The sequence below is a fragment of the Pogona vitticeps genome, chromosome 3 (genome assembly GCF_051106095.1).
Source record: "Pogona vitticeps strain Pit_001003342236 chromosome 3, PviZW2.1, whole genome shotgun sequence".
NCBI lineage: Eukaryota > Metazoa > Chordata > Lepidosauria > Squamata > Agamidae > Pogona > Pogona vitticeps.
This window is the reverse complement of record NC_135785.1, coordinates 157,848,171-157,992,349: the sequence shown is the minus strand read 5'-3', so window position 1 is coordinate 157,992,349 and position 144,179 is coordinate 157,848,171. Positions and strand designations below refer to the sequence as shown.

The 144,179-nt window shown below is 40.0% G+C and overlaps 1 protein-coding gene across 2 annotated transcripts; it reads right to left on the bottom strand.

Moving 5' to 3' along the window:
- Positions 1–33,703: 33,703 nt before the first annotated feature.
- On the bottom strand, positions 33,704–94,613 carry RBM26 (RNA binding motif protein 26). Of its 2 annotated transcripts, XM_078391397.1 has the most exons (22): positions 94,401–94,613; positions 84,053–84,171; positions 82,650–82,786; positions 80,571–80,659; positions 79,897–80,114; positions 77,199–77,459; positions 76,563–76,802; positions 74,193–74,330; positions 73,054–73,194; positions 66,869–66,977; positions 64,380–64,539; positions 63,257–63,421; positions 62,321–62,452; positions 59,700–59,771; positions 52,592–52,720; positions 48,061–48,135; positions 45,809–45,979; positions 44,988–45,092; positions 43,082–43,291; positions 41,908–41,994; positions 38,600–38,713; positions 33,704–34,517 (listed from the first exon to the last, which is right to left on the bottom strand). In XM_078391397.1, the coding sequence occupies exons 1-22, from the start codon at positions 94,469–94,471 to the stop codon at positions 34,428–34,430; spliced, it is 3,033 nt and encodes a 1,010-aa protein (XP_078247523.1). In that variant the 5' UTR covers positions 94,472–94,613; the 3' UTR covers positions 33,704–34,427. The 2 variants fall into 2 exon arrangements, with proteins under 2 accessions (XP_078247523.1, XP_078247524.1); XM_078391398.1 differs by lacking the exon at positions 52,592–52,720.
- Positions 94,614–144,179: the final 49,566 nt, after the last annotated feature.

The following is a 144,179-nucleotide window of genomic DNA, read 5'->3' as shown; positions in this document are numbered from 1 at the left end:
TTTAGATTGCGCTCTATACCAGAGCGCATCATGTCTATAGATTCCAAGTGAAGGGGGAGGGAAGATGTGAAGGGAAGCGGGGGGGGGGAAGAGAGGATAGAATTGAATGGTAAGAAGAGTATATACTGTATATACTGTATATATATATGAATGAATGAATCTGTATATAGTATATATATATACTGTGTACTGTATATATATATGAATGAATCTGATGCTGCCGGAGGGTGCTTTCTTTGGCTAAACAGAACATGCCCCCCACCCCCAAAAAAAGCATCCCCTACCACTGGGCCAGAAAGGTATGTGACAGCTTCTGAAGGGGAAAGATTGCTCAGTCTAAATGTAAATACAAGTGTGTGGTGGGGGGGAGTTAGCCAAACTGTGCCCATGATCCATAGACCATATCTATGTAGCCAGGCTCTTAGACTGCTGCTTGAAGGTGATGCTGCTTGGAGATGGTTCTCCAACAGAGAGGAACAATGGAGCATTTGAAAAGAATGATCAGGATGCTGCTTCTTGTTTCCTCCCTCCACATCTCCTGCCTAAAGCAGTCCCATCATTCTGCCTAATAGTAAAGCCAGCCCTGAGCCTAAGAGGTCTCTTAGCGGTCTCAGTGCTCTACTGTACCATTTGAGCTCTCTGTTTCACTCCAACAAGTGAAGGTGGTAATGCGATGATGCAGTCACCCTAATCATGTCCCTCCCTTTGAGAAGCATGTTTCAGTGCTTTAACATGAACAAGAGTGAATGAGAAGATTAAAGATGGAGAGGTTATTTTTTTAAAAGACTTAATCTCTCTTCAAACTTCAGAGCTTCCTTAAATCTCCTCATGCCTCTCTCTTGTGTCACAAGTAATTTAATTCTGATTAGAGATTCCAAACAGTAGGGAGATTTGCGAAGGAAAAACTATTGGTTGTTATTCTTGTTCTTATTCATATCTTACTCATTACAGTAGGATCCCTATATACGTGGGATCAGCATCTGCATTTTCACTTATTCATGGTCTGAACAATTTAATAATAAGAATAAGAATAAGAATAAGAATAAGAATGTTTTCATATGTATGTCCATGAGAGGGATCCTGAGACTGTGCTATGAATACTTGCTAGTGAAGAATACATAGTATGTACAGTTTTGATAATGCATGTAAATGAATTTTCTGGATTTCCCCTTTACCATGCTCTCTCTTTGTGTGATGATAGATAGATAGATAGATAGATAGATAGATAGATAGATAGATAGATAGATAGAGAGAGAGAGAGAGAGAGAGAGAGAGAGAGACAGACAGACAGACAGACAGACAGACAGACAGACAGACAGACAGACAGACAGACAGACATGTCAACTCTTTTCCATGTGCAAATTTGTCATTTTTGCCCCTTCCTCAATACATTAGAGCATCTATCACCTATTTGTAGTATTACATATTTTCCTTCTCTCTCTTTCAAACATAGGGTTGATGTCAAAAGTCATGGCATCTCTGTACAACTAAATTTGAACCCAACATATCTAACATTCAAGTCCAGCAGTCAGTGGAACCATTCATAGCTTTAGGCAAAGGAAGAGTTCTTGTGTGAAATGTTATTGTTTCTACAGTAGAATGTCTACATTAACGAGATGCAGGGTATAAATCAAAATAAAGACACAGGCTGTGCCCACCAACCCTCCCAGACTGACTGCATACTATCAAAGACCAGATGCATTAAGGAATAGGAATGAAGGGGAAAGACAAACAATAAAAAATAGGGCATAACAGTTGGAACATGAAGAGGTGCGTTGCACTGAAACCTGATTGGGTGAGATGGATCTTTCCTTGCTTGGCTTCTTGCTGGGATGTTGGTGGTAAACCACCCAGTTGCCCTTGGTCCTGATGCCAGTAACAGAGGCCAAATTCTTCTTTACCTTGTAAAGTAAAAGTTCTTCTCCTATGAGCCTTTTCCTTTCCCAGCACATTACACATTTTGTGGAGAAATACAATTACATTGTAATGGATGGACATCCAGTAGCCTCCTTAAAAAAATAGCTGTAAGAGGGGGTGAGATTTAATGGAACTGAGTTAGGCCTTGATCCATTTCAGCAATCCAAACCTTCATATATATACTCTGTAACTTCAAAAAGAAAATGAAACTAATATGAGTGTACTTTGTGACAGCAAGTGGGCTGGTGGTATTTCAGAAAATGCCTTAGACTCCTTTTTTTGGTACACATAAGTCTAAAATGTTATATCACAGAGTCTTCCAAACTGCTCATATTGAAAAACGCACTCATACAAAGGTATACACATACTTGCCTTTTATCCTTTTCAGATACACATTTTGAATCAGCGGTTCAGCTAATTTAACCTCTCTTATTTTACTGTCACTGCTTTACAAGGTTTGCAAAAATATTCCAAAGGGTTCCAGCCCCTTTCTTAAAAAATGCTGAGCCCGTGATAGTTGCTCGCTCTTTTTAGCAGACAGTTACCCTTCCCAAAGGTTTGATTACCAAAAATGCTGTAAAACAATAATTAGATAAGGTAATTTATATCAATTTATACTATAAAGTTGCAAAGAACAATATCTCAAGTAATTGGTCTTGACCAATGTAAATAATGTCTGTCCTTTTTATTTACATTTGGTTTCCCCATAAAGTGCCCACTGGTTTGCAAGGAAGTAAGAGCTTAGCAAAAAACTGAATCCCCATCTATCAGTATTAATCTCACACTTTACTGAGGCGCCATCCATTTATCTTTCCGACACAAATTAGAAATTCAAGAGTTTTAACAAATGAGCCTGCAAATGTAAACTTATTAGGCCATATATTTTTACTACACACTGTGCAGTGCCCTCCACAAAGCTGTCCCTTCAGAGAGTGTTTTTCTATTTTGTGTTATTGATGGCAGCTAACTAATCACATTTTTAATGTTGTCTTTGGGGAGGGCGGTTTGAGTGCATGGGCAAACTAAACTATCCAGAATAAATCTACCTTATTAAATGGTTGAAATTATGTGTCTTTTACGATAAAGAAACTCTCGAGCATTGTTACATTTGCTAACCTGCTTCTTCTCCCCCCAGAAATCAAAGAGACTTGGATTAATTAAAATAATACATCAAAACTGGGGATTGTACCGCCGAACATGTCTGGGTACAGGGGAAGAGACAAGAAAAATTGGTTAATTGGTCTCTTTATCCCTATTCACATGCCACCTCCACTGAAATAGGCTAGCTTTTAAAGGAACTGTTAAAGCAAAGCAAATGAAATCTAGCAAGGAACCGGGACATTGACAATTCCACCGCAGCAATGGGTATACCTATCAGGCTTACTGGGCTTCATCTGTCTCACTAAACCAGTAGAAACAAGACTTGGACGGAAAAGCTTCCACTTGCACCTTCCCCCAGCAGGAGTATTCTATGTATAATTTCCCATTCTTGGGAACACCTGGATGCTTGCAGTACAGGGGAAAGACTTTGGGTTCTGAACTTGTGATCCTTCAGCTGGGACTGTGTCTTCCCACATTCTGGGCTAGCAAAGCTAATGGTGCATGATGATAGGAGCTGGCGTCCAAGAACATCTGGAAGTCCACAGGTTTCCCAGTCTTAGCTTTCAAACTAAGTTTACATAATTGGGGGGCGGGAGGATGGTGTCCTTAAACATTTGCTAGAGCTTGCCTTGTGAGAAAACCAGTAACGGTGAACAAACGTTCCAGAGAGCCAGCTTGTTGGCCCTCATCAATTTTTTACGTCCCCGCAGATAACACAAAACAAAATAGTAGATTCTTTTTAGGATGTGTGATCTGTGCATGTAGGACAAATGTAAGGGAGCCACTGCTGTGTCACCAAAAAGGTCATGAAGGAAAAGGAATGCCAAAAAGGAAGACACCTTTCACACAAAAAGGAGGCAATTTTCGCATTTTGCTTCCAAGGCAACCACCTTGGGAGACAGGATTGAGAGAAAGATAGGATATAAGTCAAATAAATAAATAAGGCATAATAACTCTCCAAAATGTCCCATGCCTTGTATTTTCTTCAGTGTACTAAAAATGAATAAGAAAACAAATAAAGGTCTGTGCAGTTTTGCTGAACTATCTGGTTGGGCAATCAGCAGTTATTTCTGATGAACAGTTTGAACTATCCTTTCAGAATGGTGACCTCCAGAATGGTGACCTTCACATCTGAAGTTCCCACAGAATGGGCAGGCCATGCCATGTCCTTTCTGCCCTTCATCAGTAGTTGTACCAGTGTGTGTGGTTTGTGTATTTTCTTACAAAATGACCACCCCCAGACCATTTTATTTATAACATGGGAGAAGGCCAATTGGATATGTTTACCAATCAAAATGTCCACTGTCTTTGCTTGTCAAGGAAGACTCACTGGGGGGTGGGAGCTAGAGTGGCTGCTTACACCTCACTAAAAAGCAGGACATGTACCAACAAGAGGGCAGCTCTTCAAATGCAGGACTGTTCTATCTAAGGAAGGACATATGGCCACCCTAGCCAAAGATGAAATCCAGGAGGTCGTCAGCCCATAAACTTGAGAACTGAAACATCACAGCCCCCAACATTTCATAAGTGAAAACAGCAACTTTCTTCCCTCTCTTGTTATGCGTTTAGCCACTGGGCTTGCATTCACTTTCCTCTGCATATGTTCATTTCCATTGTGAGCTTGTTAAGACCCTGACCACAGTCTTCTATGCAGCAGCTTTGAAGATGTGTCTCTTGAGGGATTAACATGTTATCACCTCCAGTTGTGAAATCGCTGATTCGACTGTTTTGGCCCTACAGTAACCGCACAATGGATCTGTACTTGGAAAAGCTGCTGCTGAGGAGCATATTCAGCGACATTTTTCTCTCAATAGACAGTTCAGGGGTAAGAGATTTGTGCACTTCATTAGACATTCTCCTCCCTGCCCCTAGTATCTCCCAAAGGCAAAAAAGAAAAAAGAAAGAAAAGAAAGAAAGAAAGAAATAATACAGAACCTAACAAGAAGAAAAGTAAATTAGGGTCTGCTCCCAGTAAACAGAGACCTTTGGATCTTCCAAACTGGTGCTCTCTACCATGCCCACCATTTATATTGACCATATTATCCAGGGATGATGTCCATTGTACACTGATACATCTAGATGGAGTCTGATATGGGGAAATGAATAGAGAGGTTACTTACCTGTAGCCATGGTTCTTCAAGTGGTCCTCTGTGAATCCACACATCTCACCCAGCCTCCCTGCTGTCCGTAACTTGTTATCTTGAGCTTTATGGGGATCAGAGCTTTTGACAGCGGCAGACATTCGGAACTGAGGTAACGGGCAGGCAGAGTCACAAATGGGTGATTAGCAAGCTCACTTACCAGAAGGAAGGTCATCACGCCAACAACGAAGTCAACACAACTCTTCCAAAACTTGTTTCCCTCTTGGCCCTGACATCAAGACGATAGTGTGTCACAAAAGTCGAGGTGTAGACCAAGTGGCCACTCAACAGATATCAGGGACTTCAACGTCATGCAACAAAGCTGTAGACGTTGCCATCGTTCTAGTAGAGTGCAACTTTAGCACATGTGGTGGAGCCTTGCCTGCCAATTCAAACAGCAGTGTAATGGCTGAGACAATCTACTTTGATAGTTTCTGTAAGGAGGCAGGAGAACCCTTTCGTGGTCCATGAAAACAGACAAAAAGTCTGAGGGAAACATGGAAATATTTGGTTCTTGAAACACAAAATGCCAGGGCACAACAAACATCGAGGGAGTGGAGCATGCTCTCAACATCAGAAGATGGATTAGGGAATAACCTTGGGAGAATGAGTGGCTGATTAATGTGGAAATCAGAGATCACTTTGGAAAGGAAAGACACATCTAGATATAACACAATCTTGTCAGGGAAAAATTGGATATATGGGTCATCAGTTCGAAGAGCAGCCAGTTCACTTGCCCGATGTGCAGAGGTTATCACCATAAGAAAAACAATGTTTTGAGGGACATATGTTTGAAGTTTGCAGAAGCCATGGGCTCAAATGGAGGGTGACCAAGAGTACGAAGAATGACCTGGAGAAACTACTGGGGAAGTGGAGGCTGGACAGGTGGACGCATATTTCGCAGTCCTCTGACAAATCTCTTTAACGTGGGATGAGAGAACAAATGGGAGGCTTCAGACCCTTCAGGTTGATAAGAAACTATTGCAGAAATATAAACTTGAGCCAAACCTTGATCAAACAGGTAACGAAGAAACCTAAGGAGGGTATCCAAAGAAACTGGAATTGTGGACAATTTCTGTAATTGAGCAAATTTGATAAAAGATTTCCATTTGTAGGAATACAATAATTGAGTTGATGGTTTCCTTGCTCCATTCAGGACTTCAGCCACTTTGGGAGAATTCTCCATGCAGTCAGGTGCAGAGAGCTGAGGTTGGGGTGGCAGATCCAACCCTCGTCCTAAGTGAGTAGGGAAGGTTGAAGTGGTAACCTCGGAAATTTGGAGGTCATGGTCCTGAGAGTGGTGAACCACAGTTCACAAGGCCACCACGATGCTATTAATATGGCATCTCAATCCACTTGACAGATCCTGATTATCATCCTCTGGATGAGTGGAATGGGTGGAAACAGGTAAAGTAAGGTGTCATCCCAATTCACCACGAAGGCATCGCCTAGAGAGTCTTGCCCTCATCCCACTCTGGAGCAGTATCTGAGACAGTTTGTGTTATTCTGGGTGACAAAGGCGTCCAGGCCTGGCGTTCCCCACCGACTGCAGAGATGAGAGAAGACGTTGTCATTGAGGGCCCACTCGTGAGTCTGGGTGGTTAGATGGCTCAGACGGTCTGCAACCTTGTTGTCTTCTGTAGCGACATGCAGAACCACTAGGAAGATGTGGTGATCATAGCACCACTCCCACAGCTGGACTGCTAGGTAAAGAAGATGTAAGGAGTGGGTACCACCCTGTTTGTTGATGTAATACAGGGTGGTCATATTGTCTATGATGACTTGGATCCCACAACCTGTTATCATGAATTGGAAAGCTCTAAAAGATCTGATGACTGCGAGCAGCTCTAGTTGATTTATGTGCAGCAGTCTCTCTGAGCTTGACCATAATGCGTGGCTCTGACAATGCCCACAGTGTGCACCCCATCCTGTCGGGCTGGCATCCATTGTGAATTGGATGGTGAGTTGGAGAGGCCTGAATGGGTGGCCTACCATGAGGTGAGGGGCAAATGTCCACCAAGTTAGTTGCCACTCCAACTCTGGAGTCACTGGAAGACACTTGGCTGGATGGTCTATCAAAGGGTCAAACTGGGACAGGTACGATGCCTGTAAAGACCTCATCTTCAGCCTCGCATGCTGAATAACCAATGTAGCTGATGCCATCAGGCCTAGTAGGTGTTGCGTATGGCGTGCAGTGACTGTGGTGCAATGCAAGAAGGGACGAATGGCTTGTTTCTATTCGATGATTCATTCTGGCGGGTGAACACCCTGGCTACAGTGGAATCGAGGTGTGCTCCGATGTAATCTACTGTCTGAGATGGTTGCAAATGAGACTTTTTGTGATTGACCTGTAGACCAAGCTCCGCTAAAGTTTGTAGGACAAAGGTTGTGTCTCTTATGGCTGTGCTGCGTGATTTTGCTACTATCAACCAATCGTCTATATATGGGAACACTATGATGTTGTGTAGACGAAGGTATGCAGCGACTGGAGCCATACACTTTGTGAATGTCCTTGGAGCAGTAGATAGGCCGAATGGAAAGGCATGGAATTGGTATGCAGTGTCCATGAAGAAGACTCTAAGGTACTTGAAATGATCTTTGTGGATTGAGATATGAAAATATGTGTCTTGAAGGTCTATGACCACAAACCAATTGCCTGGTTGTAGAAGAGGGATGGCTGATTTGAGGATGACCGTGCGAAAATGCCTTGGATGGATGTAGGTGTTCAGCAGACGCAGGTCTAAGATAGGACAGAGTCCTCCATCTTTTTTGGGCACTGTGAAATAGCGTGAATAGAAGCCGTTTAGAATGTCCTGGGGGGCACCTTCTGAATAGCAAACTTTTGAAGAAGGAGTGAAACCTTGTCCTCTAGAGCAGGTGAGTATGTTGTAGGTCTGACATGACCAAGAGGAGGAAGTTCTGTGAAATCCAGCAGGTAGCCGAAATGTATGATGGCTAGCACCACTTGCTGAGAAAGGGTGCCAGTCGGCAATATTGAGGATGATTTAATAGAAGAGAGTCAAATATATTGTTTTGATGTTCTTGCAAGTCGACGGAAACCTTGTCTTTGTTGTTGAGGGATCCGGGATTGGAAAGGAGGAGCAGTGAAAGATGGTTGAGAAAAACCTGATCTTTCAGGAGCCTGAGATTGAAGTTTGTATTGGCAGTAAGAATGTTGGTAGGACTGATGAAATGTGAAGGGTTTGCACCACTGATTGCTCTGATACAGTGGTGCCTTGCTTTACGATTGCCCCACGTTACGACGAATCTGTATTACGACGATCTTTTTGCAATCGCAAAACAATGGTCTAAATGGCGGAATTTCGCTTTGAGATGATCGGTTCACTGCTTCAGGAACCGATTCTTCGCAAAATGACATTTTTTAAACAGCTGATCGGTGGTTTCAAAATGGCCACAGGCTAAATAAAATGGCTCCCCGCTGTGTTTAGGGATGGATTCCTCACTATACAGTCAGCGAAAATGGCTGCAGTATGGAGGATCTTCGCTGGACAGTGAGTTTTAAGCTCATTGGAACGCACTGAAAGGTTTTCAATGCTTTTCAATGGGATTTTTATTTTCGCTTTATGATGTTTTTGCTTAACGGCAATTTTCCTGGAACAGATTATCGCCGTTAAGTGAGGCGTCACTGTACCTAGATTGTTGATGGATAGTATAAGATCGAGCCGTCTTCTGAATCCTGTGCAAGTTTTCCATACTTCATCAGTTTTTGTGTTGAAAAGACCCACACCGGCAAATATTAAATCTTCAATGCAGGTCCTAGCATCATCTGTGATACCAGATGATCACAGCCATGCATGTCACCTCAGGGCAATAGAGGAGGCCACAGACGTTGAGGCAGCGTCAGCTGAGTGTCGATATCGATGTTGAGCACTGTGGCGCTCGATGTCATACAGAGGCTCCTCATACTCTGGAAGGGCATGGCATTGAAATGAACGTGGGTGCAGGACCACTTCCCTGTATTGTGGGGGTGGAGAAGTATGCCACCTCTTCACTGTTCTCTTCCAAGGAGGAGACTGAGATACAGAGACCTCCGAGATCGATAAATGTATGACCGTTGCCTGCCTGGTGGAAACAGGGCTAGAATGGGCCAAGGCCAGGTTGGAGGTGACATCAGCCCCAGGATGGCCATGACTTGATGAAATGCTCAGTAGCAATCCCAAAGGTCGGGCTCGAGCTGGAGGGTTAGCTTCTCTAGCCTCCGAAAGGGAGCCTTGTTCGAAAAAGTACATGCTTTTAGCACAAGGGAGTTGAACTTATGATATTGCTGGGCTCCAACTCCTACCACTTTGTCCACTGCCCATCCTCCAAAATAGGTGACTGGAGGGAGACATGCAGTAGCGGAATCTCATGTGTTTGCTGTGATTTGGGAGGTCTTTTGGTCTTCTTTTGCTTAGTCTTATCCTTATTAGTTTTGTCCTTGTCTTTTTTCCTAGAACCCGACTGGAATTTTGATGAAACTGAGGACGTCTTCGACATTGATGTCAATGTCGACGTCTTTGACATTGATGTCAATGTCGACATCAGAGGTGATTTTGGCTTGGTGGAAGATCCCGGAGAAGGTGACAGAAGGACCATGGAGGGTTTGGAGCAAGCCTGAGAAATGGCGCAAGTTCTATAGGTGCAGCGGTAGGCAGATTTGAGGGTGCCAGTGACTGTTCCCACAAATGGGATCTCAGTCTTTGTAACCATTGTTTTAGGGCTGGCTTTGTCAATTTCTTACACTCTGGACAGTTTTGCGTTTGATGGCTCTCACCCAATCAATACAAACATCAATCGTGGCCGTCAGTGAATGGCATTTTACTGCTGCATGATGTGCAACGTTTGAAAGGCCCTGAGGAGGTCATTAAAAAGGGTGGGAATAGAAGGGGATGGAAGGGAAAGACAAATAAGAATAACTCATGGGGAAACGTCTACAAAGAAAAAAACTTGATTTAGTCCATAATCCGAAGAATAATCATCAAGACAGTCCAAGAATCAATAAACGAATAATAGAATTTGAAAAAGATCACTAGCTCTGAGTCAAGAAGTCTGATTAAAGCGGCAGCTAAAAGGAACTGAGGTAATGGCGGGCGGAGCATGTGTACCAGGGGGCAACGTCCTACTAATAATGTCTTTTAAACTCTAGAATAGTCCGAGAAGTCCTGCACAGGTGCAGTAAACCGATCTGTGTGGATTCACTGAGGCCACGGAGAAGTATGTGCTTTTAGCACAAGGGAGTTGAACTTATGATATTGCTGGGCTCCAACTCCTACCACCTTGTCCACTGCCCATCCCGACTGGGGCTGATGGGATTTGGACACCTCCATTTTCTGACACCTCCATTTCTCACATTCAGCAGTATGTGGACCGAGAACTCCCAGAAGTACAAGCTGGATTCCGAAGAGGCAGAGGAACTCGAGACCAAATTGCTAACTTGCGCTGGATTATGGAGAAAGCCAGAGAGTTCCAGAAAAATATCTACTTCTGCTTCATTGACTATGCGAAAGCCTTTGACTGTGTGGACCACAGCAAACTATGGCAAGTTCTTAAAGAAATGGGAGTGCCTGACCACCTTATCTGTCTCCTGAGAAACCTATATGTGGGACAGGAAGCAACAGTTAGAACTGGTCATGGAACAACTGAGTGGTTCAAAATTGGGAAAGGAGTACGGCAAGGCTGTATATTGTCCCCCAGCTTATTTAACTTATATGCAGAATACATCATGCGGAAGGCTGGACTGGAAGAAACCCAAGCCGGAATTAAGATTGCCGGAAGAAATATCAACAACCTCCGATATGCAGATGATACCACTCTGATGGCAGAAAGTGAGGAGGAATTAAAGAACCTTGTAATGAGAGTGAAAGAGGAGAGTGCAAAAAACGGTCTGAAACTCAACATCAAAAAAACTAAGATCATGGCCACTGGTCCCATCACCTCCTGGGAAATAGAAGGGGAAGATATGGAGGCAGTGTCAAATTTTATCTTCCTGGGCTCCATGATCACTGCAGAGGGAGACAGCAGCCCTGAAACTAAAAGGCGCCTTCTTCTTGGGAGGAAAGTGATGACAAATCTTGACAGCATCTTGAAAAGCGGAGACATCACTTTGCCAACAAAAGTCCGAATAGTCAAAGCTATGGTTTTTCCTGTCGTGATGTATGGAAGTGAGAGCTGGACCATAAAGAAAGCTGACCGCCGAAGAATTGATGCCTTTGAATTGTGGTGCTGGAGGAGGCTCTTGAGAATCCCCTGGACTGCAAGGAGAACAAACCTGTCAGTTCTAAAGGAAATCAACCCTGAATGCTCACTTGAAGGACAGATCCTGAAGCTGAGGCTCCAGTACTTTGGCCATCTCATGAGAAGAAAAGAGTCCTTGGAAAAAACCTTGATGTTAGGAAGGTGTGATGGCAAGAGGAGAAGGGGACGACCGAGGATAAGATGGCTGGACAGTGTCTGCGAAGCAACCAACATGAACCTGACACAACTCCGGGAGGCAGTAGAAGACAGGAGGGCCTGGCGTGCTCTGGTCCATGGGGTCACGAAGAGTCGGACACGACTAAACGACTAAACACACACACATTTTCTGAAGGGCCATCCCTCACTCATGAAATGTTATGAAGATACAATAGGGAGTGGAAAACCCTGTACGTCTTGTCTTTATTAGGGGAAAGTGCGGTATAAATGACAAATAAAAATAATGTTTCTGCCTGGCTATTCCTTCACTCATTTCTTAAGCACATTATCTTAAATTAATTTCCCATAATATCTACACCTCCATGACCCCTCCCCTTCTCTTCTTTCACCATTTTTCTTTCTGCTGTTCCCCCAGTTTTTCTCTTCCTCTTCTGGTATACCAGGAGGACGAAAGCCTGGTTCTCCATTTTCTATTTTCCTCAACATCTCTGTAGGCACAACATCAAGTGGCAAGAACAACAATAAGGCCCTTCAGTTTATTATGAAATCTTTCCAATTTGGCCGACTCTGGGGCCAGGGGAATTCCTTTGCTACATATACACTATATATGCAACGATACACAGAACAGGTGAGCAACAACATGTACGTTTCCCTCTGTTATTTTGAGGAACAACTTAGGTGCCAAAACAGCCTGACCAATGACATCTGTTCCACAGAACCCCATTATTCTTAATGGTGGGCAAAATGATGTAATTACTCTAGGAGCCTTTATTACTTTGTGAAAGGGCTTGTTAAATCATTTTAACCAATGATCTGTAGAAATGCTGATTGCCTGTTTAGTGTTCCCTTCCCAGCTGCAAACAGAAACATGGGCCAGATCTAGATTCTCATCTTTAAATATCCATAGTATGAAAGGCTTTTTGAAAGCTTAGGCTGATCAAAAATATATCAGAATTCAGTAGGATTTAATTGTAGCTCAGGAAGACATTTTCTTGGACTACAGCTCCCAGAATCCTTGGTTACTTCTGGGACTTGGGTGGACAGGAGAGAAGGCCTGAAGGGTCTATGAAGTGGAGGTTCTGCCTGTGTGCTGCCATTCAGCTCTGGACCAAAAGGAGGAGGTGACTAGAAGATTGAAGAAGTCGGCTGACATTTCCTGCCTGCAGCAAATGCTTCCAGGCTCATTTTCCTCACTGGCCTGAGCATTTAGGAACTCTGCTCCTTATATGCTATTATCCCTCTTCAGCCTTGACTGTACTTTGTCCATGGCTGCACAGGAGTCAACTCTGAGAATAATATTTTTAAAAACAGCAGATTCACAAAAGTAACACAGACTTGATCTTCTACTACTCTGTGTCATTTGGTTAAAAAAAAATTCTTCAGAGGATGCAGATGTTTTTCTTAGCTTGAATCACACAGAGCTTCGGAAGTTTTAAAAGCTGTACATTTACCACATTGTCTCAAAACCCTTTCCCACTCCCCTGCCTGATTCAGCTTAGTATGTGGACCAAAGGTTCTTTCCTCCCTATAGCCCCCAGTCCCTCAGGCACCCTCACCTAGCTTTCCTTTTTGTAGCATCAAGTAATGACAGTGGTGGCAAAGGAAGGGACTAGAGATGGGCATGAACTGCCAGTTTGGTAGTTCATGCCAGTTTGGTGGATGGCTGACACGTGTTCCATGGTTTGGTGCCCAGGTCCCTCTGGCAGGCAGCCATTCATAAGTAGCCTCCCAGCTTCCCTGCCCTGCCACCTCCAGCTGCTGTCTGTGTGGGCTCCCACAAGATGGGGAAGGGCACTGGATCATTGAATACCTGCCAGACATCTGCCAACATCCACCAACCCCAGCATGAACAACTGGTTCATTCCCATCTCTAGAAGGGACCAATGGGTAAGGGTAGATATTTTTCCCTTCCTTCTCTATCACACTGATGCGCTCCAGAGCTTGTAAAAATGAAAAGAACATGACAGAATATCAGTAATTTGAAGACATGCTCAGGGGAATACCCTAATTCTTTTATTCTGAAAATGTTTACATTTCTAATGCAAGATTCTAAAAATATTCATGGGACGCCAGACTATTACTCATCTTTGCCACTCTTCTTCCAGCAGGTATAATTCCTATGGACTATTTGACTCAGCTCAACAGGTAGGGAAATCTTAGCAAGGGGTGCGATTCAAGATCTGACTTCAGAAAGAGCAGGAGAGATGGAGATATAGGAGATGCTGTTCCTCTGGATGATGATAAGGCCCCAGCCCACTTAGTTTAGGATCAGAATTTCAGTATGTTTGTGGGTTAGGGGCACTAGAAGAGTAAATACAGAGGATGATCTTATATATTTGCATCTGAATTTGTACTCTATTTAATTTGTACTATATTTTGCACAGCCACACAGAACCAGAGAGTGCTATACAGGCAAAGATTTTTCCACCAGGTAGGCTTTCCCTTAGTGACTAGGTATCTAGGTGGGTTTTTAAAAATTGGACTGTTGTGTTTTTGTTGCCTTTAATGAGTTTTTTAGAACTTGTTATACTTGTTTAATTCTTCTTAAAATATTGTAAAAAATTCTCTCTTTTTCTGGCTTTTAATATTGTAAGCCACGTGGGGTCCTTTTTTGGAGAATGGTGAGATACAAATACTTTAAATATATATTTGAATTGAATGCTTATCTTCCTAGAGAACAGGGAGCACAATTTCTCAGAGGTCTAGCTTGGTTTCTAGCTACAGTTGACCCTCAACTTATGGATGGCTTGACGTATGTACTTTTCAAGATATAGACTTTGCTGGCTGCAAAATTTCCCATCAACCTGAGTCCGGAGAATTGACCTACGGACCTGAAGGGGGAGGCGGGGAAAGCACCAAATTCAAATTTGGTGCTATCCCCGCCTCCCCCTTCCAGTCCGCAGGCTGCCGATCATGCCTCCGGATGCCTTCCAGGGCTTCTCCTCCGCCATGGGAGGCATCTCGGAGGTCCCCTGGCACCGCCGATTGTGTTTTGGAGGCACGATCGGTGATGTGAGGGACCTCCAAGATGCCTCCCATGGCAGCAGAGAAGCCCTGGAAGGCATCCGGAGGTCCCCCTCGCCGCCAATTGTGCCTCTGGATGCCTTCCAGGGCTTCTCTGCCACCATGGGAGGCATCTCGGAGGTGCCCCCTGCTGACAATCATGCTTTGGCGCCAGAGAAGCCCTGGAAGGCATCCAGAGACATGATCGGCGGTGGGGAGAACCTCCGGATGCCTTCCAGGGCTTCTCCGCCACCATGGGAGGCATATCGGAGGTTCCCCGCCCCCGCCAACGTAGGCTGTCCCAGGGTAGACTGGAGGGCTTCCCCCGGTAGGCCCGGTCTACTCCCCGGGAAAGCCCAGGGAGTAGACTGGGCCTACCAGGGGAAGCCCTCCCCTGGTAGGCCCGGTCCACCCTGGGAAAGCCTGCATCAGCAGGGGACCTCCAAGAGGTCTCCCATGGCAGCGGGGTAGCCCTCTGAGGCCTCGGGCAGCGGCGATGGCGGTGGAGGGGGACCCCTTCAGACTGGTAAGGTGTTTATTTTAAATTTTTGTGGGGGGGTATTTTTTTTTCTTAGGCCATACAGATTAATGGGTTTTCAATGCATTCCTATGGGAAGTGGACCCTCAACCTACGGACTTTTCGACCTGTGGCCACCGTTCCAATACGGATTAATTCTGTAAGTCGAGGGTCCACTATAACAGTTTTACTGCAAGCCATAAACTTTCTTAGGCTAACAAAGATTCAAAATAAACAAACCTGTATTCTGTCCCATCAAACAAAGAAAAAAGGGGAAAAAAAGAGAATGCACAGGTTAGCAGATGTTAGTAGATGAAACCCAATTTCTTAGATTTTTCAGTGAGATTTTGTGGAAAATCAAACCACAATGTGAACGTTTGCCGTGTTTCATATTGGAAGACAGAGGAAGAGCAAGCACTGGGGAAAGTGGTGTTTGCCCAGCTAGGAAGGGGGAAATGAGAAAAAATCCCTGTGCAATACACAGAGGTACTAATGAAAACAGGAGAAAGGACTGTGGTTAATCAAATGTCAATAGATGTCTAATAGGAAGATAAGACAAAGCTGTTTCAGGCCTAGGGGAACAGCACAAAACAATTTCCCACTAATATTTATTTGAAAATTAAATGAATCATTAAACTTTGTACATATCTTATGTCAGCTCTCTACAAACATTCTATGACACAATTTCAAAATCTCCAGCAGAAAACAGTACAGTCTCCAGTAAACCTAAGAATGGATACTCTTAAACTCAGTAAGACTTTCAATGATGCCATCCAAGTTAAGTAACAAATGCATAAGCAAATTAAACTATATTATCTTTCAGTCCTTGGAACAACATATTTAGAGTTAAAAGTTCAGGTGTTATAGCTTAGCTCATTTCTTTTAATTAAGTTCTATAAATTAAAAAATTAAATACAAGTTTTGGAATTAATCTAGCATTGCTAATTCTTTCCAGACTTTGGCACAGTTGACCAGATCAGATGGGCGGGATATAAATCAAATAAATAAATAAATAAATAAATAAATAAATAAATAAATAAAAGCATCCATGTCCAAATGATGTATGTACCGTAGTGAATAAAAGCCACCTTGAGCCCATCAGAGGAAAAGCAGAATTATAAATGTAATGTATATAATGTAGGGCCTAGCTGCAACTTCAGGGGGTGGGGAATCAAAGCCAGTTAAAATAAAACTGTTATAATCAATGCATTGTTCACTTTTGTGTTTTTAAACATGCAAAATCCAAGCAATGCAAGTCAACACTTAAAAGTTTCTTAATGAGAGATGATGCCCCCACACTGTTGCTCAGTGTAGAAAGTTGTGCTAGAGAAGTCCTATTGAATCAGTGGGGATTTGGTCAGTCAACTCCTCTGTAAGTTCCATGGACCTACTTTTAACTGTAACTTGCTTTAGCAGAGTAAACCACAACTAGAGTAGGTTCATTTGAATCAATGGAACATATGGAGTAGCTGACTCACCAAATCCCCTCTGATTCAATGGACCTGCTTTAATGCAACTTACTGTGCTGAGCAACATGATTTCAGTTACAATTGCTGCGTAACTTACTTGTGCCTTAATTAGTACCAAACGGAAACTATTTACAGCTTGTTACCTACATCAGGAATGAGCAATTTCCTATTTTCAAGACGTAACATTTTTCAAATACTATTCTGGAACAATCTTACTCACTATGGACAATCAGACTCTGGCATAATTTAGCATCAGGAGCATGGATTGGATGTGGCCATTGAGGACATTCCCAAAATATCCCCTCAAGAGTGAGAATGGCACTCATCTAGTTAGATAGAGATGACAGTGGTATTAAAACCACCAATAAGACAAGAAACATAAGCTTAGCAGAATTTAAGGGAATTGCTTGAAATGCTTAACGTAAAAAAAAAAAGACAAGTTACTTCAAAACTGGAAAACACAAAATTGTAAAAAAAAAATGTGTCACACTTGCACAGAGATAAAATGTCTGAAATTATTCTTCTATAATACCAAGCCATCATGTTCTAGTCTGAACAGAAATAATTTTAACAATGAAGCAGAGGGGGAAAGAACGATACCTTCTTCCATCATAATCAGGAGCACATAAAATGAGAGGCGGGGGGGAAATGGCAAACATAGCCTGGCCCATAAGTAAAAGGGGGGGGGGAATCAATTTAGGAGGACGCAACTGCAGTTGTCTTACCAGGTTTTTAATTATGTGTTTGTTTGCCATGGCGGCCTAATTTAGTCAAGTAGATGAGGCAACATTAAAAGCTTGTAGGAGAGGTAAGTAATCCCTAGGGTGAGCAGCTTGTGCAGACAGTTTAAAAGGTACCCAGTACTGCAACATCAAGCCTCCATGAATTTGAGAAGGGGGCCTGCATGATCAACAGCGAAAAGGCAGCAAATCAAATTTTTCACAATTAGTTGAACAACAACTGTGACAGGTTCGGCGCTTAGCGTTTTCATTTGTGTGCTCAAATTTGGTTATCTGTCCTCTTTTATGCAAATGTGATGTGACAGGAGAAGCTGAGAGCACTCAAGCAGGCCGATCACTCACAACAGGAGCTGGAACTGCACAGCTGAGAGGTCTGGAGTAAATGGACTGAAAGCTGACGGAGAAGTGACAAGGAAGAGTGCCGCAAAGCTTATGAGCTGATTTAGAACTTCTCTGGGAGGATGAACAGAACCCACAAGTATAACCTTTAATGCTGAATCCCAATATGTCAAAATAGGGAGACAGAGAAGCAAAGGAAATACCAGTTCTTTGCATACTTCATTAAACCTGGTGCACTTCCCCTCAGTTAGAGGGAAAAGATATAATGAGTATTGTAATAATTGGATCGTGTGGGTCTTTATGAGCATGCCACACCTTAAGTCAGGGAGGAAGGGTGGAAAAGAAGGGGAACAAAGAAAAACATGCCAGCTCAGAAATTGCTGGATTCTGCCATACCTAATGTTCCCTCTGTACTCACAAACAGCTCATGCAACAGAAAGAACAGGCCAGTAAATCTTATAACACCCCAAAGCACACAATAATTATGGTGTCCAATTAAGCTAGAAAGGACACTTGCAGCCTGACCCGAAGCCTCTGCATCCTGAAGTGATTCCCTACCCAATCTGAAATAAAACAAAACCAAATAAAATTAAAAATGTGTGAAGACCCACTGATGAAAAGTGGATATAATGTTGGTGGCAGAGTTATAAACTCTCATATTTTATCCATTTGTTGCCAAAATATTTTGTCTTTAAATTTAAACCAAACAGAACTGCCTGAGAACTTCCACCTTGGTCAGGTGAATAAGAAAGCTAAGCCCTTAATCCTGCCACCTACAAAATTGTGCAGTCTTCCACAAAAAAAGAGATATATTTATAGAATTACATATTTAAATTTGTCCTGGCATCTCTTTCCAATATGAAGACCAACTTATGTATGTTTTAAAACTGAGAGCCATTCATATCCATTAGTGCAAGAGAAATGAGTTGTAGATGGCATGATATAGCTGATCAAATGCAGCTATTGTGTTTCTCCATCTGGGTAATGTCTAAGGAGCCATATTGCTTTCAAAGCCCATGGAGAGACAGACTATAAAAAGATGCTAAGAACTGCTCTTTAAAAAACCTAAAGTACCAATCAACCAAATACCCTCAAACATGCATGAGGAAGTAGAGGCTATTTTGGATGTCATTACTTTGCCTTGCTACCTTTTCCTAATATGACCTTGCATAAAATTATTAATCCACTTTTGGAGGTTACAAACCTGGATGCACTGCTCTGACAGTACATGCTACTGGATTCAACAGATCTCTTCCACCACGTCTGGTCACCATGTGGTGGGAAACACAATAGTTACACCCCTCCATTTCCAATTTTTAATTTATTATATGTAGAAGGCAATGACTCTGAAGCAGAGACCCTTCACAATCAGTGAACACTGTCCAGATTCATGTAGAAAGCAGGTCTCAGATTCATGTAGAAAGCAGGTCTCAGCTTCAGACTTGGTGGCCCTCCCATGTAGGAAAGCAATCAAACTGGTGACGAGATGGGGTTAAAATGTGGTTCTCTGCTTGTGATGAGTATACACAGATTCCTAATACAGTGACTGGTGCCTCAATTTATGGCCATAATCCGTTCCAGAAGATGGACGTAACTCGAAATGACCGTAAGTCGAAGCACCATTTCCCGTAGGAATGCATCAAATGCAATTAATCCGTTCCGGCTGAAGAGAAAAAAATCACAGAAAAATCACTGCAAGACTCATTGGAAACACGATTAATCCCTTCCAGCTGAAGGGGGGGGGAAGAAAAGCAATCACGCATGCAAGACCATTGGAAATGAACAGAAAACAAACGGAGCAGATAGGAAATGCACAGAGAACATAGCGGGCAGGTCGGAAATGCAAAGAAAACAGGAAAAAGCAAGGGAAGCATGCAGGACCCATCAGAAATGGGGGAAAACCCCCAAAAAGCAACTAACCCCCCAAGACCCATTGGAAATGGGGGAGAGCAAACAAAATTCCCCAAGACCCATCAGAAATGGGGGGAAACCTCAAAAAGCAACCAAACCCCCCAATACCCATCAGAAATTGGGGGGAACCAAAAGAGAAACAAACCCCTAAGACCCATCAGAATTGGGAAAAAACACCCCAAAAAGCAACAATCCCCCAAAACCCATCACAGCACAGAAACATACCCCCCAGCCCAAAACCATGCTGCAAAACCCACCCAGAGGTTTTTTAAAAGCAGAGAACAGCACCTTACCTTACCAGGTAGCCCAAAGCCTCCCTGCAAACACACACACATGCTCACTCAGAAGCAGAAGGAGGCACTCCCAAGCCTCCGATGATGACGCACACTAACTGCTGGGGCCAACGAGCTACAAAGAAGCAGCCTTGTCACCACCTACAGTTAGCAATTTGAATTCCCTGCCTTTTTTTCCCTGCCTTTTTTTGTTCGTAAGTGGAAGCTCCGGTCACAAGTACAGTGGTGCCTCGCTTAACGAGCGCACCGTATAACGATTAAATCGCATAGCGATCCGTTTTTTCGGATCGCTAATGCGATCACACAACGTTTTTCCCATAGGGAAAAATTCGCTTTGCGAAGACCGGTAAGCGTTTCGCTTACCGATCTTCGCAAAACGACCCCCGCCGATCAGCTGTTCGGCGGCCAAAATGGCCGCCGGAAGCCGGGAAATGGCCTAAAATGGCCGCCCGCAGCGTTTTCGCGCCCTCGTTAAGCGAGGCGAGGGCGCGAAAATGGCTGCCGGCCATTACGAAGCTTCGTTAAACGGTGAGTATTTGGCCCATTTGGAATGCATTAAACCATGTTTAATGCGTTCTAATGGGCTTTTCTGTACCGTTTAACGATGCTTCAGCATAGCGAAGGTTAATCCGGAACGGATTAACCTCGCTATGCGAGGCACCACTGTAGAAGCAAAATTTTGCAGCCGGAGCTGGTCATAACTTAAAATGGGCGTAAGTAGGGACATTCGTAAGTCGAGGCACCACTGTATCTGAATAGACTTAATTGGGATTTATATTAAGCAGAGTGGTATAGAACTTCAGAAGTTTAGTTGCTCTGTCACAGGCCTGGACTTTTAATTTACTTCTAAAACTTGGGCAAGGGGGTTGAGGAGCTGCACAAAAATGTAAATGTAGATGCTGGCTTCAGATATTTTTTGTAGTTTATTATTATTATTATTATTATTATTATTATTATTATTATTATTATTATTATTATTATTATTATTATTATTATTATTATTATTATTATTATTATTATTATTAAATGTTATTAAAATCTGTAGTATGACAATGCAAGTTAGAATTGTAGAAAGACAATCTACTGAAAGAATGTGTAAGTAGATTGTCTTTCTTTATACATCCACTAGTTCATATTTTAACACTTAATTCTTTTAAAAATATTACATACCAGCAATCCAAATTACTTCCCATATCACATTCTTCTTTTCTTCAACTAATTCCATATGTTAATAATGTTTGCCGGGTTTTCATGAATTTATCCTGTTTTATTTCTCCTGTATATATTTTAATTTGTTTGGTCAGCTTTTCCATCAGGACCATTTCCCAGATCCTGTTCTCAAAGCATGGAGTTCTCAGAAAGAATTCACAAAATGTCTTCTTTCCTACAAATTTTTCTACTGAAAGATCTTGAGCATTTCTCGTTTCAATTCTTGCTGCACCAATAAAATGTGCAATTAAGTTTTTATTGAATAATTGTTCATTTCCGTCCTTAAATATTGAAAATAATAATAAAGCTTCTGTGGCAGAATGCCCAAGCCATGCCTGTCCATCATATGGAGCTCTAGGGCAGTAGCCTATGGCAGGACAGGAGGGGCGGAGTCAGAAAAACAGTTGAAGACTGAGAAGAGTTAGAGAGGTTTTGAGGGGTTGAGAGATTGGAAAGTTGGGTGTGTTAGAGAACAGATACGAGATAAAGTAATAGACAATAGATAGTCATAAGATATTGTAACAGTAATTAATGTGAATGAATACAAACAAGCAAACGTGTAGTCCTATCCAAGTTTAATGACTGAACAATAAAAGAACATCTATGACTTCTGTGATTTACCAATCAAACAATAAATAAACCTGTTATATTTGGCAGCCCAGGTCTGAGAAACTTATTTGGTACAGTGTGGATAAAGATCTACTGGTGGCAGCAGGCAAAAGGAGAAAAGAGCACATCATGTCTGAAGGTAGACCTGTGTTTGGGGGAAAACAAACAGAGGACACTGGGGGAATGTGACAGCTTCATTTTTAATTATTTTTTGATTCAACAACGTTTCTATCCATTTAATTATTTGCCACCAATATGCTTCCACTTTGGGGCAAGAGATCCACATGTGTTCTAGTGTGCCCTTACTTCCAGTTTCTCCAGCACCTATCTGAGATTTCTCCATTAATTTTGTGTAATTTTGTGGGGTACCAATACCAATAAACGGTTTAGGACCTAGACATTGACTTTTTGCAATCACTATAGTGATTCGCAAAACAGTGATTCCTATAGGGGAATTTCGCTGGACAACGTTTGGTCCCTGCTTCGCAAACCAATTTTCCCTAGACGAGTTTGACAGCTCCCTCCGCGCTCGCAAAACGGGTGTTTTCGGGACCTAAGCTTCGCAAGACAGCTATTTAAACAGCTGATCGGCGGTTCGCAAACCGGCTTTCCTATGGCCAATCTTCACTAGACAACGACGATTCTTCCCTATTGGAACACATTAAACAGGTTTCAATGCATTCCAATAGGGAAATGCTTTTCACTAGACAATGATTTCGCTAAACAGTGATTTCAGTGGAACGGATTATCATCGTCTAGCGAGGCACCACTGTATGTTGGGTTGTCTCTGGAACTCCTGGTTGGTCTGTACACTTCTTCTCTTCCTAGCACTGGCATTCCCTTTGCTGTTTCCTTCACCAGTGTTGGAGCTAACTAGCAGAGGGCTTCCCAGGTTTCAGCTCAGGCTGTTTGTCTTTTCTGGCCCTTCTCTTTTGCTCCCCTAAAAAAGAGAGGCCCATACAGGCATTGGGTTTATTTTGTGTTTCTCCCCCTCCCTTTGGGACCCTTAACTGGGCAAGAACCCCTCACTAGTGATCTTCCTTATAGTCCTATGCCCTGGGTGGTTTAGGTGTCTTTCTTGGGTGTCTTCAACCAAGCAGCTCCCGAGAAATCCTCTGAGGTGTCAGCCCAGTCATCTTCCTCTATGTTCTTCTTCTAGCCCTTCAAAGGTAGAAGTGGCTTCTTTCCAGTCCTTTGTTTGGCAAACCTCCTCCTAACAAGTTCTCTCTTGAAGTGGGTCAGAGGTGCCTCATGGCAATGCTGCCTTTTTATTCCCCCATCCACCAGGGGTAAATGAAGGGGTTCTTTCCCTATACAGGTTGCATGCCTGTCTGTTTCCAGAGCTGTTTGCAGGGGTAGAGGCTCAGTTTGAGACCCAGTGTCCTGAGCTCAGGACATCTTGTCCCCTTTCTCTACTGACTGCTTAGGCTCCAAGGTTTCCAATCCCCCTGTCATCTCTGGTGGTAAATCAGTCTACTCTTTAGGCCCCAGGTTAGAGTACAATAGCTTGCTGATGAGGCAGCCTTGACACTGGGCTCTCCATAGAAAGAATAAAACCAAATTAACAGGTACAATCACTGCATTTGCGTAGTTAGCAACATCAAAAATATTGAAAGCCTCCAACTTTTCCTTTTGTAGAGACATGGAATTTAAATTGGGAATCCGAATCTTTTTGTGCAAGACACTAAGCATGGAGTTCTCAGAAAGAATTCACAAAATGTCTTCTTTTCTACAAGAAGCAAACAAAACATTCTAGCCTGAAGGTTATGACTCTGAGGTAGGTCAGAGTAAATTATCAGAGCAGCCAGTGAGCCTCATTTGCTGATCAAGGATCTGAAGAGCTGCACCCCATGTCTAAAACTAGCACACCAATCATATTTTCAGCAGTTACCCAGCACATCAATAACACACTCCTTGACCCTGTGCAATTCATCTGTTTCAAACAAAGAGGTCTTAATTCTAAGGGGGGGGGAGAGAAAAGGGAAGGAAAATTGTCTGTAGAAGTAAGGACTGGAGACAGAATATTATGAAACCACTATGCAACAGATAAAGGATGGAATCCAATACTGTAGTAACTAAAGTAAATCCATTTAACCAATGAATATTTGAGAAGTAAAATTCTCCATAAGTACATTTGATTCAATGGGCTTACTCTAGTTGCAACGTGCTATTGGATTTCAGCCAATGTCAACAAAGATTTCTTGACTTACAGCAATTCATATCTAAAATTTATACTGTGTACCTGCAACAGGATTTTAGTCAATACAAGATATGAAATACAACAAAACCCTCAAATATTTACCGTATTTTTCCATGTATAAGACACCTCATGTATAAGATGACCCCCAATTTTCTAACCCAAAATTCAGAAATCAGTATTTTAAACATTAGAAAGGGATACATTTTTATTTAGTAATTAGGCAACATTTACATACCAGTATTTTTATGTCACTTGTCCCAACTCCTGCCAACCTAGCAGTTTGAAAGCACACAAATGCAAGTAGATAAATAGGTACCACCACAGTGGGAAGTTAACGGCATTCCATGTTTAGTTGTGCTGGCCACGTGACCACAGAAACTGTCTTCAAACAAATGCTGGCTCTATGGCTTGGAAATGGGGAAGAGCACCACCCCCTAGAGTTGGACACAACTGGACTAAATGTCAAGGGGAACCTTTGCCTTTACCTATTTTTATTTATTTTTTAATTTTCTGACATCTTTATGGGCTCAGAATACTCCTACACTACCGGACACTGGCGCAACCACATACTGCCTAAATGCTCTCCTCTGCATCAGCTGATTGGAGGAAGCCTGTTTGCAGAGACAAGCTATCGGCAGTTTTGCTCATGACTTAGAGGCAGACTGGTTTGCAGAGGCTTTGGCAGTTTTGCAATCGTGCAGTTTTCTCCTCAGCTTACTTCTGTGTATAAGACGATGCTCAATTTTTAGTCTAATGATTTTTAGGGAAAAGCATCTTATAAACGGAAAAATATGGTATTTACTTAGATGTATCAAGAGACTTCCAAGAAGAAAATATGAGTATTATGATTAAAATTGCTATATTATCTACAGGAAGAAATAATTCAACAAATTACTTAAAAGAAGTAGAAGGGTTGATAAGCAACAGGGGATATTTTGAGAATGTGTTAAAATTAATTGTTAATTATTCTAGTCAATATCGTTTCATGCAACATATTTGATTTCCTATAAAGAAGGGAAATAGGACTAGCAGATTAAATGAGAAACTGAAATGAAAAGTGAAGATACAGAATGAGAAGCAAAATTAGTGACACATAATTATGATAATACTGAACGGACAAACAAAAATTAAGAGAAGTAATTAGAAAAGTAGTTTGGAGTTTGCTCAGTGATTATCCATCATGCTTGTGAGCTTTTTAAATTAACCAGATTGTGGTCCGTACTGTGTTGAATTTACTAGTCTAAGTAGGCCAATATCTTAGAATTATTAGATTAAGCTGTCCAAAACATTATTATCTCAAGTAGAAGATTGGGAGCAATTAAATACATTTTCCAATATCTTAATACATAGAAAATGTTTCTTTCTGTAATCTTGAATGGGAAAGCTTTGTAATATTAAAACAAAAACTGTTTAAACATTGCCACAACATTACAAAAAACTTAGCTGACTGTTTATTGATGAATCTGGGGAGACATGTAGCTCCCTATGAGAAAAAGGATTGCAAAAGTGGTATGGCAAAGAATCTGACATTAATGTAAGTGAACCTTTTAAATTTGAAGAGGGATAGTTACTGCAGCCTGTTGGCAGGAAAGACAACCAATCATCTTGTAGTATTTGAACTAAGAAATATATGACAGCACGAGCTTTTTTGAACGAGAAAACAATTTGTTAGATATGTATAATGCCACTTAATTTGCATCATCCTTTTCATATGAGTTGGAAGTTCTCATTTCTCCTCATTTTATTTTTACCTGTGTAATTTGCAGAAACCCACAATGTGCCATATTGGTGGTAGTTCTGGGCAACGTACTGGGATGTGAGATAAGGGTGTTCATTTCTGAATACTCTTACTGTGGCTCTCAGGAATGTATAAAACATTTTAGTATGTTTTAAGCAAACAAAACAGAAGGGGGGAAATCAGACACTGAGAGTAGTTGAGTAGAACAGAGTGTTGGGATCAGCTGCAGATTATGAAAAAGATGACAGGGACAGTCACCAGCAACTAGGAAACAAAACTGAAAATCACACAGATGTGGCATCTCTCTCAGTAGGATTAATAATTCCTCCTGCATTGCTTCTGTATTGCACACTCTCTTCAGCTGTTATATGTTTGAAGCACAGATGATGTGGTACTTTGACAACAACAGACCTTCCTATTGGGAATTATAATAAGAGTATCTCCACTCTGATGCTCAACAACATCCACCAGCAGATTTTCTAGAAAACAAAACAACAGCTGATAAGATTAGGACATTCAGTTATCAAAATGAAAGCATCGACACCGATTCTCTCAATGGCTTTCAAAACCAAGCTGACTGAACTTTTAACTTTTTCATAAAGTCGCTTTTTTTACATAAGACCTTTGTAGAAAAGAATGCAAAATGTTCACAGAGATGCATAAACATTCGTTCATTAGCTCAGAAAGGCCCAAGAGAGGATAAACTGACTGAACAGGAGGAGGAGATAATGGCAAAGAAAATGAATTTGGCTTCACCTATGTAGGCAGAGTGCCCCCTAGCCCTCAAAATAAAAAATGTGCATACAGTATTGATAAGTTTGAAAACATTTTTGCTTCTTTTTAAGATCTGTCTAAAAATATTGCTTTCACTATAAGAGAAAGGACCTATAAAGGATGAATACTTCTGAATCAAGGATATTCTAGCCTCCTTTTGATATACTTCTACGTCTTCACTAGAGAAGATGGAAATTGGCAAGTTATATTTCAGTCAGGCAAAGTGTAATCCTGAAGTACTACAGTATTAATAGCAAATACATATATGGCACAAGAACAGGATTCATTAACATGAGCATTACCATTTAAAAATAAAACTGCCATCTCCATCTTGGATATTTCTCCCACTTAATCATGCACACAAGATATTTTCAGAGCTGTATTAACTGTGTATTTACATGCCAATAATTTTGAGCAAGTTACATTTATTGTGTGTGTGGAGAGAGAGAGAGAGAGAGAGAGAGAGAGAGAGAGAGAGAGAGAAAGCAATGGCACAACGCTTCTGACTACAAATATTACTTTTCACTTCATGTACAATTTCTACACCTTTCATTGAAACCAGACATCTGTGCCATTAAATCAGCAGTAAAGATTGGAATACAAAGGAAGCCTTTTTTTATTCTAATAGTAGTGACATTTATCCTGACTAGACAAATTTAGAGCTAAACCGTCATAGCTTGTGTGTGAGCAACACACAGGTTTCTGCTCAGGTAAAAAAAATCTGGCATGATGACAGGGAGAGAGGTACTTTCTGAATACTGATTTAGAAGCAAAGCAAAGGAACAAGCTCACAATGATCATTCCATTTCCTTTCGGTATATGTAATTTTATATTAACAAGTAACATGCAGTTGTTAAATATGCTGTGCTACAGAGAGCTTAGAAAGGTGGTCTATTAATATTCTAAAGCTGAAGAAGTTGGATGAGTAGTGAAATGTTTCAACCTAACAAGAAAGAAGGCCAGTTGCCATGACTCAAGTTCCAGATGATCTATTAATATTTCCGTTGCCTTGAAGTTACCTTTCTTCTGGACACTGTTGTGGAAAGAGGGAGGTCAGCTGAACTTTTTTGGAGGGAATATAGAGGAGGTGAAAACAAGCAACATTGTGAGGAAGGCTAATTAAACAGGTCATATTCCCTATCTCTGTTTTGATCTACTCTCTAGGCTACCACAACTGGAAAAAAAATATGTGTTATGTGCTGTCAGGTCAGAACCGACTTATATTGACCCTAATAGGGCTTTCAAGGTAACTGAGATATTAAAGGAGTGGCTTTACCAGTTCCACACTCCCAGTGAGTTTCCCCAGCTGAGTGGGGATTTGAACCCAGGCCTCCTGAGTCCTACTCTGTCAGTCTATCCACTACATCATACTGGATATATTGCTGAAGAAAAAATAGGTGGTTCTAACAGATAAAACATTTTAGGATGGTGCCTCAATGATTAATATTTAGATAAGGATTTTGAGGACTTACCTATTCAGACAGATAGTAAACTGGAAACTTACTTTGTATATGACTATTTCTTCTAAAATATTGTGTTTTGTTATACTTTAAATTCTTTCAATTGGGTATTGTTAATAATCTTTGTATATCATTGTAAACTACTTAATATAATTGTGGAGACAATTGAAAAATAACAAGAGGAACAGAAGAGGAATACACAGTTTGCCTTAAAGAATGGAATGCAATAGTGGTTCCACATATACATAAGAAATAAAAATTCTAGAAAGATGGGGAAAGCAAATCTATTTGTATACTTACTGTTTTTAGTTTTTAAATATTGTCTTTTTAATAATGTAAGCTGCCTTGTGTCCTTTTAAAGAGAAAGGTAGGGTAAAATATTTTAAATAAATGAATAAAAATAATAAATTTAAAAAATTAGTACAGCCAGAATATTAATATTCCATGGAAAACATCAGAATAGGAAAAACATAAAATTTAGATTATGGAAAATGTAGATATTGTTACACATACATTAGTTGTAGCAAATCATTTCATATTTTGAACCAAAAATCAGACATCTTACCTGGAAAGGTCATTTCTTACTTAAGAAAATAATAAAGATTATTTTACACTGAAGAAAAGAGGAACTTCCTGAGTCAGACCAGATGCCACTTTCCTACAGTGGCCCATCAGGTATTCTGAAAAGCTCATAATCATGATGAAAGGCAACAGTCCTCTCATGCCTCTCAGTATCTGGCAGTCAGGAATCACATTGCCACTGAAAACTAGAGATTACATATGGGTGGTAGTAAAAGCCAGAAAAATAAATAAATAAAATAAATAAAAATCTCAATTGTGGCGAGCAGCTATTCAGTTTTTTCCTCTACAAGTCTTTATAGCCCCCACTAGCCTTCATCTATACTAGAAGTCATAACTACAAATACAGTAACACATGTGATAAATTAAATTGTGCACTTTGTGGAATAGTTCCCCTGATTCTTAAACTCTTTACCAATCAGTTCCATTGGATAGGCCTGAGTTTAAGTATTTTGGAAGAGTGAAAATTATCTCAGTATCATGAAAAATAGTACAGTATTAAAAATGCCAACAAGTTTAGCTTTTTCTGAGGGAAATACACCTCCCAGAACAGCATCTCCTACTTTTGCTTAAACCTTTTAACTTATTAACCGTTATCCACAAGGACATTTTTAAAAAATGCATGCAAGGAGTTCTGGTGTAGCTTCTGAAGTCATGGGAATGCCAATGTTTTGTACACTTCCCCTAATTCCTGGATCCATGGAGAATTCCAGTTTATTATTGTGAGACCATATTACTTACTATCAGAAGGTATTATTCCGGCTGCTTCACAGCACTGTTTCCCCATAAAATGGCCTGGGACATTTTTTGTTTATTTATCACCAATGTCCCCTCTAATTTTCTGTCCCACCATACGAGAGCCTCACTCCATGTGTGTGGGGGTGGGCGGAGCTTCAACAGAACCAGGAAGTAAACAAACCAGCTGCCAGCTTCTCGTGCGCAGCCCTGGTGGACCTCTGAGTAAGTGTGCACACATGCAACTTAGAGGAAATATTGTTTTGGACCTTACATTACATTGGCTGGGTCAGAAAATAACTTTACTTGCAAAATGCCAGTAAAGAATCTATTAGGGCATTCTTTTTGGTTTGTTTTATATCTGCTTCTGCAGATGGCACATGTTTGAAAACTGGGGATATTTGTCATCTGAAGAACTGTAACTGCTGTTGTAAAATAGCTATGTATGAATAGTTCTATGCAAATTCTGTGACAAAAGATGACTCTAGAAGTCTAACATGAGAGAAGAGGCTGAAGGAAAGTACAAGAGTTTTCGCAGTATAAAGCATTATGAAACAAACAGCAGGCTACTTTTACGGATTAGCTAACATGAAGATCATAATGAGGTACTGTCAAATGATATTTTACTTAAATATATTGAAACAATTTAAATCAGAATCCATTTCCATCTCTCTAATCCAAGGTAGGTTATGTCATTTACATACTGCATACAATCTCCCAAGAGCTCCAAATGCCAATCTTAGCACATTCTCCTCCCACTCCATTAAAATATTTTCAGACTATTTTGCACAACAATCCCCTTGTGTTCCTTAGGGAGAATGGTGGACATTTTTGCCACATTTTGAGGGCCCTTAGCACTCGCCGGACCCTCCAACGAACATTTTTTTTTTGTAAGAAATGGATTTGGAGGATACAGTCATGGTGGTGACCCTCAAGGGTCCACAGCTGAGCATATGTAGCCTCCAGACCTTTGGAAACGCCCACGTCTATACTTACCAACACAGACTATCAATCCAATCCTCTCATTCTTTTGCATCATATCATTTTGATGTTCTGAGGGTCTCACATCAAATTCCATCATAACAAACATTTGGTAACACATTTTGAAGAGGAAATAGTTTGGGATTTTTTTTAATATAAAGTAATTTATCAGGTGAAAAATAAAATGTGATAGGATGAAACCTATTTCTTTCAAAAATGTTCAGTTGTAGGCCTGATGAGAAAGTACAGCGAGAGACGTGACAATGTGAACATTGGAAAATAGGCAGCAAATGATTCAAAACTTCTTTTGTGATCTTCCTTCAAGTAATATATATTAGAGTCCAAATCTTTGGGTCCAGACCAATTTAATAAAACAGATGAGTTAGCAATGACTGTTTAACTTATGATCAAGTTCCCAAACGAATGCTGCACTAAGTATCCCTTGTTAGGGTGCTTTAATCAAAGGAAAAGAGGCTCTTTCCCCCCATTTTCATGTTCTTTGGTTGATTTCCAAAAGACAGCATCTTGAACAGGTGTAAACAAGAGAGAAATATGAAGTTTTCTTCTTCTTTTCTCTCTTTCGTGTAACTTTTTTTTCAGTCTGTCTGTTGAACTACCCTGGACATTTTTCATTGAACAGTGCCATTAGGGCTTCTGTTAGCAGCCAATTCAAATGCCCAATGGGGGAAGCAGGAATTTTGAACTGTTTTGAAGCTGGATTGATTGGAAACCACCAGGATTTCCCCCCCCCCCCCTTTTGATCTTGGTGCCTTCAATCTTGTGCTGCCTGGTTGTCTCTAGGGTCCTTCATTTTTCCTTTGATTTTTTTTTTTTTTAAATCAAGGATTGACAGCATGCCTCATTGGGATCATTTTCTTTCTTGGAATTATTATACCCCACTCTCCAATTTCTTTGGCTTTGGGATCGTTTTCTTCCTTGGATTGTCTTGCTGCATGCCTTCTGCTGCATTGGAGAAGAGAAGGTAAGTGGCAGCAGAAAGTAGTTTCCCTATTTTCTATTTGTTTTGATTTTTTGCCTTTGTCTCCTTGTTTATCTTGTGTTTCATATTGCTACTTTTTTCCTATTAGACTAATTTTTCTGACATTGCTATGTTGCTACTGTGTATTTATTATTTTAAATGTATATATTTCGGTGGAATATTTTTGGACTGTTTTGTTTGGTGGGGGCTGCTAGTTTTACTGTTGCTGGATTTTGGATTAGATTGACTCTCTGGTGTCTCGCCCCTGCTTTTTTTTCCAGATAGCATTGATGGATTCTTTATGGCTTTTGTGGACTAGTGCCAGAAAACATGAATGGGGGAAAATGAAATGAAACTACAAAAAAGAGGCCATCGCCTTCATGTTTAATGGAAGGACTGATGCACAAAAGGTATAAAAAGCAAGGAAGTCTCCCTGAAAGATCCAAAAGAAAAATGAAAGTTTTCACTATGTATTCCCCTACTGCTTGCCTTACAAATGGAACATACACTAAGAGGAAAAGTTCTAATTTACTTTTCATTTCATTATCCCAAGGAATCTTCCAGAAAATTAACATACTTAGTAATCATACACACCTGATTAATTAAAATATAAGACTACCTTCATACATTATTTTCCATGAGCAAAACATTACAGTAGATGTATTTCCATGTGTAGTAGTTTTAGAATATAATCTGTGATCTTTCAGTGAAACCTGGTCCAGCAGATGAGGCGATTAGAGTATATACGGTACACTCTTAACTTTTCCATCACGGCTCAGATGAGACTCAAAAACACTGGAATAACCTTTACATCGGAATGCACCATTATTGTTGTGTCACCTGATGGAATAAGAAAGAGAGGTTACATATCATTATAAAATGTGGCAAGAAAACTCCTATTTGTTTCAAAATATTCATATGTGATATTCTGTTGCGGGCCTTATCAAATCCATCACTTGGTAAAGTGCTTAACTGCACTGCCCCTTGGAATGGTGAAAAGAATTTGACACACTTCCTGCTTCTTCTAATATTGATGAACTACAGGCCTGTAGTAAAATTATTTTTAATTTTTGGCAGAATAATAAAAACAACAGGCTTTCCTAGATGCTAACTGGATAGTATCTAAATGTGTACCTTATTGCTGACGCATGGGCTAAAATTAATACGTAGATAAATTGTGAGCTCTGTAAGAATGCCATCTTACACAAAAGGCTTCAGAGGAACAGATAATCCAGTAAGACATCGCAGTTTCCTCTGGACTCTAACCTAAACAGAAGTACTAAAATGTTTATTTCTATTAACTCGGTCAATGATTTACTCAGAACTTTACAACAAATTCTTAAGATTAGTTTATTTTGTATAAAATATAGGCATTTAACTAAAGCTCCTCTGCAAAACATTTACTAGACATCAGTCCACATTTCAAAGCAGTGGTATCTACACTGATTACTCAATAACTAGAGAAATAGATTATAAATATTATTTATTTAAATAATAGTTTATCGTAGTTATGCCCAGGAAGGCATATATAAGGTTTTCTGGGAAGCCTCTCACTAATCAAATCCGTATCAATTGAACTTCAACATGTTGTACCATGTGACTTCAAGACCACAGCCTTTGGTACATCTCCAGTGTAAAATAAAAATATTTGGAACCTCCGTTAAGTTACAGAGGTTCATGTTTCCCATCACCTTCTTACTGCTGAAACCACCATTACCTATGAGAGGTTTCTCTGTAGGTCACAGGTTCCTCTTGAACAATGTAAGAAATGTTGGATGGCAGCAGGGAGAAGGAGGAAGCAACATTTTCTGCTCTGAAATTTAATTTATCTGCTTTATCTAATTTCTCTGAGAACCTACTTCTAGTACTAGGTGATTTCTCCCTCCCTCCTCATCCTCTCACCCTCACATGGTATAAGAACAGCCGTCAATTCCATGTTCAACTGGTCTAAAAAATTTAAATTGGATATAATTTGAAATGTGAACATAATTACAACAAATGTCAGACTTCCGCAGGTAGCCATTTTGTCTCTTTAAATATTACATTTAAAATTTTTGGGGGGGGGGGAATGGAAGAAGAATGCAAGAGCAAGATAGACACTATAATCTGTTGTGAAATTGCAGTTGCAAGGTAGCTTTAGAGGGGCAACGACGGAACCTAGCTGCAGAATTGTCATGCTTTTGCTTGCTTTCCCTGCCACTTGCATCCTTTTGAAACTAAGGTCCATTAAGACACAGATCTCTACTTTTGATTCTTTGTAGTTTTAAAAAATTAATAAATAATATGTAAAGTTTATACTTACCAGAATTTCAATTCATTTTGCTGTGGATCTTAAAACTCAAGCCTTTGCCCTACAAGGAAGAAGAACTCACCGGTTCCCCAGATGTGAGAATGCCCCATTAATGAAGCAAGAATGCTAACTGAAAGTCTCATTCTGACATTCAGGAGCCAGATCTGCAACTTGTAGTGTGCTGCAAAAGGTTTTGAGTATATGGTATATGTGTAACCTAAGCATGCTTTCAATGACCTATGTTCTATATTATTTTAGTTAATGAAGATGAAAGGATGTCAGTGATTCAGCTCTTTTTTTGAATATGGGTGGGGTGGGGATCACCACTTGGAATGGTCTTTCTCTTTTTTTTTTCTTTTTTTAATTTTTCTTTTTTCATCATGGGCCATAGGAACTTCATTATTGCTTTTTTTTTCTTTTTTTCCCCCCAAGACCATTCCATTTCTTTATTTTTTTAAACATCTTAAGGTGATAAGGAGATATATGCAAAGCGGTCATACACTGTATCATTAAAACTCATACGTAAAATACGTACACAAATCCAACAAAAGGCTAGTACGTAGTAAAGCCTAAGCATACTACTATGCAATATTATGAATACATAACTTTAGAGACTTCAGTTTAGTACTGTTATCTATCATTTCTGAAAACATTCACAAGGATCTTAAATGCAAATCCATTCCATACTTGGAATAAAACAAAGAAAGTCTATGTTGTAACAACTCTTGGTCATTTTGCTATGTGACCAATTCTTTAAATTACAAAGAACCCAAAGAATTCCATAATGTTTCCTTAGAAGTAATAAAAACATTGCATATGTTCCTAATGTGATGTCTTTAGCAATCATTTACCGAAATGTAAATGCAACTTGAACATCAATCACTCAAAATACAAGATCAATCAGCTGTTCGTGTCTTATCTGAAACTCAGCACTTTCACCCAAACTTCTTGTAGTACAAATATGCAAAAGTACATTAGGAAATGCTAATGCAACATAGGTACAGTTCTAGCATTGTCAGTAATAAGCTGAATCATCTTCGCCAAGAACGCGATTCGTTGTCGTCGTCATCTTCATCATCATCTTGAAGCAGCGAGTCATCTATCAAGGATTCTTCCTGAAACTACAAAGGGAATGCTTATTAAGGAACAACTTGATTGACTAAAGAAATGCACTTCATTAACAAAAAGTAAGGTGGCAGAGGTACTAGTATAAATTGCTCTTGTTGCCTGACAGGATTAGAAAACTCAAGAAGATCTATGAGACTCAAAATGTTAATATCTTCTGTCAAAATATTTATTTCATTTTCTATAAAAGTTAACAGAAGTAACACCTCAATAGAATAAAATATATACATGTATCTTCTGATTTATTTATGTTGAATTTGTCTCTTATGCTGCTGATAACTAAACAACAATTGCAAAAGCAATCCAACTAAAATTCTTAACATTTTTCATTTGTTTTATAAATGACCAAACCTCAAAAGAGCAGCTAATGTCTAAAATTATTTGACGTCCAGACAGAAAGACATAACAGGCTGGGTTATGAAGTTTCAGCCTCACTGCCACCCACTCCACCCCAGAAATCAAGAAAAGTACTAGAGAATTGGCTTTTGCAAATGCTGGTTGATCTTTCCATACACACCAGGAATTCTAGTTTGAGACAAATTTTATTTGTTAAATTGAATTTCAACAACAGTTCTACAATTGGCTAGAGTTTTAAAGCACAATTCCTGGTTTGCATGTAATGCCAAACAAAGAATTGAGAAAGGCGACATTAAGCTCAGCAAGAGTCTTTTCCCTAGTAGAAGAGGAGAATGCAGGAGGTTAAGGTATTGCTCAGTTTACAGAGGATAGTGAATGTAGTGCTACCTCTTGATTTTAAATTATGTGTGAATGCATTCAGTGGCTTCATTTGAATCTAGCACTAAAACACAGCCAGGCAGTAAGTAGCTGAATGAACTATCCACTCGTGTGCTCCCCTCTCCTCAGGAGAGTCTGAAAACTTCTCCATCAGTTTTTAATGGACAGTAGTTTATGCCCATGTGTGAACCGGAAAAAATGTGGTAAGGCTCTTAACTACGGTTTGGCTGAAGTAGTCCACTTTGGGTTGTAGTTAACCCGGGTGTTCTTGGATTGCAATTCCCAGAGGTTTCCCCACTAGTTGTGCTGGCTGGAGTTTCCGGGAGTTATAGTCTAAGAACAGTTGCTACCCAAGTGGGGAACCACTAGGAACCCACCGCAGTTGATACATATGATCTTGGAATAGCAGGTAGTAACAGTTACTGTGAAACAGAAAGTTACAAATTTCTCTCTGCAGTGATACCTAATAATAAGAAGGGAACACACAAGTCCAAAGCTTGGTGATAACAACACTAAACTATGAGTTCACACTGTACCTAAATTGAATGATTTGATTACAGCCAGTTTATATGAGAATCACCAACATTTAAGTTGGCAATTTTGTAATCCTGAACCTTGACAGCAACCAAGTCAGTATTCTAATTTGGAGCAAAAGGGAATTCAGTCCCATCTACTGACCAAATGATATTACTCTTGCATCTTTCCTTTCTTTCAGTGAGCTCAAGGTGATGTATATTGCTATCCTCTCCCCCATTAACAACCCTGTGAGGCAATCAAATTGGGAAACTGTGACAGGCCCATGGTCACCAAGTGAGTCTTATGGATGAGTGAGAATCTGAATCCAGATCTCCTGAGTCATAATCCAATATTCTATGCGCTATACCACACTGGCTTTCACTTAGCCACAAACTTCTAAGATTTACATGGTCTAATGATTTTTGGTTTTCCAAAAATCTATACTTTAAAACTGCATATGAATCTCTCGCTAATAATACAAAATTGTTACTATATGTCCCGAGGTTTTTTTGATACGACAGAGCCTGAATAAATAAAGGAAAACACAAATGCTTGGGTTGTTTTCTACTACAACAAAACATATCTAATCATGAAAAGAAAATAACTTTAACAATGATTTTAAATAAATGCAACTTTTCTGCAATTAACATATACTACCAGTTCAGAACTAAAGATAATCAATTCTGCGTGAAAAGTTACAAAAGTAATTTTCATAAATGAAATATGTGTCCTCGAGAAGGTGCTTACAAAAAGGTCAGAACTAAAGAGCATAAATAACAGAATAATGTCCTGATGCTGGAACAGCAACTCTGACAAAATTTATAGTAAAAGCAATATAAGTCCTCACTCATAATTTACTCTACAGCTGATATATGTGGGACCTGGTGATTACAAATACTCTATTTCAATACTTCTAAGATGCCTGTGCTGCATGCTTTAGTGAATTTTATCTTAGAAAAAACTGACATTTAAGAAATGCAAAATGCTTGAGGGAACTTTGATTGGAAATCCATTATGTATGGGAATTTGCTGAAGAAAAGAGGGGACTAGTTCAGTAATAGTGGAAGTGAATGTAAATATAATCTAGCTAAGCAAACCAGAGAAAGGCCAACACATGTAGGACAGGAAGCACATCTTAATAGAGCAACTTTTATGAATATGAGCTAGAAGAAGAAAATATTTGAAAATACATTTTGTGCTGTGTTAAAATGATGAGAAAATATGAATGCACAATTTGAGAAGGTGAAGGCAAGAGGACTCTTGGTAAACTGAGAGAAAGGTTTGGCTTCCAGGAGAGTAAGGACAAAGATGCTGCAAGGTACAATCTGTGTAACAACTACAGTGATGCCTCGCATAGCGATTGCTCCGTTTAACGAAGAAATCGCTTTGCGATGGCCCCTATGGGGAAAATTCATTTTGCGAGGATCACTTCCCCCCGATCATTGCAAACGCCCCATTTTCGCCAGCTGATCGGTGGGGCCTTTGCAATGATCGCGGGGAAGCGATCATCCCAAAGGCCCTGCCGATCAGCTGTGCTTCGTCTCTCTCCACCCCTGGCGCCCCATTTTAGTCAGCTGATCGGGGGGGCCTTTGGGATGATCGCTTCCCCGCGATCATTGCAAACGCCCCATTTTCGCCAGTTGATCAGCAGGGCCTTTGCGAGGATCGCTTCCCCGCGATCATCGCAAACGCCCCGCCGATCAGCTGGCGAAAATGGGCCATTTGCGATGATCGAGGGGAAGAGATCATCGCAAAGGCCCCATTTTTGGCCAGCTGATTGGTGGTTCCAAAATGGCCACCCGCTGTGTTGCCTTGCTTTAGAGGCACCAAAAATGGCCGCCGCAATGGAGGATTTTCGCTTAAGGTTAGTTTACGAGCCCATAGAACGCATTGAAGGGGTTTCAATGTGTTTCTATAGGCTTTTTAAAATCGCTTAGCGACGAAATCGCTTAGCAGCGATTTTTGCTGCACGGATTAACGTCGCTAAGCGAGGCACCACTGTACTTGCAACAGTTTCACATGAAGATATTTGTATGAGCATGTTATTTCTTCAGAGCACAAATTCTGTGCAGTAGGTAGATTGAGAAGGCCAAGTTCAAACTTCTGTTTAGCCATAAAGCACTCTGGATTAGCCATGAGGAAGTCACACTCTCTAAATTTCCAAAATAGCAAATCATGCGAAGTAACCTCTGTCTAATGTGATGAATGTCACAGAGCAATTATGGGGAGACAGTATGGTATAGTGATTAGTGTTAGAATGGAATATTGTGAGGATAAAATGGGGAGGAGAACTACACAAACCCCTTTGAGCTTGCTTGAGGAAAGATAGGGTACAAATGTAATTAATATTTGAATAATGGGAGACACTGAATGTTTTCCAATGAATGGGAGATACTGGAGACAAAATTGTAGAGCAGGGAATTTTCTTTCCAATGGTTCTCTGCATTACTACTTAAATAATGTTATATTTGCACTCAAATGCCCACCTCTAATTGTGCTTGTGAAACTATCCTACACTGATCAACTGGACAACGTTGGAGTTCAATGCAGGCCAGAAATAAATACATAAATTTCCAATTCTACAATGGGTTGTATTCTAAATCACACTATAAGTAACATATTCTGTAAATGTTTTGGGATGTCTTCCTTCCATTCCTAAAAAACATCATCCTGATGAAATAAAGTAACGGGGACCACAGACTGCATTAATATAATGAAACCATCACCTGACAAACAGAAGACCACAGGAGCAGAAATAAGTTCACTTAATTTTTTTTTTTCTATTCCTTCACCTCCTCACAAGGAAAGATAAAAAGACCACACTCACTTCCTCTTCATCTGGTTCTGGCTCCTCTGTTTCTACTGCTGACATGCTTGGGATAGGCTTGTTCCAGGCCAACTTCAGATCCTGCCCTTTGAACCGAGCTCCGTGGATAGCAGCCTAAGGGTAACAACATTTTCCATGAACACTCCTTCAGAAAAAGTCTACAGCCCAATGAAAAAAAAGGTACCAGGGCTATATCTCGGTTTAACAGTGAGAAAGTTCTGTGTAATCAAGGTTGATCCAAAGAACTATCCCTACAGTTTCTGCGTGTCCAAAGGCTCCTTTGGACTTATGCTGCCACTCCATGTAAACTAAGCAAACTATTAAAATCAACTGCTGAAGTAGCATTGGAGTATCCTGTTCAAAGAGGAAATACATATAAAAATGCCACCATAGATGCCTGCATTCTTGGAGAACATTTCAGTACCTTAAGGGATCATGTGTTCGGTTCTAAAGACAGTCACGAGCATGTTTTCTGCTGTGACTACAAAAAGCAACCTTAAACGTAGTGTCTAACACAAATCACTATTTCAGAGTTTGTACATATGAATATTTCTGTTCTTTTAAGACTATACCTCTCCATACCAAGTATACTTGATGAAATGAAGAAAAATAATATTTTAAATCATGAAATTGTTTCAAGAAGGAGGTAACTAAATACACAAAACAATTGTTACCAAGCAATCTCCACACAGGTATTTTGCTTTTGAACTAGTGATTTTTTTTTTAAAAAAATCATATATTATTACTGCCTAGACTAAAGTATACTGAAACAAAATAAGTTGATGGTAAAAGGGGAAAAATATTGGTGATTTTTTTCCTTCTGAAAAGGATTCCATTTGCTGTAACACCTTAGTAATTGAAATGTAAAAAAGTTAACCTATGGGATATTCATGCCTTTTTAAGTACCACATGCATTAAGTGGCTGCTTTGGAAATAGTATGTTCAAATTAAAGTAACATGAACTAGCATAAATCAGTGTTAGCAACATTCCGAAATAACTGCCACAGTCACAAAAGATTTATAGTACAATCTGAAACTACAGCATAATGTGAAATGTGGAAACAATTACATGTTCAATGACATCTGAACATGAATTGTGTGATATTAAAGTCCCCAGGTATAAATTTTAGATCTGTACATATAAATTTATGATAAATTTTAAAAGATTCTCTGCTTATTAAAATGCAACTCAGGAAAGGATTTTTTTGCCTGTAGTCTCATCACAATGTTACAAATTGGCATTTTTAAGAATACATATATGAGACACTTGAGTTCAGAAACAACTTGTAATTTTTGAAAGAAATTACTGAAACATAAAAATGTAACAGTTTATGACTAGGGAATCCTCCTCCCCTCCTGAGCTCAAATATACATGACCATAAAACTTAAACCTTTTTCATTCAAGACAGTAAAATATTACCTACTATTTTTTCATAAAAAGCTTTTATGAAGCTGTAAGTGCTTTACACATGAACATTCGCTATCAATTACTATGTTTGATTTACTAGCAAGCAAAAATTTAATTTGGAGACACATACATGCAAATGTTCTATTTCTGTTAATTTCATCAGGCTGCTCTGCTTCTAGCTGAGAAATTATCGATAATCACTGATAATAAACAGCTTCAAAATTCTGAGGAAAGTATACCAAAATGCACTTTATGCATGACATAAGCATATTTATTTATTTATTTAATCTATATGCCGCCCACACTACCCAAAGGTCTCTGGGCGGCTTATAACATTTAAAATACAATAAAATTTAGAACAATTAAAATACAATTAAAATATATATAAAAATTGCCATCGGACCCACAGCTAATATTATTTCAGTTAAAAGCCTTCTGGAACAGGAAGGTTTTGACTTGGCACCGAAATGTCATCAGCGTCGGCGCCAGACGAATCTCAGTCGGGAGGGCATTCCATAGTCTGGGGGCAGCTGCCGAAAAGGCCCTTTGTCTACAAGCCGTCCCTCTTACCTCCTTAAGGGACGGCTCTTTCAAAAAGGCCCCCTGGCTAGATCTTAACCGCCAGGTAGGTTCATATGGAAGGAGGCAGTCCTTCATATGTGTTATTTAATTCATTGTGTATATGCAGGGAATCTTTTTCAGTTACTCATACTTGTTGAGCTTCATCTCTGGTTTCTCATTCTTCCCAAACAAGTCATTTTTAGGGCAAAATATATATATATATCAGAAAATACTTTTGTTTCATCATTAAAATCTGCAGCTAGTCAGATATTCAAATTTAGAAGGCTAGCATTTATAAACAGGAAAACAATCTGACAAGAGATCCATGCCACAGCTCCTTCTAGAACTTGTCACCGGTATGAAGAATATTTTGTCTTGACTCTTTATCCTTAACTAAAATCTGAAGTAGAAAACAAAGCCAAGAGAAACTCCAGCAAACTACCACATAATAACAGAGGCCAGTATTTCCCAATGTTGAGGCTCCCATAAACTATTAAAGAAATGTTAAAAATTGTATTTTCATTAATCAGAAAAGAAATCCTCATTACCTCTAATATCATAGCTTAGATTACAATACAGTAGGACCCGTATCTGTAGGGGATTTGTTCCAAGCCCCCCCCCACTTAAAAAAAAGGGGACTGTAGAGAACATCTCCCTCCCCAAACCAGACACCGTTGCCAACTATCCTGAAGGTACTATATAGGGGGAAAGGTCCTGCCCCCCAACCCATGCAAACCTGATGGCTAGCCGAGGGGAGGGGAGAGTGCAGAGGTTGCTGCCGCCTTGGGAAAGTCGCTTACTCATATGCTGAGCTTGCCAGTGTGGTCTCAGGCCTCAATGCAAAGCAAGCCAGCTGGATATACCTTGTATCACTTCCTGCTCAGATTGCTCAGCACTGATACTTTTTTTATGGCAAACCGGCAGTCAGGAGGAGACGCTCCAGAACCTCCAGGAGAAAGTTCGCAGAAGAAGCCTTAAGCAGCCAGAGAAGCATGCTCTCTAACTCCCTCTATGGCCAATTCTGGTAAAACATGTGAGTTTTTTGCTGCATTTTTTCTTGTAGTACTTTTAATAATTAGTGTAATATTTACAGACAGTGAATGAATGAATCAGCGGATACTGATTCCATAGATAAGGGGGCACTACTGTACAAAAATATGAAGAAAAGACATCTCCTTTTCACTCTTATTTGGCTGCTAGGTAGAACTGTATGTTAATACAAAACAGAAATACTACCAGTACATGAAATACAAAAACTCTTTATAAAACTTAAATGAAGATAAATTCAGTTATCTCCTCTGATACAAAAGCCTCTATGAAATAATTTGGTTATACTTACTGCTTCGGCTTCTGCTCTCGTCTTGAAAGTAATCACCGCATGGAGAGATGAGTCATCTATCTGGCAGTCTTCAATTTCACCATATTGCTTTTTAAGAGGAAGACATTGTCAACTAGTTGAAACAATTCCTTTCCAAGCAAATGTCAAGGCTTATATCATGCAAATACAGTCCTAGATTATCAACGTGACCTAATGATCTCAAACTCACTGTGGCGGTTGTGGATAAAACTAAACCAGCAAAATTGAAATCATAGACGAAAGACAAGTTAGGGAGGGAATAATACACAAACTTAAATCGCTAGGAAAACACATACTCTCAATTTTTAAAATGTCACAGACACTACTGCCCTCATTATGAAACTTACAGCATTTCAAAGAGTAGCCCAACAATTTCATCTATTAGCTGGCCTGAAGGGACCTGGAATTTTTGTTTGAGCTTGCCTTTTGATCCAAAGGAAAATGTTCAGTTCTTAGTAATTTTCAGTCTTCAGAAAAAGTCACATGAAACTGGCTTTAACAAGAAGTATGTTGAAATAAACTCAAATAACAAAACCTAGCCATCAGACATTTTTGTACAGGTCAAGAAATGACTAGCCATGCTGCCTTTCTAACTTATTCCTGTGGAGAACATACACAGGTACAGTTACAACACACTTCAAATAACTGTGTACAATCTTTCCCATCAATTGAAATAATTCCCATGCACAAAATGTTCCTTAGCTGTGACTCCTTGAATAATGATGGCTGGCTGTCTTTTCTGAAAAAAGGATCAAAGCAAACTTGTAGTTACGGTTTTAGGAGCCAGAATCATGATCGCTTAACACTTCCTTGTAATACTCCCATCTCTAGAGAATTCTTTGTGTGGCATTTGATTGTCTAATGCAACCTTATAGATTTGACTTATAATACTTTTTACCTGAGCATTCTTCTACTCGTAGAATCCAGATGACTTCAAAAAGGTGCAAAGATCTAACCCCACTCAGCCCTGTGTCGCCTGAAAACCAACTCGGAATAGCTAAAAAAAACCCCTCTAGAACCAATTTGGGTTTTGATTGGTGAGGTGGGGGGAGGAAAAGGTGGGAAAATTCCACCAGCTGAATGATGGATTTCACTCAGCAACCAGAAGAGAAAAAAAAGGGGGGAGGAAGGGAAGAACAGGAGAGCTTGTACATACCGCAAAGTGAGGAAGGAGATCTTCTCGGTCATTTTCTGTAAAAGCAGAGATTTCAAGTGCTCTAGGCCGGTGATCCACAACAGCATGAACAGACACACCTCTTCCTCGACCCCGGCCTCGTACTCCCCTGCCTCTCCCGCGAGATACACCGCGACCTCGTGTGTGAATTCCTCTCCCACGACTTGAGGAAAGAATTCCTCGCTTTGCGGCCTAACAAGTAACAACAATGGTTATTATTCACATAGGCCCAAGTGCTTCTCATTATAGTTCTGTAAATCTTCTACCTTTCTAAGTGATCTTACTATTGTTCCTGACACTGCATATCTGAGCAGAGAAAGGCTGAGTAAACCTACCTAGAGTGTTCTTAGAGTGAGATCTGAAGAAGAGGTTCTCCACTTTAGAGCTTAATTCTTTAGTTGCCAGTTGTTTTTAAAGAGCACAAAATAAAACAGAGACATCCAGAGTAAATTCATGGAAATGCTAGTGAACACAGAAAGGATTCATTGTCTTCAAAGACAATGTCTTTTTACCCTTTGAATAGCAAATGCATACCACTGTCTATTCAATAATCCTCTCTTCTCTTCTTTGGGATACTGAATCCCAGTGTCTTGTCTTGAGGAAGCACTAGTCAAACTCCTATTAGTTACACCCACTGACGTAATGCAATCAGCACAAATCTCCAGAACAGCCTGCTGCAGGTTAAGAAGAGAGTATAGGCATTTGCTATTGCACACAAAATTGGGCAGGTCACAATGTAATAATGAATGCCTACGCTCTCTTAGCATGCACTAATTCTGCTGCTCAATATATAAACTGATAATATTATGCCAGCATAACATAACAGGATTTCAGCCACTGTACTATATTGTATGTATGCTATACTGAGTAAAAGATACAAGGTAGCCCGAAAATATAGTGAAAAAGTTCCTTGTCTACTTTTTATTTGTTTATCTATTAGGACAACATTGTATGAAGTCTAGATATGGGAAGAAAGGAAATATAAAAGAATATTAGTAACATTCGCATCACTTTCTGCTATACAGTTTAATAATTCTACATAAGAAGCTACCTTACATAGATTTAGACCATTGGCTTATCTTGTACAGTACTGTTGACAATTCAGGCAGGAATCTCCTAATCCTGCTTGAAGATGTCAGAAATTGAATCTGAAAACGTCTATACGCAAGGCATGAACTCTACCACTAAACGATGGTCTTTTCGTGGAACTATTATCACCATGGAGCCATCTGGGTTAATATATTTGGTTAATATATTATTGTTAGTATGCCTACACTTCTTTAAAGGCAAGAACACTTTGGGAGGACACATTTTCAACAAACGATTTCAAGTTCTGAACAGCAACAGTGCCATCTATAGGTTCACTTTAAAAAAGTACATCACTCACAAAGCTTTACTGGATGGGTTCCCCTCACCTCCTAAAAGGTAAACAAATATAAATGGAGAGCACAATGATGTCTTTATTTTATGAGAAGAGACTCACTAGCTTGTTTTAAAATAAAACAGTCAAAATTCTATTGATGTCTAAGTAACTTGTGTCTAATTACCTCTACTTAACGGGATATAACTCAGTTATGTGAACACAGTGTGATGTAGAAGATGGAATGATAAGACTATGAGACCTGGTTCGGATCCCTGCTCACCATGGAAACTCATTGGGGGGAGGGGGTGTGGCACTGGTAAATCACTCCTTAAATATTTAATGTACACTGAAAACCCATATTAGGATCACTATAGGTTGGATGGGACTTGATGGCACATACTGTTTCATGCTGTTTGCTTTAATCCTCTTCCATATGGCACCTTTTAGCAGAAGGTGATTGCAAATAACTAATATGAAGTAAAATACAAAAAATAGCATTTACCATCAAAACAGAAATACACTTACTTCAAGCTGCAGTTCTGTGTATTTCCTTCTTAGTTCAGTGACTTCTTCGCCAGCCTGCATCTTCTTATATAAGTCCAATTCAGTATCCAGTAGCTCTTTTTGCATCTAAGGAATCAGTGACTCAATTTAATATGCATTAACTAATGTAAAGAAATTTGTCATTAAACAACCTCCCTGGAAGTCTCCCAAGGAGGGAATCCTCAAAACAGATATTAGCTGATTTGTAAGTGAAGGAAGACTGATAATGAAGTTGGACTCATGTTGTTTCTTAGGTGGAAAAGTAAGAGCTGGGCTTGACCATGAAGGGAATATGTCAGAAATTAGAAGTATAAAGCTGGTTTCTTTTATAAACTATGTGATCTGGTCTCTGCTAGAAAAGACAAGACAAAAAATAAAGAAAAAGGAAAGAAAAAGGGGAAAAAAAGAAAAAGGAGGTTATGAGAACCTCCTTAGGATGCAACATAACCCACATGTCTGTCATGATCGTGATGGAATAGTAAAAATTTCCCCACCCTTTTACATGCATTAGATTCCAATTCATCACTCCAGCCAACAACGGATATAAAGACCTGGATCTAGTTGAGAAAGATAAAGGTTCAGAGCCTTCTTAGATCACAAAGATCACTATCTCTTCACCTAAGCTATATTTTGGGATAGCTAAGGGGGGGAAATGGATAATTTAATGTAAGTTGTGCTAAGATTCATGGAAGAAAGAGTAAGACATAATTTTGTTGGGAAATTTGCTTACCACTTTGTTTACATTTTAAAAGAATTAATACACATGAAGAAAAAAGATTTGGAAGGTAAAGAAATCCAAATACCTGTGTTTTCGTTTTCATGTTTTTCAGTGGTGCACTTGCTGGGGAACAGACTCCTTTCAATTCATCCTTTAACTTGGTGATACTGTTAGTCAAAGTTTCCAGAGTTTTCATAATTTCAGCTTTGTCCTCTGACTTCATAGTTTTATTTTTCTCCAGCTTTGAAATCAGCATCTATCAAAATTGCACTGATTAATAATAGGAATCCTCTACAGGAATAGTATTCGTGATCTTTAAAATATAAATACCATGTTCTTCTACCCCAAATATGTTAAGCCCACTTTCTGACCACTCAATTTTTAATTAAGAATTCCCACAGACCTGGGTACTACACAGAGCTGCTAAACGCCTGAACAGGGAGTAACAAAATCCAGTGACAGAGCTGAAATGAAATCAGGGAAGGAGAGTATATCTCGCGTTCAAGTATAAGGGCCACAGGAGAGCCACTGAGCCCAGTATGAATAAAGACAGTGACTGAGAACTCTCTGTTACAACATCTAACCACTTGTTTTTGCAGTATTTCTGTAAGTATTTACAAAACTCTCTCACTTTTTTGAGGAAGGATGTGAAGGAACATTTCTTCAAACTGGCCTTTTAAATTGATGTTTATTAACTATTTTATTAATGTTTATGAATTGATGATAACGAATATTTTCATGGCTTTATTCGGTTTGTTTTTCATAATGTATGCAAGCTGAGTGATATCCCATGGTGAAAATATGGGGCAGGAATAAAATAAAAGGCTATATATTTTTTTTTTTTGTGAAAACCCAGGAAAAAAGGACTGGAACAGCTCAGGAAAACATTTGGTAGGCAGGATGCTGCTGGTCAGATCTGAATTTGTACCACACATCTCTATAACTACACTTAAAGAAAATATAACTATGTGCACTTAAAAACTTTATTAAAGGGCTTGCTTGACAATAAAACCAGCCATGAGGATAAAATGAATAGTATGAAGTCCTTCCAGTGAGCATCTGGAATCTGTTTTTCTATGTGTTAAATGTGAATGCTGTACTATCTTTCACAGAATGAGTCCTCCTTATTCACAGTACAAATTTTAATTTAGTGGCGGGCCCCATGCATGGAAAGGAAAGGCTATTTTTGCCAATTTTTCTTTCTCCCTGTTTTGCCGTGTACTGTACAGTGGTGCCTCGCTTAACGAGCGCACCGTTTAACGATGAATTCGCATAGCGATGTGTTTTTTGCGATCGCTAATGCAATCGCATTGCGATGTTTTAATAGGGAAAACATCACATTGCAATGATCGGTAAGCGTTTCGCTTACCGATCTTCGCATTGCGATGTTTTTTAAACAGCTGATCCGCGGTTACAAAATGGCCGCCACATCCGCAAAATGGCCGCCCGCAGCGTTTTCGCACCCTGCCCTCGCTTACCGGGCAGCGAAAATGGCGGCCGGATCGAGGATTCCCCGCACAGCGGTGAGTTTTCGCCCCAATAGGAACGCATTAAACCAGTTTTAATGCGTTCCTATGGGGATCCCCCCCACATAGTGATGAATCCACATAGCAATGTTAATCCTGGAACGGATTAACATCACTATGCGGGGCACCACTGTATCACATAGTAGCTGAAGTCCAACAGTGCTTCTGATGTCGAGTAAAGCTGGTGATATCATCAGCCACAGCAGCTTTTTAGCAATTAAACATTTCTGATCCCCTGCCCCCAGGTCTGCTGGGAATCTCTTTCATCTGGGCAAGCTGTTGAGAACCACAGGATGGAGATGGGCAGATCTTTAATTTTAAAAAAATAATTATCACTTGGATGACTTCACAGTCAGTGGTAATTTTGGGAAATTAAAGACTCCCACACACCTCCACTCCTGCAGTCCAAGACAAAATTGATCCCCATGGGAGCCACAGGACCTTTGGATGTGTACATGTAGGAATCAGAAATTGTTAATTAAAAAAAAAACCTAACAAAAAACAACCCACCAACAACACCCTGCCTCACATTTACACTAATGAATTTCAGAGGATCCTTGCAACATCTGGAAGAAATTTTTGTTACGAGTCCCACTTAAATAGAGCAAACCAAACCAAACCAAGGTTCATAAACTTCAGTTGGATCCTAAAAACACTGTAAACTGAAAATACTGTTTGTGTCTTAAATTCTATTTAATTGCTCCTATAACACAGAATCCTGTTGTAATATAACAAGCACTTTATCTTAAAATACATTATAGTGGAATACTGTTCCTCAGTAATAGTCTAATCATAGTAATGCACACATTACCTTTTGTGTCTCAATGTGCTTTTCTAAGATTTCTTGCTTTTTCTTCCTCACATCTTGCTGAAGTCTTAATGCTTCCTAGAAGTGTAAAAACAAAGAATGTCTTAACTCTGGATTTAAAAAAGAGCCCGTCCAGCTGTACTTACTGAAAAAACATGGTTCCTGGGCAATTACACAACAGTTTAAAAGTCTGACTTACCATGTGAATTGCCCTGACTGGGGAACCCATCATTACATACTTTTTAAAAGCCTGTAGCACTCCTCTGAACATTATAAAGATCTTCCTTTTTATTAGTGCATTCAGCAGGAATTTAAAATATCTCTGTACTCATTAAAGGGAAATAGATACTACAGTGGTGCCCACATAGCGACGTCCATCGATGCAACAAAAATAGCTGCTAAGCGATTTTGTCGCTATGTGATTTAAAAAAGCCCATAGAAACGCATTAAAACCTGTTTAATGCGTTCCTATGGGCAAAAAAACTGACCTTAAAGCGAAGATCCTCCATACGGTGGCCATTTTCGCTGCCTCTTATGCGAGGAATCGGCGCAAAAACACAGCGGGTGGCCATTTTTTAACCCGGTGGCCATTTGGGAACCGCAGATCAGCTGTTTAAAAATCATCGCTTTGCGATGATCGGTAAGCGAAACAGGGAACCGATCATCGCAAAGCGATAAAACCGCATAGGAAACATCGCATTGCGATCGCAAAAAATTAATCGCTATGTGGTTTCGTCGCTAAACGGAGCACCCGTTAAGCGAGGCACCACTGTATTCTGGAAATTCATTTAAACCACAGGAAAAGGTCAAAATCTTGTTGGTTATCATGCAAGGTTTGTGTAACTTGCTGTGGCTAATTGTGCCTAACTGACAGTTCATATCTCGGTTGCATGCCTGGTCATGCGCTCTATTGTGCAGCTGAGATTGGCACCTTGTCAATTAGCTACAATTAGCCATGGCAGATTATGAAAATCTTATGTGAACACTAAAAGGATTCCATCCAAAGAATTCAAAATATATGCCAAAGTTGGATATTAGACATTGCTTTCTAACAGGGAAAAGTAAATCTCCACAGTACAAAGTCTGATATTTCACTATGATACTACAGACAGGCAACACCATTTCGGCATTACAAGGACAGCAATTCTAAATTTTTCTTTTCCTTTAATAGAAAGAATATTTCCTATGTCCTATACTTTGAGATCTACATAAACACTAAATTGCTGTTTCTAGTGGTTAAAAATCAATCATGAAAGCTAATGTGACTTCACATATTTGTATTGCTTCTCAGAATGTTTCAGTAAATAATTGTGAATTTCCTCTTTTGTTCCTCTGACTTCCATGAACCATCTCTTTAAATAATGAGCAGCAAACTGTACTGATTATGTTAACAATATAAATGTTTATTTAATCTGTAACAAAATGTATGCATCAGTTTAACTATAACAAGGAAATTAACAAGATTAATGAGCGTAAAATTCTTCAGTTTCTTAAATTGAAAATGAACAAATGTGAAAGAAAACACAGACACAGCGAAATACAGAAGACCATGTAAAGTCTGTATGAAAAAATGTATAAATCAGAGAAACAAATATTTCTGGAATATTTGCACATCTTAGTCAATTTATTTCAAAGTTGTCTGTATAGCTTTGTGCAGAATTCTATAAGCCTAAAAAGAAACACACTTCTTAGAACACTGACAAAACATGCATCCCAAAGTTATGTGGAGAAGAGAAAACTGCCTGGCCAAAGCAGAAAAAGCATCAGGCTTTTACATTATTTGAACTCATTTGCTAAATAGTCATTTTATCATAGAAAAGAAGATGGAAAGCATAGAAGTGACCAAAGAATATATTGTTTTGCCTCCAATAACATTAACAATGAATAAACATGGATAAATCTACATAACAGCTAGAGAATAGTGCCTAATATGGATCACTGACCTCTCACAAAGACACATGTTTGATTCTTGGGAGTAATCAAGCCAAACTGCAAAACTGGCACATTTGTGAATTTAGCCATTAGAGCCAGACATGTATAAAAAGTTCATGTCATTCATTTCTAAACTACAGTATTAGCAAAATGTGATGTAATAAGGGATTATTACAGAATTGGAGAATTACTTTATTAAATGAATATTAATTATCTTATTTAATTACTTCTCTGAGATCATATAAGTTCATTGGTAAAATAAGTCACCTGATCCCGGCACCTATGAGAAATGACATAACCAAGTTACTATCTCTGCTCACCAGTGCAAATTCTGTTTCTAAGAAGCAGCTAGACTGCAGCTCAGCCTATCCTAGGCTGTGAAGATTTCCAGCACAGTCCAGTTGAACAGAATTGAGGAGTGAGTCTGGCAGCTGAAACTACCAAAATGAAGATTTCTGATATATGAATGGCACACTCCTAATTGTAAGAGTATTTTATGGTAGAGTATAAGAAAGGAAGAACACAAAATGGTGTCTAGTACTAGCAGTTGCATATACAGATAAAACCAACTACTGTAATGCAAAATACTTGAAGGAAAAAGAAAAAAAGATGATACCAACATCAACATCACTACAGTCAGTATTAGCCTAAATATGCAAGCCCATATACTCGTTAAAATAAAACAATGCTATATTTTTCCTCACTTTTTATTATCAATTACGGTATTGAGAAGACATGAAACTATTAGAAAAAATATTGTTGTGTTTACTTCCATGATTTTTTTAAATAGAACGAGTTCCATGGTTTGAGGAAGAAGATAAACTTAATCTGATTTATTGTAAACAGTGTAAACTGAAATAATCTTAAATACAGAAATGAACAGGAGAGGTCTGGAGCACTTTTTAACTTTTGTTTGTTGCATTGATTTGCTGAAGTGCTATGAAATGATTGATTTAAACTTTAAATTCCGTGATGAAACAACATTCGAAATACCCATTTGATTCTGGGCGTATGAATGAAAAATCATCAAGATCTTTGCCAGTTTTATGTAAACAAAAGTTCACCAAAATATTTACACATAAGAATCAGAGACAGAAAGCTCCTGATAAGGTTTATCACCTATATTTCTCACATGAAGTTATCATCAACAGCTTAAGCATTCAAAAAAAATCTTGCTTAAAAACAAAACTATGTTATTTTAGGAAAGTTCTCAGCAAAGTCCAAGAATTAATTTCCTGTATCTATTTTTCACTGGATGAAAATCTAACACCCCTAAAATAAGCACACAACATTCCTAAAGGAACACGTTCAGTGTGAATATAGAATTATTGCAACTTGCTGAACACTGTTTACTAAACACAGTTTGAGAACTATTATGGAAAATACTCTGTATTTACTTAAGATCTGTTGGTAAAAATTCATAACCTTTAGACAGAAATTGTAGATTGATTTGGATAAGGAGGAAATACAGTAAACAGGAAAAGAAATGGTGACAACTCAATGGATAATGTGGAAATAGAAAGTTTTGAAAAATACATCACAAATCAGACATTTTTCCCCTTTAAAAAAGCATTTCAAGATGGAAGATTATTTGAGAGGAGGGTGGTGACTTGAGAAGAGGGGCAAAGTCTAAGATACAAAATGAGTATGGACACTGTTATAAATGTTTAGAAGACTCGTATGTCATCAAGAAAGAAAAAGCATAATCTAAAAACTATACAGTAGCAAAAGCAGCATGAAATGCTTACTATTGCAACATAACGCAATAGCAATTTGCTAAGTACCTATCCTAACATAAAGGCAGTAAAGCAGTTCAATAACATTACAATTTCGAGGCAGGCAACTTAAAGTGGCAATATTGATTATGGTAAATGGCACTGAAATATGCTTATTTCACAATTTTAAAGAGTAAGGCCTTCATATTTTCTAACTCACTGTGATATATTGCCTAAATGGTCATCTCCTCTGAACTGTTTATTATTCTGAAAGACCACAGGTTCAGCAGACCAGACATAATTAAACCACAGCTTGCAAACCATTCCTAACTTTGGCTGGGAAGTATAATTTGGAGGTAAATGTAACTGGCAAACATAATGCTACAATCCAGTTCCAAACTTGGAAATTTACAAATAAGAGGACAGTTAAGAAGCCTGCATGTTTTCACAAACCTTTCCACGTGATTAGAAAGTCAGAAGCAATATGCTGATTCATGGAATGCACCCTGAATCCCAGCTGCCATCTGTTATTATAATTATAAGTGAACTGTTGAAAAACAGATAAAATACTATACAATAAGGCTTCAACCTAGGCCATGTAACACTAGAAGCCAGAAAAGTTATATGAGCAAGAATTGTTTCTCTCTGTCTCTCCCTTCTTCATATTGTCTTCAATAACATATCAGGCTTAAATCATACAGCATCTGTGCATCAATAAAGAAAACTACACAACTGCTGAAATGACTTGGAATACTAAACAGATTCTGGAAAATGCAAGGTAACCTACTTTATAATCCAAGCACTCATGACACATACATAGTAAAATATTGCAGCTTTCTAAATAAACTCTTGCTCTTTAATACATAAAAATGGATAATTAAATTTACCTGTTTTTTCTTCTGTGCTTCACTAGAATCTAGCACGGAAGTGTTAACAACAGGCAAAGTTTTCTGAGCTGCCTTCAAAGCAGCTGGGTTATACACTGTTTTTGTCAAGCCAGTAGAAGTAGACAATACCTATAGAAGGAAACCATTTTATTTTGCTGGCAAATGATGAGTAACTTTATAATTGCTTCAAAGTATCACTCCAAGATAAATACCTGTTGCTGTGATTGTAAAAACACGAAGTAACCTTGACTCCTCATGTCAAGTTAAACAGAAACTTATATTGACTGACTAAATCTAAAACCAGTCTTAACGAACATTTTATATAAGCTGTAGAAAACAATGGCTACTTTGAGAGAAGATATTTTTGACTGGAAGAGACTAATGGACATTATTGGATGTCGTAATAATCCTTTTCTCCCCAATCTTTCCCCTCTGTTTTTTTCCTTCCCCCCTTCCCCCCCTTTTTTTCTCCCCTTCTTTTTGGTAAGGAGGGTTGCTTTTTTTTTCTTCCTTTTTTCTATCTTCCTTTTTTATAATATGGGGTTTTTTTTGGTTTTTGGTTTTTTTAATTATATGTATGTGTGTATGTATATGCATATATATGTGTGTGTGTGTATGCGAATATATTTTTTTTCTAATTTTCTTTCTTTGTGTGGCTTTTTGATTAGAGGTTTTTTATTTTTGTGGTATGTGATTTTTGTTGTTGTTACTGTTTTGGATTATCTGACTAGATTGGGGTTGTAAAAAAGAAGAAAAGATCTTAAAAGTTAGGAGGGAAGGCATATATATGGATAAATATACGAGGTGGGGTGAAAAGGAGATGGGGATTCAGCTGGGGTCTAGACTGGTGAGGGTGGTGTCTCCCCCCCTCCCAGAGATCGCGCCAAGCATTAGTGAGATGCGGGGAAATGGGAGGGAGGAAAAGTGTTTATATGTAGGGAAGAAGGACAGGGATAAGGAATTAGAGGTAGGTGAATTTATTTTTTCTAGTTGTCTTTGTTTTTGTTTATGTTTCATGGGATGCACAAAGGGACTGAATAAGAGGCAGAGGATGGAATGGATATGGGGAAAAACATAAGGGTAGCTACTTTAAATGTGAAAGGCCTAGGGTCTGTATTAAAGAGAAGGAGGATAGAATTATTATTAAAGAAAAGTAAAGTTGATATTATCTATCTACAAGAGACACATCAACCAAAGGATGGAGTCAATGAATTCAAATTGCAAAATATACATATACAGTGGTGCCTCGCTTAGCGAGTGCTTCGCTATGCGATGAATTCGCATAGCGAGGGGGTCCGGGCCATCGCTGGAGCATTCGCTCAGCGATGGCCCCTATGGCGATTTTTCGCTTTGCGATGATCGCTAAGCGATTCGCTTAGCGATCTTCGCAAAACGAAGCGGGGGAGAACAGCTTACCGAGGGCGCGAAAATGGCGGCGCTATGGGACAACATCGCTTAACGGTGAGTTTTCAAGCCATAGGAACGCATTGAACGAAGTTCAATGCGTTTCTATGGCTTTTTTATTTCCGTTTAGCGATGTTTTCGCATAGCGAAGGTTAATCCGGAACGGATTAACCTCGCTATGCGAGGCACCACTGTATATGAAAAAACGTTTGGGACTTCTAAATCTAGAGGGGTAGCAATATTATTATCTAAACATTGTGAATTTGCCGTAAAAGAAGTAATAAGATAGTAATGGCAGATATTTGATAATTCAAGGTCAAATGGGGGAAGAAGATTATACATTAGTAAATGTGTATGCACCGAATATGAACCCAGGAGAATTTTACAAAAATGTGATTAAAGAAATGGAAAAAGTTAGGAAAGGATATATGATTATGGCAGAAGATTTCAATATGGTCTTAGATAAGTTGAAAGATAAATCTACATATAAAAAGATGAGTTGAATAAAAAGGATACCCCTCCAAGTAAGATAATAAACACTACGGATTTGAAAGATATACGGAGAGAATTGAAGGGAGACAAGAGAAGGTTTACATATTATTCTGCTGTACATAAAAGTTATTCTAGAATAGATTTTATATTCATATCACAAAATTTAATTTCAAAAGTAATAGACACGAATATTAATGTGATAAAAATAACAGATCATGCATTGATGGTGATGGAAATGAAAGTTAAGAAAGATTACAGAGAAGCCAGGAGATGGAGAATAGACTCCAATATTTTTCAGCACACAGAGGTGGTAGATAAAGTTAAGAAAGAATGGTTGGAAATATGGTCATTTAATGAAGCAGGTGGGAATAAAATAGGCGTGTTATGGGACATTATGAAAGCAGTTATGAGAGGAATTGCCATAAGAGAATCCTGCAGATTAAAAAGATTGAGAGAGGAAAATGTGAAAAGAATTGAAGAATCATTAAAGGATTTAGAAAGTAAATATTTTATAGATAGAGATAACAAAAAATACAAGCTAAAAGAAAGGAATTAGAAGGTTTAGAGTTAGAAAGGGTTCAGAGGGACCTGATATATGCCAAGAGGAATTTTTTTGAATATAATAATAAAAATTCAAAACTTTTAGCTAGAATGGTTCAAACTAAAAGAGCAAAAAATATAATTGGAGTGATTAAAGATAAAACAGGAAAAAATTGTAGTTTAATGAAAGAAAATCTAAAGATTATACAAGATTTTTATCAAAATTTATACAAAGGTAATAGTGCATCGAAAGAAGATATAGAAACTTATATTAAAGAAAATGTTAAGAGTAAAATATCGGAGAATGATAAAAAGATTTAGATACAGTGGGGTCTCGACTTATGAACGACCCTACTTGCGAACAATTCAACTTACGAACCGCCCTATAGGGTAAATAAGGACTCGACATACGAATTTCCCTCAAGTTACGTGCAGGGAAAAAAGTGCCCCCTCCCTCCCCTTAGAGGCTTCTGGAGGGGAAAAAAGGGTCAGAAACTTAAAACTAAATAAAAGAAACTCACTTACCAGGCCTTGGTAGCCCCCAAACAGCAGGAAAAAGAGCAGGAAACAGCTAAAAGCCGACACCCAGAAGGGAGCCTGGCAGCCATTTTGTGATTTTCCCCCGCTCCTGCACCCTCCTCTCCCCGCCTATCAACTGACGGGCTGGCTCTGAAGAGGCTTGGGGAGGCTTGCTCAGCACCTAAAAAGCCTGCCTGTGTGTCTTTGTGCTGAAAAAAATCAGCACAACATGCTTTAAAACATGATTTAAAATTGGCTTCGTTGGAAAAAAAAAGATTTCTAAAGTGCTTTGCAAACTGTTCCCTGCCTTCCTCCTCGTTTCCTGAACCTAAGGGGAAAAAAAAGAAAAAATATTCCCCTCTAGTGGCAGAAGCCGGAATAGCAGCTTCCCATTAGTTTCTATGGACGGAAAAGAGCAGATACAGATTAAATGGTTTTCAATGCATTCCTATGGGAAATGCAGATTCGACCTAAGAAATTTTCGACCTAAGAACCACCTTCCAATACGGATTAAGTTCGTAAATCGAGACCCCACTGTAAAGAGATAAAAGAGGAAGAGATTACAGAGATTATTAATAAACTAAAAATGGTAAAACTCCAGGTTTTGATGGATTAGGTTCGGAATACTATAATAACTATTGATCCCTAAACACAAAGTGCTCTATAATGAAATATTGGAAGGAGGGAGAATATCAGATTCATGGAAACATTCATTCATAACTCTTATCCCAAAGCCTAATAAAGACCTAACAGACCCAAGTTCATACAGACCTATTTCATTATTAAATCAAGATGCAAAGATATTTACAGCAATACTTGCAAATAGAATTAATAAATTGATTACAAAATATATTAACGAGGATCAGAACGGTTTTTTGAAGGGTAGGCAAATGGAAAATTTAACTAGGAGGGTCTTGAATATTATATATAATATAGAAAAAATAAACTGAAGGCAGGCATTTTATCATTAGATATATTCAAGGCATTTGATTGCGTGGAATGGCCAACATTAAAGATTTTGTTAAAGGGTTGGGGTTTTGGAAAGAAGTTCAGGGGATAATAGATCAATTATATTTAGAGAATACCTCTGTAGTAATAGTTAATGACAGGATGACGGAACAAATAGCTCTAGGCCAAGGAACTAGACAAGGTTGCCCTCTTTCTCCAGTTGTTTTGCTTAGTTATTGAAATGTTGGCAAATGTAATAAGGAATGATGACTTAATTGAAGGTATGGGAGAAAAGAAGAAAATAAAGATTAATTTATTCACTGATGATTCCTTATTGACAGTGAAAAATCCGTTAGAATGTATAGATAAAATTAAAACTCATTTAGAAAATTTTGGAAAAATAACTGGATTAGGTATAAATTGGCAAAAAATCCGAATTAATGTTTAATCATAGTAGAGTGGAACAAGAAAGGTTTGTTGAAAAATATGATTTTAAAATATGTAAAACAATTAAATATTTAGGAATAGATTTAGCAAAAAAATATCCAAAAAATAAAGGAATATAACTATAATATGCAGGCCTTCCCTCCAGGTAATCCTTGACTTTATTTTTTCTTTTCCTTTTCTTGCTTTCCTTTTTTCTTTTTTCTTTTTTGCCATCTTGAATAATTTACTAATTTTAAGTTGTGTTATATTTTTATGCGTGAACCTCATGGGAATTTTGATATACTGCAGGATATGAAAATGCCCCACATGTGCAGGAGTATTTCTGAATGCAGAAGCAAGGATAATCTATACTATTCAAATACCTAGAGCCTGAAAAGACATGTTCACATGAAGTGGAACAGCCTTCCATTTTTACAAGTTAATTTGCATATTGAAAACACTGTTACTGTTATTTCCAATTCAAAAACACTGCCTCATGTCAGGAAACCAATACAAGCCACGTATGAAAAAGGTTGTTATTTATTTGTAATACCCAGGGTTAAATTTCTTGTGGGACAATTTTCTACCCTATAACAATACAACATCCATGGGAAATGTCCCCTCAATGAAGGGATATTCTTTCTGCCTTGCACACTACAGACAACCAGATCATGTCACTGAAACAAAATGAAATCTGAAAAATCTGCAGGCTAACTAAGAGTCTTATCAATGATTCTATTTCAGAAACCTAGCATACCATCTCTGATCTATTAAAAAATAAAAAGGCAGAAAAATAGGTGTACTCCTGCAACATGTTAACATCAAGTGAAAAGATTTATAATTTAAAAACTATATGTATATATGTTAAACGCATGTCATACACAAATGTTTAACAAATAGGTTCAATTAGTGAATACATGCAATGGTACTACTGTGTTTGTACAAAAATAAGATAGGGTCTTATATTAATTTTTGCTCCAAAATACATTAGTGCTTATTTTCAGGGGATGTTTTGTTTTTTTCATGTACAACAATCTACATTTATTAAAATACAGTCATGTCATCTTCTGGTTGCTGCACAATGGTGGAGGACAGGGTTTCACTTAATTGGGGCTTATTTTGGGGATAGGCCTTATATTAAGAGCACCCTGAAAAATCATACTAGGGCTTATTCTCAGGTTAGGTCTTATTTTAGGGGAAACAGGGTAATACTGCAGCTGTGAGTTAAGAGGGGTGTGTGTGTGTGTGTGTGTGTGTGTGTGTGTGTGTGTGTGTGTGTGTGTGTGTGTGTGTGTGTGTGTGTGTGTGTGTGTGTGTGTGTGTGTGTGTTATACGTAATAGCCAAGAATTTTTTTCCAAGTACAGTGGTGCCTTGCTTAACGAGTGCACTGTTTAACAACGAATCTGCATAGCGGCGCATTTTTTGCGATCGCTAATGCGATCGCATTGCGATGTTTAGATAAGCTAAACATCGCACTGCGATGATTGGTAAGCGTTTCGGTTACCAATCTTCGCATTGTGATGTTTAGAAAACAGCTGATCGGCAGTTCCAAAATGGCCGCCGGGTGCAGAAAATGGCCGCCGGCAGCGTTTTTGCACCCTGCCTTCACTTACCGGGCAGCGAAAATGGCAGCCGGATGGGGGAATCTTCGCTTACTGGTGAGTTTTCCCCCAATAGGAACGCATTAAACTCCGTTTAATGCATTCCTATGGGTTCCCCCCCCCCCTGCATAGTGACGAATCCGGATAGCAACGTTAATCCTGGAACGGATTAACGTTGCTATGCGGGGCATCACTGTATGGCCATAACAGCCATAAGAATGCATTCTGAGTTATTAAAACCATTCAGATCCCTCCCACCTTTTCCTTACACCTAACTTAGAATACATATGGCACTAAGAATGTGTAGATTTCTATTTAAGTTAAATGACCCTGGATCACTTTGCATCCATCCATATTTATTTATTTGGTATAGTTGTATACCACTTAGTGCCAGTCACTACTCTGGGTTGTCAATAAATCATTAATTTGACAATACAGTAACAAATCATCAGTAATAAAAGAAAAGAAAAAAAACTAATCTCATAATATCAAGATAAAGAGCTTAGCCCAACAATTAAAGGGCAGCAACAGATAAGTTACATATTTAACATGTTGGACTAACTTCTCAGTATCTACCATCGCTTTCTGTCAAGCAGTTCTATGTGGCACGGCTGAATTATTCCAAAAAAGGACTGGAATCTCAAATGCAAATAATGCAGGTTGCAACACCTGATAAAAAATAAGCAGTCTACAGTCTACCCCTTGCCAAGAACACTCCTCATTTTCTCAAAAGAGATGACACATTTCTGCACTTCTAAATACCACTGAATATTCAAAAACTCCACAGAGGCAAAAATCATAGGAAAGTGCAGTCATCATGACCATCACTATCAGGCCACAGACCCTTTTAATGGTACTGTAATTTTGTTCTAATTTGCAATTTTGAAACCATGGCAAGCCCTCCAACAAAGGCCAACCTAGCACTGCTTATAACCACCCTGTTATATGAAGTCCTGTGCAAGCAGCAACCATTTAGGTTTCATGAACATGCCTACACAAACATAGCAAGCTTTGTTCTAGTTGAACTTCATCATTGTGTTGAGTTAATCTCCAGACTTTACCATGATTTTTAAAACAGTATTGCAAATTTTTAATTTGCAGCCTATAAAGAGCTCTACTGAAGCATACTTAATATCACTGTTATACAACAGTTCACTAAGCACTATTATTTTCCTACCTTTTCAGTGGTTGGATTATGTGGTTTAGGCACAAACCCCAGCCTGTCCTTCACAGACAGTTTTGTTACATTCTAGGAAAAACAAGAGAATACATTGCTAGAATTACATATTTTTATACCAGGTATGGGTACACGTCACTTAAAACATATCTATGTAACATCAGTAGTTCTGAAGCACTCATATTTTTAATGGCTTTTTAAGTATAATTTGGTTATGGCTAAAGCCTGCCCAGTCAGGTAGAAGCACAGAAAGATAAACCCAGCATATCCTCTTACAGGCTGTGAGCACAGCACAGGACAAGAAGTTCCAGCTTAGGTCTCACAGTGCTGTACAGGAAGTTGTTCTCCTTTATTAAATCTGGTAGGTTTCAGGACATCCAATGATGCTGCTAGTATGACAGCTATGCATTCTGGGCACATTAATGAAAAGAGTAGTCATACATCATCCTTACTCAAACCTGGCAATCTTACAGATCTTGAAGGCAGGTGGACACAAAAGCAGCTTGAAAGTCACACTCTTCAGAGGAGAATGCAACAAGACATTGTACAGTTCAATCTGTCACTCTTAAAATTATATCAACATGGTACTTATCCAAAAACAATCACATATGCAAGTGATTCTAAATAACTCTATAAAGCAGAACCACAGAGCTGGAATACTATGCAACAAACATTTCTCAATTTACTCTAAGTCATCGTAAGGCCATACCTCTCAATCTACAATGCAAGGCTTCCACACCAGACATGAATGGGTGTAAGCAGCCCTTACTCACCAGTAGCCAACATCCTCAAAACAAATTATAGTAATCTGAATAGCACGGTCACTACCACCTTTGTTTATGGAATTTGGGGTGTGTGTGGGATTCATTTATCCTGTGCTAAATGTCATTAGTAAATGATACTGGTTCCTCTGGATACTTCCAACAGCCCTTTCATTCCTTAAAATAAGCCATAGAGCAATGGTTTCCAACTCTGGATCCCCTGATCTTCTTGAAGTACAACTCCCAGAAATCTTGGCAGCACAGCTAGCGATAGAAGCTTCTGTAAGAATATCCAAGAACATCTAGACGACTTCAAAGAACATATAGGGACCCAAGGTTGGGAACCACTGCCTTAGACCAACTAAAAGCTCAAAGAGCAAAGCAGCAGCTGCTGGAATAAAGTTTTCTAAATTAGAAAGACTATTTAATTCAGACAGAAAACTGCACAGGGACAAGAATGTATTCATTTATTTATTTTATTTATGTCCCGCCTATCTGGTCAATTAAGACCACTCTAGGCGGCTGAATATGGAATTCAGCTCCTTGAAAGATATATTATATACCACAAAGACTGAGTTGGAATGTTTTATTTACTTTTTTCTATTTATATCCCACTTTCACAAAAATACCTGGATGCTATAGAAATATCAATACACCACAATAAAACAAAATAAACATTTAATAAACTTAATAACCAGCAGTGAGACTGACTGTAGCAGCAGTGATTAACTGTTCCTAAATGAAAAGATAAAAAGATGGAACTTGGTCTACTATCAAAATGTCAATTACATTGATGTTAGGACAAATTACTAAGTTCTGTAATGAAAGGATGCCTTTTATATATGTGCACAACCTGATACATTTTCCCTGACTGTGAGACATAAAATGGGTCTCCCATAATTTAAAAAGGAAAAGTAAGCTGAAACAGAGAGAGACACTGCCTCTCAGAAATCTGGATCCAGTCACTAGCTCTTGTTGGAAACAGACATTGTGGTAGCTGCCCCTGGGAAAAAAAAGAACCATGTCTCCTCCATTCCTAAGAGAGTCTAGCACTACAGAATCAAAATTTCTGATACAGGTTTTAAGGCAATGTCAGGTTAAGACATTTTTCAGCATACAGGTCTATATTTAAAATGAATGATACTTTGCAACAGCGATAGTACCTCTTTTTTAAATCAGAAATTTCAACGTTACCAAACTATTAATGGAGAAAGACACTTCTCATATTTGACAAACACTGTATTAATATATCAATACTGGAGCATTAAAAACTCTAGCCTCCTATTACATTGTTTTATCATGTTATATGCCAATCAATACTATGATAATACCATTTCCCCGAAAATAAGACCTAACCTGAAAATAAGACCTAGTATGATTTTTCAGGATGCTCCTAATATAAGCCCTACCCCCAAAATAAGGGGGTAGGGCTCCACCATTGTGCAGCAACCAGAAGAGGATGACATGACTGTATTTTAATAAATGTAGATTGTTGTACATAAAAAACCATCCCCTGAAAATAAGCCCTAATTCATTTTTGGAGCAAAAATTAATATAAGACCCTGTCTTATTTTCGGGGAAACACGGTAAGTACATTTTAATCATCTGCAACTTGGTTCCACAAGTTTTTTTTGTTTTTTTAAAAAAAACAACTTTTTACTATACTATATCGGTATGTTAGATTTAAGTGCTATTTCCAGAATTATTTATTTTTAAAGAAATGTTTACTAAATACAAATCCTCCCTGATGGAAAAGCCCTCTCACCATACTTATAGGAAAAATGCTACTGCTTAAAAAGAAAATGGAAATTAAGTTTAAGGCTCATTAATATCTTCTGGGATGTTAAATGTTATAGGTACCTGAACAACTTCTGTACTGGCACTATGAGCTTCAGCTGGTTCAATATTACTTGCAGGCACTGGACCTAACCGTTCCTTGACTGATTGCTTCATAACAGGTAGAATGGGCTGCTGGGCTAAAGGCTGTATTACCTTAAAAAGAAAACAAATGCTTACAAAAATGCATGAGACATTTGATCCAAAGACGAAGCACCTTCTTGAAATGTAATGCCACAATATTTTCACTTCCAGTACTAAACTGAGTATCGGCTTGATATATTATTAGGAAAGGATTAAATACTTTAGCACTGTATTTTCAAATCTACTCAGCTCCAGAATGCTGCAGATATGGCTGATAAGTCGAAGACAGTATTATTGGTATGTATTAACTCCTTCCTGTAAGTACACTCACTCAACTGTTTTCTGTCATGATTTTTGAAATAACATATTGTAACTGCTTTTTATGCAGCACATATTATGGGGATGACATTATAGATTACAGACTTCGTCTTGTTGAAAACACGGAATATCCTTCTTTTCAAATAGCAAGCTATTCATATACCATATGCTGTTATTGAATTTTCTTTTTTCCATATTCCATTCAAGCAATGTAATTTGCAGGTGTCAGAACAGATGTTCCCCGTATTTCAAAACAAACCAAAAACCTCTGGTGTTATATAATTTACCTACTGCAGACAATTTAACAGAGAGATCCAAGAACGTGAAGAACAGAGCAATGGTGTGCTTAGAAAAGACCTAGGCACATGGCAATGTGAAAAGATTTTGCTTAGATATTTAATTGATATCTATTATTAATAATTCAAAGATAAATTAAATACCTGTCCTTATCTTATTAGCAGTATGCAACAGTGTGTGCTTTTTGAATCTGTAGAGACATATCACTCAAAACATCTACTTGAAACCCATGTAGGTCGACCAGATTGTTAACTGCAGTACCTTCTGCACTGAAGTTGATATTGGTGGAGCACTGCCTTCTCTATGCCAATAGACTTTAATAAATCGATTATTTAACACTGCTTCTGTGCTTGATATAGCTTTTTTTGCCTCTTCATGTGTTGCAAACTGGATGAGGGCTCCTTCTGGATCTCCCTGGTAGGCAACCTATATTTTCAAACAAAAGACAAGCATAAGAATAGCAATTCTTGTTGTCCATTAATCAGTGACAGAGCATAAACAAAGAGTGCATAGGCTTGTTATCACTGTTTAATAATATCAGTGTGCCTGGCCCAATTAATAAAAACAAGTTGTACTGTAAAATCCAAACTATTCAATCAGAATGCTCGAATAGATGTTCAGAAGTAGCACCAACTCTACCCAAAAGGCTTTATACTGTATTTTACAACAAAATAATCATACTCAGGAAGTTGAGATGGGGGGGGGATAAAAAGGAGTAGACAGAATTGCTAATAACAAGCTGCTTAGAAAACCAATTCCAAGCACAAAACTATTTCAAAAGACATAGCTTTGGAATTAGAAATGAAGACTTTTTACCTACCCTTATTTTCCTATATATTATCGGAGGAAACAAAGATCACTCTCCCCTCAATCTGAAAAAAAAGTATCCCTAGTCCACTAAACAAACTCTTCCATATATCTCAACGGCTAAAACTCCAATGGTGTTCATGTAACACATCTCAGTTGCACAGATGGGTATGTGGCAATTCATCAGTCAGCCACAATGAGCTATTGCACATTATACAAACTGTACCTAAATACCAATAGTGCCACACTGCGTGTATGACTACAAAGCTCTTTATACTAATGAATGGCAGTAAGGACGGACCTGGACAAACAGAAGACAAGTACAACAAAAAACAAAGGCAAGAGGAGTAAAGGAAAAGGGATATGGGCTAACATAGTCTTGTCAAGTGACAGAGCAAATGTTGGTGGAATGAATGCTGGGAAGAAAATCCCTTTAGACTTTGCTTGTTGTAGTAAGAATAAAGTGGTAGGGAAAAAAATCCATATACTTTTTATAAAAACATCTTCATAATTCAACTTTCAGGAACCAATTCCAATAATGCAACGTAATAGTAATAGATACATATATATCACTTACCTGCAAATTTACTAAATTTCCAAATTTGCTGAAATGCTCATTTAGCTTACTGATATTATTAAGCTCTGGGGGAACTTTCCTCAGTTCAAGTTTGGTATTTTCATTTCCAAACTGAACCTTCTTCTGGAAAGCTGGACTGTTTGTTCTGCTAAAATTTTGCCTGAAATAAAACAAATGGTTGAGAATCGTTTTCAGAAAGTAGTAGTATGTTAATACATACATGGATGTTAAAGGCCTAGAATTCAGATAAAAAACATCTAACTTTCAATTTCAGCAAAATGAATGAGTTTGGGAGGGGGCAGGAGAACACATGCAAACCAAACAACTACTGTACCTGAACCAACATCAAGATTCAGAACACTCACCATTAATATCTCAGCATAAAATGTCCATGTCAGAGGAACATATGTGCAACATCTATAAGTATCACTGAATTCTTCTGCTACTTTTGAATGTGAAAGCATCTGAGATGCTGTTTTGAGATGTAACACAAATTGACAACAAATATCTCAAAGGAAAAACACCACTATCACTGAAGCATTCTCAGAGCTGATCCATTCTTCATCAAGCCACTTGATCTAGACAACTACAGTGGTGACTTACAAACGCCCTGACCTGTGAACAATCTGACTTACGAACAACTGTGGCCGCAAAATTTTGCTTTGACTTGCAGCCGGAGCTTTGACTAATGAACAGAAACGGGCAGGGAAAAGGGGTGGGAAATTCAAAAAAACCTAACCATTGGTGGCAAAGAGGCTGCTTCTTTGTAGCTCTTTCACCCCAATGGTTAGGGAATGGGAGGCTCAGCCTCCCAGGCTTTCAGCACTGCCACCATGGGAGACCTCCCGAGGGTCCCCCACCGCAGCCATCGCCGCCTTCAGAGGCCTCCCAGGGCTTCCCCACCACCATGGGAAACCTCCTGGGGGGTCCCTTGCCACCACTGATCGCTGCCTTCAGGCTTTCCCGGGGGGGTAGACCGGGCCTACCAGGGGAAGCCCTGGCCCGGCAGCGGAGGTAAGGTGCTGCATTCTGCTTTTTTAAAACTTTTTTTTTATTTTTGCAGGGTGGGATTGGGCTGGTGGGGTTAGGTTTCTGTTTATTTTGGAATTGGTTTTGTTTTTTACAGCCCCAGGGGTTTGCAGTATTTTATTTTTTGGGGTATTTTTTTCTTCGGCCGGAATGGATTAATTGGTTTTCAATGAATTCCTATGGAAAATGGTGCTTTGACTTACGAACACGGTTCCAATAAAGATTAAGTTCATAAATCAAGGCACCACTGTATAAGGACCAGATGTGGTTCAAAAGGGTATAAATTTCTTCAAGTTGTACATATTGGTAATTCATACTTCCATGATTAGCACTATTAGTGCAGTTAAGTATGTTGTAAGATTTGTAGGAACTAATCTTATACATATTCATACCATAGTGAACCAGACTTTATGTGCAATTGATCCATGGTTCCTGTGACAAAAATCAATAATGTACCTCTAGAGGAAATGTTAAAGCCAACATTACTCATTTTTTCAGGTATGAGCACTTATTAAACAATTAAAACATATCACACTTTAAGTGATATTCTAAATTATACAGATAGAACATGTTAATCAAGGACATAAACATGTCTGCCAACAGTGATGTACGCACTTATGTTTGAAATGTGTCCACATGTTCTCAAACTGCATCATTCAGTGCTACTGGCTACACTATATAGGGATGATCTTGGTACAATTAGTGCTTTGCATAACCCTGTCCACCATGCATTAGAATAATCCAGTTTGGTAGGACTTTATTAGAGTAGCTCTATTAGTGACATGCATTCAGCTACAAAAAAATAAGACTTCATTTCTGGAGGAAGAAAAAGGGTACTAAGGAGCTAATTCAAGGCATGATGCTAACTTTTTAAAGCCTTAAATGCCATGACTCCCAAATACTTGCCTGAGAATTTCCTCCCATAACAACCTAGCCATCCATTAACAGAGAACTTTCTCCTTATTCCTTCTCAAACAGAAATGCACTTATTATCTATAAAAGCTGGTTTTCTTTATAGCGGCACCCTAATGTAGCATGCCCTCCTACAAGAAGCGTGCTAGTTGGCCATGTTGCACCCTTTCTCCCCAACTCCAAGTTAAAAAAACACATTTTTACACCTATAAACTGGTTATGGTAATTCTATGTCTCCCAAATTTACTATCTTATTATTAGATTTTGGCCATGTAACGAATATTTAAAAAATTTTGCTCATCACCCTGAAATCCTCTTTGAGATGTGAAGAAAGTATTCACTACTGAGTGCCCCCAACACAGATAGTTCAAGATATCATACATAAAGTAGTCTGTGATAAAAACACACCAAAACAACCCTCAGTGCAGGCAACATACTTGAAACCAAAATGTAAAGTTTACATTAGAAGAATCTGAACAATGTGGAGCTTAAGGAGAAAAAAAACAGATAGAAATGTGTAATAATTCCAAGCCCAACAGACTACTCACTTATCAAACCAATTCTTCTTTGCTTGAATTCCATCACTCGAACCAATAGTTCTTTTTCGGGATTCAGAATCTACTACTATCCTCATGCTGCTTTTATTAGGAGGCTTTTCTGTGTGGAAGAAAGGAGTACACTAATTAATTTTTAAAGAATGTTTTCTGTGCATTTTATAGCAGGAATTTCTCTCCTTATTACCATTAGCTGACTTGCTTCATTTTTGGAACATACCAAGTCCTGTACTACTTCAAACCCAAGGTCCCTTTGGTTCACTGCTAGTCTCCCATAGATACTAAACCCAGATGCTTCAAAAGGAAGTACAAGAAACCCCACAGGGCAACTACAGAATACATTGCCCAGAAAGAAACATTTCGTTTCAACTCTAGATATTTAGCAGATGGCTTATGACTTGAAGCCTGAAAGACTGCTTTTGATATTTTCCAATATTTTTGAAAGAGAAAATAGATGGTGGGGGAAGGGGTATCATTCAGGCAATCAAGAGTGCCTTGCAGATTGCACACTTTCCCACCCATACATATATATTTTCTTAACTCTTTCAAACCCAACCACGCCACACAACTCTTTTGATGCCCTGAGTTTACTATCCATCTCCTAGATGTCACCTTTTCAATCTGTTCACTCAAACTGTAAATGAAAGCAATGCTGGTGAAGTGTGGATAGTTTGTGTAGTAACTGAAATTTCTGTCAATATTTGTCCTTAAAACTGTGACACTACAGGACATGACCATCATATATGTAAATGTATACATTTGATGGTCACAATTTCTCCAACATATTGTACTTCTTGTATTGCTTCCTCTTGCAAGGTGTGATAGCAGAATATACCACCAACATAAGAGCTTTAAGGATTTTTTCCTAAGTATAGTTTTTCTTGACTGAATCATACATAGTTTGTTCAACATGTTTTGGTCGATTCCCCCCCAATATTATCTTCTCATATTATATTGAATCCGTCTGTCTTATTTGGATCTCTTTGAATTAAATACATTTTAGAAATTAATGTTTGTTTTATTCCTATATTCCATTGGAATACATTCAAATTTCATCATACTTCTGTTCATACTTTGCTTTACTGTGGGAACCATAATTAGATAATTAGATAATGTTGTTAATTCCTTAATATTCTTATGACACTATTTATTTTTTCACTTTCCATTGATTTATTTAGAAAATGTTTATAGTCACTCTTCAAATATGGGATTTAGATTTTGTAGCGTTTTTAAATCAGATGGTTTATGTTTATGTTTAGAGTATAATTTTTCAAGACTTACTAATTTTTCTGTTATGTTTCGTACTCTGGTCTTTTTGTTGATACATTCTATCATCACTATTTTGTTTCTATACATTTTCTCAATGTACTTGCTAGTAACTTCGAATTTTTGTTACTGAATTCATATGTATTCCATTTTGTACATAACAATTTTTGTAATACTCTAATTGTTTCCTTTTATTTTACAAATCATTACATGTCTTTTTATATGCTTTTTAAAAATGTTCCGTTTCTAATATTATTTCTGCCTGCAACTTTAATTTTTCATAATTAAAATTCTGTTTTTAATCTGGTCATGTCTTGAACGTAGACCCCTTATGATAGACTTTAATGCACCACATATTACACTCTTACTTCAGTTATGTATTTGAAATAATTCTGTGTGCTTGCTTGTAATTTTTTTCTAAAAAACTAATTTTACTAATAAAATAGCATTAAATATAATCAGTAAGTTGTTGTTGAAGGATATTCAAAGCATGGTCACCTGTTTCTAGTTTATGTCAGTTTCCGCTTTTACAATATTTTGCATTAAATTAGATGATGTTATAATAAAAACTATTATAGTTTTTATAATAGTTTATATTGTCATGTGTTATTTCTACATGATAAATATGCAAAATCCCTCTTTTATGGATTATCTATTCTCCAAGCATCTATGAAGCTAAATTGCTATAAGACCTATGCCAGTTTATTTCTTTCTGGATCCTTTTCCCTTTGTATTTGCATTACATGATGTTTTTTATTATATTTTATGATATTTTATGATATTTGTAAGCTGCTCCAATTAGACGCTGTCTTGGGGGGGGCAGGGTAGAAATCTAATAAATAAATAATTAAAATACAGTTGTGTTCAAAATTATTCAACCCCCAATGCTGTAAAGGGGTTTAGGGACTATAGTGTACATTTGGAATTGTATTCAGAATGAAATCCTACAAGGACGTTTTAAAGAACCAAATGCAACTAAAATAACATCAATTGTTTATGTAATACAGTAGTAAATGTTTCTTTTGTGGTTTCTTCATTGCCACAATTATTCAACCCCTTAAAGACTACCACTCTGAAGAAGAGAGGTTCATTCAGGTGTTTTCGATCAGGTATTGAAAACACCTGTGGATGTCACCGAGCACCAATCAAGCATAATAAGCACCAATTAGGCAGCTTTAAAATGACTGTGATACTCAGCTCCTTCTAGACATTTACTGGTGTGGTTACAAACATGGTGAAGTCAAGAGAATGGTCCAGGAAGACAAGAGAAGAGGTGATTTGTCTTCACAGGAAGGGCAATGGCTATAAGAAGATTGCAAAGAAGTTAAAACATACCAAGAGACACCATAGGAAGCATCATTCACAAATTCAAGGCAAAGGGCACTGTTGAAATGCTACCTGGTCGTGGAAGAAAGAAGATGCTGACTTCGACTGCTGTGCGCTACCTAAAGCGTAGAGTGGTGAAAAGTCCCCGTGTGACTGCTGAGGAACTGAAAAAAGATTTGTCAGATGTGGGTATAGAAGTTTCAGCTCAGACAATAAGGCGCACACTGCGTAATGAAGGTCTCCATGCCAGAACCCCCAGGCGCACCCCCTTGCTGTCTCCCAAGAATAAGAAGAGTCGACTGCAGTATGCCAAAAGTCATGTGGGCAAACCACAAAAGTTGTGGGATAGTGTTCTGTGGACTGATGAAACAAAATTAGAACTGTTTGGGCCCATGGATCAACGCTATGTTTGGAGGAGGAAGAACAAGGCATATGACGAAAAGAACACCTTGCCTACTGTGAAGCATGGCGGAGGGTCAATAATGCTTTGGGGCTGTTTTGTTTCTGCAGGTACAGGGAAGCTTCAGCGTGTACAAGGTACCATGAATTCTCTTCAGTACCAGGAGATATTGGATGAAAATGTGATGCAGTCCGTCACACACCTGAGGCTTGGGAGACGTTGGACCTTTCAACAGGACAATGATCCCAAGCATACCTCCAAGTCCACTAGAGCATGGTTGCAGAGGAAAGGCTGGAACATTTTGGAGTGGCCATCGCAGTCACCAGACTTAAATCCAATCGAGAACCTCTGGTGGGACTTAAAGAAAGCAGTTGCAGTGCGCAAGCCTAAGAATTTGACTGAACTGGAGGCTTTTGCCCATGAAGAATGGGCGAAGATACCCGTAGATCGCTGCAAGACACTTGTGTCAAGCTATGCTTCACGTTTAAAAGCTGTTATAACTGTAAAAGGATGTTGTACTAAGTACTAAGATTGAATGTCACTTGGGGGGTTGAATAAAAACTAATAATAATGTGAGCACAGAAAAGACATTTGTGGTTATTTCATTATAAACTTAAGGTTATATTTCTCTGACCTACAAGTGCCTCTTTCATGTAAATGTAAGCAAGATGACTGAATGATCAAAATCAATGTCAAAATGGCCAAAACATTCAATTTCAGTGGGGGTTGAATAATTTTGAACACAACTGTACCTATTTTACATTTAAACCTGTGTGAATCCAATTTAAATCTTCCCCTATTATAACTTCCCCTTGTTTAATTTATCTACTTATCAAATTTATCAAAATGAAAAAATTAAACAATACAGAGTTCAACAGAATAGTTATAATGTGTGCTATCAGTTAACAAATTGAGAAATGGGAGATTTTACTATAACCATATATGCTTATTTACAGTACAAACTATATAGGCAGTGTGTGTCACAGCATGGCACAGAGAATGCAAACTAAGCCTTCTCACTTTAAATATGAGTGAATTTTATACATGACATCTACGCAGTTCAAATTTGGTATAAATATGTGGACGGTTTAAAGCAAGATGGAGACAAAGATTTTCAGGGTATGTACAGAATTATAAAAAATACTTTCTGAGCACGGCAACAAGAGAAGTTAAACGTATACACTTAACATCAGAGGAATGAGACGCCATTACATGAATAAGAGTAGCAAATTATATTAAAGAATCACACCCAGAGGTTATTGTGCTTCAATATTATTCAGTGCTAGGAAATAATAAATCAAGAGGTGTAGCAACAATTTTTTTCAATAACCCCATTTCAAAAAAAGAAGATAGAGACCCAAAAGAATGATATATCTTTGCTAAAGGGCAATACGGGAATAAAACATTTATATTTGCTTTTATTTAGCAACCAAACAAGAAACAAATTAAGTTCCTAAGCAAAATGGGAAAATATTTAGGTACACATTCTGAGTGTTTCACAGGGATGCAACAAGCTTTCTTGACAGCTTAAAGCATACTGTCTTTCTCAAAGGCCCAAGCAGTTTCACTCTGGCAGCTAGGAGCCCACATTTTCTTACCAAGCACTGGCCATGATCTCTCTGCTCCTTCTCCCACACTACTATTTACACTAGGGATAAGAAAACTGAGGCCCTCTCGACACAGCAGGACTGCAACTTTTAACCAGGTCTAGCTTGCACTGCCAATGGTGAGGAATGCCTGGAATTGCAATCCAACAATATCTGGAGGGCCAAGTTCATTTTGTTACTAGCAGACTTGGGTCTGGACTTGTCTATTTACAATAGTGTATGAATGTTATTAGGGACGTGGTGGAGCTGCGGGTCAAACCACTGAGCCTCTGGACTGCAAGGTTGAAATACCAGCAGTTGAAATCCACACAACGGAGTGCGCGCCCATTGCCTGTCCCAGCTCCTGCCAACCTAGCAGTTCAAAAGCATGTAAAGATGCAAGTAGATAAATAGGTACCACCACGGTGGGAAGGTAATGACATTCCGTATCTAGTCACGCTGGCCATGTGACCACAGAAACTGTATATGGACAAACACTAGCACTATGGATTGGAAACGGGGATGAGCACCGCCCCCTAGAGTCAGACACAATTGGACAAATTGTCAAGGGGAACCTTTACCTTTACTATGAATGTTATTATTTAGCATATTTTACAATAAAAGGTAGATATAACATTATTTATTTATTTATTAGATTTCTTTCCCACCCTCTAGACCAGTGGTGTCGAACTGTGGCCCTCCAGATGTTCTTGGCCTTCAACTCCCAGAAATCCTGGCCAGCAGAGGTGGTGGTGAAGGCTTCTGGGAGTTGAAGTCCAAGAACATCTGGAGGGCCACAGTTCGACACCACTGCTCTAGACCAAGGCTCTACTCCGGGCGGTTTACAAATTTAAAAACAGTAAAACAAAAAAGAGTTCAAGATGGCGAATCATAAATAATCAAAATATGGCAGTTAAGATATGGCCGGAGGGAAAGCCTGCACAAATAGCCAGGTTTTAAGCTTGTTCCTGAAAACACCCAGAGAGGGATCCAGGCAGCTCTCCACAGGCAAGTTGTTCCAGAGGCGAGGGGCCACTGCTGAGAAGGCCCGGTTCCTTGTTCTTTCCTTCTGGATCTCCCTCAGCATTAGGCCCCTCAGTCGCCCGGCCTGGCTGGAACAAGTGACTCTGGCAGAACTGGGTGTGAGAAGGCGCTCTGCAAGATATCGAGGTCCTAAACCGTTTAGGGCTTTATATGTAATCATAAGAACTTTGAAATCAACGTGGAAACACATACACTATTGTAAATAGACAAGTCCAGACCCAAGTCCGTGTCTACTTTAAACTAGACATAAAAGCTGAGGATAACATATGTGTAGAGAAAAAAAAGTAATCCTGAAATTATATAACCTTTTTGTTTTTCATTTCATCCTAGAAGCACAAATGGGGAGTCTGGCACATGGAGAGTTCCTACCAGAATCCTTCTTACCACAATCCCACCCCTGCTAGTCTACCTGACAGGCCTGGGTAATGCAATTTGGATGGAGAGAGAAGAGTGGCAGGCTCATGGGCAGGGCATTAAAGGGTTTGGAACCACATGGAATCTCCCTCTAAATTTTAAGCTAAGAAGAGTCTTAAGATTCAAGAAATCTTTAACAGTACCTCTTGGTGGCAGGTCCATATCACCTGATGTAAGTCCTATCAAATTTGGTCTTTGCGCATGCACTCTATGCCTATACATGGGTCTTGAAGTGCTGGTTATACTTGGAGCTTCAGGATTATAGCCATCTGTGTCATATGTTTCTGGTAAAGAAAAGGTGAATTAATTATACACTGGTGTAAAAGGGGTACAAATTTCAAATTCACATGAGCTAATCATGTGTTATAAACGAAGTAACTATATACAATGATTTCTTGAACACAACAAAGTTAACATAATTTGTAATGGGAAAAATTACAAATTACTATGGAAAGCATTCAGCAGATTCCAAACAACTCTCCTGATTTTTAATCTTCTTCTCTGAATAACTAACCTTAATGACATTATTAACTACTCTAGAAACTACTCTGAAATTTGTATTTCAAAGACTGACGGAGAAAATACATTTAATGATCCACTGGATTCACAGAACTATTTTCACATTTTTTCAGCTGTACCCTTTACTGTAAACATAACATAGTAAAGGCCATTAACCCATACACCCACTGCCAAAAAAGAAACTGGAGTTTCAACAGGCAATGTGTTGGCGGGGGATGGAGGCAATCACAGAATAACTGGCAGCCTTTTGTTCCTAGGAGAGGGGTGTAAAAATTCCAAACCTTGCTACAGAGGTTTGAAATCACAGCCTCCTAGAACTTATATCAGCTCTCAAAGATGTACCATCCATTTTATGACTTTTGTGTGTATTTTTCTACATTATCCATGAACGGGTTGTGCTAAGCTTGAAGAAGCGTGATTCTCTCCACCAAGCTTGCAACTTTGATTTTTTTAAGTGGTTCAATAAAAGTTATCCCCACTCTTCATCATGTAATCTTTGGGGATCACATAGCCTTTTCCTTATTCTTTCTAACCTATGTTATCTAGAATCAACACTTCTCACCATACTTATACAGTTATGACAAAGTCTACATATAGTAACAAATTATGAAATGTTGATGGATAAGGGGCTACAGAGGTAAGGAAGGAAAATTCTGATCCACTAACATGACATTGTACATAATACTGTATAGGTTTAATAGGATTAAAGACCATTTTTCTTATCACAGGTTAAAAAAAACCCAACCTTCTTGGACTACTGTACCTGTAAAAAGAGATGGTGGAGCCGGGGGTGGCTGGTGATGAATACCTGTTGTTACAACTGTAGGAACAGAACTGGTTGCAGAATTTGGGGGGGCATCCATACCAGAGGGCTGTAAAGGTGGAAGCGGAGGTGGTGGTCCTATCAAAACAGGAAAAACAAAGTATCAAAGGGATGAAACAAAATAGAACAAAGCTGCTTAAAGTACAAAACATGCTATTATATCTTGTTCTGGACCTTCAGAGGAAGTCAGTGGTATAGTGTACCTTAGCAATCCAATTCTTGGCATCCTGTTTCCAGTTCTCCAGAGACTGAATTCTATCATCAGAGTTTAGATATATACTTCGGGAAACACTATTGAGGACTGAAGTCATGAAGGAAGTAATCAGCAACACCACAATATTGGTATTCACCCACAAATAATACTATTGCACGCCTTTCTCTTAATGTGACGTGAATATAAGCAGGAAAGAACAGTAGCACCTCTTATTGATTTCATCTAACTGTCTGAGCTACAAATAATATCCAGCAGCTAGTTTTATTTTTCAATGTTGTGACGTACAGAGAGTGAGAGCCGTCCTCAGCAGAGAAAGGACTGGAGGAGACATCCGGATGTGTAGAGGGAGAACTCATAAGGATAGAGGAAGATGAAGTGAAGAGTGAGAGGGCGATAGAGATATGTCTGGCAGAAGATAAGGAGGGAGATAAAGGGGAGGAGCAAGATCTGATACTATGGGAGGAGGTTATAAAAGGGGATGAAGAAGTGTGGGAATTTAGGGTGGGAGTAGACATGAAAGAGAGAAGCAGGAGAGACAGTGCGGTACAGACAGATAGTGTGGACAAGCAGGCTAATAAGTTTTGTGACCTGCTGAAAGAATTCCCAAACCTCAAAACAGGAGGAGGATTAATTCCATACCCCTCCTCCCCTAGGGGTGAGAGAAAAGTAGTGAACCCCTTAGAATGGACAGTTGTGGTCTATCCCCACAACCAAGGTGGAGGGAGGAAAGTGACCAGACCCAGTCCCGTCTGCAACACACCACCCCCAGAGGGGGATTGGGCGAGACACCCATGTTGTGGAACAGTGTGTGCGGTGAGGAGTACCCCAATGCGGCTGATGATCGATCGTGAATGTTTTGGCTCAGCCCCAATGTGAGAGATGGACTATGTACCCCTGGATCAAAGATATGGAATAATTCCTGAGTTAATTAGTTTTGACCCGTTGTCTAGGTCTTCTGGATTCTTATTACCTAATGGAGTAACTGTTTTTACATGTTCCCCTCCAATGCATCAAGAGTATGTGGGTAATATAAAATCTGAATTCTCCTCAGTAATGACAAATGAAGCGGTGGAATTGCTTCCTCAGGGACCTTGCTTAGCTTCTCTCTTTCTGAAAATTGGGGGGGGGGGAGACTTAAGTGCAGGAATATTTTATCTTAACATTTTAACCTCATGTGCTCTTGGGTATCAGCAGTTAGACATGGGGATGAATGAAAAAAAACATTATATTCGTCAGAAATCGCTGATTCATGTAATATTTGTCACTTCATACTCCTCAATTCCAAAGGCCCCAACAAATACAAAGGGACGAATATTTACCTTTTTTATTTGTCCCTTTGATGGGCCCATAGAGCCGTTCTAGCAGCCTAGTTTGCTCTCTCTGCTTATGTGCCCACTGAACAGCTGTTCAGCAGGCCTACTCTCTCTGCCCCCACAGCATGCCCTCTTTGCCTGCCTGCCTGCCTTGTCCTCACCTTGTCCTGCTACCTATACCACCACCGATGGAATGGAAGCTAGGCTATCAGAATGGAAATGGCTATTCCAGCAAGCTAGCCTGCTCTTGCTGCCTCTGTGCATGCCAATCAGCTGACTGTCATGCACAGAGTCAGAGAGCACATGTTAACCTTATGGAATTCCTGTTCTGGCAGCCTAGCTTCTGTCCTGGCTATGGCTGCGGTATGACAAGGTAGGGAGGTGAAGAGAGGCAGTGGGAAGGGGGGGCGAATGGGCTCCACATTTATTTATTTTTTAATAGTCATGGGCTGTCATTTCCGCGGTTCATCTGCAGCCATGTTTTAAACAATTCAGAGAAACACTATGGGGCAGTAAATAAGATTAATTTATACAAACATTAGTTATTTATGCTGCTGTTACTTGCCTGGAGGAATGTGTTCTAAAGTCCTACTGATTTAAGCAAAATTCAAGCATGATTAACACTCTGCTTTGCATCCAGAGTGAATAATGCAGCCAAATAAAAAGACTAGAAAATGAGTTTCACAACACATTATCCAGCAAACAAACAACACTCCCTGCCCCCCAGAAAATAAGTTATACCAAACACAGTTATTATATAATTCATAAAGAGACATCTCCTACCTGTAACAGGTGGAAGGCTGGGCGGTAAAGGGCCTGGAGGTGGAACAGGAGGTCTAAGGTTTACAGGAGGAGGAGTGAGAATAGGTGGCGGGGGAGGAAGTCCTGGTGGAGGTGGTCCTTCAACAACCGGTGGCTGGGCCGGAAAAGGCAGTATGCCTGGAAGGTTCACATCTTCTACAACTACAGGGTCACTTCCATGATCAAAAGGACACATGTCTCCTCTCATACAGAAACCCTTTTCTGAAAAGTTAAATCAAGACATAAACAAACAAGTCAGCAATCTTCTGAGCATTAAAAATTGGCAGCTTTCTACTGGCTTTATTCATAGGTTTACTGAACATTAAGACTACTGTTTAGTAAACCTTTCTATGTAAAAACGGAAAGGATAATCGACCACCCTAACTTCTCTTTTTAGATTTAACATAATAATACAAAATACTAAGAACATTATACCATTTATGGGGAATATTTATCTCTTTCCTGAAAGGACTCAAGGCAGCTTACAGTATTAAAAATAAACAATACTAAATTCTGAGTTTAATTCAAAGCAGAAATGATGGTCTTCGAAAAAAATGGCATACATGAATATACATGAAATAAGAATTAAAATATTCAGGTTTTGGCTTCTAGGCTTACCATCATAGTCTCTGCAACGTTTCTTCGGCAGAGGTGGTCTCCCATAAGAATTGTGATCCAACTGTTCTTCACGAAATTCTGACCAACTTTCAGTAGTATTATTTCCGTGGTGAGCAGGAGCAATAACTGTTATAGTGCTACTTAGCGTAGGGACAGGATAGTGGCCAGACGAAATGTTTGTCACAGAAGAAACAGGAGTATAGTTGTTTTCTAGTGGCTCTGTTCTATCCAAGTCATATTTTGGTTTTGGCAGATCCCTCTCTGCAAGAAAACATTTGGAAAGGCATTTAGCAATATAATGTAATCAATATATTGAAAACGGTAAGGCTAGCCAGCATCTAAAATTTTAAAATTCCCAAAACCCATTTGGTGTACTAATCAACAACTGTACAGGACAACTAATAGAAATTTCAAATCACTCTTACAAAACATGATTAATTAAGCATTTGAGGCATCAAACACATACTTCTCTATGCCTTACTTTAACTGATTTGGAAGCCAAACCTAGTTCTCCTTTTAAATTTTTATTACATGTGAAAAGGAAAACGGTAAGAGACTGAGATGTTTCTTCGTCTTTATCTTGCCATAAGGCATGACATTTTTAAAAACTAATTTATTATTAATTATCATTTACCTAATGCACATGGCCATCCACCAAGATTCTCTTTGTGGCTTAGGTAAAAATGCAAAGTCAGATAGAATATTAAAAATACAATACAAGTTATTTTAAAATTATCAAGAATTAAAAGCTGGATTGGCTAGATGAGTTAGGTTTATGGCTGCAGAGCCAGACATTGGGAGTTCAATTCCCCACTATGGATCTGAGAAAAGCTAGCCTGTGTGGCTTTGGGGAAACTGTATAGTTTTAGGATGCTCCAAGATGAAAGGAATGGTAAACCACTTGTGAGTACTACTAAGACAACCCTGAAAAAGGTTTCAATAACTCAGAACTGACCTGATTGCACACAATTATTATTAATTAAAAACTAAATTAACCACTAAGCCCATATTCTAGTACACAGGATAAAACAATTAGTTCATATTTTGAGACCACTCAAAAATCACTTAAAGGAATAGAAAAGTCTTTATCTAGAATAAAAATTAACATAAAGGAAGTGCTGGGGAAGCACCACTAGGGACATAACTGAAATTATGTCCTAAATTGACATCCATCTGACATGGACCACTTGAGAATGTTGAACAACTTTCAATAATATTACTTCCATAGTAAGCAACAGCTACAGCTGTTAAGAGTGCACCTTAGCATAGGGACAGGTAGCAGCCAAGTTAAGTATTTGTTATAGAAGAAGCAGAAGTAGTCGAGTTCTAATCACCATTTTGTCCAGATCAACCTCAAAGGTCCAGGGAATTAGCATATCATATTCCCCACCTGTCCTGGGAAAAACCACTGCAAGATGTGACCAATGCAGTTTCTTTCTTAATAATTATTAACAATATTAACAACAGCAATATTAAACAACATTCATAAGCACAAAAAACCCATATATTTCTGCACCCTTTTCCCCTCCAGCTTTCTCTTTCCCATCCCCTTCACAGTCATATTCAAAATCCTATGATGAAGCTTTCCAGAGAAAAATATAGTCATATTCTAAACATCTTTTAAGAACAAATAAATCTTATATGCTTCCCAACAAAACAGGACCAGGCAGCGCTCTAGACAAATAAACCACGTGACAGACTCTTTAAATAAACACAGTCACTGAAATCCTGCTGCTTAGTATAGTTAAGTTGCAACTAGAGTAGGCCTGTTGAATCAGAAGGGATTTGGTGAGTCAACTCCTCCATAAATTCCACTAAGTCAATTGATCTATTCTAGTTACAACTCCCTATGCTAAATAACAGAATTTCATTTAGGGTTTCCAATTTCCAATACTGCTGTTTACTTATGGTGTGCAAAATGTCCCAAAGTCTACTCCTCAGGAATCCTCAAAAGGCAAACAATGTTTGAACAGGCCCCAGATCAGATAATGCACTGTATTCTTATTCACGTAGATAGCTGTAAATCCCACTGAAAACAGTAGATTTTGTGTTTGAGTAAAAGAACGTAAGATGACACTGTGCTTAATAAGATACACATTTCAGAACTTCATGTGGTTTGGTTGTAGATCATCATGGCTTTCTCAAAACAAAGCCTTATGGCTTTTTCAAAGTTAATACATTATATTCAAACTAAAATATTATCAAAGTCTCATATACAGTGGTACCTCAATTTACAAACTTAATCTGTATTGGAACGGCGTTCATATGTCAAAAAAATTCGTAAGTCGAGGCAAGATTTTCCATAGGAAAGCACTGAAAACCATTTAACCTGTTCAGGCTGTTTTTGTTCATATGTCAAGGCTCCGTTCGCAAGTTGAAGCAACAAGCGGTGATGTTCGTAAGTCGAGATACCACTGTATTTATTTCTACATTTATAGCCCACCATTCTTCCAAGGATATGAAGCTGGTACACAAGGTTTTCCTTTGTTCAACTGTAATGCTATATTTTTAAATGTCTGGAACAGGATATGTCATACAAATATGTATGAAACAATGTCTAATCATGATATGTGTAAAAACTTTTCAATGAATAAGTTCTTCATCCAAATCTACAAGCAGGCAACTTCAGCAAAAATCCAATTCATAGCTTAGAACCAGTACTTTAACAGCCAGTCAAAATAAAAAAGACAACACTCACCTCTGCTCCTTGTTCTACTTCTAGTTCGACTCCTGCTCCTGTCTCTATCTCTATCACGCAACCTCTCCTTGCTCCAGCTTCTACTGCGACTCCTGCTGTAGCTCCTGCTTCGTCCCCTTCTTCTGTTATAACGGTCCCTATAAGATTCTCTTCGTGGCGGATTCCGCTCATACTCTCTCTTACGAGAGCGCTCTTCCTTCTTTCTTTCATCTCTGCTTCTAAATATATTGAGTATGCATAAATGAATTCTAGGCTCAAAACAGAATTATAGCTTACAATTCATACCAATGATAAAGGTATAACCACTTGTATTAAGATCAGTGGAAAAGTTCAAGAAACAGTAAGCATGAACATACATATTTTAAACAATATTGCTGTTACTAAATAATAACTTTTTGCTACTACGCTCTTATTAAACTACTGTTTTAAACAACAATATTAGGCAAATGCAAATATCAAATCATTTTGGTTATTATAGTTTTGGGATTCATTTAGGTGCTTAAACACATCTTTTTCAAACATTTCTTTCTCTTTCATTAAACCTCTGCTGGCATATGACCAGGTAAGACATCTGAGTTTCTCAAAAATCCCTTCACATTTTTTTCTCAATAAGCCTTTAAGGTTATTCTTTTCTTTCTATATTACCAATTGCAATCAAGAAAATAGGCTATTACCTGGTTTCTCGGTACCTTGAGCTTGACTGAGGAGGACTATGATTTAGCCTTCTAGAAAACTTTTTCTCTCGCTCTTCCTCTTTAATTACCTTGATAAAGAAGGAAGATGAAAACCATAAGCAGACATTGGCTAAAATCCAGCTCTGAGAGAAATAATAGCAACAGCAGTAACAAAATGGTTGACACCATAGAAAAGGCAGAAGCCATAGAAAAGGTGCCCCTTGTCCTCAAGGAAACACTCATCAGACTGATCTGGAAAAAGCCCAACTTGGCAGTGGATGACATAAACAACTATAGACCTCTCGACAATGTCCCTTTTATGAGCAAGCTGGTGGAGAGAGTGGTGGCCGATCAACTTTGGGTGCTTCTGGAGGAGACCAATGCCTTTGATCCATTCCAGACTGAGTTTAGGCTGCCTCATGGCACGGAGACGGCATTGATTGCCCTGCAAGATGACCTTTTGAAGGAGACTGATAAGGGCAAAATATCCTTGTTGGTCCTTCTTGATCTGTCAGTGATCTCTGATACTGTTGATCACAGTATTCTCTTGGGAAGGCTCTCCAGGATAGGGATTGGTGGTCAGGCCTTGGCCTGGCTCCAGTCCTTCTTGGAGGACTGTAGTATTCTCCTACAGTCCTTCAAGGCTACAGGGGCGAACGCCACAAGGACCATCCACAGAAAGTGCAGCTTAGGGAGATGTTGTCCACTCCATGGACTCTCAATTGTGGAGTCCTGCAGGTTTCACTAATCTCCCCAATGCTACTTAACATCTGTATGAGGCTGCTTGGGGATGTCATCAGGAGTTTTGGAACTTTGTGTCATCAATATGCAGAAGACACCCAGCTCTATCTCTCCTTCCACCCTTCTGCAGTGGATGCTGTCTTGTCCCTTGAGCATTGTCTGGGTGCCGTACTGGGGTGGATGAAGGATAATAGACTGAGGCTGAACCCGGACAAGATGGAAATCCTGCAGGTGGGGGCTGCTAGTGTCTGTGGTTTGGGTGCCTCCCTTTCTTTTTGGGGGGGAGGGTCTTTCTTACCGCGAAGGATGAGGTGCTCAGTTTGGGCATACTTTTGGACGCAGCACTATCAATGGAATCTCAGACAGTATCAGTGGTCCGCACCGCTTATTTCCATCTAAGCCTAATAGCTCAGCTGTGTCCTTACCTCAATACCGGGTCCCTCACCATGCTGGTTCATGCTGGTTCATGCACTGGTAGTCTCAGGATTAGACTACTGTAATGCTTTCCACGTGGGGTTGCCCTTGGTTCTGTCACAGATACTTCAGCGAGTCCAAAACTCGGCCGCCAGATTACTAAGTGGGGTGAGGAGACATCAACGTGTTTCCCTCACCCTGTCTGCTCTGCACTGGCTACCTGTTTGTTTCCATGCCAGCTTCAAGGTAATTATGTTAACATACAAAGCTCTAAATGGTTTGAGACCTCATTATTTGGCAGAATGCCTCCTTCCGACCAGATCGGCCTGTCCTGTAAGATCTTCCCTGGTTGGGCGGTTGAGGGTTTTCACCTGGAGAGAGACTCAGAAACCAATGACTAGAAACTGTGTGTTCCCAGCAATAGCCCCGGAATTGTGGAATGCTCTCCCACCCAAAATTTGCCTGCCGCTCTCACTGGGAAATTTTAAACGATTATTAAAAACATTTTTATTCAGACAGGCCTTCACAGACTATTTTATCTTGATTCAACAGTTAATATTCAACTCCGCCATCTTTTCCTATTTTCATTTTAATGTTTACTGATATTATCTTTACCTGTTTAATACTATATTGATTAACTTATACTTTGCCCTATTATTGTATTGTTTTGTTTTATAATCTGTTTTATTATACCATATAAACTGTCCAGAGTGCCCTGGGTTGCCAGATGGGCGGTACAGAAATCAAATAAATAAATAAATAAATAAAATATTGAAGTCTATCCTAAAAAGCTGCATATGAGGAATATTGTGACTTTTTAGTAAATTGCAATTTAAATGTATGTGACTAGCACAGTACATCAAACATATAAAAACAAGTAATACGATAGAAACAGAGCAACAAACAGGTATAACCAATTACTACCTCCTCCTTTTTTGTTTCTTTTTCCTGATGCTGAAAGAAGTCTGATTTTAAGCTTCCTGATGATGGCTGCTCTGGTGGAGGTAGATAGCTCTTCGTATTCACAGCATCAAAAAGTTTTTCAACAAATATCTGTGTCTCTAAAAGGTGGTAAAAGGAAAATATACAAATTAGCATTAGACAAATAATTGTTATACCTTGCCTTTTATCTAGCAAGCTGAATGGTTTTTCTCCCAATTTTCATCTGCACAACAATCCTGTGAGATAGATGAGACTGAAAAATACTGGTCCAACATGATCCGGTATACTTCAGGGCCAAACAGGATTTGAACACAGGTCTATTTTGTTCTAGTTCAAGATGTTAACTACTATGTCACAAGTGGCTTCAATATTAATAACTGGCAAGCAATACTTATTGCTTTCTGCTACCCAACCTCTTCCATCACTTGGTTAGCACATTAGACTTCAGTTACAGAACTTTCAGGCCTGTAAAGGCAGTATCCCATTATGTTACATGCTCCAGTTAGAGACCAGCTGTTTAAATGTTGAAGAGGAAAAATGTGAAGACATAGGTTCAACTGCTGTAAAATGAAATTTTCAGGCTCAAAAATGTTTTAATGTGCTGGACTAGAATCTTCAGTGAGAAAATACAAAAGATGAGCACTTCAGGCCAACATAACAAGGGCAGAAGTAGAAAGCAGGAAAAATGCTATTTTCTAACAGCAACTGGATAAATGTCAGGCACAGGCTCAAAAAGCAAGACTAACAACATATTAATTTACTGTAACAGTCTCAGAAAATATCTCTAATGATTTTTAAATACCCTGTTTCCCCGAAAATAAGACATGGTCTTATATTAATTTTTACTCCAAAAACACATTAGGGCTTATATTCATGGGATGTTTTAATTTTTTCATGTACAACAATCTACATTTATTCAAATACACTCATTTCATCTTCTGGATGCTGCACAAAGGTGGAGGGCGGGGTTTCACTTAACTGGGGCTTATTTTGTGGGGTAGGGCTTATATTACGAGCATCCTGAAAAATCATACTAGGGCTTATTTTCAGTTTAGGTCTTATTTTAGGGGAAACAGAGTAGTTGTACTATATTTCTACGGTGCAACAAAATAGCTGGTTTCCATACCTTTTCCTCTACTTAATGCAGAACCAGCCAGAGACATTATTTTTAAAACCCAAACACAATTAAAGTTAAATAAGAGAAATTCACAACTCACTGATGCTGTATATTTTAATGTTATATCCATTTAATGCTTTTTTAATATTGTAATAATTCATTATTTAGCTTTTACTTTTGTTTCTTTCAATACTGTAAGCCAACTTGGATCCTTTAAGAGAAAGGCAGCATATAAGTATTTTAAATACATAAAAATTTAAGAGCTTACCCTTTTGAAGAAACACGTCAAGCTGATCAACACACAATGCCTTCAGTTCTTTTTCACTTTTATCCTTCTTTACCAAAGCAAGAACATACTTAGCAAGGGCTGATGGATCTGCATCACATCTGCAATTAGAAAAACAGCAACATTCATGTCTGTGCTTCTCTAAACTTGTGCAACATGTTCAGTGTGTTCTATATCTTCACTCCTTCATTTAGTGTTTGCCATATATCAGATACAGAATCAATATATATTGAAAAGGTCATTTTTGGGGTTTCGTACATCATACTACAGTGCATTTTGGATCACCACTGCTAACAGGGCTCAACCTGTTTTTCACCCTAGACACAGGTTTCCACTACCCTTAGGGGCAGTGACCAAGTACAGGAAAACACTTCCTTGGACAGCACCCAATTCAAAAGCCAAGCTTTCTAGCAGCATATCCTTTGTCCCAACTGTTACCTGGTATTTTAACGGGTATTAAAGGAACTGTGGCTTCTGTTCTACATACCTTCTGTAAGTCCCTATTTCCCTAAACAATGTTATTTAACTCTTTGGATTTAAAAATGAAAATCAGCCATGCTAAATATAATTACTGTTTTACCAAGAGAACAATATCATACTTTGTTTCTTCTAGGAAAGTTTGAAACTAAATATAAATTTGGCAGCCAGGATAGTTGCAAAGCAATTATGTCCAAATGTAGCAATTGTAACCCATGCAAAGGCCTCTTGAATGAAAAATACTGGCTTTTCATAAAGCAAAATGAAGAATGCTGGTGGATGTTTCACGACTGAGTTCAGAAACAAACATGGTTTGTTTCAAAAGCTACATCTGGATGCAATACTAAATTTATGTGCCATTAAGCCACCCCTGACCTATGGCAACCCTATAAATGAGTGATCTCCAAAATGTTCTTTCCTCAACAGCCCCAATCAGCTCCTGTAAACTCAAGTTTGTGGCTTCCCTTAGGGAGTCAACCTATCTTGTATTTGGTCTTCCGCTTTTCCTGCGGCCCGCAACTTTTTGTAGCATTATTGTCTTTTCCAGTGAGTATTGCCTTCTCATGATGTGTCTAAAGTAGGCTAGTCCTGCTTTGTCATTTTTGCTTCCAGAGAAACTGCAGGTTTAATTTGATCTAAAACTCACTTGTTCATCTTTCTGGCAGTCCAGGGTATCTGCAAAGCTCCCTTACAGGACTAATTTCAATTTTTTTCCTATCAGCTTTCACACCTATACATAGCAATTGGGAATATAATAGTGTGCATCATCTTGACCTTGGTACCCAGTGACACATCTTTACTCCTGGTGATCTTTTCGAATTTGTTCATTGCTGCCCATGCTAGTCTCACATTTTTCTGATTTTTTGGCTTCAGTCTCCATTTGGATTGATGATTGAACCAAGGTTCATAAAATCTTTAAAAAATTCACTTTCTTAATTGCCAACAGAAAGTTGTATAGTTCTTCTGTAGTCATGATTTTTGTCTTCCTAATGTTCAACTGCAGTACTGCTTTGGCATTTTCTTCTTTCACTTTCATCAAGTCACTGCTGCTTTCTGCATTGATATTTCTTTCAACCATTTTCACTCTTCCTCCTTCATTTGAATCTAGTTCAGCTTTCCATATATGTTCTGCATACAGACTGAACAGATAAGGGGATAAAACACACACTTTTCTGACACTTTTGCCTCTAGGAAACCATTCTGTCTCTCCATATTCTGTCCTAACAGTAGTTTCCTGTCCCTGATACAAGTTACACATCAAGGCAAGTGCTGAGGCACATCCGTTTATTTCAGAACAATCTATAGGTTCTCATGATCCACATAGTCAAAGACTTTGCTGAAATCTATACAGCACAGACTGATCTATTTCTGAAAATCTTTGATGCACTCCAGTAGCCATTGAATATTTGTACTATAATTAGGGGGAAGGAGAAAACTTGAGAGAACATTCAGAAAAGGCTGGAATGGAGGGAGGAGAAGAGAAATTGTCAAGAGAGGAAGAGAAAGGAAAAGCTGGAGAGAAAGAGGATATATTAAACAATGGAGTACCAAGGGGGAGTTTAGTAAAGGTAGGAGAAAGCGAGAGCCAAAAGTCAAAGAAGATCCTTCCCCTGGGTTGGGAATGGACTTGACTAGAGAACCTCTAGACACAGAAATGTGAGAGGCTGAAGGTCCCAAGGGAAGAGGATGAGAGGAGAGTGGTAGTTCCTCAAAAGCCCTCATAATGGGGGGGGGGGAGAAGCCCGGGAATGGGGATGCAGATTGAGGAAAGAGAAAGCCCAGGTGGAGGACGAGAGAAGAGACATAGCTAGGTGGAGGACACAGCACACGATAGACCTGTGACTTTCATAAGCCAGGAGAATGATCAAGACAGCGTGAATACCCAGGAGAAGCAACCATGCCCCTGTTGTCATTATCACCATAGAGAGACTGGGGCCAGTTTTACCAACTGGGACTTTGGGACACTATTTATTTTTATTTTTTATTTATTTATTGTATTTATACCCCACCTATCTAGTCATTTAGACCACTCTAGGCGGCTTACAACATAAGGATAACAAGTTCAAAAAAAATTTATAACAATTAATTAATTAAATGATTCTATAAGATGTGAAAAATAAAAATAAATCAAATAAAGAGAAAAAAAAGGAAAGAGGACAGGAATTAACTGGAAGGGAAGGCCTGCCTATACATCCATGTTTTTAGTTGGTTCTTAAAAGTACCCAGCGAGGGTGCAGCGCGAATCTCCGGAGGTAGGTTATTCCAGAGACGAGGAGACACCGCCGAGAAAGCCCGGTTTCTAGTTCTTTCTTTCCGGGCCTCCCTCAGCGTCAGGCTCCTCAGCCTCATCTCCTGGCTCGCACGGGTGACATGGGTAGAACTAGTAGGGAGTAAGCGTTCCGCCAAATATCGAGGTCCTAAACCGTTTAGGGCTTTATATGTAAGCATTAACACACTAGCTATGAGCAACTGTTTCCTGTTCAAGAATGGTACCGTTTCCTTACTCCATTGGGATAGGAAGAAACAAATGATATCAAGCTTAATGTAAATAGTTTTACTGAAGTTCCCACAATAAATGTTAATGCATTATATTTGGAACTTGAGTTTGTGTATGAAGAATCCAAACTGGGACAAGGAGTTATTACCGATGATTCAGAACCCCAACCCTCACAGATCTACACCTCTGGACAAGATAGATTTCATTTAAGTCATAATTTAAATTTAAAAATAGGATTTATTTAAAAACTTTATTTTTAACAAATTTAAATTGTGATTTTAATTAATCTGATTTTTAAAAATCGTTGATTTTTCTCCACCCGGCCTCTGGAAGATTCAATTTGGTCCTACATACAACCAGAAATTCAGTGTTTGAAATTTACTGAAAATATTAAACATACACTGAAATTCTGTTGCTTTTTTATGCTTGCAGAAGGTATAATATCCAGTCTTTCCTAGTTGGCAGTTAACAAGCCACTGCTAGGATTCTTGGGAGACACATCCCCACTGGCTTCATTCTCACTTTAGAATCCCAACAGGGATTCATTAATTGCAGGCTAGAAATGGGTGAATGTTTTGCTTTCTGCACACAGAAATTCTACACACATGAAATGACATGTTTTGTGAACAATGATCGATAGTGGATACACGATCAATGAGTACACATTACGTATTTTTAGAAAAAATTGTAAGTGACACAACAATGAGGCTGAAACATGTTGAAAAGAAGCTAAACAAAACAATTTGCTCTCTCTGAAAACAACCCAAGGGTGTTTATTTCCCAATTTTTCATTTGTCTGCAACTCCATTTCTGTCATACAAATTATCTTATTTTAGATATCATATAACAAAGCCTTGAGGTAAGAAAAGACAGCATTCCAGTTTAACACTTACTTACTATATTTTAATACTCTCCCATAGTAAACAGGCACTGTCTAGGTGCATGGAGCTTGCCCCCCCCCCAGCCAGTCTGCGGCCCCAAAAAGGTTGGGGATCGCTGATATAACCACCCACCAACAAAATCAACAGTTGAACACAGTAATAATCAACACCAAATATAATAACAGAAACAAATGCCATAATGTCCTCTGCTAAATGAAGACAATAAAGTTAAAATTAACTGAAATCTAATATCTTATTAGAGATGGGCATAAACCACTGGTTTGTCCTTTGGACAAACAGATGCTTGGTAGTTCCCAGTCCTGCCTCCTCCAGTGGGCACCCACACAGAGGCACCACTCCAGCTGCCCTGCCCTGCGGCCTCTGAGTGGGTGCCCACCAGAGGAGGTGGGGCTGGGAATCTGTTCATCCAAAGGACAGATCCTTAGTATTTTCCAAGTTGCTTCAACCAGAGATCCTTTAACCTGCAGGTGTGATGGCCACTACAGTATACTGGCATGGGACCTAACTTAAAACTTGACTATCTTGTCTCATCTTAGTGCATTTTTCCTAGAAGATAGATCATTTTATTAAGTGCACACCAGACAGTTCAACAGGCACGTGCCTGGTAAGCTACCTGACTACTCAACAGCAATTCTTTGTGGTGAGTTACATAATTTAATGTAACACATATTTAAATCATCAACAGAATTCTGACAAATGTCTGAAGAACTGACTGCAACAAACCAGTAGACAGTGCTCCCCAACTCTGGGGCCCCAGATGTTCTTGGACAGCAACTCTCAGAAATCCTGGCCAGCACAGCTGGTGGTGAAGGCTTCTGGGAGTTTTAGTTCAAGAACATCTGGGGATCCATGACTCGGAACCACTGCAACAGACCAAATGATACTCTGTGACAGCCATGCTCAATGGAATCTTATGAAATGGTTCCGGGAAACTAAGAATACTTCAAAATAGCATAACTAATTCAAAGACGGAATTTTTAAAAAATTAAAAATTATGTTTGAGCTATTTTGATTGTACTTCATGAACCAGGAAAAAGTTAGTTCCTTACTATCCTGTTTCCCCTAAAATAAGACCTAACATGAAAATAAGCCCTAGTATGATTTTTCAGGATGCTCATAATATAAGCCCTACCCCCAAAATAAGCCCTAGTTAAGTGAAACCCCATCCTCCACCATTCTGCAGCAACCAGAAGAAGAGGACATTACTGTATTTGAATAAATGTAGATGGTTGTACATAGAAAAAATAAAACATCCCCTGAAAATAAGCCCTAATGCATTTTTGGAGCAAAAATTAATACAAGACCCTGTCTTATTTTTGGGGAAACAGGGTAGGAATCACCATAATAATTAGCACAAGATTTAAAGTGAATACTTCATATTCTTTAAAAAGAACAGATGCTGTTTCAGAATCAAAGTTTGTGGCCTGAGATAAGACCTTACAGTTTTAAAGATGTTTCCAAATTGGGCTTTTATTCTGGAATCTTGGTGATGGGGGGGGGGGAGATTTTGTGGTCCTCTTTTAACCCTCCCATGCTTTCCCTCTGCTTCTTCCCCCCTTTTCCTTTTAAGTGAAAATCTGTTGAAGAAGAAAAGAAAGAATAGCTGCATTATGTTTTTTACTGACAGTGTGAGGAAATCTCTGTGTGGAAGCATAATAAGTTATAACTGAAAAAGTCTATGTTGAAACTAGGCTCACAAGTTGACATGTTCCTTGTTTGTTTGTTTTTAAATTAATTCTAAAAACCTCAAACTTCATATATGCTGATATTTGTTATCTATATACTAATAAATCTAATTTACATTGTACAGCGTATACCATTACTGAAATGAAGGAACACGGATTTCTAATCAGTACATTTAAACCATTTTAACTCTGACTCAAAAGGGCTATTCCACGGTGAGAGTGTCCTTACGTATGGAAAAAGCAGATCATTTACAGACAAGAGAGGACTGTGGACTGAGACATGGGGCATATCACCCTCAAATGTCATTGTATTGTGTGCTGCTGGCAAAGGCTACCTAACACAGTTACACAACACAAGATTTCAGGGAAGCTGAAATCTTGGAAGAAGGTTGTCATGAAGAAAATACAACATGAATTATCTCTCAATTCCAGAAGTTCTTCCGTTCAAGCAAATGAAGACAGTTAGGTACAGACCGTATTTTTCGGTCCATAAGACGCACTTACCCCCCCCCCAAAAAGCATGGTGAAAAGTGTGTGCGTCTTATAGAGCGAGTACACTTCTGCAAGGGCTCCCTCTGATGTCGGGGGAAAGCCCTTGAAGACCTCCTGGGGGTTGGATCACGCAGCAGGGGACCACCAGGAGGTCTCCAAGGGCTTCCTCCAAGCCATAGGAGACCTCCTGTGGGTCCCCCACCGCCGTGATTGGACCCCCAGGAGGTCTCCGAAGGCAAAAAGGCAGGGGGGAAGGACTGGAAATTCAAATTTCCTGCCCTTTCCCCCTGCCTTTTTGCCTCCAGAGGTCTCAAAGGGCTTCCTCTGATGTCAGGGAGAAAGCCCTTGAAGCCCTCCGAAGGCGCCGACTGCCACCACGTGGACCCCCAGGGAGGTCTCCCAGGGCTTGCCCGCCGCCATGGGAGGCAAAATGGCAGGGGGAAAGGGCAGGAAAATTTGAATCTCCCGTCCTTTTCCCCTGCCTTTTTGTCTTCGATGCACCGTATTTTTCGCTCCATAATTAGCTGCGTCTTATGGAGCGAAAAATACAGTAACCCCCCACATGATATTTCTATATACTGTAGTTTTCTATTCTTTCCTGGGTTTTTGGAAAACATTGCCATAACAATATGGCAAAGGGTCAAGCTTTGTTTATCCTAACAAACTGGGAGGAAATCTGCAGAAATCATATTTCATGAAAAAAAATAAGGGAAGTAGATCTATATAATGATCCCTAGCTTCCTACAAATGTGCAACACCTTCCTTAACTTGAAATACAATAAATTAGTATTAAAAGGATAATGATTGAGGTAAAGCACTGAAGGCTGAACACCCTGAAACAAAGTGTGCACCAGAAACCAAAATAATGAGTTTAAATGAGACATAAACATGATTAAAAGCCACAGGGAATACTGCAGTGAATCAACACCTGCAGCAACAATGGAAATGTTTGCCCAGTCTATATGAATGGCATCTCCAGGGAGACCTCCAACACAGGAGATCAACATATTATTAAGGAAATAGAGAATAGATCGTTCAGAAGATCAAAAGCTTGTCTTCACCCTGGCTGTTTCCCATTTAATAATGCCACATTTAAAAAATTGACTGCTAAAATAAGTGGCAAAACAAGCAAGGTTAGTTTAGATTCAATCCTCCTTTCAAAAACAAAAACTTACATTGGAGTAGGTTTGGTATTAACAATTTAAAAAGTGCACACACAAACACACAACCCCCCATAAGACAATGTGTTCCTAAGCTACATATTTGCAAAGAAGACAGTGTGGTTCAAACATGCAGCAGAATGAGGTGAGAATATAATGGATGAATAGATTCCATTAAAAGCAGGATGGATAGAATGGAACAGAACTTATTTTCCTGATGTGCAACTCCAGTAGTTGAAGGGATGGCATCCTTTAATGCAGCCTGAAGTATACAGGTTTCCTGCCTCCTCCGACTTCAACCACCTCATTCTACAGCATGTGGAGACTAGGCCTATGCTGGGGGGGGGGGGCTGACAAGTATCACTGTGCAATTAAAATACTTCCTTGCTTGAGATATATAATATGTAGATACAGTAGCATCTAGAATAATCAGACATACCACTTGCTTAACACTCAGAAAAAAGAACACCTAAGCTGCAGTCTAACACATGGCTAACTTGCAGCAAGACCCACAACTGAATTCTGTAGAATTGGACTGTTTTTATATGTATTGCAATTTTATGTTGAAACATTACTTTTTACAGCATAAAACCAGTAAAAAGGTGTTTACCAATTGCCAGAAGTTCAGCATTTCCAGGGACAGTAGCTGCTCCTAAGGGTCACCTGAAGAGAAAACAGGAACCTGCCCAACGTCCTGCACTTTGCAACTCTTCCTAAGGCAGGGAATCCTGCAATGCTACAGAGGCTCTATTTAAACCCTTTGTCTTTCAAAATTTGTACAATTAAGCCAGAAAAAAAAGTACCTTTGAAGGTACTCCCTGATGTATTGCATTTCCTTGCAAATAAGCAAACAAAAATACTATGGTGGCTACATATGCCCTGTTCCTCTTGCATGGTGCCACCACAAAGCAGTGCTGCTTCTCCACAGCTGGAACTAATTACTGCTGATATTATATCTGTAGCCGATTCTTGTTATGGCCAAAAGGACGAAAGAACACATACAGTATGTGCACATCACAATTAATCGTTGTCACAAAAGCATTGTGTCTTCTCACTCCCTGTGCTGTGCTAGGACAGCAATGGGAGGCTGAGAATGAAGAAACTGGTTTTCTCATTAGAAAACAGATCTCTGCTTCTTAAGAGTAACTTTCAGAACTGTACTAAAGAGTACGTATCTCACACAAAATCAGTTTCTTTGATCACTAATATATTCATGAATATTTTCCACATGATGGGTAACTTACATTCAAAAACACTGACATCTTAGCACTTCACTGGGCACTCATGACAGCTCAAGAATGTCCCTTACTGATACAGCACACAAAAACAAATCTTCAATCTGTTTCTTCCTCAAGGACTCAGTTTTACTTTCCTCAGGTAAAGAACTACCTTCAGGTATGTATAATAACTTTTCTTATTTCTATATCTATTTCTATGTCTGAAAGAAAAACTACTGGGGTGACAAACATCTTTTCAAACTATTCACCAACTGCATCTCTTCTGCGCTCTGTTTCTCAACATGAAGATTACAGAGATTTAATCAAGTTGATATATACTTACAAACAAGCAACATAATGTTCAATTCCTGAAATAGAATAGACAACACATCCAAAATATATTTTTAAGATCACACAAAGTTTTTGCACAATAGTTAGTTTTCACCATCCCCAACATCATGCATTGGAACGTATCTCAACTCCCACAACATGGCCTTGAAGATCCAAATAAGAACTCCCATGGCCTTCCAGATCAAAATGTTCAGTACAAACCTTTCAAATCTCCACTGTCAGCATACCATTAACAGCGACTAAGGTGAAACTCTAAATTAGAGAAAGCTACCTACCTACTAAAGCATGAAAGATCAAACTATGTAATTAAATCTTTGCTTCAGCAAACTGTTCCTTGAAAGAAGGATCTCAAAAGAGGCAAGAATTCATCTGTACTGACAACTTGAAAATTAACTGAACTTTCAGTTCCAAGGTCGGTATTATATTTTAAGTAATACTGAAACGTAAGCTGTAAAACACACAGCTTAGTAATAGCAACAAACCAATAGACTGTAGATAAAACATGTGGGCCAATGTCCTATAGCAAATCCCAATTAGAGCAGACCCACTCAGTCAACTGAACTGCAACACTTAAGTAAATCCTACTAAGAAATTATGTTTACTTTTATTGACATTAACAACAAAAATCTGGCTGGGAAGACTAACAACTCTAAGCATCACACACATCCATCAATTTGAGGGTGTTAAAAGTTACATAAAACTTAAAAATGACTTGCATATCTTGTTAAGATTTGGCATAACATAATCTACAATTTTTTTTTTAAAAAGCAAACAAACTTAACTGAAAACAGTATACAGTTCTAATCGAAATGTATGGAAAAGTCAAAAACATTCAGGGCACAGATGGTGTACCAAGGAAAGAGCAAGTTACACCCCCCCTTGTACAGCAGTGGTCCACAGTCTCACCACTCCAGGACAATAATTTTTTCTTATATTTGTTATGTATTTTATGTTGTAAGCCGCCTAGAGTGGTCACATTGACCAGATAGGCGGGGTATAAATAGAATAAATAAATAAGATTTTCATGCAGACTTCCACACCCTGAGAGACTCCCGAGGTGAACTACAGTACAAGTCCTACCATCCCCAGCCATAAGGTGATGTTGTCCAATACATGGAGGGGCACCTGTGTGAGAAACGTCCCTTTTATTTAAACAATACAGTCCTAGTTTCCATTGTTGCAATTACTGTAGAGTCGGTACCTAAGCTGCATCATCACAAGACACCAGGTAGCGAAATGCTCCTAACCCACCACGTAGTTAAACCAAGTGTCAGAGGCGGGGAAGTTACGATTAGTCACAAGAGCCACATCGTTGTAACGTCGTTACACACGCAGGTGAAGGAACGACTCTTCCAACGGAAATGGAGCTTATGTTGGTGGAATCCTCCCCCCCCCCTCCAATCAAGAAAGCGCACGCAGTTAAAAGAGGCTCCTGACCTGCTGCGGATTCACGCCCCGAGGTGAGGGGGCCCATCTCTCCTCGCCCTCTTCCCCTCCCCACGACCTGGGCCCGACCCGGAGTGAGCCGAATCGGCCGCCGGTTACTCACATGGGCTCCAAGGTTTTGCTGAGCCAGGATTTCAGCGCCTCGAAGTTTTCTATGATCATTTTCGCCACCATCCAGCGCGGCCCCGACCCCGCCTCCCCGTGGCAGCCGTGGCCGAGGGGGCCGCGAGGGACCGTGGCCCGAGCCAAGAAAGGGGCGGGACCACGAGCGGCAGTTGACCCGACACCCCGCCGCCAGGCCGAGCCAGGCCGGCCCCGCGCGCTCCGGAGCGGGCCGCGCCGCCCAAGGCGCTCTTCTTCGCAGCCTGGACCAGATCCAGCCGGCCCCCCAGGGTCCGAGGCGAAACCCTTCCCCTCCCACCACCCCACCGCCTTCGCCTCGCGCGGCCACTACGGCTACAGACGCGCCAGAACGGCTAAGATGGCGACGCAGAGCTGACGCGAGGCTTGAGGGAGTCTCGCGAGAAAGGAAGGGGACGAAGGTCAGGGAAGGCGGAAATGGGGAAGGCGCAAAGAGGAGATTTCGTCCGGAGGGCGTGTGTCGTGCTTGGGGTGGGTGGGGGGTCTGAGGGCTGAAATGGTCACTAGTCATTCGGGAGAAGGGGATCTCGCCACCTACGTCTCCTAAAAAGAGGTTTTAAAAAGGACAACCAGCTCTGCCACCCTCAAGGGGTACGTTTTTAAGTGACCACTGCTCTCCTTGTAAAGCAGATATTTCTATCTTGGAAATATTTCCAGCGGAGACACTGGTATAAAGAGGGAATACTAGCGAGAAATCATAAACAGTAACATTGGGAGGACAGGGTTTCTAGTATCACATTCACAAATCCCGTGATGACGCGCTGCGTTTTCCCCCTTACGTGTTACAGTATTTATATGTACAGTATATGTACACGCACGACAGACATTCTGTATAGGGAGCTTGATCCTCCGGATTTACGAGGTGGAGACTTGTATATTGGACATAACTCTGCTGCTGGAATTTGCGATCTTAATGCATTGTGTGACTTAAATGCCATGGTCCAAGTTACTTAGAAATCATAAACGTGGTAAAGCAAGCTCCGATTTTCTTGAAAAACCACAGTGTGGCATGCTTTCATTTAACACAGGGTGTCTGTGGGAAGCATGTTCGATATCTCTTTGAAGACCGCCTCTTCCTTTCTGTTACAGTGGTGCCTTGACTTCCGAATGTAATCTGTATTGGAATGGCGTTCGTAAGTCAAAATGTTCCTAAGTCAAAGCACCATTTCCCATAGGAATGCATTGAAAACGCATTAATCCATTCCGGCCGAAGAAAAAAAATACCCCCCCCAAAATAAAAACTAAAATCTGCAAGCACCTGTGGCTGCAAAAAAACAAAACACAAACATAACCCCACCAGCCCATTTCCACCTGCAAAAGCCATCCAAAACAGTAACAAGCAGCACACTTACCTCCCCACAAAGCCTTCTCTCAAGCCTCCCAGCCATGGTCAGCCGACCTGGCCCCACTGCGACTGAAACCACTGTCAGCAAGGAGCCGTCTGGGAACTCACCCGGCCTTCCCCGCAGCCGCGCGGACCCCGCTGCCACCAAAACCACCGTCGGTGGGGAGCCGTCCTGGAGTTCACCCGGCCTTCCACCACTGCCTGGCCTGGGCTCCACCACTGCTGCCCGGCCGGGATGGGCAGAAGAAAAAAATACCCCCCTCCAAAAAAATTAAAATCTGCAAGCCCTGGGGCTGCAAAAAACAAAACACAAACATAAACCCACCAGCTCAATTGCATTCTGCAAAAGCCATCCCAAACAGTAAAAAGGAGGACACTTACCACCCCACGAAGCCTCCTCTCAAGCCTCCTAGCCATGGGCAGCTGTCCAAGCCGGGATCTGGCCGGGAGTCCAGCCAGGAGCCAGAGCCCGGCTGGGATGGGTCCTTGCCTCCCAGCTGGACCCCGCCACTGCCGCCACATCCCTTTCCCTAACTGTTGGGGCAAAAGAGCTACAAAGAAGAGCCAACAGTTAGGTTTTTTTTTTTTAATTTCCCGCCCCATTTCCCTTGCCTTTTTTTGTTCATAGGTCAAAGTTCCGGCTGCAAGTCAAAGCAAAATTTTGCAGCTGGAGTTGTTCATAAGTCAATTTGTTCGTAGGTCAGGGCATTTGTAAGTCAAGGCATCACTGTATTTCCTTTGATGCCTTTCCTCTGTCTTCCATTTTCTGGTCTCTGAAGGCAAACATCTTGAGATGTGATTCATGCTATATACTGTATATAAGAAAACAAAGCCATGAACTAAGCAGTAGGGCAAGTTCGTATAGGTTATATGAAAGCAATCTGTCAGAACTAGCCCTCTCTGAGGCGAAGAGTCACCTCAACCAGGATCAGGAGAGTGTACCGTCCAACTCTGAAACAAAGACAAAAGAGCAAGAGACGGGAGTTATAGAAAGGGAATTAAGTAAATTAGAAATAAAGGAAGAGACTAAAGGGGCGCAAATCAGATGGGAAAAGAGGTAGATGAAAAGGGGGAAGAAGGAGGGGGAGAGGTAGAACCATGCTGGGGAAGAGAGGAGAAAGTGGAGGAAAAAGAAGAGCTTGTAGAGTTGATACAAGAAGACCCTTGGACAGGAGAGTGGGTGGAATTCAAAGTGCCCCGTGAGTACGCTGAAAGGGAATGGAGACGACAGTTGTATAGAAAGCCACCTCACTGGGGGGGAGACAGAGGAGGGAAAGCAAAAGAAAGAGTACTGTACAAAGTGTGGGTAAAAAGGGAAGAACAGAGAAGAGAAAGGCAGAGATCTATAGTGAGTCCGGAGACATCCCGTGGGCCCATCCCCTTCAGACCCCAACAGAGAACAGTTCATGTCTTGATAAAGGGACACCGCCAAGAAGGTTCGGCGTTCAATCCACAAGATTGAAGTGGGCAGAGAACACGTCACAGTTGATGAGTGCCCACTCCAAGTGAACCTATCTCTGAGGCAAAAATGTTGAAACTGAGTCTGTCCTACTGTGGGAACATCGTGAGAATGCAGAATTCTCTGGCAAAGACAGTAATTCTGAGAGAGGTAGAAGGCAGCAGAAAAAGAAGAAGACCAAATACTGTACAAGATGGATTGCCTCCCTGAAAGAAGCACTGTCTTGAGTTTACAAGAACTAATGAGAGCTGTAGAGGAGTCATCCCCAACCTTGGGCCTCCAGAAGTTCTTGGACTACAACTCCCAGAAGCTTTCACCAGCACCTCTGCTGGCCAGGATTTCTGGGAGTTGAAGTCCAAGAACACCTGGAGGCCCAAGGTTGAGGACCATTGATCTGATAGGATTCATTCATAGGGTCACATAAGTTGTAGATGACAGCATGTAACAACAACATGCTATGGGATAATACACCAGTTAAAAGTGGGATAAAAGTGCATTACATAGTTATCTAATTTGTTTAAATTGATTATTAATCTGCCACCATGTATTGGTAGACTGAATTACACATAGAATCACAGGAAAAATTAAGTTCCTAATGTAAGTGGACCAGTGAAAAGCAGGAAAAATAATAACTTTTATTCTGAGTGCTTTATATGGAAAAATCCCTGGGAGGATTACCATTGGTCAGAATTGACTTGGTGGATAATTGTTATAATGACGAGGTAACATTCTTTCACCTGGTTAGTGTATTAATCCTGTATTAAGCAATGGCATGCTGCTTGCTATCTACACATGCATTCCTTTCAAAGTTCCAGTGGTATACTTTTTTTTAAAAAAAGAGACAATGTATGAAATGCTCTCTGACTGATGATTCCTGAAATCTTTAATATTCACTATAAGGATCATCTGTGCAAATATGTATAACAAGGATGGCTGCTTTTCTTTTTCTAAAAAAATTAAACTTTCGGAAGAGGGTGGTTTTGTGGAAAGAAGTACAGAAGGTGCTTTGCCTTTCCCATTTGACAGTCTTGTACTCCAAGTACCTAGGTGCTGCTTTAAACCCCCCTAGCACATAAACCTCCAAATATGTACCTTGAGTATCATTAATATTATTAATACAGTATATTTTATTAGGTTTGTTCAGTGAAACAAAATGTTGCAGTTTGGTGTTGTGGGTGTCTTGTGGCTGTCACAGTCAAATGCAAAGCCACTAATATCACATTATGCACATCCTCCGAGTGTTGTAGGCAGACCTAAATGCCGCAAAGAGACCTTGAACTGAGGATATAGGGCTGAAATTCTCCTTGGAATGCATCAATATCCTTAGCAACACATAGCTGTTAAACAATTGTTTGTAGAATGTAATGATGGTGCATGGAACTGGATGACATCAGGATGAGGCTGAGCGGTCATGGAGTAGCTTGTATCTGAAGAAAGTGTTCTGACGCTGTGAGCCAGATTTTTTGGGTCTATGAAATATGGAAACAGATACAAGAGGAATGTCACCATCTGGCATAAAGTACAGGCACAATGAATTGCAGGTAATGCTCCTTTTCTTCTAGTGAATCCAGGTTACATATAGGCAGCCCAGTGTCTGAGTAATGAGATGTTTCAGGGTTTTCAGGATTTATCTAGGATTCAGTGTTTTGGAAAGTGGTCACTGGAGACTTAGGATGTTTCAATAACATATTTCTATTCATACAGACAGGAAAATAGGCAGAGTCTGGGACGAGAGTTCACAGCCTAAGCACTTTCTGTAAGATTTCCATTGAAACACATGATGCCATAGGATTTTTCTACAGGGTGCTGAGTTCTCTGCTGCGTTCAGTCTCATTTTCAGCACTGACAAGTGCAAGAGTTAGAGGAGATCATATATCTTTGTAATGAGAAGCACTAATCTGTAAGGGGACTCCTGAAGGGTTGTTCAGACTAATACCAAATCAGCAACCACAAGATATCAGAGGAGAGCGGCTGAGTAAAACTAACAGGAGTCCTGAAAGTACTTTGCCACTGTTGTATTTGCTGCTGTTGTAAATAAAGTCAGAGACAGGAATCGAGAGGTGACCATCTTTTCTAATACAGATGCAAACAAGTGTACTACAAATATTTGGATCTGAAATCTTAAATGTTTAAGATTCAAAACTGAAGGTGTTTAATTCTGAAACTAAGTTAGACTGCAAATTTAAGATTTTAGTTTAGACTTCTCTCTAGACATATTTTGGTCTTTGTTGGAATTGCTGTTATTGCGTTCAATAACTGCATTAAAAAAAAGCTGGTTTTCATAATATAAATGCACCTGTTTGGGTTTTTATAATTTTGAAAGCAGATTTCATTTCACAGTTCGACAAACATTCTTTCAATTTTGAGCCTTCTGTTCTGAGTTTTATTGACAATGGTACTTTATGCTATGTGACTGTGACATTATTTATTTATTCATTTAATTTTTACCCCATCCATCTAGTGGCCAGGCCACTACTCTGGGCAGCTTGCAATGACAGGGTCAGCAACATAAGCTAAAATTAAATAATAATAACAAATTAAGCAAGAAAATAAAGAAAAGGGGGGAAAACCCAACTTAAATATGTAATAAAATCTATACTAAGATTCAAGGTGGCGGTGTTATTTGTGCTTCCTCACTATTAACATCACTACTAGCCATTCAATATAACATTTCCTGTTCATTCCATTATTCTACTCATGGCACAATAGAACTGCTTAGTAGCAGAGTATGAATTATGAATTGTCTGGCTCCTGGTTCATATTTTGATGTTCCCATGAACTTGCTAGGTAACATTAAGCAGGCCCTTAGTCATAGACTCAGGTAGTAATGCACTATGTGCTACAAGAATACTACTGATCTGTCACTTGTAAAGATTGCAAGATAATACCTATGTATAAAGGGCTTTGCACTCAAAAGTTCTATGTAAATGTTGAGTCTTTAAGTGGAACAAAATCTTGCCATGATTTCTCTCCTAAGAATACAATAAAATAGAAAAAGAACAACTCTCCTGAATTAAGACAAATGCCTACCTTGTCCAGGATCTCATTTACACAACCTGTGGAAAACTCAGAAGGATGGAAGGGTAATCCAGCTATTGCTCAACAGCAAGTGAAATTCAGAGCTAGAGGCACACTGCTTCTGATCCTAGATATACTGTAGCATAAAGTCATAATGACTAGCAATCATTTATGCTCCACAGATTTGACTACACCACCTTCAGTGCCATCTGGCTTGATGGTCATCACCACATTCCAAGGCAGTGGATTCCACAATTCAGCTGTGTAGAAAAATACTTATTTTGGTTTCTCCCTAATCTCACACTATTTAGCTTTGCTGGGTGAGTCCAGTTTCTAATGGACGTTCTCTCTATTTCTACAGAACATGTACAGTGTTGTACATCACAAGGTCTCCCTTTACTCACCTCTTCTAGAACTAGATAGCTCAACATGTCATAACCTATCCTGCTGGAGGAGTTGCTCCACCTGTTTGGTCATTTTGATTGTCCATTTCTGTATCTTTTCCATCTCTACAATACAGTGATGTGACTAGAACTACACACATTATTGTAAGTGTGGTTGCACCATAGATTTGTAGAAGTATGAAACAGCGATGCCTTGATTTATGAACTTAATCCGTCCCAGAAGATGTTCTTAAGTCGAAACATTCATAAGTCAAATCAACATTTCCCATAGGAATGCAGTGAAAACCAATTAATCTGTTCCAGTTGTTTTTTGTTTGCATGTAGAGGCACCATTTGTAAATCAAAGCATTAGTTCCCATAGGAACTAATGCAAAACAAGTTAATCCGTCCTCTACCACTAGGGGGAGAATTTTTTTTTTGCCTAAGATGACTCACATTAAAAAAAGGGCAGGAAAGGAGGGAGGGAACAATGGGGAAAAGAAGAAAGAAAGAAGGTCATCACTGGGGCACACAGACCCCTCAGACAAAGGTTTGTGCTTTTAAGCACAAAAAGAGAGAAGACAGGGAGAAAGAGAAGACAATGGGCGGGGAGAGAGCACAAAAAGAGAGAAGACACACAGAGAGAAGACAATGGGAGGGGGAGAGAGAGTTTGGAGACTAAAACACATTTTAAACCCACATATTTTACACCAACACATTTTAACCCGAGCAACTTTTAAACAAAACACATTTTAAACCAAACCAAGCACAGTTTAAATCCACCTACCAACACCTTTTAAAACAAAAGAGAGGTCACTTAACTTTTGGTGTCTTCTGGAGGACATCACGGTGACTTCTGGCTGGAGGACAGGCAGGTGGGGGGTGACATGGTCATCACTGTGAGGCAGAGGTCCCCTCCTCTCGGTCATCTTCTCCAGGGCTTCCCTGTCACTGTCTCTTGGCTGCAGACTCCATCCTGGTGAAAAATCTGTCCAATTTCGTCTGCTTCATCCTGCGCTGCAAATCTTTCTGAAATGGCTGACCACGTTGTCGTTCACCATGTCCATAACTCTTCCTGTCACAGTTCTGTTTGGATGGTGCCTCTCAAAGAAGTCCTGGCACTTGGTCCATTTCTTGCAGATGGATTTTATCTCCTGGCTGCTAACCTGCGGTGCCTCTTCCTCGGTGGAAAGCTGCTCCACAAAAGCCTTCTGCTGCTCAGTTTGCAGTTCTGCAAGTTCTTCTGTGGTCAACTCCTCTTCGTGGTCTTCAACCAACTCTACATCCTCCGCGTTGATATCCAGACCCATGTCTTCACCCATGGAGATGATGCCCCTCACCACCTGTTCATCAGTCCCCTCGGTGCCACTGTCTGTGGCACATTCTGGCCACAGTTTCCTCCAGGCTGAGTTCAAGGTCCAAGTTGTCAATTAATCTGATGCAGTGGAGGACATTGAAATGTGTCTTCCAGAACTCTTTCCGGGTCAAGGATGTCTCCTCGGTGATATTGAAGCACCTGGTGAAGAGTGCCTTTCTGTGCAGCTTCTTGAAGTTACTGATCACTTGCTGGTCCATGGGCTGCAGAAGAGGTGTTGTGTTGGGGGACGGGAGGAACTTGACCCTGATGAAATCCTCATCAATATCATCCATCGAGGATTGGGGGTGTGCCAGGGCATTGTCCATCAGAAGAAGACACTTTTCAGGAAGCTGGTTGTCCGAAATATATTTCTTGATAGTGGGTGCAAACACTTCATAGAGCCATTCCATAAACAGCTGTCTTGTCATTCAAGCTTGAGTTGGCCCTCCACATGACAGGCAGTGTGGCCTTGTTAACTTTCTCTCGGTGGAATGGGTGAGGAGTCTGGGAGTGGTACACCAGCAGAGGCTTGATCTTCAGATTGCCGGTATCATTGGCACAGAGCAAAAGAGTCAATCTGTCCTTCATGAGTTTGTGGCACGGCATTTTCTGTTCCTCCTGAGTTATGAAGGTTCTCCTGGGCCTCTTCTTCCAGAACAGCCCTGTCTCATCACAGTTGAAGACTTGCTGGGGAAAATAGTCTTCTTTCTTGATGAATTTGGCAAAGTCCAACTTGAGGGCTTCTGCAGCATCATGGTCAGAACTTGCAGCCTCCCCATGTCTTACAACGCTGTGGATGCCACTTCTCTTTTGGAACTTTTGGAACCCCCACCTGCTTGCTTTGAATTCTTCTTGCGCTGCATTTCCGGAGGGGTTTCCTTCCATTAGATCAGTGTGCAGCTTCTTCGCTTTTTCACAGATCATGGCTTCACTGATGCTTTCCCCTTTCAGCTGTTTCTCATTCATCCACACCAGTGAAAGTTTTTCCACCTCTTCTATCAGGGGTGGCCTGTGCTATGTTAGGATTGTGATTCCTTTTGCCACATCAATGTCTTTCAAGACATCTTTCTTCTTTAATATGGTGCAGATGGTTGACTTTGCCATCTTGTATTCAGCAGCCAGTTCAGTCGCATGCATGCCATCTTCATGCTTTTCGATGATGTCCTTTTTCATTTCATCCGAGATGATATTCTTCTTCCCTTTGCTCTGCTCTTTCCTTGGAGTGATGAGTACTGTTCAGCACACCACAATACACAAACCCTAGGAGCCACAGAATCCAGCAACCATTATTCCAGCAATCAGACCCCCTCAGCACAAAAAGAGCCCAACAGCCAGCACAGACCTTTGCAAAAAGTTTTCTGATTTTAAAACCAAAAGATTAAAATTCATTTTAGAGCCCAACAGCCAGCACAGACCCTTGCAGAAAGGGTCTGCAAGACTCATCAGAGCACAGAAATATAAACCCCCACCTAGCCACCTAGCCCAAACCCAAGCTGCAAAACCCCTGTACAGTAAATACAGTGTACTCACCCAGAACAGGCAGTCTCTCTGTTTTAAAAAAGAAAAAAATCCAATAAATAAATAAATAAATAAAAAAGCCAAAAAAACCCAACCGTATAGTACCAGGCATTACCAGGCAGTCGGAGGTGTCTCTCAGTATCCACACACTCTAACCGCTGGGGCAAGCAAGGTAGCAGACAAGCAGTCTCTTCGCTGGCCAACGGTTAACTGGAAGTTCAAATTTCCAGCTTTCCCTGCCTTCCCCGCATTTTCTTTCATTCGGAAGTTGAAGCAAAATATTGTGAACAGAGCTGTTCGTAAGTCGAAATGTTCGTAGGTAGGGACATTCGTCAGTTAAGGCACCACTGTATAGGTGCTTCTATGTTGCATTCCTTTCTTCATTATGACCATGTTTCTTATGGCAGCTGCTCCCTTCAACTATATACTACAATTCTAAGATCCATTTCTCGATGCCATCACCAGTTCAAACTGGTTGATACATTTAAGCATCTTCTTTGAAAAGTGGCAAAACATATTCATTTGTCAATGTTCTGCCCCAAGTGGGTGTTACATTGTCCAGAATCTACCAGTTAGTTATGCTGGTGTAAATTGCTGCTAGTTCACAAATTATCACTGATATCCTTCATCATGCATATCATGTGACTGGTGTGTGATGACAGACAGTGATTTGTTAACTGCTGTAATTTATACAATTGCATTTAGTGTTGTAACTAACCTGTAGGATTCTGGCTTTTATGTGTTAAATTGTCCTAGATTCTTCAATATAATTTGTCAATCCTTTCTTGTACAGATCTGTTGGCAACTGTGACGTTTACCCCATGGCCCTTGCTTGTTTCACCAAACAAATAGCTCACCTGAGTATCCCAACATGCCCTTTAACATGCTGCCACCAGTTGATCTCTTTATCAACCTATATTTCCTATGAATGAGGTCCATTCAGGACTGAACATTTAAACAGAAACAGGTTGATTGATTGCAAGTTGTTTTAGGAATAGTTCTTAAGCACATTCTTAAAGTTACGCAAAGCTTCAGCATTTTACTTTAACCTTTTCTTTCTTCTTCATGGCCTCTGTGAAAGCACACAATTGGGTTGTTCTGCACCTGTGCCTGTGGGAACCACTGCTGGAGAGCCTGTCCCAGCCGCAGTTGTAAAAAGGAAGAGATCTCTGATAAGAATATACTGCAGCATTTCATTTAATTACCAAGCATGCCAACGGTGATCTCCAGGAAAATGTCTTCTTGGCTACGCCCAGGGCACCTCTTTTTCTTAAATAAGCATATTTGCATAATATAAGCTTTTGCCCAAACAGGCGTCGAGTGATTATCAGTTTTAAGACATTCCACACTTGCGCAGAGAAGAACTAACAGAACAATACATGATTATGCCAAGCGCCGCTGGTGCATCTCTTTGTAGCCACAAGGTAGAGCTCTAAACTAAAAAAATCCCACATGTGCCGAATGTCTCAGAAGTTTCTGGAGCTTAAAGACGTGATTAGTGGGACGTTCCCCGCCCATCCTAAATCCCCTCAGTTCCTTTTTTCCGCCGTGTCGATCAGACCTGTTTTGGAGAAACAGAACATCCTGTTCAGAGCTGATCAGTAGTACTCAATTTTCTAATCAGTAGTAATCTATTTTCAATTATTATTATTTTACAATCTACCTTCATTTGACGTTCCCCTGTAAGTTTTCTTCTAGTTTTTTATCTATGCGTGTTTTGCCTCCCCACCTTGACCATTTTTCCCACCTATTCTCCCATCCCTGGCCCTTTCAAGCAGTGTGTGATTTGCTCCAACAAAATCCCGCTAGCCGATGGGCACGACCACTGCTTGTTTTGTCTGGGTGAACAACATCCCATCCATTCTTGTGCTGCATGCAAGAGGCTAACAAAACCATCCCTTAAACTTTGCCTCCAAAGATTGAGGTCTTACCTGTGGGAGAAATCTCTCAACCCACCCACGGCTTCTATGGAGGCTACACGGTCCCTGGACCCTCAAGTAGAGTGGCAAATTCCACCTGTGCCTGCTCCCATCTCCATGACTCCTTGTCCGCACACCAAGGAGAAGTCGAAGTCGACATCAAAACTGAAGTTGGTCTCGACTTCAAAGACCTCAACTTGTCCTTTAGACTCTTCCAAAAAGAAGAAAGACAAAGCAACATCAAAAAAAAAAAGACAAAAAAGACCTCCAGATGGAAGAATCATCTAGAGACGCTCCAGAGTCCATATCTGAGAGAGACGACCCTCCCTTGACTCTGACCCAAGCTCCAGTTTCAACTGGCAGCCTGTCGCCTAGTGTTGGCCTTTCTCTGGCTGATGTGCAATCCAGCCAGGCCTTGGCTCATTCAAGCCCTGCATCTTCAGGGTGGGCAATTCCAATCAAGCTTTCTGGCTCTGAGTCATCAGACCACTCTCGAAGGAAACACTGAGAGAAATGAAAACACATCTCATCTTGGTACGACCCTCCACATCGGGAGTACTACTACTACCTACAATCATCACGATACCAATGTCAAGATGAAGAGAGATATATTATCAATGTGACCCTTATATAATTCAGGATCCTCAGGAACAACTATACTATAAGGAACCCAAGTGGGTCTGGTATACCCTACCATATCCATCTTGCTATTCACCATCACTCTCTCAATCCCCCCGCAACACCGACACCGATCTCAATATTCTGCACCAGCCTATTCCACTCTTCCGACCAAACCAACTTTGAAACACTCCTTATGACTATTCAACATTCCAAATCTAAATGACCCAAGCACTCTTCTAAACGACTTCCACAAATGTCACTACAAGTCACTACTACTTATAAGGATCCCCCCCTCCTCTTGATACAGAACAACATCCCACACGTCCTTCTTGTACAGGTCAGCTACAGGACCTCGAGACCTCTCTCCATCTTCATCCTCTTCATTCATTCAAGACTTAGGCTCAAACACATCACAGGAATCATCATCAAACTTACCAACACTGACTTCTGATGTCAATGAGAACCATCAGAAGACTTTACCTCGTACTCCCAACTGGTTATGAGAATGGCCAAGTCCCTACAACTTGACATCAAGGAACCACCACCACCTAAACCCGACTTGGTCTTTGATGACATCAATCAAGACAAAACATGTCCATTCAGTCTAACTTTCATTCCATCCATGCTTGACTTAATCAAAGAATCTTGGGACAAACCTCCCTTAACATTACAGATTTCAAGATGCACTGAAAACCACTATAAGACACACGGACCCGATACCGTTTTTTTCACCAGGCACCCTACACCAAACTCAATAATAGTCTAGTCCAATCAAGAGCCCGTAACAAATCTTCCATTGCTCCCACAAACAGAGAAGGAAGAAAACTAGACATCCTTGGCAGATGACTTTATTCCCTCACTTCATTCATACTACGAGTGGTGAACTATCAAGCAGCAATGGGAGCATACCGTAGAAACCTATGGAATAAAATTTTACCTTTATTGGAAGCAGCTCCCGAATCAGTTAAAACAGAAGCCATTAACATCCACACAGAAGCTTCTACACTTGCTAAACAGCAAAGAATTGCTTCTCATCACACTGCAGATGCTGCATCTAAGTCTCTGGCCACTTCTATTGCCTTACGGCATCATGCATGGCTCCGATCTACTGGACTTTCAGATGATGCCAAATCTAGAATCAAAGATCTGCCATTCAATGGAGCCGGACTATTTAATCAAAAAACCGATGAGGTAATGGAAAATCTTTATAAAATATGAAAAATGGTCCGTTCATACTCAACTCAACAAACCTACAAATACCAACGTCCACAATACCAACGGCAACCATTCTATCAGCAATCATACCAACAATTTCAACCATTTCGACAATACAAACCTCAATCATCTGACAAACCATTTCAAGGACCTACAACCTCGGTACCATCATCCTTTCGGAATCAACAACAACAGTGCCGCCAGCCCTTTCGCCGGCCTCCAAAGAAGGCTAACCATAAGCTTCCTTTACCGCCTTTCCATTCTCAAACTTGGTTCCAAACTAGACTAAGCCCATTCTTTCATGCATGGCAATCTATAACTAACGATCAGTGGGTCCTCTCTATCGTCAAATATGACTACTTTATTGAATTTAAATCCTCTCCACCCATTGGAAGCATAAAAAATAGCCCATATTCTACAATCCTCCAAGAAGTAGTCTCTTTTCTTCTTCAAAAACAAGCCATAATCACAGTACCTTAATTCAATTTGCATGATGGTTTCTACTCAAGATACTTTACAGTACCTAAAAAGGACAGAGGACTCTGTCCTATACTTGATCTCAGAAACCTCAACAGATTTATTCTACCTCAATGTTACAGAATGCTGACGTTAGACATTGTTATTCATCTACTTTCCCAGGGAGATTGGTTTGTCATGATCGATCTCCAAGACGCCTACTTCCACATTTCAATTCATCCATATCACCACAAGTTTCTTCGGTTCCGGTTCGACAACACCACATAGCAGTTCTGCTCTCTCCCTTTCGGGCTCTCCACAGCACCGAGAACCTTTACAAAATGCATGGCACCAGTCGCTGCATACCTTCGACCTCAAGGTATCAACATATTCCCCTACATAGACGACTGGCTGATTGTCTCAATATCTTATCACAATGCCACCAGAGCCACCCATCTTACTCTCGACATACTTCAAAATATCAGACACATCTCGAACCTTCTCAAAGTGCCACCTACATTGGAGCCCACTTTGATTCTCTACAGGCCAGAGCCTTCCTCCCACAAGAGAGAATCGTCAAATTAAAAAAAGCCATTCAACCCTTTCAACCTCTAGCTTCCGAATCAGCCCATCATGTCCAACATCTTCTCGGACTCATGGCCTCTACAACTTTGGTCATACAACATGCTCAACTCAAAATGAGATCGCTTCAATTGTGGTACCTGTCCCTATTCGATCCTGTGATGGACCACCCATCTATGAGACTAACCTGAACTGGCACATCAACTCACCTGGTGGATGTTTCTCCCAAATCTACTTACTGGAAGACCTTTTCTTCCTCTTCAACCAATGATATAAGTTACCACCGATGCCAGCCCATCGAGATGGGGAGCACACTGCACACATCACAAGATTCATGGCCTGTGGACAAATCAGGAAAAATTATTGCACATCAATCATCTTGAACTCTTAGCAATTATCAGAGCCTTTCATGCTTTCCTGCCACTCATTGCAGGGTGTGCAGTCCAACTCGTCACAGGCAACACTACATCCCTTTGCTATGTGAACAAGCAGGGAGGCACACATTCTTTATCCCACCTGTACCTCACCATCGAGCTATGGGAATGGTGTTATCTACATCACATTTTTCCAATAGCAGTCCACATAACCACAGAAGAGAACTCCCTCACAGATTACCTCAGCCATTTGACATTGAGGACACACAAATGATCTCTAAACGACACCATCTTTGATCTCCTCTGCGACTGATGGGGCACTCCTACCATCAATATTTTCGCTTCACGAGCAAATGCCAAATGCCAACATTATTGTTCCCGAGCCGGTGCCAGCAGAAATTCAATTGGAGACACATTCATGATAGACTGGGACACAGACCTACTCATCTATTCCTTCCCATACCACTCATACGGAAAACTATAATTCGACTCTGACACTTTCGGTCCAATGCAGTCCTCCTGACCTCGCGGTGGCCAAGGCAACTGTGGTTCACTCAACTCACGTCAATGTCAACAGACTCATTCAGGCTCCCTCTGATCCCCAATCTTCTCACACAGGACAACGAAATTATTTACCACTCAGACATCCCATCCCTGAATCTGACAGCCTGCAGGATATTCCCACCCTAAAGAACATGCTTGATCGAGCTCGAAAGCCCTTGACCCAGCTCCTTTATAAAATAAATGGAAATCATTCCTCTCTTTCACTAATTCAAACAGCTTACCTGCAACACCAGTCTCCTTGAAAACTTTACTCACCTTCCTTCTTCATCTGTTCAACTTTGGTCTCTCCTACTCCACTCTGAAAGTGTATATATCAGCTGTCATAGCTCGTCAACTTCCCAATTCCAAATCAGCTAAACTCTTTGCTCACCCGACTGTAAAAAGATTCCTCAAAGGACTCAATAATATTCATCCTCCATGCCAACGCATCATCCCTAAATGGTCCTTACAACTTGTTGTCAATGTACTTATGCACCCGCCCTTCGAACCTATGGCGACGTGCAATCTCAAATTGTTATCATTGAAAACTTCCTTCCTGATAGCCATAACATCTGCTAAATGAGCAAGTGAACTTGCTGCCCTCTGTTCTGATCCACCCTTCATCCAGTTCCATCTGGATAAGGCCACGTTATACTTTGATATCTCCTTATTACCCAGAGTTGCATCTGAATTTCACCTTAATCAACCAATCATGTTACCAACTCTCTTTCCATCACCATCAACACCTCTCAAGCACATGCTCCATTCACTTGACATAAGACGCTGTCTTGCCTTCTATATTGACAGGACCAAGCCTTTCAGGAAATCACACAGACTTTTTCTATGCTTCCATGGTCCTCACAAAGGGGCACCAGCCTCCCCACAGTCTATTTCTAGATGGATAGTCCAAACCATATCATTGGCATGCGAGTTATCAGGCAAATCACCTCCTGAATACCTGACAGCACATTCCACCAGAGCGCTGTCAACATCCACTGCCTTCCAGTATGGGATTGAACTCCCTCACATCTGCCATGCTGCCATGTAGTCCACTCCATCGACCTTTATCAAGCACTACCGTTTGGAAGTTAGTGCATGGAGTGATGCTGGTTTTGGCAGAGCTGTCTTGGCATCCTTTCTACCATGACATCCCATCATCCAGTAAGTGAGCTTGCTAATTACCCAACTGTGTGCATTCACAGAGGCCACAAAGAAAAAAGAGAGGTTACCTACCTGTAACCATAGTTCTTCTAGTGGTCCTCTGTGAATCCACACATCCCACCCATCCTCCCCTCTGTCCGTCGCATTTTATCTTAAATAGTTCTCTTACCCGGCAGACACTTATCAGCAACTGAGGGGACTTAGGATGGGCGGAGCATGCGCTCCATGGGGGGAAGTACCACTAATCACATGTCTTTAAGCTCTAGAAACTTCTGAGATGTTCGGTGCAGGTGCAGAACAACCCAATTGTGTGGATTCACAGAGGACCACTAGAAAAAACTATGGTTACAGGTAGGTAACCTGTCTCTGTGAATCCACACATCCCACCCATCATCCCCTCTGTCCGTCACATTTTATCTTAAATAGTTCTCTTACCCGGCGGACACTTATCAGGAACTGAGGGGACTTAGGGTGGGTGGAAGGACATCCTAAGTGGAAGGACAGATCCTGAAGCTGAGGCTCCAATACTTTGGCCATATGAGAAGAGAAGACTCTTTGGAAAAGACCTTGATGTTGGGAAAGTGTGAAGGCAAGAGGAGAAGGGGACAACAGAGGACAAGATGGTTGGACAGTGTCATTGAAGCAACCAACATGAATTTGACACAACTCCGGGAGGCAGTGGAAGATAGAAGGGCCTGGCGTGCCCTGGTCCATGGGGTCACGAAGAGTCAGACATAACTAAACAACTAAACGACAGCAACCTATCTATCTTAATTAATACAGGTCACACTCTGACTAATCACTCCTTAAACACTCTCTCTGCCTCAAACCCCAACTATCTTCTTCTCTAGCTCTCTCTGACTGAACTCACTGACTTTTCTCTCTCTGACTCATCCCCCCCTCCTGGTTTCTTTGGCTCCACCTCCCAACAGCTCCCATTGGTGCAGGCCAATACCATTATATATATAGGAAGACAGGGTGTTCGCTACAGCAACTAACCGAGCTTGTCTCTTTATTGTCTTTTTGCCTCATTTTACTATTCACCCTCTTCTTCAATCAAGCATTTTCAGTTGTTGTTTTGGTTCTTGAATAAAGTTAAAGATTTAGTCTGTTTTGGAGCAGTTGCATGTGATTTAAGCTGCTTGACAGCACAAAGCAAGCAGTGTTTTTCTTTTTTTATATACTTTAAAAAAATTAATTAATACAACATAAGCCTACTATCACACAAAAACTATAAAAATCAATAAGAAACAATAAGATACAATTTCACAAGTGCCCCCATCACCTTCAGGACTAGCATTAAACTTCATTCAATCCATTTTCCCTCAAAATTTCATTGTTTCTTCCCTTGGTGTATACCCCTTCCCTCCCCGAAATACATATTCCAAAAATACATTCCATGTTTTCTTAAAATCATTATTTTTCAATTGGCCTCTTCTTATTTTCATATCACATGTCAGTTTATTATTAATTGCCATATCTCATAATTCTCTGTACCATCCCTCTAAACTAAATTGATTATCATTTCTCCAGTTTCTTGCGAAAATTAATCTTGCCGGTGTAACCATTATTACTATTAAATCCTTATTTCCTTTCAACAATTGATCCTTCTTAATCAAATTCAATAAAGCAGTTAATGTAGACATTTGAATATTCAATCCAGTTATTGCAGATACTGTATTTCTTTAAAGATTTGATTCCATTCCTTCTTTCTTATTTCACATAACCACCACATATGTAAATACATCCCCTTCTCTTTTTTACAACTCCAACATTATGTTGATACACTTTTAACTATTATATTCATTTTAACCAGCGTTAAGTACCACCTCCATATGACTTTATAACAATTTTCTTTTATCCTTACTGACATGTTCTTCATAATTCTTTGATCCTATATTTTATCCCATTCTTCACCTATTACTTCTTTATCCAAGTCATAGCAAGCAATGTTTTTCCAAGATGAGAATAGTCACAACTCATAATTTTCCTCAACTATATATTTTCTGTTTGGCAAGTTGTTGGTTCTAACTGGTTCTTGGAAGGTAAACATAGGCCTAATGTACAAGTCTTATTGGTGAAGCACATATCTCTGAAGAAATTCCTGTGGAGAAAAAAAATAGTCTAATTGGTGGGAAATTGACTAATTTACAAAATCTCTGTAATGTTTACTTTTCTTTGGCCAGCTAACAATACCGAACATTTTGCCCATGTCTGTATTTGGGATGGGAATTTCTTTCTGTAAGTTTGCCAACAATCTTAGAGAATTCTAAAATGCTATCAAGATGTGACTTGACATTTGTGGAAGGTGTTGTAGAGAAAACATGCAGTGGTATAAGAGCAATGTTAACTTGTGGATTAGCTCTTTGAAGCTTGGAATTATTGCCTGAGTACACTTTGTCCTTTGTAAAGGAATTGCATCCACACTTCTTTCTAAGAAAATACAAATGCTTGTGTTCAATAGAGAAATGCACTTGTGATAGTAACGGTGATAGAAGTTGAAGTTCTAACTAAGTTGGACATGTCAAGAGCCATGGCTGCCCCTTTCATCTGTAGAGAACAAGGACATCTCCTCCTTGGAGGGGCAAGAGAAATTGTGAGGCAGAAGAAAGTGCCATTAGCAACCTTAAGAATTGCAATCTAAGGTTGAATGAAGGTCAACATAGGCCAGAGCAGGTGAAGGGTAATCTAGTTCCTCTTTCTGTTTTTCTCTCCATGCAAAGATACGTATGCCTTTTCTTGAGTGTAAGTCTAGTTGCACCCAGCCACTTCCAAGAAAAATCATTCAGGACTCTAGGCAACCAGGCATAGTGAGTACTACCTGTACCTTGCTTTGGTTTCTCAGTAGCCCCATTCTGACTGCAATCCTATTAACACTCCCCAGGGTAGCATAAAATAAGATTGTTACATGAATCTACATGCCAGCTGAAAACTCAGTCGGTTTATATTGCTAGTGCAAGGAGTGGAAAATTTCTTTTTCCCGGTGTGTGTGTTATTCTATCCAGAGCTGTGTATCAACACTGAGAGGAACATGAGTCAGCTGTTGAGGGAATATGATGTTGCTGGGGGACAAGGTTACCCCCTATTTTCTCTTCTCTCTCAATTTGTCCTTGTCAACTGAAGCATCAGCTATTTCTGTGTAGATCTGCGAGGGGAATATTATTTTCTTGCCACTTACCCTTCTGAGCATATTCTTGATCATCTTCATTCATCCTGAACATTTTGGTAGCCCTTTCAGAAAAACATTGTTATCCAATATCATTTCCCCACAATGCTCTCTCTCTCTCTCTCTCTCTCTCTCTCTCTCTCTGGTTAGTAGTTAATTAATTATTGTGCCTTTAACAAACAAATCTCGTGTACAATAGTTGCTAACAGAGAAAAAGCATATACATATACTGTATACTGTATATGAATGCCTTTGTATTTGGATTCAAACACCGCATCTAATGAATTTCCTAGAAATTGAGTTTATTTCTCAACTGCTCCAGCAATTCCACCAGAGGGAGCTAAAGCATTGTGTTTTCTGCTCTTTGCTTCTTTGTACATTTGTTTTAAATACCCCAGTTTTTTTTTTCATAATAGTGTATGGTCCAGAGGGGTGGGATTGAAAGGGGAAAGCGGAACTTCTTCAGACTCTTTCCGGATGTACACAGTATATGACAGCAGTGCTAAGAGGTTGTCATTTGCATTGCATTTTGTTGTTTTTGTTTAGTCATTAAGTCGTGTCCGACTCTTCATGACCCCATGGATCAGAGCACACCAGGCCCTCCTGTCTTCCACTTCCTCCTGGAGTTGGGTCAAATTCATGTTGGTTGCTTCGATGACACTGTCCATCCATCTCGTCCTCTGTCGTCCCCTTCTCCTCTTGCCTTCACACTTTCCCAACATCAGGGCCTTTTCCAGGGAGTCTTCTCTTATGAGATGGCCAAAGTGTTGGAGCCTCAGCTTCAGGATCTGTCCTTCCAGTGAACACTCAGGGTTGATTTCCTTCAAAATGGATAAGTTTGTTCTCTTTGCAGTCCAGAGGACTCTCAAGAGTCTCCTCCAGCACCACAATTCAAAAGCATCAATTCTTCAGCCTTCTTTATGGTCCACCTCTCACTTCCATACATCGCTACAGGAAAAACCATAGCTTTGACTATGCGGACCTTTGTCGGCAAGGTGATGTATCTGCTTTTTAAGATGCTGTTGAGGTTTGTCATTGCTTTCCTCCCAAGAAGCAGGCGCTTTTTAATTTCGTGGCTGCTGTCCCCATCTGCAGTGATCATGGAGCCCAAGAAAGTAAAATCTGTCCCTGCCTCCATATCTTCCCCTTCTATTTCCCAGGAGGTGATGGGACCAGTGGCCATGCTCTTAGTTTTTTTTTATGTTGAGCTTCAGACCGTTTTTTTTGTTTTTTTTGCACTCTCCTCTTTCACCCTCATTATGAGGTTCTTTAATTCCTCCTCACTTTCTGCCATCAGAATGGTATCATCTCCATATCTGAGGTTGTTGATATTTCTTCCTGCAATCTCCCTCCAGTAATCAGGATTATACCGTGTTTCCCTGAAAATAAGACAGGGTCTTATATTAATTTTTGCTCCAAAAATGCATTAGGGCTTATTTTCAGGGGATGTCTTATTTTTTTTCATGTACAACTATCTGCATTTATTCAAATACATTCATGTCATCTTCTGGTAGCTGCACAATGGTGGAGGGCAGGGTTTCACTTAATTGGGTCTTATTTTGGGGGTAGGGCTTATATTACGAGTAGAGATGGGGACGACTCACCATTTTGGCGAGTCGTCCCGCTTTGTGAGTCATCAAAAGTTGATGACTCACAAAGCACGAAGTTGCCCCCATGAAGCAATGAATAACGAAGTTATCCGTTGATTTGTGTGTGGGGGTTATTTTTTAAAAAAACACCCTCACCCCTGCCACCCCTGCTGCCACCCTCACGCCGCCGCCGCCGCCCCCTCCACTCCCCACTCCCACTGACACCCCCTTACCATTATCATTGCCATCGCTGCCGAGGTCTCCATCAGGCCTCTGCAGCTGTAGCATCTAAAAAGGGAAACTGGCTGCTCTTTGCAAAGATGGTGGCTGAAGCTTCCCTACCCTAAATGAAGCCACAGCCACCATCTTTGCAAAGGGCAGCCATTTCTCTTTTTACATGCCATGGCTGCAGACGCCTGATGGAGAACTCAATAGCGATGGCGACGATTATGGTAAGGGGGTGTCAGCAGGGGTGGGGGCTAAGGTAGGGAGAGGAAGTGGGTGAGGTTAGGCTGTGGAGGTGGATAGCTGTGGGGATGGGTGGCTGCCTATCGGTCTCTTGATCAGCTGATTGGCAGCTGGTAGGCAGAATGATTTTTTTTTGTTTAATTACGAAGGACAAGCAAAATGGGGAAATAGTCATCACGCTGTATTCCTTGGGACTTAAAATTTGATGAATACGGATCAATGAGTATTTAACGAATTGGCTATTTTTGTCGGGGGAAAAAACGATTTGATTTTATATTTGTCCCCATCTCTAATTATGAGCATCCTGAAAAATCATGCTAGGGCTTATTTTCAGGTTAGGTCTTATTTTCGGGGAAACAGGGTAATAGTGTGGATAATCTAGGTCTTGGTGTCCTTTGAAATGTCTTTAGGTGTCACAGTCTTCCTCCCTTCTTTCACTGCTGCCGGTAGTCTCAGTATTCTTATTTATTAGCTGCATTCTCCATTTGGATTATGATTCAATTAAGAAAAAAACAGTCTTTAACTATTTTAATTTTTTTCATTGTCAACATTAAAGTTGTATAGTTCTTCTATAATGATGATTTTTGTCTTCCTAACGTACAACTGCAGTCCTGCTTTGGCACCTTCTGCTTTCATTTTCAGCAAAAGTTATTTCAAGTCATTTTTGTTTTATGCCTGTGAAATGGTATCATCTGCACTGATATTTCCTTCAACCTTTTTCACTCCTTGATCTGAATCTAGTCCAGTATATATTCTGCATATAAATTGAACAGATAAGGGGATAGATAACATGCACCATTCTTGGCACCTTTGCCTATAGGAAACCATTCTGTCTCTCTATATTCTGTCCTAACGGTAGTTTCTTGTCCTAGGTACAGGTTACACATCAAGACAAGTGCTGTAGCACATCCGTTTCTTTCAGAACAGTCTACAGTTTCTCGTGATCCACATAGTCAAGGCTTTGCTCAAGATCTTCTTCTGATATTCTTCAGATCTTCTTCTGATATTCTTTGGTGTTCTACAGTAGTCAGCATGCATTTGTTTTTTAAATAAACATTTTATTATTTTTCCAATCTATCTACATTGTTTGTGCTTGTCAAACATCATGTTACATGCTTGCTTACAATTATTTGTTTTTTACATCTGTGTCTTCCCAGTTGTCCCCCCAAGTTCCAAACATCTTTCAGACATTCAGACCATTCATGTACAAATTTTAGTATATAGTATGACTACTATCATAATATTACTCTCATATTATATAATATTCTCAAGGTTCTCTAATAACATTCTTATTGAAAGTAGTTCCAGATCCATGACCCAGCTTTATATCTAGTTTAGTTTACTTAAAATAAAAAACTACCATATTACATCTTTACCCTGCTTAGGGCTCCCTTATTTCAATTTAACTCTCCTTTTTAGTATACAGAATATACCCTTTTACCATTCCCAATGTTAAATATATACATATTTTCAATATTAAGAGGCCCTTCCTTGTTTTCCCTTTTTTTCCTCTTTCTATGTAATTCCCTCTCTGATTTCCCTTTTCTCATTTAGTATTGCTGTGTCTCTAAGCATTCTACCATCTTTCATATCCTCTGAAACCATTTTATACATCTGATTTATGTCCACTAATTCTTTATGTACTTGGTCTACCTTCAATGGACCTTCCAGGCTTTTTTGTTTTGTTTTGTTAATTTTGCTGTTGTTATCTCTTTGTCTTCCCTTAGTACTCTCCTCTCCTGCTCCTGCTTTGATTGGCATACATCATATGAGATATTCTCATTTTCTCCTTCGTTGTTTCCTGTTGCTTGCAGATTGGATAGTTTTGCCTCTTGATAATGGGATCTCACTATCCCTAGTATTGTTTGTAGAGTAGATTTTATTTCAATCCAAAATTATCCTTGTTGTGCCATTCTGTTCCTGCTATAAACAGATGTTCAAAGTTCCCTGAATCATTTCAAAAGATCCGCTTTGGCTAAGTAGGCCTGAACCAAATTTGAACCCCCAAATACCAGGGTGCAATATTTGTATCCGTGGCCTGATGGCCTAGTTCCACAGATTTAGGAATGCCCAAGGAACAGTTTTTAAAAAGTCCACTTTAGGGTTAATTCTCCAGCCAGAAGCAAGGAGAAAAAAATCAAGAAGAAATAAACATATTCTCAGCAGCAGAATGCTCAAGGTCACTTCTCCTGGGAACCATGCCAAACGAGTTCAAGTAGTCAAAACAATATCCAGGTTTGTATTCACGAAAGCAATGTCCAGGTTTAGCTTGCAGGAAAATCTCTTAAGCTTTCCCAAATTGTAATATTCTTAAGTATATTTTTAAAAGGTTATTTTCTTCAGCTATCCCTCTCACCAGATTTTTTGCCGCTTTATAATTTAGTGAGATAAATAGCAATTCTTTTTTTCCATATATAGAAGTTGTCTCCAGGGGTACATAGGCAATTAGTTGTAAAAAAGTATCTCACCCGATGCCAGATGGTAAACAGTGATGCCAAAAAGCTGATTCTTGCCTCTTTTGGCTGGCTGCCGGCGACTTGCAAGCAAGCTGAAGCTGCTTGTTTCTGCCCGTTGGCTGATTAGGGAGTTTCCTGGATCGAACGGGGGTGGCCGCCGCCCCCTCCCGTGATCAACAGGCTTCCCCCCCAGTTCACCACCCCTCCAGGGTGGTTCTGACACCCTATGGTGTCCCAAATAGGGTCAGAATTCAGCCCGGGGGACAGAGCTCTGTCCTCCTGCTGCTGTCTCGTCGCAACGTCAAGCCGGAAGTCCTGTAGTCAGCATGCATTTGTGATATGATCTTGAGTACCTCTTCCTTTTTTTGGAATCCAGCTTGGCATTATCATTCTTTTAGCATTCTTTTTTCCAGCTTTACTCTAATTTTTGGTATTAACAATTCATGGTCAGTACTACAGTGTGTTCCTGGTCTTGTTTTAGCAGAAAGAATACAGCTTCTCCAGCTCCACCTTTTGAGTTATATAAGTAACCTATATGATGCCTGTATTGGCTTTGGCTGTCTGGTGCTATCTGTGTGTACACTTGTCTGTTTTGTTGCCTGATGTATATATTTGCAACAACTGGATTCTCCTTCTTCATTTCTGGGAATATTTTGAAATAATTTTTCAGTGTAAGCAAGAAGTAACCTAGCCAGAAAATGTGATGGGACTTTTCTGCTCTTGATAGTATTACAGTACATGTTTTCCTGTCCTCTTTTTCAGCCACAATGAGCCATTCTATTTCTTTACTTCTTCCAATCAGTAGTCACTCTTATTCCTCTTAAAGCTCTTAACATTCTGTACAGTTCTTATGGGTCTGTCTGTAGGATTCCCTCCCCTACTTAGGCTTTTTCTCTCTTTATACTGTTTTGAGTATCCGCAAACCTCAGACTGACTGCAGATTTGCTTGTTCCTCTAACATGTTTGGTGCAGCTTTGTCTACATCTGCATGACTATGGAGAATTCTGATTCGACAAATTAATCAGGCCACAGTTTGTGGCTATTGAAAAGAAATGCTGTATCAGATATTCGGAACTAGAGCACACTAAATATGCCATTCACTAAATATAGAAATTGGCACCTGACTGAAGGATTTTGTGAGATGGTATCGCCTATAAATATACTGAGATGGGTGCAGATTAGACTAATCTCATAGAGGAGCTATATAGCCAAAGAACACTATTGAAGTTATGAGGCAATCAGATTTCTCAACAAAGTAACCAGGTTTATAAAACTACTTTTAAAATATTCAATTTAAGATATACTTTGGTCTCAACTTATATTAAAGCACACAAATAAAACTTGCAAATGAGGCTGCAATAACCTTAAGTTCTCAGTATGTTCTACTATACTGTAAGCAGCCTCATGTCTATTTTAGTCATTTTGGGCACATTTTTATAGTTTCTAGCTGTTTTGCTAAGGCCATGATCTTGTACCAAACAGATAATGGGTAAATCTCACAAAGCTTTCATAGATTTGTAATTATTTGGACAGCTCCAGAATTCATTGTACTGGGAAACCATCAGTGTTCTCCAGAATGAATGCAGATCATGAGGACATCCTATGGGTCTGTATGTTCATTTTTCAACAGGCAAGTGACTCCATCCAAATAGCACGGCTGCCTCAGATTTCTACAATAGGCATGTTTATACACTAAAATTATACACTAGCATCCATGCAGTATCAAGGTATTATTTGATGAAAGAAACATAGCAACACTCTACAGATTTCCTTAACAATTGTAAGGGGTAGAACTGCCAAGACATTTTCTTGTCACAATGAATGATCAACATATCTGCATTTTGTATCTACACATTCATTAAATGAAATTTCATTGTTGTGTCATATGCTGTTGCCCTTGCATCTCCTTTCTTTGTGCTAACTACTTAAATTACAGACTTGATCCCAGACTCCGAAGAAGTGCATGCCTTTTGACAACCCTTTTAACATGTACTCTGTTTTCAAGAGCGACAGCCTTGAGGCAGATAGATAGCCTCAGCTGGGGGTGTTTTCTTTTGAAGCTTTTTTCTTTTTCTTCTTTTCTCCTTCCTTTTTTATTTTTGTGTTTCTAATTCACAAAAGGGTGCAGAGTTAAAATATTTGAGCACTTGAAAGGCAGACTGATTATCATTATTCACTTTTTTCTAATCCAAAGTCACGTGTAAAGTGTCTCCAAATTCACAACATTAGAGGAGGATAATTAACGAGTGATCAAAAGACCAAGGCTGAATCAGATTATGCTTGAAATTCCAATTCATTATCATAGCTATAGTGTTCCCCAAAAATAAGACAGGGTCTTATATTAATTTTTGCTCTAAAAAACACATAAGGGCTTATTTTCAGGGGATGTTTTTTCACGTACAACAATCTACACTTACTTAAATACAGTCATGTCATCTTCTTCTGGTTCCTGCACAATGGTGGAGGGCTGGATATCACTTAACTGGGGCTTATTTTTTGGGGGGGCTTATATTACGAGCATCCTGAAAAATCATACTAGGGCTTGTTTTCAGGTTAGGTCTTATTTTTGGGGAAACAGGGTATGTGTCTCTTCAGTAAACTAGTTGCATGAAAGGTGTGTTACAGGTAAAATAAGGTTAACTCAGCATAACATCTCCCATTTTGTAATGAATGGGATAGGACTGGATCACGGGTTTATCAGAAAGTATTTCTAGGTGGCTGCCAAAGCTGGAACTTGTTGGTGTCCACACTTCCATTACTACAAAGAGCTGTTTCCTTCACAGCATCATGGTGGCACAGGGGTTTATACTGCCCAAGAGCTAGTTGTTTGAAAACTGATGTTGTGAGTTTTAGCAAACTCACAACTTTAGTTCCAAACATAATAGTCCTAGAACGAGCTGGAATTTTTAGCATGTATACATTAATGAAACAATGACGTCTATGTTGGCTCAGCATGTCATGAGAATTGCTGATGGTTGGATTCCCAAATATCTCCTGTATGGAGAACTAGTGCAGGGAAATCACCCCAGAGGGAGACCACAGCTGCGACACAAGGATATCTGCAAGTGAGATTTGAAGGCCTTAGGAATGGACCTCAACAGATGGGAAACCTTGACATCTGAGCATTCAGTCTGGAGGCAGGCAGTGCATCATGGCCTCTCACATTTTGAAGAGACATCTGTCCAGCACACTGAGGCAAAGAGGCTGTCCCAAAACCAGCAAATTCAGGGAGCTGAAGAGGGGACAGACTGTATTTGTCTTCAGTGTGGAAGGGATGGTCACTCTCGGATTGGCCTGCTCAGCCACACTAGATGCTGTTCCAAGTCTTCCATTCAGAGCACGTTACATAGTCTCTCAAGGCTGAAGTATGCCTAAAACAGAGTTTTAGCCAAGTTTCTTCTTTATGCCTGGGTAAAAAATAAGATCAGATCATGTAAACCCCTCCAAATCTGAATTTAGTATTGTTTTGATTCAAGGATATGTTGAGGTATTTTGAGAAGCAAAAGTGGAAGTCTTTACTGCTAAATCAGAGATAATGCATTTTTTAATTTATAACCTGATTGGATTCCTGTGGCATAGTTATTCCAGTGATAAAACCAATGCCCACACTGATTACTTAACTTGCACAATTCACTACTAAGATTTATACCAAATGAGTTAACCAGAGGATTGAATTAATATGATTTTGGCCATACATTTATACCCCACTTTTCAAGTTTGTTTACAGCAGTTTCCAATAACAAATCAAACACAAAATGCACAGAAAGCTTTCGAAGCAACTTAGTTATATGAAGTCTGTGAGGTAATATATGTCAGTAGGTTGGAACGCCTGGCTGCTTCCTGAGAAAGAATCTAGTTGAAATCATCTGAAATATATGTGGTTGATGAGATTATGTGTGGCCTCAGAAAACTGCATGGCCTGAATAGGTGGGTTGGTAAACTGCCTCAGAGTATTGTGTACCTAGAAAACCTTGAGAAGATTGATAGAATCTACATAATGGCACATAATTAACTATTCAAAAAGACCCAAATAGCTCTTGTAAAATGAAACAGTCTTGTACATGTCTCCTAGAAACTAAATATTGTTGGGTTTACTCTCACGTAAGCACATCATGCTATAGGACTGCAGGTGAGTGTGAGAACGTTGATCACAGCCTTTTGCTCCAGCAAGGATACTTTATCTATGCATCTCTCTGGTTACCATCGTACCCACATGAATGATTACCCTTCCCAGAATGGAAATATTTCTGCAAAGACATTAAACACTTTGGTTTCCCTCCTCTCTCACCAGAGGTTCCCCATTGACCACTAAACTACACACCAGTTGACACCATGGGTCAGTTCCCTTTTATATTTCTCCAGCCACAGTCACACAGGAGGGGAAGACAAGCCCACAAGATTAAGCCACAGTAGCAGCAATACTAGGAGCTGCTTCCTTTCTCCTGTTAATCTGGTTCTAGGTGAAAAGGCTGACAGGTTTTAAAACTGGTGTAGCCAATGAGAATAAATGGCATCTCTGTATAAAAAACCTCCCTCCCCCTCCACCCTCCTGGTAGGGTTTTGCTCAGTTTTCTAGAGAAGTCTAAAAGGGTTGGAAGAAGTAAGGAGTACTGACTAGCCTCAGCTTAATTTGTATGCCAAAGTCATACTGCTTCCTCAGTCTTCCTCTGATAAACTCTGCTTTTAATTCTGGAGCACTGTCACTATATTTATTTCTTTATAGGTGGCTGTTAAAGCAGCTTGGAATAAAATAACAAATTGCGAGGGTTCGTTCTGTGGTTCTCCTTTTCTTTCAAATAAATCATGGGACTTGTGTTACTTTGAAAAAGGAGCAACATTTATTGGGGTGTTTAACAGGTAACCGGTATCAACAAAATTGTCCCCTAACTTTTCTCCATCTGACAACGGGTCTGGCAGGGGCTTCCATCCTTCAGCAAGGAGCAGGTTACCATCTGTCGTATTCCAAGAACCGGGCCAATCTATTGATGCATCCGGTTTTACCACCTTTCCGATCTTTCCTTCCAATAAGGGTATGGTGTCATCATCTTGGGGTTCAGTCCACCCGACATCTCCAGCCATCGTAAGGGTTGCCCAGGGTCCTCCCTGTAGTCTCTCCTCTTCATCTCCTTCACCCTTCATTCTATCCGTTCTCTCCTCTCTACTCTTTCCTTTTCTTCCCTTAGTCTCCGCCACTCCCTAGCCTCTGCTTCACCTCAGTAAGAGGGTCTCGGGGGTATCTCCCTTCTCTTCCTATAATCAGCCTGCTCCTTCAGTACTCTTAGTCTTTCCCAAACTCCAGTCCATAAGTCCTCCATCCAGACCCATTCCCAGTCTGGAGGCAACTGACTGTCCTTTCTTTTTAATCTCCGCTGTTCCCACCTCTATCTCCACCCTCTTTCTTTGAACTGTTCCCGCCAACCTCTCTTGAGTTTCCTCAACCGTTAACCCTTGTATCTCTCTCTCTCAAAGTCCCGAGTATCTGTCCCCCCCATTGTTCAGTTTTCCTGGGAGGTGAAGTGGGCAGAGTCTGTCTTTCTCTTTCCACAGTGTGGGGAAGGGACAGCACTCCGGTAAGAGGACCATGACTCTCGCCCCCGGTCTCACACAACAACAAATAGTAAAAAATATGATAAAATACAAAAATATTCTGTGTGAGATGCTGCTGGCAGAATTTTGAATTTATATGGATATACATGTAGTATGAAAGCCAATGTGGGGCAGCAGATAGAATGTTGAATGTTCAAATCCTTGCTCAGCCATGGAAATTCACAGGGGGTTTGGCAATGGTAAACCACTCCTTGAACATCTCACATACCTGGAAAACTCTAATAGGGTCCCCATAAATTAGCGACTTGATGGAGCATATCAACAGCAACAATCTACAAGTTAGATGTAGTAGATATATATCATATTGACATGTCCATCGTCTGTTGAGAAGTGTAGCAATTGCTAAGGGGAAAGTCATGTCAGGTGAGGCTCCTGGCACTGTTTTAGTGTCTTTAATATTTTTCTGTGTTACCTTGAGATATTGGAGTGACTCAGGGACATACAGCAACATTTTTGCACATCACATAAGAAGTGGCCAAGGGCTTCTCTTACACTTGGTTTTTCTTTACAAAACAAAACAAAACGGTGTGTCTTTGGACACTAATCGGAGCACAGGAAGCAACCTCCTACCGAATCTCATCATTGCCTTGCCCAACAGTATACTACAACCTTCCCTGATCTGAAATCTTCCAGATTGTATTGAACTACAATTCCTTTAATCCCACACCTGACAAGACCTTTGGGAGTATAAGAACTTTACTTCAGAAGCTTTGGAGAGTGTCAGGTTGAGGAATTCTAATCGAACCTGGGAGTCAGCAGCACTCCAGAGTTTTATAGAGATGTTCCCATCAATCCCTGAGCTTTTTTCAGGCTTTTGAAATGCAAGGAAGAGGAACATGATTTAGCACACAATCTGTTGTAGGGGTTTGGAACTGGATTATTTTTGGTTTAGTACAAAAAGCATGAAATGATCTACCTAATTTCACTTCTTTTCTTGGGAAAAAATAAAAGACACCAGTCTGTTGCTTTGCATAGTAAGTCACAACTTTCTGTTGTTTAGTCATTAAGTCGTGTCCAACTTTTTGTGACCCCATGGATCAGAGCATGCCAGGCCCTCCTGTCTTCCACTGCCTCCCAGAGTTTGGTCAAATTCATGTTGGTCGCTTCAATGACACTGTCCAGCCACCTTGTCCTCTGTCTTCCCCTTCTCCTCCTGCCTTTACACTTTCCCAACATCAGGGTCTTTTCCAAGGAGTCTTCTCTTCTCATCAGATGGCCAAAGTACTGGAGCCTCAGCTTCAGGATCTGTCCTTCCGGTGAGCACTCAGGGTTGATTTCTTTCAAAATGGATAGGTTTGTTCTCTTTGCAGTCCAGGGGACTCTCAGGAGTCTCCTCCAGCACCACACTATTCTAGTCACAACTAGAATAAGCTAATTAAATCAATGGAATTTCCAGAGGAGTTGACTCACCTAATCTGCCCTGATTCAGTGAGCCTACTTTAGTTGCAATTTATTATGCTGAGCAGCAAGATTTCAACCACAGTGTTAAAGGTGAAGATTATAACGTATTTTCCCAACACCATCTCCAAAGTTTGGAAACATGAATAATAATATATACGTTACTGCTGTTTTGAAAATCAACTGGTCAACATTAGGCACTTTGTCGTGCATTTATACAATTTTTTTTCTTATGTTAGTATAAGCAAATAACGCCTCATTTTTAAGTTTAAATAATCAGAATGTTAAAACTTCTCTCATTATCCAGGAATATAATGAATTAATGTAAGCTGACATTTTGGCTGTTACTCAGTCATTTTTCTTACAGTATAATTAAAACAATAATAATTACTTTTAAAATAATTGTTTACCTTTTTAATGAATTGGGGTAACAAATCAACTTTTACAAAATTAATTTCTGCCACCTTCCAGATGAGCATAGGCTATCCATAGTTGAGAACTATCCGCTGGGACTGTAGGTGCAATCTAGAACTAGAAAAATCAGGGTTCTGAATCATGCAGATGGCTCGTACACAAAGTAGTGATTGCTAAGTGTGGACATGGTGAAGGCAGAGCTAATATGTGAAGGTTAAACACACCCTGAAAGCCTAAAGGGAACTCTTGAGATGCCAGGATTTGATTCCAAGAGTTCTTTGCACTGGAACCAAGCATGCTGTTACTGAACTGTGTGGCCTTTCTGTTAGGTCCTTCTCCCTGGGAACTGAATCCAGGACATCACACACCGAAAAACAAGAATTGTGATACTACAGTGGGCTGGGCAACTTTAGTAGGTCAGGGAGCCATTTGTGTCTCCTGGGCCATCAAGTCACTTCTACCACAACTGAAATTGGGTGGCAAATTGTATTGCCCAAGTTTAGTGGAGGGGAAAAACATTTAAAATAAACACTTGTTTCAAATGGGGTTTTCCCTATTTAATTCCAAATCTTTGGTGGAAGATCACAAGAAGCCATTTGAAACAAGCTAAATCTAATTGTTAGGGGTCCTGGACAGACACAAATATGTCCTTGGTAATGACATATTTCCTGCTCTTGTATTAAACCAGCAAACATTAATTAGCTGACTTTTTGGATAAAGCAATGGAACACTCTGGCATTAGCTGTTTTTCTATTCTCATTTATTTGCATTCAGCATCTAATATCATTTTCTGTCTCGGTTTGTACAGTAATATTACTTTTTTGAATATTAGCTTTACTAATAATAGTAACAACAACAACAACAACAACAACAACAACAACAACAACAACAACAACAACAACAACAATTGCATACTGTCAAGTTGATTCCAACTTATGGCGACCCCTTCTAAGGTTTTTTAGGCAAAGACTATTCACATGTACTTCTGGGGGCATTCTGGGATTGTTCAGTTTGCCCAAGGCCACAGAGACTGGCTCTTCTCACAAGACACACAGCGGGTGATCAAACTCCTAACTTCTAGATGCCTAATTCACTGGGCTATCCAGCTAGCAGTAGTATCGGCTCTACTAACCTATGAAAGAGGCATGTTAGCTTAGCTCCTTAGGATAGCAAATAGTGTTTACTTTTAAAATTCCTTTCATTACGGTTGTCATTCTTTCTTCATCCCTCACAATTTTAATCTTATCTTTATGATGTTGTAATCCCTCAAAACTTCAAAAGAAAGATTTATTTTTAACGTCCCACTCCACCAGCTTGGAAGGTTGCTTTTTTCACTGCAACATCCAGAAAGACCATGCTGCTGATTGGTAGAAGATATCCAGAACTTGACCCAAACGGCAACATTTCCAAGTTCTGGTTTTGTTCATCTTGGAATATCACCACATAATTTGAACCATAATCTTTCAAGTTTATATGCCTTCATTCTTCCTGGTAAACCTGGTGGTGTATATAAGAAATGCTCAGCCAGCCCTGTGCAGATTTGATGTGATTTGTTTCAAACCAAAACAAAGCCTTCCAGTCATTAGGACAGAAAGAACAGTATCTATACTGTAAACAGGTCATTATGTACAAAAAGATAGAAACTTTCTGCATTGGACCAACACATACTGTAGCAGTGCATTAAGAAACAAAACATGAAGGGCAGCAAGGCAGCAATGTAGATAACCTTCATGTAAACAATCATCAGTTAGTCCCTCTTTTCTGTTTATATGAAAACAGCCTGTGTGGGCTTCAAGGACAGATTTGACTGGTAATCAGATGCCTACCCAGCTGTCTGCTGTCAACTAAAGAGCTCTGCTAGGTCTGAGGGTGTCCAGTTTGCCCTTTCATGTAATCCTAGCGTGGGTATGCTTGGGAGATAGTCTTTCCTTAAGTACCAGATTCGCTTAGGAGTTTCACCAGGCATTCTGGTGTGAAAGTTCTTAGGCATCTAAAATTCTGTTGCTTGGGATTTTTAAAAATGGGAAACTTTTTCAACAGGAGTGCAAGTATGTGAACGTACTGTAGAAGTTCAAGTGCTTTCTGTTCATTTGAAGGGTATTCTACACTTTGGTCACATTGTGAGAGATTTGATGTTGGTGGAAAAGCACTTGTTTCTTGGTATTAATGCAAGAGCAAGCAACCTGCGGATGCCCCCAAATGTTGTTTGACTCATGATCTCTAATGATTGGTTCTGTTGGCTAGGGCTGATGGGAGTTACGGAGGAAAAGACAGAGTTGAAACTAGGTAAATATAAATAAAGAAAAGGCACAAGTTGTTCACCTCTGTATATTTGAAAGAATGTAATCTTATATAGTTACTTGAGCGTAAATTGCATTAAATTCAATGGAGCTGGCTTCTGAGTAAACAGGCATGGTTTCAAATACAGTGGTGCCTTGCAAGATGAATTTAATTTGTTCCACGGTTAATGTTGTCTTGTGAAAAATTAATCTTGCATAATGCGTTTTCCCATAGGAATGCATTGAAATCTAATTAATGGGTTCCTATGGTAAAAAAAGTCAGAACAAAGTCAAATTTGGTTTACAAAGGGTTTAGTAAGTGCTCTTTAAAGCCATACATATTGTGCAGATGATTTCAAAAATTTCAATCAAAAAACTTTAACTTTTTAAACATCATAGAAAAACATTTAAAAATCAGCAAACGTGAGGCAGGAACAAAAATGGAAAACATTCGTCTTGCGAAGCATGGCCATAGGAACATTCATCTTGCGAGCCATCAACCCCATTACCAAAACCATTCGTCTTGCGAGTTTTTTTTCCTGCAAGGCATTTGTCTTGTGAGGCACCACTATAGCTATGTTGGTTGAAGATGGATTCAGCTGCTAATTAAATCATTGTAAATGTGCATCTAACCAAAACAAAATGCTTTTTCTTCTTTTATTATGCATTTCTGGAAGGCACCATCTGAGTTGCAAGCTACCTGTTGGTGGCACCATTGAATGCAGGTCTGCCCCCTGCTCATCTAAAGCAGAAAGAGGGGGTAGAATTTGCAGGGATTCTCCTTCACGTGATACCAAATCCTATTCAATCTTTTTCCTTGCCACTTGCCATAGAATTTGCTATTGGAGCTGGATGTAGATTAAGGCATTTGTGGGACTATACTAGTAGCAGCTGGTGCCCACTTGTCATAGAGGCAGAACTGGGATAAAATGGGTTATCTTCTCCATCTCCCTCCCCCCCAATCAGAGGACTTTTTTTCTGGAAAATGGCAGGCATGATGAACTGGTGAGAGATAACCTGATATGGGGAAACCCCGCATGTCTTAATGTGCAAGTTACCAGTGGGATAGACGCTGGGAGGACAGTTCTATAGCCCCACTGCTTTACACAAGAATGGGGGAGTCCTTTTCTTTCTTTCTGAAAATATTTCTATCCCACCTTTTCCCCCAAAAGGACCTAAAGGTGGCTTATATCATTAAAAGAGTATTAAAAAGCTAAAAACAGTAAGTATACAAATATTTTAAAATAATTTAAAAAGTATTATATTAAAATGGTAACAAAGAAACACATTTAAAACAACAGAGCACAACTATCTAAGTAGGTTGTAGGCCAGACCTGGGCAAAGTGCGGCCCCAGGGCCACATACGGCCCGTGAGCCACTCCTGCCTGGCCAACGGACAGTTTTGAACATCAAAACCATTTATAGCTTTTTGTCTAAAGTTAATCAGTTGCTTATCTTTAACATACCGCAAAAAACCTCTTTAGTATTTGTGAAGATTAACAAGTTTAAAATAAAACAATCATTACATCACTGTTTCATTTTATTTTTAACTAAAGTTGGTTCGGCCCCCGAATACAGTCCAAATTTTTCATGTGGTCCCCCCTATAGACATTAATTGCCCACCCCTGTTGTAGGCCTTAGTGAAGGCATTCTCTCCTGTATGAGAAAGAAGGGAAAATTATTCTTCTAAGTTGGAAGTAGTGCCTGTTTTTTAATTAATATTTTTTGCAAGTACTTCTCTTGAAAATAAACGTTTTTTAAAGCTGGGCTATTATCAAGAAGTCACTTGTTTTTAGGCTTCTAGAAACACAGCTGGCATGTCCATCATCCTCAGATGAGAACTTCAGGAAGCCAGTTTGGAGACTTCCTCACCTATCTCATTACATGCTGCAGTGCCTCTCATATTTCAGGATGCCGTTTTGCTCATCAGATACCTCTAAGTTTTCTGTCAACAAAAGTCTAATAATTGCTTGAATACAATCTTGTGAACAACATTTCTCCTCAAAGCACCCTTTAGAAGAGACAGAACAAAGGGGTTGCTCTGTGTCAGGTTTCTCCATTCCACCCTACTGCCACTAATGCTTAGGTACATTTATATCATCATCAGCAGCAGCAGCAGCATCTTCTTAGAACTGCAGAGCTGGAAGGATGCCTATGAATCATTGAGTCCAGCCCCTGTTGAGGAGACACAGTGGGGAATCGAACTCCAAAACTCTGGCTCCAGATGTTTACATTGGAGTATGCAGATGAAATGTGTCCCAGTATGCAGTGGGTGATTCTGCCAAACACTCAGTTCTACCCTGCTATCTGGGCTCTATTGTGCATTGATCACATCCTGCCCCTCCTCTCTCTTGTGTGCCTTCTTCCTTGAAGAAGGGCCTTTTCCAAGATGGAGATTGGCTAGGGTTGCCAAACGTCCGGAAAAGGGAGGACATGTCCTGCTTTTTAAGCAAAAATCCTGCGTCCGGCAGGCAAAGCTAAAAAGCTTTAAAATGTCCGGCATTTCTACCTGAAAATGTAAATCACCTCTCCCTCCCTCCTTGGTTGTAAGGCATTTGTAAATCCTCCTGGCAGCGGCTTGTAAATCCTCCATTCTGATGGTTCTGATCGGAGATAAGCCAGTTTAATTGGTCCCCCGCTGTGCAACAGAGCTGGGGCAATAAGTGACTGCTTCCGGGGGAGGTGACTGAGAGCACGAGGGAAACTTCAATCAAGGAGGGAAGAAAGGTGCGAGAGAGCTTGACAGAGGCTTGTTTAAAAGTAAGATTGGGGAAAATTTAGGGAGGGAGGGAGGATGTATGTGAGTGAGAAAGAGACTTAGTTTTATAAAATCATGAAAAAAAGGTTGTGACTGCAAGGGAGAGACGGCTCAAAGGTGCGAGGGAGGGATGGGTAGAAATAGACATGAGAGGAAATGGACATAGTGAACTGAAGCAACTGATTGTTTGAACATTGAGGAAGGGTTTGTGTGTCAGAGAGAGAGGGAGGGAGAGGGAGAGGGAGAGAGAGACTCTCACACACAGAGACTTGACTTTTCCATAAAACCATGAAAAAAGGAACATTGCAAAATTTAATCTCCATTGCATTTAGCTCTGCAATTTCTGGACAGTTCACTAAGAGATGTTTATTGGCAGGAATTGTAATAAAATTGTATTGATTGCGGGTTTAATGTGGATTCAAATGAAACATTCAATATGTCCTCCTTTGTCCTCCTTTTTGTCTTTCTATGTCCTCCTTTTGGTACCAATGTATCTGGCAACCCTAAGATTGGCTGAGCACATGTTATCTGATTTCTCTCTCTCCATCCACACTTGCACCCGTGCCATCCAGCTTTAGGGGTGGTTTAGAAAGTTTAGAAACATTATTTAAAGTTTAGAAACATTCTTTAAAGCTAAAGAAACTTACTTGGAATATGTAAGACAAATGCCTTCTTTATTTTTAACTCAAATGCTATATTTTGACCTTCGCTACTAAAATACTAAACTCTGTAGTTAATAAACCTTTTATAAAGTTATTACAAGTTAACTCCATGTTTTTTACTCTGTACTTAATTTAGCTCATTGAAGATAATTGGTCAGAACACACCATGATCTCTAACAATTTAAGCCACTTAGCTCTCCAGCAGTTAAGCTTAAATGAAAGGAAGTCTTGTCCGTGTCTTGTCATCACGCAATGTGTCTTCCTACTCGCTAGCAGCAAGTGATGGAATGCATCGGGCAAAGTGAGGATGACGAGCCTCCAGTCCTCCTGAAATCCCAGTTGTGTCTTCCGGGTTCCTTAGCTGCCATAGTCCTGTGATACCGTCATTTAATAGATTTCTTGCTTTTTTTTTTCTTGGAAGGCTTTCCCCCATTTTGAAAGGTTGAAATACCCCCTCTAAGATTTTGTTAATGGCAGTAAGAGCTTTAAGCTAAAATCTGTTGCAGTCCTCAGTCTCATCCTTTTGTTCCACCAACCCCTGGAGTGTAGCCCCCAGGAAATTCTCTGTAATTGAATTTTCCCCTTGGGGTAGAAAAGGTTGCCAATCACTGAGTCAAAGTGAGACAGTTTCAGACACAATATTTGGGGGGGGGGGTTTAGCCATCCCAACCAGCCATTCGGCAGAGCCCCTCAGCTATTCCAATCTTCCCATTTCCTCGGTGCTGGGATCCAGCAGTGGCAATGCTTCCTTGTTGTGGTCCAGGCTGGTCAGCTGGGTTGCCCTGCCTCTTCCCCCCCCCCCCCCAGTTTATTATTGGAAAAGCCAAGCAAGCAACCAGAGGAGCTGTGAGATTAAACCATGCTGATTAGCAGGCATCTCACACATCTGGTACTACTACTGCTGCAATATTTAAGTACACAAGCAAAAGGAACAACAATGAATGAGTAGTTACAGTGAAGTGTTGGAGGACAGAGCTGCCTATGCCAGACCATTCCCTGCCTTGTGCATGCGTGTGCATGCGTGTGTGTGCACACACACACACGTTTGCTGCCCCTGTTTCTAATGGAGGACGTTGGCACACTGCCAGGACACGGGATTCAGAGGTGACGAAAGTGAGATTTTGGATTACAGCTCCCAGAAACTCCATCCACAAGGACATGTTGACTGGGGTATTCCCAGAGATGTTGTCCAAAATTATAATTTTCTGAATCTTTGATTGAAGTAACGTTCAGCTGATCAGTTTCTCTTTACGGAACCAGTATGTGAAATGCTTCTTTAGGTGCACTATGTGCATGTGAGTGTGTGGGATAGCTTTTTATCGTGGGCAGCAAAATGACTTGGACTGGGCTTGCCTATTTCCCCAAGTTCCAGGGTATAGCTGGGAGTGGTTTCCTTTGAAAGGTATAATAGGGTGTAGCCAGGCCAGCATTCTAGACAATACATTTCTACCTTCATTTTGTCGTAAACCACATCTAGAGAATGTATAATTATCCAGATGTCATTAGACTATGACTCACATCAGCCCTGGGTCACATAGTCCACAGTGAGGGAATGGAAATGCTATAGTTCACAACATCTGGAAGGCTACACATCTTTTTCTTCTGCTCCACTCTGTAGTCATTGTCTGTATGCATATATGTGCATATGTGTATTACATATATATGTACATGGATGTGTGTGTATGCATGCATGCACACTGATATGCACACAAAAACAATATATACAAGCCTTCATGTGCTGTCTCTGCATTTTTATTTCCCCCTCTGCCAATTATTCCTCCTCCCATGTTCATCTGTAGTTTCTCTGCATGCCACATATGTCTGTATTTATGTTCTTTTTCAGGTAGCTGACTTTGTATACATCCTTTGCATTCTTCCTATCAGTTGCTGTGTGTTCATTTTTAGTGGTGTTCATGAATCCAGGGGGTGGGCTCTCCTTCTAAACGTATTTGCTTATTAATAAGTACTCAAACAGATTATTTGCAGTACTAATATCATAGAATCATACAAAAGTGAAGTTGGAAGGGGCTTATAAGGCCATCAAGTCCAGCCCCCTGCTTAATGCAGGAATACAATCAAAGCATATCTGCCAGGTGATTATCTAAGATATGATTTTCTAAGATGGATGTGATTGTCATGACTAGCAGCTCGCAGGCCATTTAAAGAATCCGAAGTGGTTAAAAGCAAATGGGCCCTACAAAAGAACGTTGCCATATGAAGTGCTTCTCTTCAGAATTCTAGCTAATCTTGGATGAGAGCATTTTCCAGGAAACACTATTATCCTTCCTCTTTCATTCAATCTTCTGCCAGCATTCCATGCAAATGGAATATGTTCAGTCATCACTTCCTACATGCTAAATATATGTTGTACTTCCGCAGACTTTGGGGTTAGCCTAACTTCTGATCTCACCTTCTCCAGTGTGTGGGTGGCGCCCTTTTTGCTACAGAAGCATATGTATTAATGGAATGAGTTCATTCATTATTTCTGTATATTATTTTTAAAGATCTATAGCCTTTATATGTTGGGAGAAATTAGGGTTGCTAAATCTTTTACTTTTTTCTAGAGATGGGGATGAACCTCAGTTTGGAGGTTTGTGCTGGTTCATATGTGCAGCATCACATTCCTGTCCCCCGCCTCCCCAGCTGCATTCCCCCCCCCCGACCAGTCAGCACATGCTCTGTTCCTCCTCCTCTTCAGCTGTTTGACCAGCCTCTGGCAGGAGCACTGGCTTTCCTGGCCCATCTCCTTGGCTGGTCGCCCACTCAGACAAGGAGGCAGGACAGGCAAACCCATGCTCCTGCCGAGGACTGATCAAACAGCCAAAGAGGAGGAGGAGAGGAGCACAAGCCAGCTTGTGTGGGGGTCATTGGCTTGGGAGGCAGGGGAAGGGAATGTATGGCATGAGCATACGAACCAAGGTTCATGCCCACCTCTACTCTTTGCTTCTCCAGCATCAGTCAATGTTCTGCAGATATAACCAGAAGATAATGTGCATATACATGTCATGAAAAGCTTACCTTGTTGATTTCTGTAGGTTAATATTCTCTTAATGATTCAAGAGCTGGGCAAGTTGGCAAGATTTCTCCCCCTGCCCTGCCCCTGCAAATTAGATGAAATCCAGAATATCACCTTCTGTACAACTGGCCTGTACAGACCCTATAGTTTGCCCATGGTGTTCTGTACCTAAAGTAATATGGAAACAAAATCACAGAATTATAGAGCTGGAATGGACTGCAAGGATCATCTTGTCAAGCCCACAAAAAGGCAAGAAATCCACAGCTAAAGCATCCCTGACCATCCAACTTCTGGTTAAAAACCACCAGTGAGGGAAAGTCTGCCATCTTAATTTTAATCCAAGTGGCACAATATTCAGGAAATGTGTAACAAAAGATCAGCACCTCAAAGTTTGGTATCTCAAACTTGCCATTTGCATTTTTGGCCTAGATACAGGTGATGAGTGGTTAGAGGGCATTGTGATATTATCATGGTTGAACTGATAAATTCTGTGATCATTATTTTGTTGGCGGGTTGGTTTGGCAGAGGGACGTGGTGGTGCTGTGGGCTAAACCGCAGAAGCCTGTGCTGCAGGGTCAGAAGACCAAGCAGTCGTAAGATCGAATCCACACGGTGGAGTGAGCTCCCGTCGCTTGTCCCAGCTCCCGCCAACCTAGCGGTTCGAAAGCATGCAACTGCAAGTAGATAAATAGGGACCACCTCAGTGGGAAGGTAACAGCGTTCCGTGTCTAAGTTGCACTGGCCATGTGACCACGGAAGATTGTCTTTGGACAAAATGCTGGCTCTATGGCTTGGAAACGGGGATGAGCACCGTCCCCTAGAGTCGAACACGACTGGACAAAAAATTATCAAGGGGAACCTTTACCTTTACCTTTACCCTGGTTTGGCAGAGTATGGTGTGAGGAAAACAAAATATGGCCCTTAATAATAATACATTTTCCTTCCAATTATGCAGCAGATAAAAGTGGTTCTGGCAGGAATTACAGAGCAGACTGAACTAGTCTCCCTTAGTAGACCACCCCTTATTTGTTAGTTTACCTCAACTGACACTTGTTTCAGTACATTCACTCAGAGACTCTGGTAAATTAGAAAGAATAAAATGTTTCTGTTTATTTACATTTCGTCTTATATAAAAACAATCATTTTGGTGGAAAAGATAACTTGTTGAACTCAACTGGTTAATTAGATTCATTATTGATGACAGAACAGTGCACTTTGTTCACTTCTTATTCAATAGCTAACACACTGACAGAATACCAATTGAACCCTGAATGGAAAAAGGCTGAGTCTGAGGTAGAGAGGGAACTATTGGCTGCTACTGAGTTGACAGACAGTCACATGCAGCTCCCTCCCAGCCCAAACATCTAAAAGTTGATTGTCCAATATATCCAACATATCTAAGGCTGTGTAGGAATTTTTGGCCCTCCAGATATTCTGGATGACAATTCCCACAATCCCAGATCTTGGATTGACTAGATGGGAAGGGATGGCCAAAATATCTAGAGGAACAAAAGTTTTCCCATGGCTATAATCTATGCTATTCCATTGTCTAAAACTAGACAAGTTATCACTAAAGACTTTTCAGTGATGTTACTTTAGTGGTAACATGTTATTTCCAGAGAGGCTTGCTTGGTACTGATCCAATGTAATTTCACTGCTAGGCAAAAACTTCTATTTGCTGTACATTTCATGCCTTAATATACATTCATCTTGCCTGTGGTTTTAGTAGGTCTGAATAATATTATGGTTTGTATGACTGCTGTTTCTGTGGAGGGAGATTGATGGTATTGTACATATTATACACTGATTTGATCAGTTTCTCATAACTTGCCATGAGAGAATTTACTCAAGGACAGAACAGCCATTTCTACAATTAAGTTTATATATAGCCTGTAGACATTCTTTTCAAATGCTTTCATTATTCAAACTATACTGAGTAAACAGATTTGTTTTATTCATTCATTCATTCACCAGTTTCTTGCTAACATTTATAGACATCTTTTATCTAATGTTTTCAACATAATATACAAAAACAGTAAAATATACAGTATAAAAGAAGGCAATCAACATGCAGTGGACTAAGTCTAATTTTAGTACCAGACAGGGTGGGTACACTTAAATGAATGGGATTTCTTCATCAACAATAGCATGAACTCCCATTGATTTCTCTGGAACTACTCTACTTGGGACTAAAAGTGTATATGGCCAGATATCTACATCAGTGAAGAGCAAAATACAGTGGTGCCTGGACTTACGAACTTAATCCGTAATGGAATGGTGTTCGTAAGTCGAAATGTTCGTAAGTCAAAGCACCATTTCCCATTGAAATGCATGGGAATCGGATTAATCCGTTCCAGCATTTTAAAAAAAAACACAAAAAAACAAAATAAAAATAAACAGAGCAAGTCCCATGCTGGGACTGCAAAACAACAACAACAAAACATATCACAGAAACATAATCCCCCCCAGTCCAAACCCACCTCCAAAACCCGCCCAGAACAGTTTTTTTTTTTAAAAAAGGAAAAGGACCTTACCAGCCCGAAGCCTCCTGGGCTTCCACTGCTGCAGTGACCTCCACAGCTGCCTGGCCCAGGCTCCACTGCCGCTGCCTGGCTGGGAAGCAAGCAGCATGGACAGACCCCTTCCTGGGAGGCAGGAGCCTGGGAAATTCAAATAGCCTCCTGGCCAGGCTCTGGCTACAGTGCCTGGAGAGGAACCCTGAAGAGCAGCCCAGGTCCTCAGCCATTGGTGGGTGGCTCCTGGGCTACTCTTTGGGGCTCCTTGCCCGATGCCGCCGCTGCTGGTTCCCGTTCCCACCGGGCCAGGGACTGACCGCTGCTGGGTCAACGGTGGGCTGCATCAGACGAGGAGCCCCGAAGAGCAGCCCGGGAGCCAACCGCCAATGGCTGAGAACCTCAGGTGCTCTTCAGGGCTCCTCGCCCGGCCCGATGCCACTTCTGGGTCCCGTTCCCGCGGGGCCAGGGACTGAGTGCAGCCTGCCGTTGGCAGGTGGCTCCTGGGCTGCTCTTCGGGGCGCCTCGTCTGATGTAGCCTGGCATTGACCCAGCAGTGGTCAGTTCCTGGCCCAGCGGGACCTGGACCCAGCAGTGGCAAACGGAGGTGTTCGTAACTCAAAATGTTCATTGGTCAAGGTGTTCGTAAATCAAGGCACCACTGTACTGTCATGTGAAAAAGAAAGTACACCCTCTTTGAATGCTATGGTTTTACATATCAGGACATAATAAAATTATCTGGTCCTTCGTAGGTCTGAAAATTAGATAAATACAACCTCAGATGAATAACAACACATGACATAGTACACCATGTCATGTCTTAACAAAAATAAAGCCAAAACAGAGAAGCCAGGTGTGAAAACCCGCATATACACTTACTGCTTGCATAGGAATTAAGGGGCTAAGTAGCAGTCAAGGGCTACTAACGAAATGCCCATCATCAGCAAGTGTGCCCACCTGTGTAAAAGCCAAAGTTTCAGTAGTTTGCTGGTCTGGAGCATTCAGAGGCATGGTAACACAATCCCAAGGAGGATAACCGTAGAGAAGCAATTGTAGCTACCTATCAATCTGGGAAGGGTTATAAGGTCATTTCCAAACAATTTAAAGTCCATCATTCTACAGTGAGGAAGATTATCCACAGGTGGAAAACATTCAAGACAGTTGCCAATCTTCCCAGGAGTGGATGTCCAAGCAAATTCACCCCAAAGTCAGACTGTGCAATGCTCAGAGAAATTGCAAACAAACAAACAAACAAACAAAAAAACAAAAAAACCAAGAGTTACATCTCAGATTTTACAGGCCTCAGTTAGCATGTGAAATGTTAAAGTTCATGACAGTACAATTAGAAGAAGTCTGAACAAGTATGACGTGTCTGGAAGGGTTGCAGAAGAAAGCCTCTTCTCTCTAAAAAGAACACGGCAGCATGGCTTAGGTTTGCAAAGTTGCATCTGGACACGATTTCTGGAATGATGTCGTTTGGACAGATGAGACCCAAGTGGAGATGTTTGGTCATAATGCATAGTGCCACGTTGGGCATAAACCAAACACAGCATATCAGCTCAAACATCTCATACCAGCTGTCAAGCACAGTGCAGTCATGGAGTCAACCATAAACGCTTTTGTATATCAAAGTATTCTAGAGTCAAATGTAAGGCCATTTGTCCAACAACTAAAGCTCAGCTGAGTCATGCAACAGGACAATGACCCCAAGCACACCAGCAAATCTACCACAGAATGGCTGAAAAAGAAAAGAATCAAGATATTGCAGTGACCCAGTCAAAATCCAGATCTCAACCCAACTGAGATGATGTGGTGGGACCTTCAGAGAGCTGTGTATAAACAAATGGGCACAAACCTCAATGAACTGAAGTAATGTACGAAGGAAGAGTTGGCCAAAATTCCTCCACAATGATGTGAGAGACTGATAAAATCATACAGAAAATGATTATTTCAAGTTATTGCTGCTAAAGGAGGTTCTACAAGCTACTGAATCATAATTTTTCCTTTTTTTTCACACATGGCTTATCCATTTTGGCTTTATTTTTATAATCATGACACGGTGTACTATGTCATGTGTTATTGTTCAGCTGAGGTTGTATTTACCTAATTTTAAGACCTGCTAAGGACCAGATGATTTTTTTTCCTATGTCACTGGTGTGACAGTCCTCTATGGGCAAGGAGCCATAGAATGTTTTGATCTGATGGAACATTAAAATATGCACAACTTGGAGAATTTTTCCCCCTGAACTACTACTTCCACAATCCTCTGGTCAGCATGACTATCCCGGCTGTGGGATTCTGGGATGTATAGTCTTTAAAAAACCCTTTTCCAAGCTTTAATGATAAATTAATCCACTACTCTGTTTAGCCCAGTATCATCTACACTGCCTGATAAAAGATCTTTAAATAGGTCTATGTGCAAAGCTCATTCCCATCAAATTTTCTACAACCGGACAGTTTATTTCCACCAAAATGATACAATGCTGAAAAATTCATCTAGATTTGCGACCAGAATTTGATGCTTTACTGATAGCTGTGTATAACTTTTTTTATATATACAAAGAAATCAGTTCTGAATCTCTTCTGCTACCTTCATTTTGCTGCATACATTTCCCCCAGATGTTACTTGGCTATGTAAAAGGAGTGGACTTATTTTTTACCCATAACATTCCACTCTGCACTATTATAAACCCAGAATCAACTTTTCATATCTTGGGCATTATGATTCAGATGCCACTGATGCCAGGGCCTTAATCACGCAGATAACAATATTGTCCTACATAATAAAATAAGAACAAAATGAAAGTGCTTTGTAGCCTTATAAAAAGCAAATTGTGTAGGACCGTAGAGTGGGTGGTAAAAGAACTTTTCTCAGTGGTGATTTCATGCTATTTTTCATAACCTCCCACTTTATATAGTCACTTGCAAGCGCCTATAAAAGTAACTGCCTTTATACCCAAAGGCCTCTGCAGTGGCAGTGAAGAGGTTTTTGTGAGATGTAAACAGGAGACATTCTCAAGTGTGGTACAAGAGAGAATTAAATGCACTGAGCCAGTAAAATTGAGGATAGGCAGGACCATCCCATTTTGTTGCCTGAAGCAAAGAAGGTCTCCAGTTCTCCTCCATTTTATGTATAAAAGCCAAGTGAACTGAGAGTTGAATTTACTTCAGTGCTAGCAAAGGACCATTATTTTCCACTGCCATCACTACTAATAGCAACAGACTAGTGTAAAAACAATACTGGGAAAAAACAGGGGGGAAATATTTTGCACATACTGTACAACTAAGTCAGTCAGATCATGGGTGGAATCTGACAGTATTATCACTATTTAGGAGCACCAGGCGTCACATTATACTTGATTTTTCTTTTTAAAACACACATACCCTTGAATCTACTGCAACTTCCCATTTCCTATTTTTTAAAAGAAGCATCGCTCATTAAATAGTCCCTAAGTGTCTGGTTTTGTCATAATTTTTTATTCTTTGGTAGTGAAGATCACAACAGATGAGGCTGTGCACTCACTGGACTACAGCCTAGAAGCTACTTAGCAGCTGGTGAGAGATATTACCAAATGCTTTTTAAAATTTTTAGGGATTGTCCAAAGGCTTGGCACCATACATGGCAGCAAATAAAGGTAAAGGAATGTGTCACTGTGCCATTTACACAATAAGGAAGCAAAAATATTTGATCCTACTCTTCCTTTAAGACTCTGAGGGTGACAAATGGTTCTCTCCATTTTGCATTCTTCAAAACAGCCCTGTGAGCTTGCTGACAAGCAGGTTAATCTTGACTCTGCATAGAATGATGAAGAAACCACATGCTTCCTAATTTTGTAACTCCAGAACTATAATGTCTCCCATGTGTCACCACTGGACTGGCTGGCAAGTTTCAGGATTCAGAGCATTGTCACAGATGATGACATTTACAACTCTATTCTACATCCTTTAAATAGGTAAATAAACAAATGAAAATGCAGATTCCAGCTAAGAACCATTCTCTTCCTTGTCCTGGATTTTGTTTTGAGATAGCAAGGAGACTGTTGACATGGGGGAGAGTTGATAACTAGTGGTCAAAGACAGGATGGGCAAAGTGCAGTCCTCCAGATGTTGGTAGATTTGCAAGGTCCAGCAGTTCTAACTTGCGTAGCCAATGATGAAGAATAACAGAAATAGATTGCAATAGTGTCAGAAGAGCCATTACTTTGATTTGTCCTGACTTTGAGTTTTGGGCTGAAACCTGAAAGATGTAGTTTCAAATCACCATTTAGCCACAAAACTAACTAGCTAATCATTGTCTCTCAGCCTGACTGATCTCTCAGGCGGTTTTGGAGATGAAGCAGTGAAGACAGCCATTCATTCATTCATTCATTCATTCATTCATTCATTCATCCATCCATCCATCCATCCATCCATCCATCCATCCATCCATCCATCCATCCATCCATCCATCCATCCATCCATCCATCCATCCATCCATCCATCCATCCATCCATCCATCCAGTAGTGTAAGCACTGCTCTGTGTGGTTTACATGTTAAAACTTAAGCCCCAGAAAACCCCAACACAACAAAATGCATTCAATGATATGGTGATCTAACAGTGCAGGACTAAAATTCATACAAAAAAGAGAAAAAATTAACATTAAAATTAACAGTGTCCAAGAGAATCTGTTATTGAAAGCAACATTGAATAACTCTGTTTTCACCAATTCCCTGAACATAAGGTGAGAAGGAGACTGGCAGGTCTGTTGGTAACTTAAGACTGTGAACCACCATGGAAAAGGCCTGATTCCTTGCTGTCACCTTTTTGGCTTTTCTCGGCGTGGCCACTTTCAGTAACATGGACCGAGTGGAGCAAATGAAATGGGTAGCTGATTTCTGAGAGAGACATTTGGACATGTATTGAGGTCTTAAGCCATTGAAGGACTTTATAGGTCATAACCAGCTCCTGAAATTGAACACAGAAACTGACAGGGAGCTAATTAAGGCTCATCAGACTGAGGATATATGATAAAATTTATTAATCCCAGATACCAGTCTGGCTCCTGCATTTTGAACCTACTGACATTTATGTACTGTTTTCAAGGGCAGCCCTACGTAGAGAGCATTACAGTACTTTATTTTTGAGATTACCAATGTGTGGTCCACTGTTACTAGGCATTTCTTATCCAGGTAGGGTGTAGCTGTTCAATCAACTAGAAATGATAAAAGACACGCTTGGTCAAAGTCAATATTTAGGATCCAGTCCTTCAGAATGAGCGTAACCTTATCAAGGCCAAGTAAATTTCCCTCTAACCAGTGTAGCAATTCTCCTAACAGTAGATTTCTGCTTTATCTGGATTCATTTTCAGTTTATTGGCCCTTGTCCAGTCCATTATCGACGCTAGGCCACACTCAAGGACCTATACAACAGAATTTGCAGATGGAGCAAAGGAGAGGTAGAGTTGTATATCATTAGCGTACTGGACACACCAAACTTGAATTTCCATATGACTTCTCCCAGGGGCTTCATAGAGATGTGTGATTCCCAAGCTTGGGTCCTCAGATGTTATTGGACTGCAACTCCCAGAAGCCCTGGCCAACACAGCTAGTAGTGAAGACTTCTGGGAGCTTTAGTCCAAAAACATCTGGGAACCCAAGGTTGAGAGCCACTGATGTAGATGTTAAAAAGCACTGGAAAGATGGTCAACCTCTGTAGGACCCTGTAGTAGATGTCCCAAGGGGTGGATACAGCATCCCCAACTATCATCTTGATTTGACCCTCAAGGAAAGACTGTAACCAGTGGAGAATGGAGCACCCAATCCTTGAACTCAGCCTTGCCAGAAGGATATCATGCTTGATGCTTGGAAATGCTGCAGAAACATCCAGGAAGATCAACAGGTTTATACTGCTCCTGTCTGCTTCCCTTAGGATATTTTATTGCAGGGTAACCAATGCTGTTTCAGTACCATGTCACAGCCTAAAATCTAACTGAAATGAATCCACTCTATCAGTTTCTTCTAAGAATGCCTGCAACTGGTCAGCTATCATCCTCTCAATTGTCTAAAAATGAAATATTTGAATGGGTCTATAGTTGTTCAAATTCTCTGTTACCAAGTTTTAAGTTTTATTAAGAATGGTCCTTATTATAGTTTTGTTTAAACAGGAGGACACATGGCTTTCCTGAAGAGAAGCACTGATGACATTGGTGGCCCATTCTAATGTAGAATCCTTGGCAAATTTTAATAGCCAAGATAGGCAAGTACAGTATCTAAAAAAGAGGTAGTAGCTTTACAGCATGCAGGTGCCTTGTTCACATCCTCAGGAGTTACTAACTGAAACTAATTCAGTAAAATCTGATTAGAAGGCGGACTGGACGTATCAATTCAATCTACAGGGATAAATAAGGAATTTAGGTCCTGATAGATGCATTCAGTCTTGGATCTGAAATGGCTGCCAGTTGGTTGCAATTTTCTGTTGGTTGTAATGTGTGCATTTGTAAGGTTGTGGACAACTCAAAAGAGTTCTACCTGTTGGTTGGAGGCTGTGTTAATCAATTTGCTGTTAAAGTCTCTTTTTACTACCTTAAATAACAATATGCAGCCAACATGCATTCCAAGGGAACTTTCTTTCATCTCCTCTCTAGCCATCTTCTTAATTGCTTGATTGCCCTCAACTTTTCCATAGACCATGATGAGGGATAAGTTCTGCAATGAGTGCCAAATCTGCTGGAAAAAAAAATACTATTTTGAAAACTAATGGGATCCATCAATTTCATGGGTGGATCAGTCTAATAGGTCCCTCCACCCATCAAAGTGGTACTGTTGTACAAATTCCAAATCTCAGCAGGTGACTATCTTAACATGATAAGGCAGAATATTTGAGGTTTACCACCTTCAGATCCTCTTCTCTGCTGAGATGTGAACACCAAGTCCAAGGTGTGCCCTGCCACAGGTGTAGGACCCATGGAACAGGCCCATGGATGGCATGATGTCCATGAACTCCAAGGCTGCCCCAGCAACATATGTCATGCATGGATGTTAAAGTCCTACAGAACTGAAAGTCTGAGGGACTTCCATAGCGTACTTGAGACGAAGTCTGTCAGCTCTGGTAGGGTGGTACACTAACACGATTCCCATTCAGCATGCCATCTTGGGTTCACCAGTCAGAAAGCCAGGATGTGACAACAATAAATATGATTCCACCAGCTGTGAATTTTTAACTGAGCTATACCACCTTAGGGTTCTACGCCACTTCATTCCGTTGTGTAGCTCTTGTCACATTAATAAAAAGCAGAAGAGTGAGTAAAGAGATATCACAGGTATTAAAAAGGAACATCTCAGTTTGTGTTGTTATGTGCCCTCAAGATATCTCAAATTTTGTTGGTAACCTCCAAACACTTCTACCATAAACAGCCTGGCCAGCTCCTGTGTCAGGTCTTCCTCTTTTCCTGCTGCCTTATACTTTTCCTAGCATTATTGTCTTT

Excerpts from the sequence above, each read along its gene's own strand:
- RBM26 (XM_078391397.1), bottom strand. The coding sequence starts at position 94,471 with ATGGTGGCGAAAATGATCATAGAAAACTTCGAGGCGCTGAAATCCTGG. Across the intron at positions 84,172-94,400 it reads AGCAAAACCTTGGAGCCCAT|ATGTGATGCAGATCCATCAG; the intron begins GTGAGTAACCGG and ends TTCTAATTGCAG. Across the intron at positions 41,995-43,081 it reads ATCTCCTTCCTCACTTTGCG|CAATATGGTGAAATTGAAGA; the intron begins GTATGTACAAGC and ends CCTCTTAAAAAG.